The following is a 142,005-nucleotide window of genomic DNA, read 5'->3' on the forward strand; positions in this document are numbered from 1 at the left end:
AGAATATAATCCCTTAACCCTTTGAGGACCCTATTAATTATTTTAGTTTCCACGTAATTTGTGTCCTTATTGTACAGGTTGTTGCAGTTATTAAGATAACATGTATCTTTTTTGCTGTCGTGTGTACATAATAAACTTTATGTTTAACCTTTTTTTTTTTTTACTGTATTTTTATTTTCTTATTTGGTTTCATTCTCAAAACTGCAGACAGCACAGCGTATCCATGTTGTCGGTCATGCAAGTTGCATGACCGAGAGATCTCCGTTTTCATGTCCCAAAAAACGCGTCTCTGATTGATGGCTCTAGCGGTCTTCTGATTAAACGTCAGAGCAGAGGGGAGGGGTTGGCTGCGTTCAGTGCAGAGAGCCAGGAGCACTGAACATGGAGAGGCCTCAAAATGTAGATTTCTTGATCACGTGGCTTGCATTACTGATAATATAGGTATGGTTACACTGAAATCCATACCCTGTAAAAAGCACTGTTAGCAGTTTTGAGGGGTCAAGACTGCTGACTGATTCCTTTTAAGGGGTTTATATTTTTGATCTTTTTTTATTATTATAATGTACTGGCTATAATTTTGAGACCTAAAGTCGCAGAGCGGACTTGGGGTCCTTTCAAATTACCTAGATTGCCTATCCATACAGCGAAACAATGACGCACCCTTTGTGACATCAAAGCCCTTCCCTTGTAAATAAACAACATATTCAATGGTGTACTGTGTGCACTGTGTACAGGATTCTGGATCCAAGATTAGGGGGCTCCACTCACCAGGTTGACCTCCAAGCCCGATTTGGTTTACAAAATATAGCACAAAAAGAGCGGCACTCCAATAGGCTTAGTCAAAAAAATATTAATATTTATTCACCCCACCAATAGTGAGAGCCATTTTTAAGCAGAAGCGGAATATCGCTCTTTTTGTGCTATATATTTTATATGTGTGTGTATGTATATATATATTGAAATTTGGTGGGATTTAAAGGGGTCATAAAATCTACCAGTTAACGCCCAAAAAAACCACCCCCACCCCCTTGGAGGAGGTGTGGTGGCTGGGGCAGCAAAATCTTAATTGGCATGGGGGGTGATTTGAAAGCTCTTTTCAATACAAAAACGATGCTGCAAACAATTTTGAGCTAGGATTTTTTTTCGCTGACATATTTAATGTTAAAGTTATCATCTTTATTATCGGCTACCGCTGGTGTTAACATTACCCAAAATGTACCGTGTGGGTAAAATCCTGTGTGCGTGCGTGCGTGCGTGCGCGAGCTTGGGAATGTCACATCAAGGTGACTTGATAACAGTTAAAGAGGCTCTGTCACCAGATTTTGCAACCCCTGTCTGCTATTGCAGCAGATAGGCGCTGCAATGTAGATTACAGTAACGTTTTTATTTTTAAAAAACGAGCATTTTTGGCCAAGTTATGACCATTTTTGTAGTTATGCAAATGAGGCTTGCAAAAGTCCAAGTGGGTGTGTTTAAAAGTAAAAGTCCAAGTGGGCGTGTATTATGTGCGTACATCGGGGCGTTTTTAATACTTTCACTAGCTGGGCGCTCTGAAGAGAAGTAACATCCTCTTCTCTTCAGAACGCCCAGCTTCTGACAGTGCAGATCTGTGACGTCACTCACAGGTCCTGCATCGTGACGGCCACATCGGCACCAGAGGCTACAGTTGATTCTGCAGCAGCATCAGCGTTTGCAGGTAAGTCGATCTTACCTGCAAACGCTGATGCTGCTGCAGAATCAACTGTAGCCTCTGGTGCCGATGTGGCCGTCACGATGCAGGACCTGTGAGTGACGTCACAGATCTGCACTGTCAGAAGCTGGGCGTTCTGAAGAGAAGAGGATGTTACTTCTCTTCAGAGCGCCCAGCTAGTGAAAGTATTAAAAACGCCCCGATGTACGCACATAATACACGCCCACTTGGACTTTTACTTTTAAACACACCCACTTGGACTTTTGCAAGCCTCATTTGCATAACTACAAAAATGGTCATAACTTGGCCAAAAATGCTCGTTTTTTAAAAATAAAAACGTTACTGTAATCTACATTGCAGCGCCTATCTGCTGCAATAGCAGATAGGGGTTGCAAAATCTGGTGACAGAGCCTCTTTAAATTACGTATTATTACAATCGGCCTCGGCGATACAAAATGGACCTTGTCTACGATTGTAACATGATTTCATGTGTACACATTTCGGTAATCGCTTGTTGTGCTCCACTCAAGACAGATTTATGAGGATTTTCATGTACAGTGAACAGAACATCTAAAGCTTTTCATCATTTCTAGCATGTTTGGGTCTTCCGGATCTTGGTGCGTCTTTAATTGAACCGGTTATTTCGAAACAATGAACAATTCTTTTAACAGTTGACAATGAAATTGGATCACGGATAGTATAAGTGGCATTGAATAAAGCCGCTACTTCTCGATAGGATCTTATTTTTTCTTCGCCATACCCTCTCATCATCAATAAAGTGATCCTTTCCGTTTCGGTCAAATGCATTTTGTGATATGACAATAGAAATGTACAAAAATGAAAATTACTCTCCGAATTGGCTCTCTGAAATTCACAAGCGACTACCGAAATATGTACACATGAAATCATATTACAATCCTAGACAAGGTCCATTTTGTATCGCCGAGGCCGATTGTAATAATACGTAATTTAAAGTCACCTTGATGTGACATTCCCAACCTCACACACATTTAGGATTTTACCCTCACGGTACATTTTGGGTAATGCTAACACTGGCGGTAGCCGATAATGAAGATGATAACTTTAATTTTAAATATCTCAGCGAAAAAGAATCCTATCTCAAAATCACAAATATAATGGTGGTTTCTCTTGGCTCAAATACCCACAAAATCTCTCTCAGACCGGAGCAGGCAAAACTAAATTGGGTATGATCCAACAAATACCCTAAATAACATATATAAAGTACAGTGAAGTTTACCGCTCAGACGGCTCTGGTAACAGTCCAATATCATTCAGTATGGACTCTCTCCCAGAAAAAAGCAGTGGACAGTCCACAATCCAATGAGGGTGTGGATGGTAATGCTTATCCTTGTAGTTCCACCAAGCTCCTTATCGTCTCTCTCCACATTCAATGAACTCCTGGTAGGAAAAGGATCTTATGTCTCTAATAGATGGAAAAAGGAAGACACATAGTGCAACACCCTCTGAAAAAAGATTGCTCCACGACAAGTTTAATCCATACTCACAGAAGTAACAAGAAATAAAAGCATCAAGGTAAGTAAAAATCTTTACAATTTCTAGGCGGCACGCCAAACACTCTCACCCGACCCTGGGTTTCGCCCTTCCGGCTTCCTCTGGGGCATGAGTCCATACTGAATGATATTGGACTGTTACCAGTGCCGTCTGAGCGGTAAACTTCACTATCTCAAAATCGTTTGCAGCGTCGTTTTTGTATTGAAAAGAGCTTTCAAGTGAGTCCCCACTCGACCCCCCCCCCCATGCCATTTAAGATTTTGCTGCCCATCCCACCACCCCAAAGGGGGTGGGTTGTTTTTTTTTTGGGCGTTAACTGGTAGATTTTATGACCCCATTAAATCCCACCAAATTTAAACTCTCTACCTCGAGCCGTTCAAAAGTTATGAGGGTGTTCCAGAACTTATGGTGGGCACTGTATGTATAAGTCCAAAAGTTTTTGCTTTGAGAAAGGCTCCATTGAGTGAGTTGAAACGTTGCAGAGGTGAATAAAGTCCATTAATTTTTTTCACTGAACCTACCGGAGTGCTGCCAGTTTTTCCTTTTTTATACTTCGTTTGGATATTGGATCGGTATTCAAGGGCTTGCACTCGGGCTGTCTATATAAATCACAGTGCTGCTTTCTTGCTATTTTTGTATATACTAGTCCTTCTCAATGAATTAGAGTATCATCAAAAAGTAAATATTTTTCAGTAATTCAATTCAAAAAGTGAAACTCATATTATATAGATTCATTACACACAGAGTGATTTATTTCCAGCATTTTTTCTTTTAATGTTGATGATTATGGCTGACGGGTAATGAAAACCCAAAATTTAGCCTCTCAGAAAATCAGAATATTGGGTAAAAGTTCAAGATTGTAGACTGATGGTGTCACACTCTAATCAGCTAAGGCTCTGTTCACATCTGCGTTGGGGTCCCGTTCTGATGTTCCGTTGGAGCTTTCCGCCAGAACGGGACCCTGAACAGACACAAACTGACATGAACGGAAACCAGAGGTTTCCGTTTCCATCACCATTGATTTCACTGGTGAGGGATCCGGTGCCCATGGTTTCCGTTTTGTCTCTGTTGTGCACTGGATCAGTCGTTTTGCCGCAAGCAATAGCGTAGTCGTCTAACATTTCAGGGTAGATATAATTTTTCGATTAACTTTTTTGGGGGGGAATAGAAAAAAAAACTTGAAATTCCGCCATTGTTCTATGCGTTTTAAATTAACGCCGTTCACTGTGCCGCGTAAATAACAGGTTACCTTTATTCTATGAGTCGGTACGATTACGACGATACCACATATGTAGAGGTTTTTTATGTTTTACCGCTTTTTCACAATAAAAACACTTTTGAACTAAAATTAGCTATTTTTTGCATCGTCGCTTTCCAAGAGCCGTAAACTTGTTTTTTTGCGGGACGAGACGTCGTTTTGATTGGTACTGTTTTGGGGTACGTGGGACTTATTGATTAACTTTTATTATGACTTTTTTGGGGGGCAATGGAAAAAAATAGCAATTTCGCCATTGTTTTTTGCTTTTTCTTTTACGGTGTTCACCTTGCGGTTTAAATTACATATTAACTTTAGTGTTTGGGTCATTACGGTCACGACGATACCATATATGTAAAGTTTTATTTATTTTTTACACTTTTACTAAATTTTATGGAAAAAAATGGTTTTATTTATTTTTTTACTGTAATTTTTATTAATCATTTTTATTTCACATTTATTACTTATTTTTTTAGTCCCACTAGGGGACTTTACTATGCGATCTTCAGATCGCTGCTATAATGCTTTGGTATACTTCGTATACCAGAGCATTATTGCCTATCAGTGGAACTCTGACAGGCAATCAATTAGGATGTGCCTCTGGCAATACCCCATAGATTCTCTATGGGCTTCAGGTCAGGCGAGTTTGCTGGCCAATCAAGCACAGTGATACTGTGGTTATTAATCCAGATATTGGTACTTTTGGCAGTGTGGGCAGGTGCCAAGTCCTGCTGGAAAATGAAATCAGCATCTCCATAAAGCTTGTCAGCAGAGGGAAGCGTGAAGTGCTCGAAAATTTCCTGGTAGAAGGCTGCGTTGACACTGGACTTGATATAACACAGTGGACCAACACCAGCAGATGACATGGCTCCCCAAACTATCACAGACTGTAGAAACGTCACACTGGACGGCAAGAAACTTGGATTGACGTCTCTCCACTCTTCCTCCAGACTCTGGGACCTTGATTTCCAAATGAAATGCAAAATTTACTTTCTTCTGAAAAAGGGACTTAGGACCACTGAGCAACAGACCAGTCCTTTTTCCCCTTAGCCCAGGTTTGACGCTTCTGACATTGTCTCAAGGAATGCAACAGTTGTAGCCCATGTCCTGGATACGTCTGTGTGTGGTGGCTCTTGAAGCACTGACTCCAGCCGGAGTCCACTCCTTGTGAATTTCCCCCAGATTCTTGAATGGCCTTTTCTTGACAATCCTTTCAAGGCTGCGGTTATCCGTTTCTTGTGCACCTTTTTATACCACACTTTTTCCTTCCTCTCAACTTTCCATTAATATGCTTTGATACAGCACTCTGTGAACTGCCAGCTTCTTTAGCAATTTCCTTTTGTGGCTTACTCTCCTTGTGGAGGGTGTCAATGACTTCTGGACAACTGTCAAGTCAGCAGTCTTCCACATAATTGTGTAGCCTACTGAACCAGACTGTTGGACCATTTAAAGGCTTAGGAAACCTTTGTAGGAGTTTTGTGTTGATTAGCTGATTAGAGTGTGACACCATGAGTCTACAATCTTCAACTTTTACCCAATATTCAAATTTTCTGAGAGACTAAATTTTGGGTTTTCATTAACTGTTAGCCATAATCTTCAACATTAAAAGAAAACAATGCTGGAAATATATCACTCTGTGTGTAATGAATCTATATGATATGAGTTTCACTTTTTGAATTGAATTACTGAAATACATTTACTTTTTGATGATATTCTAATTCATTGAGAAGGACTAGTACTAGTCCTCAATTAATTAGAATATCGTGAAAAAGTTCATTTATTTCAGTGGCGATGCCTGGAAAACATATGGGATCCTACACTGTAACCTCCCGCACATCTTCCAGGAGTTCAGTACGAAGCCAGAGCATAGAGCAGTTCATCGCGGCCACGTGTTCCTCTGTAGCTTCGTCAGACACGGATGATATGGCGCCGCCGCGCTCACCTCATCCTCTCTCTGATGATGGTCACACTCAGATGACTCTGCCCTCATTGTCACAAGTTGACGTACTGGATCCCTCAGTCTGGAGACCACTTACTGAGGTAGGTCATTATGCCTCCTCTATGTCGCATCCCTCCGAGGGTGCACCCCCTATCTTAGGGCTGCCTCCTTTGTCAGGGGAACAGACACACCAATCAGGCCTCCATGCTGACCTACAGCTCCTGCGTGGCTTGATTCAGGCCCTACCAAGGGCAAGGACAAGATCTAGACTCCCTGGTCTCCAGGATTGAGCTATCACACCAGCAAGCTCTTACAGAAATTAGTTTCCGATGTTGAACAATTAACCAATAGATCAAACGCCACGGAACAAAATGTGAACAAAATGGACGCCAGGGTTGCATCTCTTGAACGTGAATTGACTTAGTTTAGCTCACACCTACAATCTCTGGCCCTTCAGATGGATGACCAGGAAAATAGAGGTTGGCGCAATAATGTTCGCCACAAAGGCCTCCCTGTGAGGGTTTCCACTATCTTTAATGTTTTAACTAACAGGCCTGCAGATGCCACCTTCCTTATGGACAGAGTCCACAGAGTGTCCCGTCTGGGCCCTACTGACCCTTCTAATCCCAGAGACGTTTTGTGTCTCCTCCACTACTACACAGACAAAGATTTGATTGTGTGAGGAGCCTGGTCGCACGGCCCATTGACAATAGAAGGATGCCCGGTTAAGGTGTACCCTGACGTCTCTCTTTCAAAACGTTATATATGAGGCGCCTTCTACATCAACTCCTGGAGAAAATTAAGAAGTCACGGTCCACCTCCGGATAAGGTCTTCCGTTTCACGTCGTAATAAAAAAAGACTCTAGCACTTTCATATTACGTGTCACGTTGGGTTCGTGGACCCACTGGGCCATACCGCCTTGACGGTATGGCAGCTGGCCAATAGGGCGCAGGTAACAGTCTATAGTTCGTATAGGGTACCTGTGGCAGCTCGGACAGTAGCAAGACAGGCTCGGCTGGGACTAGGCAGCAGGCAGACGTCAGGCGTGGTGTAGCAGGACAGGCGTGGTATGCAGCCCAGCCCGACTACAGCTCAGCACGGCACTTGACAAGGATAGCACGGGATAAAGGTACTGGGAACTGGAAAACACTAGGAGACCATTTCAATAGACAAACTTAGGGTATGACAACAACGCTCAGGCATGAGAGGAAGGGGCTGGGCCCTTCTTATAGTCTATGGTACTCGGGCTAATTATACATTAAAATCCTACGGGACCCGGCCGAGGTGAGCGGAAGTGAGCGCTGGCATCTCATGAGGAGGAAACTGGGGCCAGCGCTCGCAGACCCATGACTGCGGCCATCAGGAGGTGAGTGAGCCTGATGGCCTGCGGCCATGTACATGACAGTATCCCACCTCTTACACCCCTCTTCTTGGGGCCAGAGCGAGAGAGAAACTTCTTCAGAAGGGTAGGAGCATTGAGGTTCTCCTCTGGCTCCCAGGACCTCTCTTCAGGACCAAAGCCCCTCCAATCCACCAAATAAAAAGTCTTTCCTCTTACTTTCTTGGTGTCCAAGATCTCCTTAACCTCGAAGGTGTCTGAAGGGCCGCTGGAGGCAACCGCAGGGCTAGGAGTCTTGGTAAAGCGGTTCAGAACCACCGGTTTCAGGAGGGAAACATGGAAGGAGTTGGGGATCTTGAGGGTAGGAGGCAGCCGAAGCTTGTAGGTGACAGGGTTGATCTGCTGTAGGATCTCGAAGGGTCCGAGGAACCTGGGAGCAGAAACTGAGGAGGTTCTCCTTGTGTCTGCCTTCCGTTTCATGTGGTCGACTGCCAGTAGGATGGAGGATCGAGTCTGCTGCCAGATCTGCAGGAAGTCCCTAAAAGCAGTGTCAGCTGCTGGTACCTCGGACGTATCAGGCACCGGGAGAGGAATTTGTGGGTGTTGGCCATAGACAATGAAGAACGGTGTATTCCTTGTGGACTCGCTGGTGTGATTATTATATGAGAATTCAGCCCACGGAAGCAGCTGCACCCAGTCATCATGCTGCTTGAAGATGAAGTGGCGTAGGTAGTAATCCAAGATCTGATTGATCCTCCCAACTTGACCATTGGACCTCAGTCCAATAAAATCCTCAGATGGTAGGCTGAGGAAAAGTCCAACTTCACACCGAGGAGTCTGCAGAGGGCTCTCCAGAACTTCGAGGTGAACTGAACCCCCCGTTCAGACACAATATGCCGCGACAAACCATGCAGGCGGAAGATGTATTGGATGAAAACTTTGGCCAGTTGAGGAGCAGAAGGAAGATCGGTCAGCAGAATGGAGTGGGCCATTTTCGAAAATCGATCCACCACCTCCCAGACAGTACTGCATCCAGCAGAGAGAGGCAGGTCAGTAATAAAGTCAATAGCTATATGCTGCCAGGGAGCATCGGGCACAGGCAGTGGCTGGAGCAGACCAGCAGGTCTGGAGTGAGCGACCTTGTTAGCTGCACACACTGAGCAGGAAGAAACAAAGTCCATAATGTCTTTGGGCAGTGTGGGCCACCAGAAATGACGGGCAATCAGGTCTCGAGTCTTATGGGTACCCGCGTGACCTGCCAGTCTAGAGCAGTGTCCCCAGAGGAGGATCCTCCCTCTGTCAGCAAGGCGCACAAAGGTCCTCCCGGGAGAAATATCCACATACCATTGACTTGCCCTTGGAACCTCTCTGGAAAAGGAGTGCACCAGCACCTCCAACGAGAACTGTCGAGAAACATCTGGATGATGGAGGATAGAGGCTGACGTGAAGGCACTCTTCAGGCTATTGAATGCGAACTCTGTCTCAGGAGTCCACACCTTGGCGTTCATGCCCTTCTTGGTGAGGTGAGAGATAGGAAAAGTCAGTGAGAAGTTTGGAATGAACTGTCTGTAAAAATTGGTGAATCCCAGACAGCGCTGTATGGCCCTCAAGCCTTGAGGACGTGGCCATTCCAGGACGGACTTCTCCTTCTCAGGATCCAGAGTCCAGATACGCAGAGACCCGATGCGTTTTCTCGCTGGACACTATGGTCACGGGTATGGACAATTTAGACGGAAGTCCTTCTTTACTCAAGGTTGTCGCTCCTACCAACCCTTGGCTTTGGGGCTTTTCTGGACACAGACGCACAAGGTGACCTCCGAGGCCGCAATATAGACAGAGTCCCGAAGTACGTCTGCGTTGTCTCTCCTGGGTAGATAGCTTAAACTGGTCCATCCTCACAGACTCCTTAGGAGGATCGACATCAGAGGACAGCAGGGGTTTCTGCAAAATAGGGACCGGACTAGGGATGCCTCCCTCCCGACGAGCTTCTTGGAGCCGTTCTCTGATCCTTATATCACTCCGGGCAGCCAGAAGTATTAGGTCATCTAGGGTAGACGGTAGATCTCGAGCGGCAAGCTCGTCCTTAATCTTAGGAGACAGTCCCTGCCATAATGTAGCAGCCAGGGAGGTCTGTTCCACAACAGTTCTCCTGCCAGAGTGGATGGCGTACTCACCCACGGGGGAGTCTCCTTGCCGTAGGTTCAGCAAGGAGGCCTCTGCAGACGAGACTCGTCCTGGCTCCTTAAACACTGTGCGAAATGTCCGATGGAACCCCTGGAAGTCACGGGTCTCTGGTCCTTGTCTCTCCCAGACAGGATTCGCCCATGCAAGGGCCCTGCCAGTGAGGAGAGAGATGATGAAAGCGACACTTGCGCCATCAGATGAAAATGCCCTTGCATACAGGGTGAAGTGGATCTGGCACTGGTTCAAAAATCCACGACAGGTCCCTGCGTCTCCATCATAGCGGTCAGGAAGTGGCAAAGAAAAGCGATGATCCACACTGCCAGGAGGAGTAGTCTGAGGATCGACACTGCCAGGTGTAGTAGGAGGAACGGCAGCTTGTACATCCTGCCGACGTGTGAGAATGTTCAAGGCCTGGAGGAGTTGGTCCTGTCGAGACCGGAGGTCCAGCATATCCGTCCGCATCTCTTGTGACGTCATCTTGGTCTTGGATCGACCAGTGGGGTCCATGGCCTGAGCGTACTGTCACGTTGGGCGCGTGGACCCACTGGGCCATAACGCCTTGACAGTATGGCAACTGGCCAACAGGGCGCAGGTCACAGTCTATAGTTCGTATAGTGTACCTGTGGCAGCTCGGACAGTAGCAATGACAGGCTCGGCTCGGACTTAGGCAGCAGGCAGACGTCAGGTGTGGTGTAGTAGGACAGGCGTGGAATACAGCATAGCATGACTACAGGTCAGCACGGCACTTGACCAGGTAGCACGGGATACAGGATATAGGTACAGAAACGGGGAACACTGGGAACTGGGAAACACAAGGAGACCATTTGCTTAGATAAACTTAGGATACGACAACACCGCTCAGGCATGGGAAGAAGGGACTGGGCCCTTCTTATAGTCCAAGGTACTCATGGGCTAATTTTGACATTAAACTCCGGTGCGCGCGCTGGCCCTTTAAGAGCGGGCACGAGCGTGCGTGCGTGCGCAACCTACGGGAGCCGGCCAAGGTAAGCGGAAGTGAGCGCTGGCGTCTCCTGAGGAGGAGACTGGGGCCAGCGCTCGCAGACCCATGGCTGCGGCCGTCAGGAGGTGAATGAGCCTGACGGCCCGCGGTCATGGACATGACAAGCCCCCTGTAGATAGTGCCCCTGTAGATAGTGCCCCACATATAGAGCCCCCTGTAGACAGTGCCCTACATAGAGCCCCCTGTAGATAGTGCCCCACATAGTCCCCTGTAGACAGTGCCCCACATAAACCCCCCTGTAGGCAGTACCCCCTATAGAGCCTCCTGTATAAACTGCCCCCAAAAGGGCCCCTGTAAATAGTGCCCCCCATAGAGCTCCCTGTAGATATTACCCCCATAGAGCCCCCTGTAGATAGTGCCCCACATACAGCCCTCTGTAGATAGTGCCCCACATATAGCCCCCTGTAGATAGTGCCCCACATATAGCCCCCCTGTAGATAGTGCCCTACCTATAACCCGCCATGTAATTAGTGCCCTACGTATAGCCCCCACTGTAGTTACTGCCCAACATATAGCCCCCTATAGATAGTGCCCCATATATAGCCCCCCTGTAGATAGTGCCCCACATATGGCCCCCTGTAGCTAGTGCCCCATATATAGCTTCCCATGTAGATTGTGCCCCACATATAGCCTCCCTGTAGATAGAGCCCCACTCTGTAGATAATGCCACTCATATTTTTAAGAGAAAACAAAAAACGTTGCATACTCACCTGATCCCGTTCCCGCGCTCTCCTCTAATGCAGGCCTACTCTTTTCTGTGCAGGTCTGCTGGGCCTGAACGAGAAAAGTTGTGACATCGTTGCGCTGCTTTCGTCGTTAAATGGTAAGGCATCCTGCCAATCAGCTCCTTTCAATGACGCAAGTGGCGCGATGACGTTGAAAGGTGCTGAATGGCCGGGCAACTCATTCTGGCCTGACAATCAGCGTCTTTCAATGACGCAAGTGGCGTCTCAGTTGGTATACGTACAGGAGCGCTGAGGCCAGTGCTTGGCTGCAGCGATCTCATGGGTATATGGGCACGTCATAGCTGCAGCTATGTCAAAACACAGTGGCGGGAAGGAACGGAACTGCGGTGCTGGAACGACGAGGATCCGTGAGTGGAGCAATGGGTCTTTTTTTTTTTAGCATCCCTCCCACCGTGGCCAATTTTTTAAATAACTTGGAAAAACACTTTAGGGAGTGCACCTACTAAGTCTTAGTTCGATCCACAACACATACCCACCCATCAATAATAGAAAACAAAGAACAAACAATTGTCAAACAATTCTAGGCGAAAGGCTATATATTTAAAGTGTAGCTAACAGTTTGTCAAACTTCTGACATGTCATAGTGACATGTCAGAAGTTTGGATTGGTAGGGGTCCGAGCACTGAGACCCCCACCAATCGCTAGAACAAAGCAGCTGAAGCGCTCAGCCACTTCGTGTCTGTTCGGCTTTTTCCGGAAATAAATGTATCGTGTACGGACTCAATAGAAAGTCTATGACTATGACATGTCAGAAGTTTGTCAAACGTTTAGCTACACTTTAACCCAAAGTTGTGGTACATTAGTGGGAACAGTACAGGATATGCCATAAATATCTGATAGATGCGGGACCCAGCTCTGAGATCTGCGCCTACATCGAGAATTGGGGTAACCCAAGTCCTGCTTCGCCTGGTGTGGCGGCCGATGGCCGCAGAATCCAGACGAGGGCCACACATGCACGTGGCTCTCTCCATTCTGTTCAATGGGAGTTATGGAAACAGCCGAGCGGCTCGCTGTAACAACCATACAACAGAAGGTGTCTCTCTCTTTGCTGTTATATGGTTGTTACAGAAACAGCCGAGCAGCGCATGCGCAACCCTCACTGGACTTGCTCCGACCTGGATTTTGCGGCCAGCGGCTGCTGCACCAAGCAAGGCAGGGGTCAGGCAATCCCCGTTCTCAATATAAGTGCGGGTCTCAGTGCTGGGACGTTCATGGCATATCCTATAGATTTGCCATAAATAGGAGATGGGAAAACCTATAAATCCTGGAATCCTTAAAACAATGTTTCTTTAAAATAATCATTGCTTTTAATCAAACTGTGTATGACTGTCACAGCAAGATGCCAATGAAGGCAATCTCTCCAGCTGGTCAGAAGCCTAGGACAATTGGAATTCCTGTTTTAGGACATCTTTATAATTATCTAGTAGCAATGACACATTATAACTACTAAGCAGTTTACTGAATGGTATTTGAGCTTTGGAACTCGGCCAGTAGAGAGAAAAACAAAGCAACACTTTCTGCGACTCTGTGTCTGACAAAAGAATCAGACTTGTGCCCTGGACAGAACTTCCTGACACAAACAAGAATGGGCGAGGATTTGTACTGAGCCAATCAGAGAGAGCGTCACAGACGTAACGCATTACGATCCCAGCCTGTGTCCAATCAGAAACCGCGTTATGGATGAGAGCGTCTGACAGTGCCTGGTGTAAATAAGAAGCGGCAGGATAGCAGAGGGCCATGTACCGGCTCATGTGACATAGGAGTGCACACGATACTACAGCGAGGAGATGAGCAGTAACTCTCCAGCCAAGGCTGCCGCTGCTCTCCCGCTAACACCGAGCCCGAAGCGGGAGAACGGCTACTATGTGGGGCCAGCAACTCAGCTTATCATCAAGGGTACGGCCTCTCTTCATTGCAGGGGAGTTGGAGGAAAGTAAAATGTGTTGGGGGATATCCAGTCACTTGAATGGCGGTAAACGCAAAGATTTTCTCTTGATATGACGAATGGTCCAATTTTATTTTGTTTTTCAGGACGCTTCTCTGTGGTAGAGGGACATGAATAGATATTTTGCACGATGGAAGATTATTTGTCTTGTGGAAAATTTTGTATCTGTGCGTTCCACATGTATTTATCTCCTGACAACCGTAAAGTAACAATGACTGAGGAAAGGGTTAATGCCCCATGCACACGACCGTGTCCGTAATCATGGTCCGTGATTACAGGCACAGCCGGCTGCAGACCGTCATCCGCGTTTGAGGACTGTGCTCCCATTATAAAGCATAGGAGCAAGTCCGTAAAATTTTAAAAAATATTTTTTACAGAAGGTTTTTACGGCAGGGACGCCTTCCCGTAAATATACAGGACGGCGTCTGTCGGCCATAGAAATATATGGGTCCGTAATTAGGGACAAATCTATGGTCGTGTGCATGGGGCCTAAAGCACAGACGACAGGCGTTCTATAGGTGGACATACACGTTAAATAACTTTTGGCCGAACGCTCCTTCCGACAACGGTTATTTCTCCCGACCCCATAGACGTGTATAAGCACTACATCTTCTCTCCAAAAACTATTTAGCTATAGCACCTGTCTAATGTACACTATATGGCCAAAAGTATGAGGACACCGGACCATCACACCTATATGAGCTTGTTGAACATTCCAAAACTGGGCGTTAATATGGAGTTGGTCCCCCCCCTTGTGCAGCTAAGGCTATGTTCACATCTGTGTCAGGGCTCCGTTCCGTCTGAGCTTTCTGACATAGGTTTCCATTTCCATCACCGTTGATTTCAATGGTGACATATCCGGTGCCAATGGTTTCCATTTGTCTCAGTTGTGCAGGGGTTCCGTCGTTGTGACAATCAATAGCGTAGTCGTCGACGACGGAACCCTTGCACAACGGAGACAAACTGAAACCGTTGGCACCGGATCCTTCACCATTGAAATCAATGGTGATGGAAAGCTATGGTTTCAGTTTGTGTCAGTCAGGGCTCTGTTCCGACGGAAAGCTCAGTCGGCAGGTCGGAACGGGGTCCTGACGCAGATGTGAACGAAGCCTAAAACCGCTTCCATTCTTCTGGGAAGGCTTTCTACAAGATATTGAAGTGTCTGTGGGAATTTTTGCCCATTCATCCCGAAAAGCATTTGTGAGGTCAGACACTGATGTTGGATACAATAGCCTAGTTCATCCCGGAGGTGCTCGATGGGAAAAAGGTCAGGGCTCTGTAAAGGCCAGTCAAGTTCTTCCTCACCAACCATGCCTTTATAGACCTGGGGCACAGTCATGCTGGAACAGAAAAGGGTTTTTCTCAAACTGTTCCCACAAAGTTGTAAGCATACAATTGTCTAATATTTTTGGTTGGCTGAAGTATTAAACTGGCTCTGTCACCACATTATAAGTGCCCTGTCTCCTACATAATGAGATCGACGCTGTAATGTAGGTGACAGTAATGCTTTTTATTTAGAAAAACCATCTATTTTCACATGAGCGATTTTAGCTTTATGCTAATTACTTTCTTAACCCCTATCCGCACGAGTAAGTAACTATACGTCGTCGCGGAAGGTTAGTTCTCGCACGTGGACGTATAGTTACTGACCGGGAACCGGGAGGTCAGCTGTTACCGATAGCTGACACTCCACTCTTGCCGGCCAGCGGTCCTTTGCCGCTGATTTCAGCGAATTAACCCCTTAAATGTGGCTATCGGTTGCAATTGCCGCATTTTAAGGGTTTCTAGCATATTGGCAGACCCCGGTCCGAAATCATGGGGTTTGCCGATAGCATGGCAAACAAAAGCCAAACAATCGCCTCCGTGTCTGCCATGGACGGAAGCACATCAGGACCAACCTCTGGCTGGTCCTCATAGGCTTCCTGTCCGAGTGACAGGAAGTCACTGTGTCGTTCCCGATGCATACTGTCGGCGACAAGGTGTGCATCGGGAACTGGGAGATCAACTGTCCCCCGACAGCTGACACTCCAGTGTTGCCGATCAGCGGCGCATCGCAGCTTATTTCGGCAATTAACCCGTTAAATGCGGCGCTCGATTGCAATCGCCGCGTTTAGGGGGTTTGTAGCACATCAGCAGCCCCCATACAATTGTGGGGGCTGCTGATGCTTGTGATGGCATTCAGAGGCCAGGCAACGGCCTCCGGGTCTACCATGTATGGAAGCCTATGAGGACCAGCCTCTGGCTGGTCCTCGTAGACTTACTGTCAGAGTGACACTGACGTCACACTGACAGTTCAGGAACGTTAATGAGTATGTGACAGCACATGGTGATCAACGCAGGATCACTATGTGCTGATTACATGAATGGAGAGAAGTGTATGACGCTGATTGGTCAGTGTCATACACTCCTCTTTACAACGTCCAGTTGGTCAAAAGTAAAAACACTCCCAGTTGTCCGTTAAGAAAATAATTAACATAAAGCTAAAAAAATCGCTCGTAACTTGGTGAAAATAGATTGTTTTTCTAAATAAAAAAAACTGCTGCCACCTACATTACAGCGCTGATCTTATTATGTAGGAGATAGGGCACTTATAATGCGGTGACAGAGCCTCTTTAACATTATCCTTAACTGGAAATCAGGGGCCAAGGCCAAACCCTAAAATACAGCCCCTGAACATTGCTTTCCAGTAGGTAGAGTTCTGTTGTCGTCTGCCAAACTCGTCCATCAGACTGCCAGAGAGAGCACCTGTCGGATGTATTTATTACTCAGACGAGTCACTTGTAGGTACAAATGTGTTGACCATCTTCGTAAAACATTAGGATAATATCCAAGTTTTAAAGACGTTCTTTTAATTTGTATTGTGTTTTCAAATTGTTTTACAGATGTCGGAGAAATTCATTCCCGACTGTTGGATCACCGACCGATCATTCAGGGTGAAACCCGCTACTTCATCAAGGAGTTTGAGGTCAGTCACACTATCTATATTTGCTAAATACTCTGTTGGTGATTTGCTTTCCGCTCTGTGTTTTAATAAGATGAAGGAATGAACAAAGTTTTTCTGTAACATGCGAAAGAATGTTTGTCTGTGCATTCAGGTGGCTGCATTATTCAAGCCTGTTGCAGTTTCAGCTGTAAACATTAGGCGGCAGTAGCGTTCTACTGTAGTACAACAGTAAAAATAGCAAAGGACCTCAACCTTTTGTAGATCATGAGCCACTTTCAAATACAACAGGCAGTATGGAGCCACCATGAGTATTAAAATGGAAAAAACATATTATAGATATAACCGAACAATACTGTTCTGACCATGGTACCAAGTTCGAGTAATGCTATGACCTTACTGATGCCACTGGTGCACAATAGTATCTGCAGCTGATAATAGTAGAGGAACCTTATGAAGGGCCAGAGAGCCACTTATAAGGGAACACAGCTGTGCAGTATACTCAAAATATTAATTTTTACAATAAATTGATGCATATTCTATAAGGGAAGGAGTTTAAAATCTCAAAATGTATTTAGCGTGTAACTGGAGTGTCACTAAGAGTCTTTGGAATTATAATTTTTACATTTAATTTTATAGAGATTTTGCTAGTCTGTGCATTTCATTCTGAAGAATCTTAATTCATATGACCACCAGATATCAAGAACAACACTTATCAAGCCCCCACCAATTTTCCATAAGTGTAGGGGGAAAATGGGGAATGGGCAACAATGTTTGACTGATATACAAAAGATTTCCACCAGCCTTACGCACAGAAAAGCGGTGGTAAGCATTGTACTGTGTTGATGAATACATTGCTAAAATTACATACTAGTTTATATAGAATCCCTATGCATAATTTCCATTCCCAGGAACCAAGTAAATGTTTTGAGACATTGGCCGTAACACCTTGACTTAAAAGCGCAATGATAAAATCTATAAGAATAGAAATGGAAAAATGAACAATTCGAAAAATGGATCCTTTACTTTTTGTCGATGAAGAGATACTCCAGATACAAATGTTTTATCTTTTCTTCTCCTGTGTTACAGTGGATTTCACCATTTGCCATGCAATTAAATCTGCTGCAAATCGTAATAGGCGTGAAAGCTGCAGCAGAAATATCCGCTAATCGTGAATGAGGTTTATCACATGCATGATAAGACCCCTTGATACAGCGCAGCTTTTCAAACTGCTGAAAAATGGCTGTGCATGCAATCTGGCAATGAGGATCTTGTGGTCATTTCCATTGGTTATGATCCTAGCTCTTGAGAGAGCTGTGCGCATGTCAGCAATGCTTATTGTGAATATAAATGTCTCTACATGCGGCATTTACTGATCGTACCACCAGTAAAGATGCTTTTTACAGTGACACGGTCACGTTGGGTTTGTGGACCCACTGGGCCGTACCGCCTTGACGGTATGGCAGCTGGCCAACTGGGCGCAGGTAACAGTCTATAGTTGGTATAGGGTACCTGTGGCAGCTCAGACAGTAGCAAGGCAGGCTCGGCTGGGACTAGGTAGCAGGCAGATGTCAGGCGTGGTGTAGCAGGACAGGCGTGGTATACAGCACAGCACGACTACAGCTCAGCACGGCACTTGACCAGGATAGCACGGGATACAAGATGCAGGTACGGGAAACACTGGGAACTGGAAAACACTAGGAGACCATTTACATAGACAAACTTTGGGAATGACAACAACGCTCAGTCATGGGAGAAAGGGGGGCTGGGCCCTTCTTATAGTCCAGGGTTAATTTTACATTACATTAAAATCTAGAAGCTGTGGGTTTACAGAAAGGTGCCCAAGTCTTTCTATTTTTTTTTCCCTCCCTTTGAGATTGCAATAAAATTTTGACATGATTAACTTTATTTTTATAAAACTGTAATACAATTGACAACTTCTTTTAGTCTATACTGAAGCTATAAGTAAGGATAGATGAATAGAAATTGGAATTCATGGCAAATTTTACATCTCCGCTATCTGCAGGTGAGATGTAATGTGACTAAGTCCTAATGAAACCGTTTTGTTCCCCGTTCGGCATCATTTTCCTCATACAGCAGTAGTGAAGCAAGTATACAGGCAGCACGATACCACTGTTGTTTCAGATCATTGTCGGTCCCAGGCTGCAGGTTGTACATGTCGGATGTAAAGTATCTATAAAAAAGAAACGGCACTTATTTTTCTGCACTAAAGTTTTATGATCCCATCTCTAAGGTTTTTCTGCCGACCTCATTATCTCATTTGATGTATGTAGTACAATTCTTTTGTGAGTCCACTGAGAAATGGAGGAAGGTTGACACTGAAAATAAATCATATGGTGAGTAATATATACAGAACAGCCAAGATGGAGAATAATGTTCTTTACACATAGTGCATTTTTGTTGACTTATCCCCCAAGAGGGATGACCTATTTTACCCTCCGACATCTGCAATATGTATACGTAAACATCTATACCTGTAAATAATGACCTTTTATCCTATAACTTTGGTTCAGTAGGCATGAAAAAGTATTTCCAGCCAAATACAAAAAAAAAACCCCATGTATAAATGTCTGTTTTGTAAAAGGGGACAACCCTGTTTGTGTGAGTAGGCCACTGGTTATGTCAGGGTAACATAGTAAGGTCGAAAAAAGAACATCTAGTTCATCCTGTTACACTACAGTATTGATCAAGGGGAATGCAAAAATAAGCTCTCTGGAGCAGTTGCCATTTGTACCCATTTTATGGGAAGAAAAATCCCAAACTTCTCATCTCCAGTAATCTAGTACACTTAGATTGTAATATCGAATTCTGGATCAACCCAGGGCCCTTTTTAAAATCTTTCAATGAATGAACTATAACAACACCGCATGACAGAGATCAATAGTCTTACTGATCCTAATGTTCTCAGGGCACATAAGCCGCCGCCAGAGTTGCCTGGTAGCGGTTTATTCCCCTCTCCCCATTGGTAACACCTGCACGCTCGGCTGAACAGGGCATGTATGATTATAGAAATTTTGTTGGGTATAGCTGTCCGTCAAAGGAGCGTTTGTCCGACAGCTATTGAAAGTGTACGGCCACCTTAAGAACTCTAGGAATTCTATGCTGATGGTAAAACCACCTTTCCTGTATAAATAGTGGCTGCCTCCTTGTCATGGTTTCAGATCTAGGTTTGTAAAGATCATTCGATACATCTCTATCCTGAAAATAAAGGGGTGTTTGCAATGTACAAACGCACTCGGTCCTCCAGTGAGCGGCACTACGTATCTGCTCTTTGCTCTGGCTAATAGAGGGGGCAAGTCCACAACAGGGGAGCCATGTGATTTTTCTCTTTCCAAAAAAAGGACAAGTCTTGCATCCAAACCTGTATGTACCACCCATTGATGTTCTGCTGCCTGCAATGCTTGCCTGGCCTCGAGGACCAGACTTTTTAATAACACCTGTTACATAAAACTTTTTTGAAACTTGTTGATAATATTGTACCAGATGGGCCCGGCGATCCTGGGATTAGATTGATTAAAGGAGATTTATCTATAATAAAATGATCTTCTCAGGTAAATGTTTTAGCTTGGTTACAGCAATTACACCAAAGCTGCAGGAAGTGAAGCCATTTACCCTAATAAATCTGGGTGTTAAGGGGTTTATCCCAAGAAGAATGTTTACCATATTTAATAAAGTGCAAAATTGTAATTATATTGTGTATTTAAAGGGAACCTGTCACCAGCATTTCACCTATTGAGCTTTACTTATCCCTCACTGGCCGCTTCTATCAAAAGTTCATTGCCGTTATCCCCGCTCCTAAACTCCTCCTCCGACTGTAAATAACGGTCTGCAAACATTTCACGCTTTTTATCGTAATAATCCGGTGTCCCTTTGTGCGCACACACCAAAAGAGGACATCAATGCACAAGTTCGGGATTTAGTGTGGTGGGGGAAGGTGAGGAGCTGTCAATCAAAAGTAAGTAGGCGGGATTACATCCGGGAGACTTGAGGAATGAAGAGTTGACTCTTTTCAAACAAAGATGAGTCTTTTCTGCTCATTAGCATACGGAGTGGGAACACTAAAAAATGTAATACTAAAGCTACAGAGACGACTAAAGACCATTCTAGGTTCTATAGAAATAATTCTTCACCCACTACCACCAGGTATTGCTGGTTTAATAGGTGAAATGCTGGTGACAGGTTCCCTTTTAAGTATATTAAAATTATGTTCAGCTTACCAAGTTATTATAGAGCCTACCTACTGTTTGAGCTTCCTCCCTTTACTCCGTCCACCTTACTGAATGCGCCATTTCTTGGCTCATCGGCGATGCGGAGGGATGAGTGCTCTAGGGAGTAAGGTGGTTTAAATACAAAATATGATTAAAAGATACAGCATAGGCTCTATCAGCTTGTCAGGGTTGGGGGAGAACTACTTGCTATCATGTGGCTTCCGGGAGATAAGATCCTCTATAAAGGGACTACAAAGTCCAGGTAGAGAGAGCACATTACGTGGGCAACGCTGCTTCCCGCCCACACTTCAGCAATGGAGTAAAAAAACGGCCTGGCTCATGAGGTATTGAAAAGTTATGAAATAAAATTGCCGGTAAGCCAGACCCCCTTTTTGAGACACTGTTTAAAAGTATCTGGTGAGGTGCAAGCGTCTTCTTCAATTAGTCATAAATGAATTGTGCCAAATTGCACCCAAAAATAATTTTTCTTGGCGCAGTAGTAAATCTGCCCAATAGTCTTTACTTAAAAAAAAAAAAAAAAGTGGGCTTGTCACTTGCTTTTAATCCCAGAGACCTGTGAATTACTGGTATGTATGCAGTTAAAGTGATTGAATTCAGCCTGCTGGGCAGAAACATTTGAGATAGAAGTAGCCTTGCCAAATAGATATATTGTTACTGTTCATTTTATAGGCAGACTGAGACAATGCGTCGCCCCGTTAGCAATACTATGTCTCAGGCAAAAAATGGTTTTTGGATTAACCTATTGTGTGATTGCAATACAAAGCAGGGACCGGCAATAGGACAGAAAAGACGACCGCACAACACGTCTCATCTTCTATAGAATAGTTCATAGTTTTGATCAGCGCAGGCTTCTTTTTTTTTTTTTCTTAAATCGAGATTAAACTGTGTTAACCCCTTAGTGACCAGCCCCTTTTAGGCCCTAATGACCAAGCTATTTTATTCGTTTTTCTATAGTCGCATTCAAAGAGCTATAACTTTTTTTATTTTTTCGTCTACATAGCTGTATGAGAACTTTTTTTTTGCGGGATTAGTTGTGCTTTTTAATGGCACCATTTTTGGGTACATATAATTTTTATATTAACTTTTATTAACCTTTTTGGGGGGGATTATAAAAAAACCCTGAAATTCCGCCATTGTTCTATGCGTTTTTAAATTGACGCCGTTCACTATGCGACGTAAATAACATGTTACCTTTATTCTATGGGTCGGTACGATTACGGCGATACCGCATATGTAGAGGTTTTTTTATGTTTTACGACTTTTGCACAATAAAAACACTTTTGAACAAAAATTATTTGTTTTTGCCTCGTCTCTTTCCAAGAGCCGTAATTTTTTTATTTTTCCATCAATGTAGTGATTTTTTGGGCTTGTTTTCTGCGGGACAAGATGTAGTTTTGAATGGTACTGTTTTGGGGTGCGTGGGACTTATTGACTCATTTTTATTATGACTTTTTTGGGGGGGCAATGGAAAAAAAAATTTTTTTACGGTGTTCACTTTGCGGTTTAAATTGCATATTAACTTTATTAATGGAGTCATTACGGTCGCGGCGATACCACATATGTGTACTTTTTTTTTTTTTTTTTTTACACTTTTACTAAATCCACTTTTTATGGAAAATAATGGTTTTATTTATTTTTTTACTGTACTTTTTATTAATAATCTTTATTTCACTTTGATGACTTATTTTATTAGTCCCACTAGGGGACTTTACTGTGCGATATTCAGATCGCTGCTATAATGCTTTGGTATACTTCGTATACCAGAGCATTATTGCCTGTCAGTGTAAATCTGACAGGCAATCTGTTAGGACGTGCCTCCGGCGCGTCCTAACAGGCATATGTCCAGGGCAGACCTGGGGGCTTTTATCAGGCCCCCGGCTGCCATGACACCCCATCGGAGACCTGCGATTGCATTCACGGGCCGCCGATGGGTGACAGAGGGAGCTCACTCCCTCTGTAAACAAAGTTAAATGCCGTGGTCGCTATTGACGGCGGCATTTAACGGGTTCAACGGCCGCGATCGAAGTAAACTTCGATCGCGAGCGTTGGAGCTCAGCTGTCATCAGACAGCCAAGCCCCGGCTCCAGCCTGCACGGGAGACCCGTGCAGGACTTAGACTAGGCTGACGTGAAAAGCCCATTAGTGACCGACGTAAAAAGGCGTATTGGTGGTCACTAAGGGGTTAATATCTTGTTTTGTTTATTTCCTAGTACTATTTAATAGACCTGGTAAGGTAGTAAGGGGATCGGCATGCCTTGCAAACTCAACTCCACCAAATCTGAACTGTCTATTTCCTCATTTCCACTGACATAAATCTCAGGGCCCACAGGGTCTCATGTCTACACTATACACCTACCGTATTTTTCGGACTATAAGACGCACCCAGGTTTTAGACAACAGAAAATAGGAAAAAAAATTTACTACTTTACAAAGCAAAAACTATTTGTTTAAAAAAAAAATAATTTGTTCTGTTTCACCACATTCTGAGAGCCATTTTTTGGCACATATGATTTTGTTATCACTTTTTATTTTTTTATTTTTTTAATTTTTTTTTACACATTTTAATTAGTTCCCCTAGGGGATCATTAGATCGCTGGTACAATACACTGCAATACATGGATGAGTTACGGAAACCGTGTCACTCGCTGAGCTACACTGTTTCCGTAACTCCCATCGTAGTGAATGGCAGTTACAGAAGCAGCGTAGTTCAGCAAGCACTCGGCTGTTTCCGTAACTCCCTACCCCCTCACCAGGAAGTGGCCGGGAGACAGCGGAACGAGTAAGCTAGAACGGGGTTTAGGTGGCCCTGTTCTAGAGATATGTGCGGGTCCCAGAGGTGGGACCCGCATCTATCTGTGACATTTATGGGAAGACCCCTATAAATGCCGTAGTCGCTATTGACCACGGCATTTAACTAGTTAAACGGCCGGGAACGACGCCATCGCTGTTCCTGGCCGTTAGAGCAGCATGTCGGCTGTAAAACAGCTGGCACCTGCAGTGTATGGACCGGGCTCAGCGCGTGAGCCTGCTCCAATCATCATCCCCTCCCCGATCCATGATGTGACGGCACATCATGGGTCGGGAAGCAGTTAAGTAAGAAGCGGTCAGGGGGCCCGGCACTATAAGACGTAGGGTCTTGCTAAAAACTGCGTCTTTTATAGTCCGAAAAATACGGTATTTACTATCGACCCTAGTGAACTCCACCCCCCCCCCCCCCTTTTCCGGTGGAGGCTAGATGGAAACTGCTTATACCAGATATCTAGCCAGATGATTGGTCTGATGTATTGGAATCACACCTTCATGTCTCCCCATCAGCAAATAACAAAATTATCATATTCTGCATCCATCAATCCTACTTAACTCCTTTTAGAATATTTAGGATGGGAAGGTTGCCCTCCTCAGTGTTTGCATTGCCATACTCCAGATGCTAATTTTTGGCACGTGATTTGGACCTGTGACCCCATACACCGTTTTTGGTCCTAGGTGGGTTCCCTCTTCTCTTCCTTGCTGCAAATCCTGGTCCCACTACAACCTAAGGTATGTCTATTTGGCATATTAGATGAGGAAATATGGAGACACCACACTCAAATTTTTGTGAGAGAAGCTTTTATTTTTGGCACATAAAACATCAGCACAACACTGGATGAATTATCACATAGCCCACACTCCCATATTGGATTTGACGAGTAAACTCTGTTATCCCTTATGAAAAGATAGTTTATCAAAACCGTAGATGTGCTGGTAAGTTTTCCAAGATATGGGGCTTTTGGAGTAATTCTCCTTTCACGATGAGTGCATCACCCGACCCTTGATAGAACTATGTAGACACATAACATTAACCTGTTACAAAGACCTGACCTTCCCCCAATACATACTTTATGCTGCCACCACCACTGCCTTCGAGTATATAAGTCCTGTATATCTACTTCTTTTACAATGTTTTATTTTTCATTCTTTGTTTTGGTTTAATATATGTTTGACTTGGGTTCTGTTCACATCTGCGTTGGGGTCCCGTTCTGACGTTCCGTCTGAGCTTTCCGTCAGAACGGGACCCTGAACTGACACGAGCGGAAACCAGAGGTTTCCATCACCATTAATTTCAATGGTGACGGATCCGTTGCCCATGGTTTCCGTTTGGCTCTGTTGTGCACCGGATCCGACGTTTTGCCGGAAGCAATAGCGTAGTCCGGCAAAACGACTGGTTCGGTGCACAACAGAGCCATAAGGAAACCATGGGCACCGGATCCGTCACCATTGAAATCATTGGTGATGGAAACGAAACCTCTGGTTTCCGTTTGTGTCTGTTCAGGGTCCCAGTTCTGACAGAAAGCTCAGACGGAATGTCCGAACGGGACCACAACGCAGATGTGAACCGAGAATTATCTGGGATTCATTCTATTATTCCTGCTGTACAGATTATTGCTTTGTTCTTCTGCTTGCTCAGTGATGTCTGTTTTCGCATTATTATTGTATTCTGTAATCTGTAGTTGGATGCTTACTACTTTTGTATATTTTTGACCAGATGTCAAAACGAATAAAAAAAAAAAAAAAAAGGTAGTAAGCGGACCAGTAGATTTTATTGAGTCATATACAGATGTGTCCACCCTTATCTTTCCTTGAATTAAGTTTTATATAACTTGTCACGATACCAATTATAATACAATCTTGTATTATGTTTGTTTTTTTAACATGGGAGTCAATGGGCGATGGATGACTGACAGAATACACATCTGTAGGGACTTGTGAATCCCTGCAAATGCTATTAGCACATGCTACCTGATGGCTAATATACACTGGCATAGAGCAGGGCAGAAAGAAGGCGCAGAATGGTCCTGTATGAAGAAGGCATGGAAACATTTGGCCGTGCCTGCTCTAGTTAGACCATGTAGTGTTAATTCATAGTTTCCAGCTGTTCTACAGTTAGGCCTCACATCTGCATTGGAGGCTCTGTTAGGGGCCTCTCGTCGCACATCCGCCCAAGATTTCCTGAAACGGCGCAGCAAAGTCAATGGCCATTGGTATCGATTGAGCAACGGAATCATCGCTTCCGGCTTTCCCTTTATCTGCTCCTTCGACGGAGATGATACTATTCCGAGTAAACTATAGCTGGAATATCTTTTAATCTTCCCCCTGTTATGTATGTTTTGGAATATATGTAAGACCTTTTAGGTTAATACCATCCTCTTTACAGCATTGTCTGCTAGTTATCTTTAGTGTGGCAATGTCCCCAATGGTGAGCTGATCACTGGGAGTCTGGATCCTGTCTTCTTCAATGTTTGGATGTTGTCACTGGGGAAAGGTGCTGGCACATGCATTTTACCTGCAGCGTCTATTGCTGAGGAAATTAAGGTCAGAGGCCTCTCGTGTAATACGTGATCATGCGGAGTGCTCCACCGCAAATCCAGTTTTGGTTAATGGGGGGGGGGGGGTTCTGAGCGGGGTACCAACCCTATGAAGGCCATGATATAATGGGACTTATGGACAGGGGTTTCCCTAATGGGACAATCCCTTTAACCACGATACGGCTTAGGTTACACACAGATTTCACCATTTTTATTTATTATTTTTTTTTAGAGCACAATTGAAAATGAACAAAGTGATCTAATTGGTTGCATTGGGCAATACTGTCACTTTTCATTAGAGCGGATTGAGACTCAATACTGCAGTGGCAATTAATTGGTGCAGTCACAGAATTGTCACTTCAGTGAAATTGTATGTATATGCCATGTTTGTTTAGGAAAAATGCAATGTTTTATTATTTTCTGGATGGTACAGGACTAATAACCACTGTGGGTAGTAAATGTTTCTGCAGTTTACAATGAACTTGTAATTGCTAGTTTGCCAAAGTTGCATTGACTCAATTACACCACTAGGTGGAAGTAGACCATAATTTTCAACGCGCTGCTGACAAATTTCATATGCTTCTATTATCATAGCTCTTTCTGTTTGTGGCTCTTAATGTTCTTCACCTCAGAAAGGCGGGTCATGCAGAGCAGACACGACAAACACATGTTCCAAACAGATGTCCTTTGAGCCGTTTGTGTGAGGTGCAGTTGTGGGCTAATATCTTCCAGCGTTCCACTAGGTCTGTGTTGCATTCCACTAAGGGTTTATTAAAACGCTCGTATTCTTTGTAGTGGAGGTTCTTTTGAACCACTTTCCAGGCCTGCAGAACTCATCTTCTGCTATGTGCTGGACTCCAGGGTGTGAGATGAATGTTGCTTTATGAATCTGCGCTGATGTTTTACCCTTACTCACAATGTGCCCAGATGTTTCTGACAATTTATGTATCAAGATAACCAAGGCACAGATTTTTCCAGACTCAGGGGTACTTATTACAAATGGCTTCTAAGATTTATTGTATAATGTCTCCTTTTTCTGTAAGTCAATCATTCAATACTTTAACTTTTAAGCGTAAAACACGTCCGTGTGCTGTGCGTTGAAACAACGCACAGCACACGGACCCATTGATTTCAATGGGGCCATTCACACATACGTGATTTTTCACACAGCGAGTGTCCGCTGCATGAAACTCACTGCATGTCCTATATTGGTGCGTTTATCACGCACCTACGTGCCCATTGAAGTTAATGGGTGCGTGAACACCACGCACCGCACACTGATGCACATGCTTGTGCGGTACGTGATTTGCACATCAATTCAATTGAAAATATATTTAAAAAAAAAAAGTGCTTTGCGAGTGCGGGAATAACGCGTGCTACTCGCAAAGCACACTGATGCATAACGCAACACACACGGACCAGATTCACATGCGTTTTTCACCAGCGTGAATCTGATACGCTCGTGTGAATGAGGCCTTTCCATGCAGAAGTTGTCATCTTTTAATGTCAAAATTTCAACTTTTATTTGGTCCCTATTATATTCGTATATTTTAGAGGATCTCTCGCTGACCAATACAAACATTTGTATCAGCCTCTAGACAATTCTCTGTGATCTATACACCTCAATAATCCAAATCTATCTCCTGGCCTGAACCTTTGCTACAATGTATCAAATCCATGTATAATGTTTGCTAAGTCTTCAAAGTATACAACGGATATCAATGCTGTTTTGCTCACAGCCAGTGGCGGATCATCATTAGGGCGGTACCCCGCACATGACCGCATGGGCCCCCTCATGCCCGGTGGCGTTGTTAGCATTGGAGGGTGCCCCGGTTATAGCGGCAGCCACATTCATTTGTATCCTCAGGACTCCTATACAAATGTAATATTATAGGCTGCAGGCCACTTTAGGCCTGCAGCCTATAAGGCGCTGGGAAGACTCGCTGCGCAGGCCGGCGTGACACTATATACAAGGGGGGGTAGTTCTCTGTTACACTATACGAGGGGGGAGCGCTGGGTGGCCCTATATACAAATGGGGGGGAGTGCTCTGACACTATATACAAGGGGGAGGAGTTCTCCATTACACTGTAGACAAGGGGGGCGCAGGGGGGCTATGTGACCCTATATACAAGGGGGAGGGGAGCGCTGTGTGGCCCTATAGTTGTAGAAATGTTGGAAAAGTGAGGAGCCAAAGAAATTCTGCAGAATTGGGTCATGTCCGGGAGAAGTCGTCATGAGCTCTGGACCGGATGGAGAAGAAAAGCGGAAAAAAACTACTAGAATCTGAGACGTCGTCAGTAGATTTATAGAGAATCTGTTACCCCTCCTGACATGTTTATTATAGGAAATCCTTGTGTTTCACAAAGTCTTTCTGAAGTCCAGGACTGATAGACAATTCCCCGTGTCAGGAGGACGTGTCCCTGCACAGTGTGATACTGTCAGTATGTAGGGACACAGCCCTGTGACCAGGGGAATCGTAACACCAATTTGTTAATGCTTGCCCAAAAAGGTAGTGTTAAAAATAGTTGCGGTGCGGAAGAGGGGCCCAAGTTTAGGTAACAGCCCAGGGCCTATAGTCTACTTTATCCACCACTTCTCACAGCGCTGAGTACAATTGTGTTTACATCTTCCTGCTTTGAGCAAGACAAGGTCTGTATGGTTTTCAACTCTGGTGTGATGCTTTCATTCACTGACTGCAAACCATTATCAAATGGTGAGGAATTAATACACTATTTGTGTTTAGTAGAAGAAATTTTCATTACACAGTGGTTACTCTTTTTGGAGATAAAAGCGGACTTCATTACATAATTATGAAAGTCCTGAACTCTTGAGACGTCTGACCCCCACAGTGGGTGGCTTACTATCCATGAATTCAGGTGAAGTTATGCAGTGAACTGCAATGTGTATATTAAAGTGCAAGGTCCAGGATATAATAGGTAAATAGATATTATTATTTTTTCTCATTTTAAGGAAAAACGTGGACATAGAGAAATGAGAGTTCTTGAAAATGTGAAAAACAGTGTATCTGAAACTAGTGATCATCTTCTTCCAAGGTGTACAGATGTAATGCAAGATCACTTTGGACTGGTGCTGAAATCATGTAAGTCATTTTAAGTTCATTTTTTTTAAATTATTGTTTTAGGTGATTTATAAACTTTTTTTTTTAAAATTAGAACTCTTGCATAAATTTTTTTTTTTTTTGTCGCAGCTTCTAAGCTCTATAGGTAGAATCTGTATAGTTTGCTATGAGCCGATTCTGTCAGTTCAGCTGGACTGACAACTCGGCTGAGAGCAAGTCCTGTGTGTATCCAACGCACAGAACCACCAGAATATCGATCACATCGAAGTTCATCAACTTAAATGTGGTTGATATTATGGTAATTCTGTGTTTATCACAGTAGCAGCAAAAAGGATGAGGTTTGCATAAATCTGATCAACGCGCTGCAGAAAAAATACGCAGAAAACGTGTGGAAATTGACCTGTGGTGCAGATTCTCATTCTGGAGCATGTCATTTTATCTGGCGTAAACGCTGCAGAGTTTCCACGTGAAAATTCTGCAGCATTTCTGTCTTTTATGCAGGGAACTTAAGTGTTGTGTTGGCACTCCAAATAATTGAGCTGACAACATGGCAACACTGTTTCTATTGAGAAGGGTAAAGTGAGTTTTTCACTTTTTTTCCAGCTAATTGACTGCAGTTGTCCGTTTTTATTCCATATTGGCATCCCTGTGCCTGATAGAATGTGGGTAGTTTTTCTACTTTGAAATGTTAGCCAGTCTGTCTTAACAAATGGCCAGAACAAATCTTAAAAACGACATGCAACATAAAGAATGTATTGAGCAGTTGGCAGCAGGTTGCCGCTTGGGTTACACGTAGAAACTCGTTGCCGTATGTTTGTCTTCTTTCCATATTACTTTTCTGCTGATGATCAATTTCCAAAGTGATTGCCCCTTGTATTGCAGCCAGCCTGGATTATGGGTTTTATAACATCAGGTCATATGTGAGGTTCTCCTGACAAAATAAATAATTCTGAAATCTCGAGTTATTTCAATGCAATTAGCCTTCATTTTATGCCTTCCTGTTATTGTTCTGCGGTAAAATCCAGTAACATAATAGTTGCACGACATACGTTTGCACAAATGTCTACTTTAGGATGGATATTTTACGGTAGCTATCTTAACCTCTGACCAAATGTAATTTGATTGTGGCATCCAGTAATGTTCAATATTTATGATATTATCGTACATAACCAGCTAACCATGAAATCCAAAGTAATGTTAGGCACTGGGACATGTTTAGTATGTAGGCCGGGAACACTAGGGACACACTGAGGCCTCATGCACACGAACGTAATTTTATCCTCCCATAAATACTGGTGTAAATACGGGTCCTTGGTCACACGTATTCCACCCGTATTGCACCGGTATTTATGGACCTGTGCCCGTAAATACGGGTCCGGTGTCACCCGTATTCCACCCGTATTTACGGGCACGTTTTCGCTGCAAAATTACACTGCAGTAATCGGCAGCCCCTTCTCTCTATCAGTGCAGGATAGAGAGAAGGGGCAGCCCTTTCCGCAGAAAAAGTAAAAGAAATTCATACTTACCCGGCCGTTGTTTGTGACGCGTCCCTCTCTTGACATCCAGTCCGACCTCCCTGGATGACGCGGCAGTCTGTGACCGCTGCAGCCAGTGATTGGCCTGTGATTGGCTGCAGCGGCCACATGGGCTGAAACGTCATCCCATGAGGCCGGATTGGAGGAAGAAGCAGGGAGTTCTGGGTAAGTATGAAAATTTTTTTTTTTTTTTTTACACGTTGATGTATATTGTGATCGGTAGTCACTGTCCAGGGTGCTGAAACAGTTACTGCCGATCGTTTAACTCTTTCAGCACCCTGGACAGTGACTATTTACTGACGTCGCCTAGCAACGCTCCCGTAATTACGGGTGCACACACGTAGTCACCCGTAATTACGGGAGCCCCATAGACTTCTATGGGCCTGCCCCTGCCGTAATTACGGCCTGAAATAGCACATGTTCTATATTTTTCAACGGCACGGGCACCTTCCCGTAAGCATACGGAGAGGTACCCGTGGCCAATAGAAGTCCATGGGCCCGTAAAAACGTGCCGTAATTACAGCCCATAATTACGGGCGTTTTTACGTTCGTGTGCATGGGGCCTTCGTATGTAGGCTGGGAACACTAGGGACACGCTTAGTATGTAAGCTGGGAACACATGGGGCACACTTAGTATGTAGGCTGGGAACACTAGGGACACACTTAGTATGTATGCTGGGAACACTAGGGACACACTTAGGGTATGTGCACACGAGGGCATTACGTCCGTAATTGACGGACGTATTTCGGCCGCAAGTACTGGACCGAACACAGTGCAGGGAGCCGGGCTCCTAGCATCATACTTATGTACGACGCTAGGAGTCCCTGCCTCTCCGTGGAACTACTGTCCCGTACTGTAATCATGTTTTCAGTACGGGACAGTTGTCCGGCAGGGACTCCTAGCGTCGTACATAAGTATGATGCTAGGAGCCCGGCTCCCTGCACTGTGTTCGGTCCGGGACTTGCGGCCGAAATACGTCCGTCAATTACGGACGTAATGCCCTCGTGTGCACATACCCTTAGTATGTATGCTGGGAACACTAGGGACACACTTAGTATGTAAGCTGGGAACACTAGGGACACGCTTAGTATGTATGCTGGGAACACTAGGGACACGCTTAGTATGTATGCTGGGAACACTAGGGACACGCTTAGTATGTATGCTGGGAACACTAGGGACACTCTTAGTATGTATGCTGGGAACACTAGGGACACGCTTAGTATGTAGGCTGGGAACACTAGGGACACGCTTAGTATGTATGCTGGGAACACTAGGGACACGCTTAGTATGTATGCTGGGAACACTAGGGACACGCTTAGTATGTATGCTGGGAACACTAGGGACACGCTTAGTATGTATGCTGGGAACACCAGGGACACGCTTAGTATGTAGGCTGGGAACACTAGGGACACGCTTAGTATGTATGCTGGGAACACTAGGGACACACCTAATATGTATGCTGGGAACACTAGGAACACACTTGGAAAAGTTCCCAGCCTACATACTAACGTACACATTAAACAGACGTCACAAACGTGATGTGACAAGGGCCTCTACCTCAAGTTCTTGGCACGTGTTGATTAAGATATAGTTCCAGTATTGTATATTATTGAGGTATGAACTTTGCCTTTGATACCTAGTAGTTTTTACCTTCAGAGCCACATTGAAATATCTTCATTAGGTTATGAGTTTTTTTGTTTTTTATATATATATATATATATATATATATATATATATATATATATATATATATATATATACAATATAATTTAATGGGGGAATATTTTTTTTTCTAACCAATTACTAATAAGCCTAAATGAGACAACCAAGGCTAAAAATTCAGTGGGCAGAACATTCTGCTACTGCAAAGTCTAGTTTGACAGTCCTGGCTGAAGTGCCTGGTAAATGATCGTGACCCTGGAGCCAAATGCTATGGTTTTTTTTTTAGGGTGTAATAATATGGCGAGGTGCGATCAGAACCGCGTTGAAAAAATTCATACGTTTTTACTTCTCTTTGGTGTGTGTTTTTTTTTTTTTTTTTTTAAATTGCGCTTGTGGCAAAAAAACGCAACCACACTAAACACTGGGGAACACTGCTATACAGGGAAGGGTTAGATGTTTTGACTTCATGTCTTACACAAGCGAATTGATATGGCCAGTGGGTCATTTTGTGTGTAATCAATACTTTACAATATGAGGGACATTGCACTTATCCTTTCAATATGTACTTACATTGTGAGAGTTGGTTTTAAAGGCAGCCTTTTTGCGGTTTGGAACTGATCCGTAAAACCAATATCCTATATCCCATATCGTTATACTCCTTCCTTATCGCTGGTTCTGGCAGCATGGGCGATACGTCCGTGGCTTCCACTGCGCCTGCGTGTTCTTCTTGATGCGGTCGATGATGGTTCCGGGTTGTCAGCTGACGGCCGGGAGTCACATGGACAGGCGTCACGAATTCGGGGGACGCATGTGATTGGCTGGGTCGGTTAGCGCTGCCGAGAACAGGGGGTGGAGCTAGGTGTTTAAAGCAACTCATAGCCCCGTTACGAAGTATGCCGCGGACATCAATGCGAGCATCCTTCCGTGATGTACAGCAGAATATCTGCTGCTGAAAATATATATCGCTGGCAATCGGGCCAGAGTGACCAAGACACAGACCCCTGAGGATAAGTATTTGAAACGCGTAGGGTCTTTTTGATTAAGGGATTTTTTGCATAGGGAACGATAGCATTGTGTTATACCCAGCACTGGGAGCTTCCGGTGTGTATATCTCGGACTCTGGTGTGGACCTGGGATTCTAACTATTGTTGTGCCCAATATTAATGCTGATCCCGTATGCATTTCTGCAAAAACACTGTGCTATGTTCATGAAACTTAACAGTGTTTTATGTTTAATACGTTTTTAATACACACGGTGGGGCTTTTCACGGTGGTGATTTTCCCCTGTTTTTAGTGAGTTACAAATAAAAGGTATTTTAAGGTACTCTATTGTCACTTCAGTGAATTTACTTAAATTCCTATATTGTGGGAGCACAATTATATATATTTATCCAATCAATACAGTGAATTCATGTCTTACACATAACCTGTATCTTAATACATAGAAGTAACACAAAGGGGGTTGACATCGATTTCACTTTTAACAAATGTAAAAAAAAACTCAATGAGATTTACAGAAACTACAAGTGGCTTCCAGCCTCCAGATTAAAACCAAGATTGTGACCCAAACAGATCGCTCCCCCCCCCCCGCCTCTACAGCTTAGTGCTGAGAACAATGTACACATCATTAATCTCTATCCGGCCACTACTCCTGTATGAAGATGGATCTTGGAAGATTTTATTCTTCCCTGTGGCCTCCATTAGTGCTCATATGCCCGAACACTCTTATTCCATGGAGATTCTTGATCGATAAGTGAGTATCCATCTCACTGTGGAAGAATAGACGGAGACTCTATTAGATCGCACACAATTATGTAAACCAGTGGTGGATAACCCACTAATTTATGAAGGTCTCAGATGTGACCCTTAAAGAGGCTCTGTCACCAGATTTTGCAACCCCTATCTGCTATTGCAGCAGATAGGCGCTGCAATGTTTTTAATACTTTTACTAGCTGGGCGCTCTGAAGAGAAGTAACATCCTCTTCTCTTCAGAACGCCCAGCTTCTGACAGTGCAGATTTGTGACGTCACTCACAGGTCCTGCATCGTGACGGCCACATCGGCACCAGAGGCTACAGTTGATTCTGCAGCAGCATCAGCGTTTGCAGGTAACCTCTGGGCGTTCTGAAGAGAAGAGGATGTTACTTCTCTTCAGAGCGCCCAGCTAGTAAAAGTATTAAAAACGCCCCGATGTACGCACATAATACACGCCCACTTGGACTTTTACTTTTAAACACACCCACTTGGACTTTTGCAAGCCTCATTTGCATAACTACAAAAATGGTCATAACTTGGCCAAAAATGCTCGTTTTTTAAAAATAAAAACGTTACTGTAATCTACATTGCAGCGCCTATCTGCTGCAATAGCAGATAGGGGTTGCAAAATCTGGTGACAGAGCCTCTTTAACTCTCTATATTCAATGTCTCAAAAAACATGCTTTTCAGAAACTGCATAGCTCCATGCCCCCCAGAAATGGCGCAGCCAAATGCTCGCCCTAAAGACTTCACCACCCAACTCCTCTGCCAAGTCTTGACCTGACCAGAAAGCGGCTTCACTGTGTGATTCTGGCAGTTGCCGGCCGGCCACATCTCCTCCTCCAAAACAGTGGTTGCCCACCACTGGTTTGAAGGGAATCTCTCACCAGTTTTGAGACCTCAGTACTGCTGTACAGCTCGATATAGGGGAGGGTGTTGTAACTATACATTTTGACTCTTCGCTACTTGCATGACCAAGAAACCAATGTTTTAATTCCCCTACGCCGCAGTTGCAATTGCTACTCTTTGCTCTGATTGATGGCTCCAGCGGCCGTCAATTGGAGCAGAGGGAAGGGGCTGGCAGCATTCAGTGAGAAGAGACATGGAGCACTTGCACATCAAGTCTGCTCCTGAGTGGCACTTGTGGTGCCGGGGAAATGAAACATCGAAGCAAGGTGCATAACCGGGAACTTATTGTTACGTTGCCCTCTCTTTTCTCTATATCGCGCTGTCAGAAGTTTTTAGGCCTCAAAACTTCTCACATATTCCCTTTAAGCCTTTATACTGTTGGCTTTTATAAACTGGCGATTTTTTTATTTTTTAAAGGGGTTGTTCACTACTGAACAACTAATGACCTATCCATCAGATAGGTCATCAGTATATCATCGATGCGGGTCTGACACCCGGACGCCGCTCCGGCTGCCTCCAGGCAGCGGATGTTCTGGCCCATTATGCGATATACGGAGCCGGAAGCAGTTGGCTACGTACATGGCATTGCTGCCGAACTGCAGCTCTGCTCCTGTTCAATTGAATAGGAGCAGAGCTGCAGCTCGGCCGCTATTCGGTCGCCGGAGGCAACTGCTTCTGGCATGTACGTCCGGAGGCAGCTGTAGCGGCTTACCGGTTCGGGTGTTGGACCCTTACAGATAATGTACGGATGACCAATCCTGTGGATAGGTAATCAGTTGTCCAGTAGTGGACAACCTCTTTAACTCCTTAGTGACCACCAATATGCCTTTTTCACGGAGGTCACTAAAGGGCCTTAGGCTAGGTCGTCGCCTTTTCACGGCGGCCCAATCTAAGTCCTGCACGGGTGTCCCGTGCAGGCTGGGGCTGGTGCTCGGCTGTCTGACAGCCAGGCTCCTGCTCCAATGGGCGCGATCGAACTTTACTTCGATCGTGGCCGTTTAACCCGACCACGGCATTTAAATAATTTGGAGAGGGAATGAGCTCCCTCTCTCCCCCATCGGCGGCCCACAAATGCAATCGTTGGCCTCCGATGGGATGCCATGACAACCGGGGGCCTGATAAAGGCCCACAGGTCTGCCCTGGACATATGCCTATTAGGATGCGCCGGAGGTACATCCTAATAGATTGCCTGTCAGGTTTACACTTACGGGCAATAATGCTCTGGTATACGAAGTATACCAAAGCATTATGGCAGCGATCTAAAGATCGCATAGTAAAGTCCCCTAGTGAGACTAATAAAATAAGTCATAAATGTGAAATAAAATGACAGTAAAAAAATAAATCTCTTTATTTCCATAAGTGGTTCTATTTAATAAAAGTGTAAAAAATAAAACTACACGTATATGGTATCGTCGCGACCGTAATGACCCAAACAATAAAGTTAACATGTAATTTAAAGCGCAAGGTGAAAACCGTAAGAAAAAACCTCAAAAAAACATTGGCAGAACGGCTATTTTTTCCCATTTACCCCGCCCCCAAAAAAAGTCATAATAAAAGTCAATCAATAAGTCCCACGTACCTCAAAACTACATCTCGTCCCGCAAAGCCACAAGCCCTCATATCACTACATTGACGGAAAAATAAAAAAATTACGACTCTTGGGTGCAACAATGCAAAAATAAATCAGTTTAGTGCAAAAGTGTTTTTATTGTGCAAAAGCGGTAAAACATAAAAAACCTCTACATATGTGGTATCGCCGTAATCGTACTGACCAATACGATAAAGGTAATGTGCTATTTACGCCGCACAGTGAACGGGGTCAATTTAAAACGCATAGAACTATGGTGGAATTTCAGAAGTACAACTAATCCCGCAAAAAACAAGTCTGCATACAGCTATGTCGACAGAAGAACAAGTTCTAGCTCTTTGACTGCCACTATAGAAAAACGAAAACAAAGGCTTGGTCATTAGGGCCTAAAATAGGCTGGTCACTAAGGGGTTAATGAAGATTATTGTTTACATTAGATTTGATAAAACTCAAGCCCTGTTATGTAAATGGTGAATTCTAAGGCCTCATTCCCACGACAAGGTTTCCCGGTCAGGTGCCGGCCATTCATAAATCGGCCGGCACCCGGCTGCATTAGGAATAATAGACCCCTAATGGGGCTATTCACACGACCGATTTTTTTGACGGCCGGGAAAACCGGCCGTCAAAAAATAGGACATGCTCTATCTTCGGCCGGGTGCCCGGCTCCCATAGAAGTCTATGGGGCCGGGTAATACAAGGCCATCACAGGGATGTGTCCCGAGTGATGGCCGGGTTTTCCGGCGCATTCGCTCTATCTCCTCCTCCTCACAGCGCAGAGTGCATGTGAGGAGGAGGAGGAGTTGATGCCATTCTGACGAATGGCATCGCTGTACACTGTGTGGCAGGGCCGGGGTGTACAGCAGGTGGAGGGAGCGCTGCGCTGGCTCCCTTCCCCTGCTTGTTTTAAAAGCGCCCTGGCCCGGCGACACCTTCGATGGCGCCGCTAGCAGCTGCTGCTGCGGCTGCTACTACTGTAGCGACACCACTATAGCAGAGCAGGGAGGTATCTCCCCGCTCTGCTATGTGCTAGCTCCATTTTAGCTCCTTGAAGGAGCGGAATCCCCGTGTTTTCGGGGATTCCGCTCCTGGACAGAGCGCTTGATGTCTCTGTCCATATCTGGGCAGTGACATCAGGGGAAACTCCTGAAGCGGAATCCCTGAACACATGGGGATTCCCCTTCAGGAGTTGCCGCTGATGTCACTGTCCAGATCGGCCCGGCACGGATGCAAAACTTTATGCAAACCGGCCGGGCAGAATGGCCGATTTTACCGGCCGGCACTCGGGCTCGGGCGCGACCCGGTCGTGTGAATCCCGCCTAAATCAATTGAGTGCTGGAATGGGAAGGCTCATTTGGATAGTATACAGCTTTCAGGAGTATTGCTTGATGAGGTTAATGATGTTGCAGTGTAGTGCGTATTATTCTATGTGTATGTTCTTTGCTTTAAGACCACCTACTATATATCTTTGTGGAGGATTACGAATTCTGAGGAGAATCGGCTTGGTTCTAACAAGTTGTAAAAGTGCCTTGTAGCCTTCGTATGCAACTTCTGTCCTGTTCACCACACAAGCTCATTCCAATATTCTGTAAAGTATTAATTGTTTCTGCATAGTCTTGCATTCCTGGGATCAACTAAAATATACTGCATATGTCAGAGGATTAAAAAAAAAACGTGTTTAGCTCTTTTTTTTTTTTCTCTCTTTTTGTGTCTTTAGCCCTTGAAAGGAAAAGAAGAAAGTGACACAAGCTGTCAAAATATCCCTTAGCTATGTAAAATTCAGTCCTGTTGTGGTTTTATATCTGGCACCCGGCAAAGTTCTCACACTTAAAATAGCTGGGAAAGGTTCAGATTTTTCTGAGTGTTGATGCTTAACCAGAAAAATATATTTTTTCTATACATCAAAAAGGGCATGTTTCTGCACCTGCAAGGACGTGGGAACCAACGTGCCCCTGATTGGGATAAAAGATGCCAATGCCACCAGTACAATAATCCTAGTTTGAGTACATTAAAGGCTGCTTCCACACACCCTTTCTTGGAACGTTGGGCATCATGTTTACCCGCTTAGGAGTATTATTAATTATCATGCTTATGTTTGTGGTTAAAGGGGTTTTCCACGTTCTGACAACTAATGAACTATCCACCGGATAGGACATCAGTATAAGATCGGTGCGCGTCCAACACCCGGATCCTGCACCGATAAGCTGATCCGGCTGCCTCCGGGCACCGGATGTTTTGAACGGTCTGCAGTAGTTGGAGCCTGAAGCAGATGTCTCCAACCACTGCATATCGGCCGTTTGGCAAAACTGTTGCTCTGCTCCTATTCACTTGAATAGGAGCAGAGCTGCAGTACTGCAGCTGTTCTTTGATTGGAACCATCTGCTTCCGGCAATATCGTCCAATTCCCAGATGCAGACGCAGCAGCTGCTCGGTCCGGGTGTCGGACCCGCACCAATCATATAGTGATGACCTATCCGGTGGATAGGTCGTCAGTTGTCAGGACATGGAAATCCCTTTAAGCCATAGTGGCAATTGTGTGATTTGTGGCATAAAGGTCAGTGGATAAGCAATTAAAGAGAAAGCTTATGTGAATTCATACTGTATAGTTTTGAGGATTAACCCTTTGGAGACAGTCAGTTTTGACCTTATGGACACAGCCTTTTTTTTTTTTTTGTTTTTTTTTCTTCTCAAATCTAATTGAGAAAATTGACAATTTTTGCGGTAATAACTTTGGAATGCTTGTACTCATCCAAACATTTCTGAGATTGTTTTCACGTGACACATTGTACTTTTATAATATTGGTAAGATTTGGTCTATACATTGTGTTTTATTTGTAAAAAAATGGAACATTTTTGTATTTTTCTAAATTTGAATATATCTGCCTGGAAGACAATTACACCACACAAAATAGTTACTAGTTAACATTTACCATATGTCTGCTTTTGTTTTTTAATTGTTTTCTAAATGCCATTTTATTATTCTAGGACGTTAGGCTTATAAATTCAGCAGCAATTTCTCATATTTTTAAGCAAATTTCCAAAATATATTTTTTTAGGGGCCCTTTCAGTTCTAACTTGTCTTTTGAGGGGCCTATATATTAGAAACCATCCATTAATCGCCCCATTTTAAAAACTGCACCCCTTAAAGCAAACCGTTCACCTGCCCATGTGCAGCATGTATTGGGCAGGGCTGCACAAACCCTGGGGCACTTTACATTTTTTTTTCTCTACCCTCCTCCGTTATGTTTGGCGCCCGATATTTAAATAACCCCCTGAACTGTCAATGAGGCGTGTAATGGCAAGGGGGCGTGTTACTATGGCTGTGACACTGTCCAATCCGCTAAGGACCGTGTTACAGCAAGAGCTGGAGAGAGGAGAGCGTGTGAGCGCGCATACTCTGACTCTTCAGCTGTCGGCAGACAAGGGCAAAACTGATCTCGAGCGAGAGATCACACAGTCTTGTACTTGTCTGTCGAACTGGCAAGGGGGCATGTCACTGCTGCGGACAGTGCAAGAGCTGGAGGGAGGAGAGTGTGCACGCTCTCACTCTTCGGCTCTTGCACTGTCCGTAAAAGAGACACGCCCTCTTGCCAGTTCGGCAGACATGTACAAGACTGTGATCTCTTGCAAGAGATCAGTCTTGCCCTTGTCTGCCGACCGCTGCAGAGTGAGAGTATGCGCGCGCGCACATGCTCTCCTCTCTCCAGCTCTTGCTGTAACACTGTCCGTAGCTGATTGGACAGTGTCACCACCATAGTAACACGTCATTTGGGAAACGCACCAGTTTTTGTGCGGTTTTTATTGGAATTAGGCCGTGAAAATTAATATCTACATTTATTTTTTTCTCATTATGTCGTTTTTGCTTAGTTTTTTTTTTTTTCATTTTCACAAGAAATAAAGGAGAAAAAGCACCACATTTGTAAAGCAATTTCTCCCGAGTATGGCAATATCCCATACAGGGTCATAAACTGCAGTTTGGAGACACGCAGAGCTCAGAAGAGAAGGAGCACAATTTAGCTTTTGTATCTCAACTTTTGCTAGAATGGTTTTGAGTACCATGTTGCATTTGCAGAGCCCCTAAAGTATCAGTACAGTGGAAACCCCACAAAAGTTACCTCAGGGCTTTCATTTGGGGGTTTAGTGAGTATTTTAAACTTGCAGGTATTTCACAGGTCTTATTTAAAATTAGTCAGTGAAATTGAAAAATAAAAATGTTCCCAATAATATGTCGTTTTAACTCCCAGTCTTTCATTTTCACAAGGGGTAATAGTAACAAATTGTGTAGTGTTTTGGTTGTTTTTTTTTACATTTCTCCCAAGTATGGCAATACCCCATATGTTGTTTGGGTACATGGCAGGGCTCCAAAGGGAAGGAGCGCCATTAGGCTTTTTGGAGCACCGATTTTGCTGGATTGGTGTTCGGGTTCCATATCGCATTTGCAAAGCCCCTGATATACCAGAGTACAGTGGAAACCCCGGAGAAGTGACCCTATTTTGGAAACTATACCCCTCATTTATTATTTGCCTGGACACATGACATGGCTCAGAAGTGAAAGAGCACCATGGGCATTTGAGGCTTCTTTTGGTGATTTTCACAGCATTGGCCCACAATTGCAGGGCTCTGAGGTCATAGTAAAACAAACTCCCAAAAATTGACCCCATTTTGGAAACTACACCCTCAAGGGGTATAGTCAACAATTTGACCCCACAGACTTTTTTTTTTTGTGTTTTTTTATTTTTTATTTTTTTTTTACCAGAAATTAATGTGCAGTGGATGATGCAAAAATTATAATTTTTCACTGATATGCCATCTTCGTTTGCAATATGTTGAGAGACTGAAGACATGCCTCAAACTATTAAGTGGGTTCTCCTGGGTATGGCAATGCCATATATGTGGACATAAACTGCTGTTTGGCCACTCTGTAGGCAATGTTCCCTCTAAGTCTTGGCAGCTCCTGAGCGGGGCAGTTAGGGAGCAGGGCGAGTCTCCATCAATGGTGGGCGATCTGATGACCAAAAGTAATACCCCCAGTAAACGCTAATATAGGGACTAAATAAGAGAATAAAAACGTATATTAAATTAGTTTTAATAACTTTTTTTTTTAAATACTATAACATTGCAAGTCCAGCAGTAAAATAGACCGTTATAAACACCAATTCTAGGCATCCATGAAAGAATCCCTCATTACACCGCTACAACTCCACGCTCTGCCTGACACGACTCGCCATCAGGAGGAGGAGGTGGTCATGCAGCGACGATCAGATGACTTTTGTCTGGGGTCGGTGACCGGACTGGACCAGTTCAGTAACCTGACCTCATGTCAGGTGACTGGATTGGTCCACTCCCGGCACCGACATCACTTGTCAGCGGACGGCCTGCATGCCGTTTCTGATACTCTGGGCTATCTCCTCCCTCTCTCACCTTCCGGGAGTTCTTATTAGGTGGCCGCTCCGTGAAGGTGAGGGAGGAGATTGAGAAACTTCCGTCCGCCGCAATGACAGTGCGCGGGCCTTAAAGTTCAGTAAGCAAGGGGGCTGTGGAAGGTGCGTGGCTGCGCACCTTATAGGGAACATTGTCTGTAGGCTTCAGGAGGTTGGGTTTCGTCATTTTGGCTTTTGGAGCGCAGATTTTGCTTGGAAGATGTTCTGTTTGGGGTTTTACTGGTATTTCAGTTAATAATGTTGGGGCATATGTAAACGGCGGAGTACACGAGTGTATAATAATGCGGTAAATAAAAAATAATCCGCAGATGTGTGGCCAGTGTCGTACTGCTAAATGGTGACCAATATTATCCCCCGTTTGGAACGCACTCTGCACCTTATGTGTCGCCATTTTCTTAGAGCCATAACTTTTTCATTTTTTCGTCGACTGAGCTGTGTCATGGGTTCTTTATTTCGGGACAATCTAAAGTTTTAATTGGTACCATTTTGGGGTGCATGCGACTTTTTCATCACTGCGTATTCCGTTCTTTGTTGGGAGGGAAGGTGACAAAAAAAACAGCGATTCTGACATTTTATTTATTTTACGTCCCACTAGGACAGTTGACGTAGAAAAGTTAATGAATTCCCCTGTAGTGCTCTTAGAGGTCCATTTGAAATCTCCTGTTTGCAGCAGGTCCCTGGCTAATAGATCACATAGGTCTTAAAGACAGGAATTGTCCTGAACTTTCAATAATGGTTTTTCGAATAGTTCTTTTTTTTATTACATTTTTTTGTGTTTCACTCAGCATTTTGTTTGCTGTAAAGTCTGTGGAGGAAACTGGTGTTCCATAGGGTGTTGCCTCTTCACTTGAAGGTTTTTATTGTGTGCCTTTGACATAATTCATGTTACTGGATTTTCAGGAAAAAGAACAAAGTTTGATAGAACTCACACCATTTGAGTCCAATGCCACGGCTCCTTGTCACACGTCTTCTATTTTTCCAGCGATTCTGGCATTGCTTGAAGTGATAATGTTGCTTTTCTTATAAAATCTGATTATATAAAACAAGTGTTAGTATCACTTAGACTTTGAGATTGATAACATCTGCCAGTAACTTGATGTAGGAAGTGAATATTTTATATTTTTCTTTGATCCATCAGCCATTAGTGTAATACTATTTTCATGTGTATATGGAAATACAACAGTCTAACTTTTTTATCAGATGACAATTTTTACTTTGTGTATGTGTTAACTTAAAGTGGGTGTCCAGTTCTCTAAAATGATTTTCCCACTGTAGTAAGTTATGGCATATCCCTAGACCACCATCAATCATTTGATTGAAGGCACTGCAGTGCTTCAATCTAAACCATTAACGGTGCTGCCTGCATGTAAACAATCATCGGGAGTGCCGCAGGAGCGTCTGTGCTGGATTGCCGGGGGAAAGGATAAGTAAGTACTGCTTCTTTTGTTCGTGTCATTTTTAGCCATTAGGCGAACCTATTTGGAACCCGGATAACCCCATTAAATCGTACCTAACTTTTTAGGTGACTTTTCAGAATAAGCGGTCTTGTACGTGAGCAATGACCCGTTCTGGCCATTATATGGCTTATTAGGAGTCTTTCCATCTGCTGCAGTCTCTATCTCTAATTCTCAGTTTTACCGTATGTGTTTGATGGAACCTAACTGCTAGCATGTCTCTCATACACAGCAGAGACAGAGTAGAGAACTTCCTGGTCCACCATCTCTCTCTAGCACAGATGCAGAAGCAGCATGGAGGACATAATACAGTAGTAATGAGCAGTGTAGTTTTGAATCCAGCACTGGAGTAATGTATAACACTTACCAGCAGCCTATGTCTACTCTCTCTGCTCCTGTTCCCGCCTCTTGCTCCCATTTCCCCTCTCCATAGAATTCTATGGACTGTCTTTGGAGACACTGGAGTGTGCTTTTGGAGACACGCCCTCACTTATTGCAGTCCATCAATTGTGCTCTGTAACGAGGGATGAATTTTACTTGACAACTGGGGGTGAACAGGAGATTACATGAAGGGAGACACACTGTTAAAATGTTGTTATATGCATGGAAAATCTGTGTTAAATTACTGCCACTAAGTAAATTACAAAATTGATGTAAATCCGGTATACTACTAGATTAGCATTCGTTGTTTGAAAAGTTAGTGTCCATTTAAGTCATTGGCTAACGTAATTCACAATGCTAATGTAGACTAGGCTTAAACCAGGGCTGGGCGATTTTTGGCAAAAACCAAAATCTAGCTTTTTCTTCAATTATACTGACTATTTCCGATTTTGAATCTTTTTGTTTTTTTTTGTTTTTGTTTTTTTAATAGGAGTAATTAAGGAATTACTGTGCATGCATTTCCCTTATCTACGGTAGTAAAAAAAAAAATACTAAAACCCAATTATTTTACATAAGGGAATTGCAGGCACAGCTGTTCCATAATATATACTGATTATCAGGATTGTCCCATAGGTACTATGTATGATCACGCTCACTTCTAAAAGAAACAATCCTGATAATCCGTATATATTATGGAATAGCTGTGCCTGCAATTCCCTTATGTAAAAAATTGTGTCTTGGTATTTTTCCAAATAAAGGAAATGTATGCAAGGTAATTAATTACTACGAAGCAGGCTAAAAAAACAAAAAAGTTTCTCTCTCTATATCCGACAGAAGAGAGACTGTCTGATATAAAATATTTTTCTCTCTCTATTTAAATTAGAGTCTCTCTCCTCTCTGTATAAAAAGACAGTAGTAAGACTGTATAATGTAAATAGAGGCGAGTGAAACACTGCATATGAGACCGTCTCTCTCCTCTGTTTACATTAGACAGCCTATATCTCAGTCTCCAGGTTGTGGGCTCTTCCCCCTTGTCCTTTTGTACTTACCTGGCTGCAGTGTCTCCTCCTCGGTACTCCTCTTTGGGTCTCTCCTTTCCCCTTGAGAGCCCACAGGATCCAGTAAGTGTCCTCTAGTTCCTTATCCTCTCGTCTTCCCCCTCCAGTACATGAGGGGCAGGGCCAGACAGCAACAGTTGTGTTGTGTTGAGAGGCGGCCCGGCAGGTGTGTAGAGGAGGGTGAAGACATTGGGGGTCAGGAGGCTGTAAGTGCGGAGAGCCTGCTGGTGCTGGACTTGCTGCCGCTCTAGCAGCTTCTTCCTCCTGCCATAATGAGAAGCCACTGCCGTGGGGTCAGGGCTAATATTGATTTCACAATATTGATCCAAATCGTGCTTCAATGAAAGGGCGAATTAATCAAACTAGTTAGATCAATCGCCCAACCTTCGCTTAAACCATTAAAGGGAACCTGTCAGCGGTTTCAAAAGCGATATAGGGGAGGACATTTTTTTTTCTTACCTTTTTTTGAAATAATGTTGAATTCCCCAAGCGTGCCGGTCGCAAGTGCTGCTAGAGCCATGACTTAGCAGAGGGTGGCACTTGCGACCACTGCATAGGGAGAATCAAATCTCGGGCCATACCTTTGCCACAGACATTGAGCTAATTTTTAGCCTAGTATCCGTAAGAGCAGACACCACCTCCTTTTCGGATTCGCCGCACTATTTTACTTTTGGTTTTATTTCTAGGTTCAGGGTGGATTGTCAGTCTGGTCGACAGCCTAATAGACCCCCCCCCCCCTAAGGCCCTGTTCACACGGAGTATTTTGACGAGTTTTTTTGGCACGGAAACCGCTCCGCAAAAACCGGCCAAAAATGCCTCCCATTAATTTCAATGGGGGGCGGTAAAACCGCCTCGCGGGAGAAAGAAGGGACATGCCCTATCTTCGCGCAATTACTCGTCTGACCTCCCATAGACATCAATGGGAGGCAGAGAAAGCGTATTTCGCAGAGTTTTTTGCCCGTAGCACTCAATGGGCGCGAGCGAAAAACGCCACGAAAATCGTGCCAAACGCCGTGCAGGAAGGTCAAAATCTTCTGCAAAAAACCTCCTCCGTGTAAAAACAACCTAAGGCTATGTTAACTCGGCAAAATACCCCGTGTGTTTTGACGCGGAAACCGCGTCGCAAAAAAACAGCCCGAAAATGCCTCCCATTGATTTCAATGGGAGGCGTCGGCGTCTTTTTCCCGCGAGCAGTAAAACTGCCTCGCGGGAAAAAGAAGCGACATGCCCTATCTTCGGGCGTTTCCGCCTCTGACCTCCCATTGACTTCAATGGGAGGCAGAGAAAGCGTATTTCGCACTGTTTTATGCCCGCGGCGCTCAATGGGCGCGGGCGAAAAACGGCGCGAAAAACTCAGTGAAAATCGGCGTGCAGGGAGAGGAATATCTGCCTCAAACTTCCAAACAGAATTTTGAGGCAGATATTCCTCCTGCAAAATACCCCGTGTGAACATAGCATAAGGGTGCCAGAGAAAAGCACAGTAGGATACTGCCTGGTTTCTTATCGCCGGTCACCTAATATTTGTTTCTGCTTTCGCAGTTGGCATACTGGTAACCCTTTGTATGCTAGTGGTTACCTAAGAGCAGAATCTGCACACACCTGAAGATGTCAGAGAGTGAGTGCAAAAATATGCAATTGCCCTCAACCCCCCTCTTGCTTATGTAGTCTCCCTGTCATAGTCCTATGGTCTAGCATCCTGCTGGTCTTATAGGGTCCCTAGCCCCTATTGATTTAGCAACAGTTTTTTTGTTTGCTTTTACATTCCCTATTATCCTTAGGGGCACCGATAGATAGATAGATAGATAGATATAATCTCTATCTATATGGGACCTCATTTCTTTAGTTTGCATGTATTTCAATGGGGCTGTTCACACAGCCGTTGTTTCAACGGACCGTGTGAAGGGTCCGTTGAATAATAGAACATGTCCTATTTTGTTCTGTTTTCACGTATCCCTAGATAGACTCAAGTCTATGGGGATTCATGAAAACGGGACCCGCGCGGGTGCAACTCAGCCTTACAAGCAGAAACCTTCAAATTTAGAAAAATGATAATTTTTATAAATTTCCACAAAATGTTGGTGTTTATCCCAAATAAGTTGACCAAATTTCACCACTAACTTAAAGTTATTACCACATGAAGTGACACACGTCAGATTTGAAAAATGAGGCTCTGTCTGGAATCTCAAAACTGACTCCAGTGGCTAGTCGGACTATTCTGTAAGGTAAAATAAATAATATATAAAAATTGGATGTCAGTAGTTGCGATATCCGGACACATGATCGTTCCAGATATATGTAGGGCACAATATTGTGTGTAGAAAATCTGTGAATAAAAAAAAAATAGAATCTTAAAAAAAAAAAAAAAAAAGGGACTAAACCAAAAAACACAATCAAATCTCATCTCTCCCTCGTCAGGCTATGAATTAATGCTAGGTATTTAAAGGAATCCTTGGTATTTAAAGTCTGGGGATCCTTGTCGTGGATTGCGAGCTTGCGTCCTTTTGGCCAAAATGATTACCAATACCCCAGGTATTTTTCATTACTACGTATATTCGCTTCTCTTGGACACAGCCGGGTCTTTGATGCTGGGAGAGCATGGTGTGGTGTTGTTTGGCATAGCAAGCAGGGTAGCCCGCTCTATGAATTATCAAGGCGTCACAAATAGGCTTCTACCTGGCTATACACGTTGTGCCTCATGACGTACACACTATCCCTCCATGTTTCACTCACTTGCACCCCATTATCCATTTATTTCTATTGAGGCACTTCACTCATTACTGCCCCCTATATTTCACTTATAGTATTACACTTGCACACACACTATTCATTTATTATTTCTTACTACACATCCCATGCACCACACACCACTCCCCTCAAGACTAGTGGGAGTGGCTATTATTATTTAAAGCACCTGCTCACCCTTTCATCAGCGTTTCTGACCTGGCTGTGTCCATTTGTAAGTATGGCCTTTTTCGGTGTTTTTGTATATGTTCCCTTGTTTTTATCGGTTCTATTTAAAGGAATTGTCTGCAGTGCACTCTAAACCGTATTTTTGGTAAACTTCATAATTGACTTTTATTTGCAGTTCAGTGCCGTTTTCCCGGAGTCATAAGCCAGGCATCCTTTTTATGATCGCTGTATCTGTTTCATTAGACACATTGCTACATCTTGTAGAAAACGATATATTTTTAAGAATGGCTCTGCAATGGACGGATAAATCGATTGTGGATTTTGAGTTCATCCTCCATCTCCATTTGTGGTTATTCCGGTGGAATGTTAGATCAAGTCTCCTGAGGCTTTGCACCATAACCTATGTCTTCAATCTGTGCTTCTTGTGTCTGTCTTTAAAGGCTATGGACATGTTTTGCACTGACTTTTTTTTTTTTTTTTCCCCCGTTCTTTTGCTTCCTAAATTCAAAGTTAAGAAGCTTTCTAGATAGTCTTCATTACAATTCCTACCATTTTTCTGCTGCAGTTTCTGTTCAGCTACTGTAGATAACTGGCTTTGCTACTGCTTCTAACTCAAATCAGTCAGTCCACTTCTGATGGCCTGACATAAATAGCAGTAGAGGGGGGCGGGGTGTTGTACATGGCAGATCAAAGAGTAGAGGGAGGAAAGCTTTCAGGTATTGCAGAACACACAGCCTGTCAGTATCCAGGTATAGATAGGAAGGAAAGAACAGGGGCAAGTACAGGAAGTACATAAAATATACAGTATGCAATAAATTCATAATACATAACATATAAAAGAGCATACATATGTAAAAAGCGAATCCATCTAAAACCGTGTTACATGATTAGTGTATTTAAACACTATCTCCCTATAAAGTGACAAAATTATGGTGTGTGTGTGTATATATGTGTGTATATATATATATATATATATATATATATATATATATATATATAATGTATGTATATTAATTTTTTTTAGGGTTGTCACGATACCAGAATTTGGACTTCGATACCGATGCTTTGTGTAGTATTGCGATTTCGATACCAAATCGATACTTTGCCACCCGTAATAAAAAATAAAAAAAAGTTCTTCTGTTTTCTGATGTGAGGCGCGTGGTGTGATGAATTTTGAGTGCACCTCACATTAATAATTAACCCCATTATGTTTCTCAGTCATATTGGGTTAATGTGTAAGGTACATGATAGGGTTAATTACTATTAATGTGAGGCACGATGGAAGTTAAATTCATCACACCTCGTGCCTCACAATAAGTGAAAGAAAGCAGTTATTTTTTTTTTATAGCGTACACATCATAAATTACGCAAAAAAATTGTTGTGCAGGTTATTACGGCCGCGCCAATTCCGAATGTGTATATTTTATGTATTGAGACCTATTTTAATGTTTATCATAAAAAAGGTGTATGTATTTTTTTTTTATTTTTTTTTTAAAATTTAACATCACTTTGTTTTTACTTTCTTTTTAAACTTTAATGTACTGGCATATATCGCCAGTACATTAGCCTGTGTACTATCCGTACAGTTGTTAGGACATACCTAATTATGCCCAAACAGGAAATATGGTAAGACAGCCCTGGGGTCCTTCAATGGACCCTGGGCTGTCTGCCCATATATGGTATGTCCCTCAATCGCATCACAGGGATGCGATCCAAGGGGCATCCCCTTTCTCATTTTCCCCTTGAATGCTGCGGTCCGCTTTGATCGAAGCATTCAGGGGAATTCTCTCATCTCCGCCGTTAGAGCGGGGCTGCGGCTGTGTAATACAGCCATTTCCCTGCTCCTGACAATAAGTGCGCACGCGGTCAGCATGAGGTGATGCGGCCGGCGCTGCACTAATGAGCGGCTGTTCAGGCACTGAAGACAGAACATGGTGGTGTTTCGCAGTGCGTCCGCCTTGTTCGGTCTTCATTGCCGGCAAACATTATTGCAGCGCCGGCCGCATCACATCATGCTGACTCCGCACGCTTGTCAGGACTCAGGAGCAGAGTAATGACAGTATTGCACAGCTTCAGCCCCGCTCTAACAACATTCATGTGGTACAATGCTAAGCTGTGCGGCCACACAGCTTCGTATCGAAATACATGAAATAACTGTATCGAACCGTTTGAGGTTCGATACAGTTTCGATGCATCGTGCATCCCTAGTGTGTGTGTGTGTGTGTGTGTGTGTGTGTGTGTGTGTGTGTATATATATATATATATTATATTGTGTGTGTGTGTGTGTGTGTGTATATGTATGTGTGTGTATATATATATATATATATATATATATATATATATATATATATATATATATATATTATACACTACCGTTCAAAAGTTTGGGATTGACGCCTCTCCACTCTTCCTCCAGACTCTGGGACCTTCATTTCCCAATGAAATGCTAAATTTACTTTCATATGAAAACATGACATTTGGCCACTGAGCAACAGACCAGTCCTTTTAACCCCTTAATGACCAGCCTATTTTAGACCTTAATGACCAGGCCATTTTTTAAGTTTTTCCATCGTCTCATTCCAAGAGCTATAACCTTTTTATTTTTGCGTCGACATAGCTGTATAAGGTCTTGTTTTTTGCGGGACAAGTTGTATTTTTTAATAGCACCATTTTGGGGGACATATTATTTATTGATTAACTTTTATTTTGGGGGGAAATAGAAAAAAACCTGAAATTTCGCCACTCTTTTTCGCGTCTTAAATCTACGCCGTTTACCGTGTGATATAAATAACACTAACTTTATTCAGCGGGTTGTTACGATTGCAACGATACCAAATTTGTATAGTTTTTGTATGTTTTACTACTTACACAGTAAAAACGTTTTTTTTTTCAAAATTATTTGTTTTTGTGTCTCCATATTTGAAGAGCCGTAACGTTTTTATTTTTTTGCCGATGCGGTTGTGTGAGGGCTTTTTTTTTGCGGGAAGACTTGTAGTTTTTATTGGTACCATTTTGGAGTAGATGCGACTTTTTGATCACTTTTTATCACATTTTTTTAAAGTCAGGATTCACAGAAAACAGCAATTTTTCCATAGTTTTTTATTAAATTTTTTACGGCGTTCACCGTGCGGGTTAAATAATGTAATAGATTTATAGTCGGGGTCGTTACGGACGCGGCGATACCAAATGTGTAACTTTTTAACTTTATTTAGTTTTTTTTTAATAGTAAAGCATTTTGTAAGGGGAAAAGCTGGGTTTTCCATTTTTTTTTTTTTCACTTTTTTTCACTTTTTTTTTCATTAACTTTATTAAACTTTTTTTTCACTTTTTTTTTTACTAGTCCCACTAGGAGACTATAATATGTGATTCTGCGATCGCATTTATAATACACTGCAATACTTTTGTATTGCAGTGTAGTACTGCCTGTCCGTTTAACACGGACAGGCATCTGCTAGGTCATGCCAGCAGGCAGTCGCTCCAGGCAGACCTGGGGGCCTTTATTAGACCCCCGGCTGCCATTGGAGACACAGACACTCGGCGATCGTATCGCCGAGTGTCGGTGGGGGAGAGAGGGAGCTCCCTCCCTCTCTCCAAAACCACTCAGATGCGGTGCTCGCTATTGAGCACCGCATCTGAGGGGTTAAACGGGTGAGATCGATACTAATATCGATCTCACCCGGCAGAGCAGGGACGCTCCCAGCCCTCAGCTGCCTCTGGCAGCTGAGAGCAGGGAGATCTGACAGTTCCCTGCTCTGTAAACTTATTCCGATGCCGCGACGTAAAAAGTCTATGGCATCGGAATAAGGCCCGTTAGTGACCGACGTAGAAACACGATGGGCCGGTCACTAACGGGTTAAAGGCTTAGGAAACCCTTGCAGGTGTTTTGTGTTGATCAGCTGATTAGAGTGTGACGCCATGAGTCTACAATCTTCAACTTTTACCCAATATTCAAGTTTTCTGACAGACTAAATTTGGGGTTTTCATCAACATTAAAAGAAAAAATGCTGTAATGAATCTATATAATGAGTTTCATTTTTTGAACTGAATTACTGAAATTAACTTGAATGCTTCAAGTCTTAAACCTTTACCTGACCAACAATCTTGGGTCATATACTAATCTGTGCACGTGAAACATTTATAAAATGATATTCCATGCAAAAGCTAAAAATCCAGTTTTGGCCAAAATACAGGTGCCCACCGCACCCTGAAAAGGTTTCCCTTTTGTGGCCCAAACCTGTGAATATCCAGATCAATGGGGACCATAAAAGCAAGATTTTTGGGTGTGGAGAGTCTACACTTCAGGGAGAAACTGTATGTACAACCTTTTCCCGGTGTCACTTAAATCACAAACTTTCCTCTAATTTGGTATATATGGTTTTTTTATGATTTGTTATTAATTGAAGTAAAATTTAGATAATATATTATCGGGAAATAAACTGTTTATGGCAAAACCTGTATATTCGTGTACAGATTCTGGTATAAGGACAGCACAAGGGAAATGCTTGTTGGTGCGTTCTAGAACATGTAAATAAAGGAAGTATGCGAGTCCTCGCTCCATCTGTTAACAATCTGTGACTTGACAAGCCGTTCCTTCCATATTCTCAATGAGCTCCAAATTCCCATTGCTTGTCAGCAGAATAAAGTGATGAAGCCTTAATATCCTTTCCTGCTTTGGTTTCTCTAAAGCAACGGGGTGCAGTGCACTGAACCAGGGCCTCGTAGTTCTCATCCATAGACACTTCCTGAACATACTGCTAAAGTGTTTTACTACAGTGAGTCTGCAGTCTACCGCACACTGATGTGGACACAATTTCCCTGCAAGGACAGCTGATTAATACATTCATATCTGTTTCTTACAGTGGAAACTGCCAATCACACCATCAATAGGCTCCGGCAGCGAGAGATGGAGAAGGAGAAGGTAAACATGGCTCACAGCACGTTTTGTCACATAACTCAGATTCACTAAACCTACAATACCAGGAAACGAAGCTGAAATATCCTGTGTAAAAAGTGAAATGGTTATTATTCATGCACACCTGAATAGCAAATCTGCAAAGATGTGAACGCTAGAACTGACCGTTTTAGTCATTACCCAATAGACACTAGTATATCAAAGAAGCTTTTCACATGTATTTTTTTGTAACCTGATAGAAGAGGATGCAAGGACTTACTGGTGATATTTTAGCTATAGGGAAAATGCACTTTAACCCCTTAACGCTCCAGGACATACTATTATGTCATGGTAAGTGCATCGTTCGCGCTCCATGACATAATAGTATGTCATGGAGTAAACACGGCGCCGTTCGCGCGGGGCGCGTGCATGAGCTGTGATAGCTGCTGTTTCCGACAGCAGACTATCACTGCTCAATGTGCCGGGACCGATCGCGGTGGTCCCCGCAGATTTAACCCCTCAGAAGCCGCGTTCAATAGCGATCGCGGCTTCTTAGGGGTTAATCCGCCATCGCCGGCCTGCTACACGATAGCGGCCGGCGATGGTGACTATGGCAACCGGACACCAAAAAATGGCGTCCGGCTATGTCATAGACGGAAGCCTAGTGGGTCCTGACAGAGTCAGGACCCACTATGCTTGCTGTCAGTGAGTAGCTGACAGTTCTAATACACTGCACTACGCATGTAGTGCAGTGTATTAGAATAGCGATCAGGACCTCCTGCCCTCAAGTCCCCTAATGGGACAAAGTAAAAAAGTAAAAAAAAAGTTAAAAAAAGTTGTGTAAAAATAAGAAAATAAAAGTTTTAAAAGTAATAAAAGTAAAAATCCCCCTTTTTCCCTTGTCAGTCTTTATTATTAAAATAAATAAATAAACAAATAAACTATACATAATTGGTATCGCCGCGTCCGTAACGGCCTGAACTACAAAATTATTTCGTTATTTATCCCGCGCGGTGAACGCCGTAAAAAAAATAAATAATAAACCGCACCACAATCACAATTGTTTGGTCACTTCACCTCCCAAAAAATGGAATAAAAAGAGATCAAAAAGTCGCATGTACCTAAAAATGGTACTGATCGAAACTACAATTCGTTACGCAAAAAATAAGTCCTCGCACGGCTTTTTTGAAGGAAAAATAAAAACGTTCTGGCTCTTAGAATAAGGGAACACAAAAAGTGAATGATTGTTTACAAAACGTATTTTATTGTACAAACGCCATAAGACATAAAAAAAACTATAAACATCTGGTATCGCCGTAATCGTATCGCCCCGCAGAATAAAGTGAATATGTCATTTATAGCGCACGGTGAACGCTGTGAAAAAAATAGAACAAAAAAACAATAGTAGGATTGCGGTTTTTTAGTCACCGCGCCACATAAAAATAGAATAAAGACTGATCAAAAAGTCGCATGCATGACATGAAAACTGCAATGGATTCCTCAAGGGGTCTAGTTTCCAAATTGGGGTCACTTTTGGGGGTTTTCCACTGTTTTGGCACCACAAGACCTCTTCAAACCGGACATGGTGCCTAATAAAAAAGAGGGCTCAAAATCCACTAGGTGTTCTTTTGCTTCGGAGGCCGGTGCTTCAGTCCATTACCGCCCGAGGGCCACGTGTGGGATATTTCTCTAAACTGCAGAATCTGGGCAATACGTATTAAGTTGCGTTTCTCTGATAAATCCTTTTGTGTTATAAAAAAAATGGTATAAAGAGGATTTTCTGACAAAAAAAAAAATGTAAATTTCACCTCTACTTTGCTCTAAATTTCTGTGAAACACCTAAAGGGTTCATAAACTTTCTACATGCTGTTGTGAATACTTTGAGGGGTCTAGTTTCTAAAATGGGGTGTTTGATAGGGGTTTCTAATATATGGGCCCCTCAAAGCAACTTCAGAACTGAACTGGAACCTAAAAAAATAAATAAATGAGGCAATACTTCGCTTCTCACATTATACTGATAATGAGTCGTGCCCACCCCGAGATGACCCCATTTTGACCGTTTGTATAAACGGAGACCCCTATTAGACCGTTTCAGTGCCCGGTTTTCCCAAGCATACACCCCCGAGAAGTGTATTTCTATTGATGAGTCCCTGGTACATTTTAAAGCGAGGGTTCAATTCCGCCAGTACCTGCCGGGTAAGAGGGCAAGGTATGGCGTGAAGATGTATAAGCTGTGCGAGAGTTCATCAGGGTATACCTACAGGTTTAGGATATATGAAGGAAAGGCCACCCCCAAACCAGACTGCATCCTGGACTACAATAGGTACATGGGAGGGAAGGACTTGTCAAATCAAGTCCTGAAGCCCTACAGCGCCATGCGGTGTGGTATAAGAAGCTGGCCGGGCACATCATACAGATGGCTTTGTACAATGCGTACGTGCTACGTCGATGTGCAGGCCAGAGGGGAACTTTCCTGGAATTTCAAGATCTAATCTTTAGGGACCAGGAAGGGGGGGCACCCAGTACTTCTGGAAGCGAGGCCACACGCATCGTACCAGGGCAACACTTTCCAAGAGAAGTTCCCCAAACCGGTGGAAAGGGAAAGAGTCAAAAGAGGTGCAGAGTCTGCTATAAGAGGGGGATAAGGAAGAACACAATATACCAATGTGACACGTGTCCCGAAAAAACCAGGGCTCTGTATAAAAGATTGTTTTAAAATGTATCATACATCCCTTGATTTTTAATTTACCGTGATGCACTCCGCACAGCTTACCCCCCTCATCTTTCCCTTCTGAGCCCTGCTGTGTGCCCAGGCAGCTGATAACAGCCACATGTAGGGTATTGCCGTACCCAGGAGAACCCACATTACAATTTAAGGGGTGTATATCTCCGGTGGCGCATGCTGGGCACACTATATCGGACACTGACATGCCATATATATATATATATATATAAAATTGCAAATCTCACTCTGCACCATCTGCTGCGCATTATCTTTTACACAGTACCTGTGGGGTCAAAATGCTCACTACACCTCTAGATGAATGTCTTAAGAGGTGTAGTTTTTAAAATGGGGTCACTTCTCGGGGGTTTCAACTCTACTGGTACCTCAGGGGCTTCTGCATACATGACTTAGCACCAGAAAAGCTCCAGTAGGCCAAATGGTGGTCCTTTCCTTCTGAGCCCTCCCATGGGCCCAAACGGCAGTTTATCACCACAAATGGGGTATTGCCGCACTAAGGACAAATTGGGCAACAAAATGGGGTATGTTGTTCCTTGTGAAAATAAGAAATTTTGATCAAAAATGACATCTTATTGGAAAAAATATCATTTTTTTCATTTCACAGCCCAATTCAAATAGGTGCTGTAAAAAAACTGTGCGGTCAAAATGATAACAAAAACCATAAATGAATTCCTTGAGGGGTGTAGTTTCCAAAATGGGGTCACTTCTGGTGGGTTTCCATTGCTTTGATACCTCTGGGGCTCTGTAAATGCGACATGGCACCCGAAAACCAATCCAGCAAAATCTGGACTCCAACAAACACATAGCGCTCCTTTCCTTCTGAGCCCTCCCATGGGCCCAAACGGCAGTTTATCACCACAAATGGGGTATTGCCGCACTAAGGACAAATTGGGCAACAAAATGGGGTATGTTGTTCCCTGTGAAAATAAGAAATTTTGATCAAAAATTACATCTTATTGGAAAAAATATCATTTTTTTCATTTCACAGCCCAATTCAAATAGGTGCTGTGAAAAAACTGTGCGGTCAAAATGATAACAAAAACCATAAATGAATTCCTTGAGGGGTGTAATTTCCAAAATGGGGTCACTTCTGGTGGGTTTCCATTGTTTTGATACCTCAACACCTCTTCAAACCTGGCATGCTGCCTAAAATATATTCTAATAAAAAAGAGGCCTTAAAATGCACTAGGTGCTTCTTTGCTTCTAGGGCTTGTGTTTTAGTCCACGAGCGCAGTAGGGCCACATGTGGGACATTTATAAAAACTGCAGAATTTGGACAATACATATTTAGTAGTATTTCTCTGGTAAAACCTTCTGTGTTACAGAAAAAAAATTAATACATTTGAAATTCAGCAGAAAAAATGAAATTTGCAAATTTCATTTCCACTTTGCTTTAATTCCTGTGAAATGCCTGAAGGGTTAAAAAACTTTCTATATGCTGTTTTGAATACTTTGAGGGGTCTAGTTTTTAAAATGGGGTGTTTTATGGGGGTTTCTAATACATAGGCCCCTCAAATCCACTTCAGAACTGAACCGGTACCTTCAAAAAAAGGCTTTTGAAATTTTCTTAAGAATATGAGAAATTGCTGTTTATGTTCTAAGCCTTGTAACGTCCAAGAAAAATAAAATAATGTTCAAAAAACGATGCCAATCTTAAGTAGACATATGGGAAATGTGAACTAGTAACTATTTTGGGTGGTATAACCGTCTGTTTTTCAAGCAGATGCATTTAAATTCTGAAAAATGCTATTTTTTGTAAATTTTCTCTAAATTTTGCAATTTTTCACAAATAAAGACTGAATATATCGACCAAATTTTACCACGAACATGAAGCCCAAAGTGTCACGAGAAAACAATCTCAGAATCGCTTGGATAGGTTTAAGCATTCCGACGTTATTACCACATAAAGTGAAATATGTCAGATTTGAAAAATGGGCTCTGAGCCTTAAGGCCCAAACTAGGCTGCGTCCTTAAGGGGTTAACCCTTTTAAGGACTGAACCTATTTTGGCATTAAAGCGGTATCTCCATCTATAGGTAGGCTATAAATGTCTGATAGATGCAGATCCCATCTCTAGGACACGCACCGATCTCACAAATGGGATCCTGATGGAAACTTGGTGCAGAGGTTGCCAGGAATTCTTGAAACATCATACACACAATATGGGTTACGGAAACACATGTTTCCATAACCCATGGTAGTTACAAAAACAGCGGAGCACATCCATTTCCGTTACTCCCATTCGCTTCTATGGGCTTTATGAATTTGGATGTTTCCGGAATTTACATAGTGGCCTTATGTAATGCAATCCATGACGTACAGTTCCATCATGGAGACTTAAGGTGTTAAACAAGGTCTTTAGTTGCATTTTGCCATAGCGATAATGGTTTACTGAATTGTTAATCCAAAGTTAAAGGCATATTTCAAGTCTAACAAATAAAAGCTTAAAGAAAAAAACTTATGTCAGAAACATGAAGTTTTGAGCGGTGGGGTCTGGGTGCTAAGACCCCCACCGCTGCTGAAGTCAAAGCGTAAAAGTGCTCAGCTGATCGCTATGCACCTTTTTAGTAGTGTTCGGCTCTCCTCGTTAGACTGTAGACAGGCTCATAGATCTTCTGTGTGAGCTGTCTTCAGCCTAACAAGGAGCGCCGTTCACAGGTGCAGGGCGCTCAGCGGAATATTTCTGCATCTTTGTTTCTGCATTCTGAGTCCCATCGATTTTTAAAAACTTCTGTAATTTGACATTTCAAAAGTTGATTTGATTTATTTATTTTTTGGTTTTTTTTTTTGTGGAAAGTACAGCTAATCTTTAAAGGATATGGACACCCTTAGGCTGGGTTCACACACACTATTTACGTTTTAGCCCCGAATTACGTCCGAAAATGCAGCTCAATAGCGTCAGCAAACATCTGCCCATTCATTTGAATGGGTCTTACGATGTTCTGTTCCGACGGTCAATTTTTTTTTTACGCCCCGCTGTCAAAAGGCGGGGCGTAAAAAAAGACGCCCGCGTCAAAGAAGTACCTGTCACTTCTTCAGACGTAAATGGAGCCGTTTTCCATGGACTCCATGGAAAAACAGCTCCAATTACGTCCGTAATGGACGCAGCGAAAGACTCCTGCACGTGCCATTACGGCTGAAATTACGGTGCTGTTTTCTCCTGAAAACAGCATCGTAATTTCAGCCGTAACGGACGCTGCCGTGTGAACATACCCTAAGAGTTAACAGCAAGGAGGGACTGGAGGTTGTACAAGGCAGATCAGAATGTGGAGAGAGAGGAATTCATTCAGTTCTTCATTGAGGGCAGATCACACATGGTGTACTGTATGAAAGTGTAAATAGGAAGAAATGCACATGGGGAGGGTAGGAATCACACTCTCTGTGTAATTAAGTAAATTAAAGAAAGATGAGAGCAACCACAGCATACTGCAGGGCGATGGAGGGGTCAATCACACACTCCCCAGCATCAGTGTCTGTCCGCACAACGGAGAAGAGATCTCGAATGACCTGTAGAAGGCAGTACAGTGATGAAGCTGTGCTTATACGTGAGAGCTAGTGTAGGTAGCAGCATCCTGGACACACACAACTCAAATCCAGCATGTATTTTACTGGGAGGGACACGCCCACATGAGCCAAGTTTAAAATTGGGAGCAGGTTTCAAACTGTATCATGGGGTTTGAAAATGAATGAAGGAATGCAGATTGCAGCCTGAAATTTAGTGCAACCTTTTTTTTTAACTCAAGGTAACCACTGACAAATGTAAAAATCACTTTTTCCATGTCAAAGGTGTCTAGAGCCTTTAATTTAACCGTTCCCACAAGACATACCTCTCCTCTCCTCTCCTTATTTCGCTCTGTTGCACCATTTTCGTTTTTCACCATTTCATGCTAGTAATAGTGGCCTATAAATCTGTGTTATGACCATGGCTAAATTCTTCCCACAGATCTTCTTCGAATATACTCTATTATGCTGCATCTGTCTCTCGCTCACTATACAGAACACTTTTCAACTTCCCACTTCATTCTCCCTTGTCACTAATGTTGCAATCATGATGCAGCATGAGTGAAGTGCCTATTAACCCCCTTCCCGCCGCAGCCACTTTTAGACAAAATAACAGCCCCAATTTTAAAATGATGTGTCACTTTATCTGGTAAAAACTTTGGAATGCTTTACCCAATCCAAGCGATTCTGAGACATTGGACCTTCTTTTAGTTGTAAAATTTGGTCGATACATTCAGTATTTAATTGTGGGGAAAAAACAAATTAGCATTTTTATAAATTTAAATTAATCTGCTTGTAAGACCGTTATACCACACAAAATTGTTGCTAGTTAACGTTTCCCATATGTGTACTTTGTTTGCAGAGTTTTTTTGCACATCCTTTTTATTTTTGTAGGACGTTACAAGGCTTAGAACTTTAGCAGAAATGCCTCACGTTTTCAAGAAAATTTCAGAAGGTTATTTTTACAGGGACCAGTTCAGTTGTGTAGTGGCTTTGAGGGGCCCGTACAATACAAACCCCCCCCCCAAAAAATCACCCATTTTTATAAACTGCACCCCTCAAAGTATTTAGAACAGCATTTATAAAGTATCTTAACCCTTTAGGCGTTTTACAAGAATTGAAGCAAAGTAGATGTGAAATTCACGAAATTCATTTTTAATCAACTTTTTTTTTTTTCTGCAACACAGGTTTTAGCAGAGAAATGCAACTTAATATTTATTGCCCAGATTCTGCAGTTCTTAGAAATATCCCACGCGTGGCCCTAATGTGCTAGTGGATTTTGTGGCCTTCTTTTTATTAGATTATATTTTAGGCACCATGTGAGGTCTGAAGAAGTCTTGTAGTACTAAAATAAAGACACCAAAAGTGACCCCATTTTGGAAAGTACACCCCTCAAGAAATTCATATAGGTGTGTAGTGAGCATTTTGGCCCCACAGGTGTTTCATAGATTTTATTAGAATTGGGCCGTGAAAATGAAAAATTATAGATTTTTTTTCAAATAAAGGACCACGGTTTTTTTAATTTCCCACCCTGGTAATGCTCGCCTGCTGCTGCTGTGTTGTATCTGGCTGGTTATGAAAAATGGGGGGACCCCATGTCGTTTTAAAAAATAAAAAATAGTTGGAAAAAAAGCAACGTGGGTTCCCCCTAATATTTCATAACCAGCCAGATACAACATAACAGCAGCAGCCTAGCATTACCAGGATGGGAAGGGCCAAGGTTTCTGTCCCTTCCCAGCCTGATAATACCAGCCTGAGGCCTCCCCAGTGCCCGTCCATCACTACAGATGGTCGGGTACTGGATTGCACCCGGCTCTTCCCGGCACCCCTGGTGGCGGTGGGTCCCAATGTATTTTGGCCGATGCATCCCATAACGTTAGCCCAGCAGCCTCTGATGACGTCCTCCCACACAGGCACCCCCTCATAGCAGCATATATAAGGCAGGAAGTCACTAGGGATTTCTAGCGCCCTATAGAGCTGTAAGCCGCCATATTCAATTGTAGCTGCGCCAATATAATCGCTAAACAATCGCTGAATCCGTCCCCAGCACGGCTCCGGTATTTTTAAACCGTATTTTACACGGTGGATGTTACTACTTTATGCATCTTTTACTCATGGCTCTCCTCTCTGTGCATTTCATTTATTTCATTTGAGATATGTTTTGAAACACCACTTGCAATTGGAATACCCTACTTTTAAGCTATTACGTAGTCCTGTTTCTACTGTGTACCTCTACTTTTGCATTTTGAGTCTAGTATAAACTTTGTATTTATTCCTTAACTGCTTCACAGATCACTGTCTACAAGGGACACCCCTATCCATCCACATTGAACATACAATACTGTACGTTTATAACACAAATTGGGAGTTGCACTTACACAACCCCTGGTGTGTATACACATATATAATGACTACCATCCCCTGTTATGCGTTTTATGTACCAAGATGACTGAAACTGTACCTTCCTTTTTTTATTTTCTCAAATATTGACCTATCTTGTATATACAATGTTCTATTCAGTCTATGTATGACATGTCCTGTAATATAGTATTCTTGTAATTTTTCTAAACCCGTATTATATGCTATAACTACATTTATATGTTTCCTCCGTGCCCGACGAAGGTCTCACGACCGAAATGTTGCACTTGTAAGCCACTGGCATTTACCTAAAGAAATAAAATCTTTGTTGAAGACCATTAAGGTGTGCAGAATACTATTCTTGACCTGTAATTTCTATTGTGGCACCAAAAATATTAATAGATAATTCTGGCCCATCTGGGAGGTCCTGTGCGCCAGAAAAAGCTAACGCAGGGACTCCTCTAATAAAAATGATAACACCTTTCTTTTAAAGTATAACTACATTTTTAAAAACTCTTGACATGTCACACTGATATCTCAGAAGTTTTGGCCGGTGGACGTCCGAGCACTGGGACCCCCACTGATCGCTAAAACGAAGAGGCAGAAGTACTTGGGTGAGCACTGTAAGTCTTTGAGCCCATGCACCGATCCGAGAAAAGCCAATCAGAAACGAAGCGGCACAGCGCTCAACCGAGCACTTCTGACGCTTCATTTTAGCGATCAGTGGGGATCCTAGTTCTCCGAGCCCCACCGATCAAAACTTCTGACATGTCAGTGTGATGTGTCAAAATTTTTACACTTGAAAGGAAAGGTGTTACAATTTGAAGCAGTCTCCGCCAATAGAGAGCGGTGAGCCGCCATATCCTATAACAGTAGCGCCAGCATAATCGCCAAACCAATCCCCAGTACGGCTCAGTGCCCGACGAAGGTCTTGCGACCGAAACGTTGCACATGTAGCCTCTGGCATATACTGACAAATGAAAAAAGAAATAAATCTACGTTAAATACTACAAATGTGTGCCGAATACATTTCTTCTGACCTATAAACTGGGTTGGGACCCTATCTCGAGCACCTGAGAAAACTGGTGCTGTCTGAACAAAACCACATATACTGCAAGGGCAGCTCACGCAGGGCCGGCCTTAGGTTGGATGGCGCCCCTGACCTATTGCTGCTCTTTACAAATACAGGCATATATATATATATATATATATATATATACACACACACACACACACGGCATGTATACATATACAGACACAAGGCATGTATGTATACATACATACATATATACACATATACAGACGCGAAGCATGTAGACATATACAGACCCATATACACGCATACACAGACCGACACAAAGCATGTAGACATATACATACACATACACACACACACACACACACACACACACACCATGTATACATATACAGACACATATACAGACCGACACAAAGCATGTATACATATACAGACACACATGTATACACACACAAAGCATGTATATAGATATATATATACACACACACAAACTTAGCATCTCTCAACTGCACAGGTTTCTTGCAGGTCGGGCTATGGGCGGAGCTTCCTCCTCGGCCCTGCACTTGCTTCCTCAGTGTGTGTAATGAGGAGCAGAGAATATAGAGTCCAAAGTACGGCCTGTGCAGTTGTGCCCCCTACATGGTGGGAGGCTGCAGCACCATGTCGCACACCTCTAAGGCTGCTCAATGCAGTCAGATGCCACCCCCCCCCCCTTCAGTATGGTAGCGGCCCATCACTTTTAAATTAGTGAGGGCAGGAAGCTGAGCGCAGTAATCGGCACTCTGCCGCTCTACTCTTTAACAACAACTCAACCTCCGGTCCTCACCTCATTACTTACCAGCCACTCTTCTTTTCTTCAGGAGAGAGCGTTCGGCCGCTCCTCCCGCATACCTCCAGGTTCTCTATGCTCCTCTCTCGCGGCGCGTGCAGCGTCAGAGAGGAGGAGTGTACTAGCAGACGTGCGCCTATCGTGCTGCACGTCTGCTAGGTAAAGTACTCTCCCCTGCCCTCCCCACGTGTCCCCCCTGGCCCTGCCACAATATGCCACCGCCCGTTGTTAGCGCAGTGGCGGCTGCCTCACCTCGCCTAATGGCAGGTGCGGCCCTGTTACGCCATTTAGACATACCGCCTGGTATCATAGGGAACTTCTGAAAGGCACTCTTAGGGGGGGCTACAACTCATGCCTTGATTAAAGACTGCTGGTGGGAATCATTAGTTCTGATTTGATTCTACGTGCGGTTTGTATTTGCCAGAGTCGTGATCTGGGGTACGGGGAAGTATTGTTTTTCTTTATGATGTGAAACTGGGTATATGCCAAGATCTTTTCTGTTCCTTATGTTGTATTCTACATGTTGCTCAACTATGAGCACATTCAATGTGATCCTTTTTGTCTGTTAACAACAAAATGTGACAATTTGTCAATAAGTTATGTTTAAAAAAAAAAAAAAAAAGCACCATGCAACATGTGAGGCCAACTATGGTGGTATTTACTGCCCTGTGTTTAGAATTTTAGAAACCCAAGAAAAGTGACCCCATTTTGGAAACTAAACCCCTAACTGAATTCGTCTATAGGTATTGGTGAGAAATGTTAGATTGTAAAGCAACATCCCTCATCTAGGGGTATAGCAAAAATGTTTCATTTGTGTAGTAACTAGAGGGTTTCCCAGGTAACAGAGGACTACCTGGGTAACCCGCAATGGAGGGAGAGGGAATGGCAGGTCCCATTACCAACCTGCCCACCATTCCATAAAATCCAGCCCAAAAAATAAATCGAAGGCCTCTGCAAAAAAAGATTTACGGAGACAACCAATCTCATCTGGATTTAGGCTGGGTTCACACGACCTATTTTCAGACGTAAACGAGGCGTATTATGCCTCGTTTTGCGTCTGAAAATAAGGCTACAATACGTCAGCAAACATCTGCCCATTCATTTGAATGGGTTTGCCGACGTACTGTGCAGACAACCTGTCAGACGACGCGTAAAAATACAGCCTCGTCAAAAGAAGTGCAGGACACTTCTTTCAGACGTAATTTGAGCCGTTCTTCATTGAACTCAATGAAGAGCAGCTCAAAATTTACGGCTGTCAGAGAAGCCTCGCAAAATGCGAGGAGGAGCATTTACGACTGAAACGAGGCAGCTGTTTTCTCCTGAAAACAGTTTGTCTTTTCAGACGTAAATGCCTGCTTTCGTGTGCACATACCCTTATTCTTCTCCCCCAGTTTTGCAATCTGGATGAGATAGACACTCCCTCGGGTTCTTGGTATAGTGAGTATTTTTAGTTTTGTTTTTAGGGTTTTTTGTTTTTGTTTTTTGTTTTTACAAATTTTAAATGAGCAATGGTGCTGGTCAGAAAAAAAAAATAAAAATAAATTGTCATGGCCAATAAGGGAGACCGAAAAGGTTGGTAAAGAATAAATAAATAAAAAATCCAAGGAGGTGTGATATATTTTAAAACATTCTTTCATGCACGCTGGGTTTTGTGGGACACGTCTCACATTGGTCTGTGGTGTCCTTCCAAGTGCCTCGCTTGGCGCACACCCGGCATTATTTGTTGTGGGGGGGATTTCTGAGGGGAAATGCTGGCCAGAAATGATCCTGCTGACGGAAGGACCAGATGAACATCCCTCCCCTTCCCTTGGTAAGCAAATATCAGGGCCTTGATGAATTTTTCCCTGAAATTGCATTAACGTATCCCTACCGCCAGCACATCTGCATAGGACAAAGGCATTGTTTAACCCCTTCCCGTTGTAAACACCTTTTACGATTTTCATTTTCGTTTTTTCCTCCCCACCTTCCAAAAGTCATAACTTCTTCATTTTTCCGTCGATTTATAGTCGTATGTGGGCTTGATTTTTTGCGGGACAAGTTGTAGATTTTCATAGCGCCATTTATTCTGCCATATGATGTACTAGGAAACGGGTAAAGAATTATTTGTGGGGTAGAAAATGAAAAAAACAGCGATTCCTCCATTGTTTTTTTTTCACTTCGTTATTACAGAATTCACTGCGCAATTAAAACATGTTAACTTTATTCTGTGGGTCAATACGATTACGGTGATACCAAATATATATAGTTTTTCCTATATTTTACTACTTTTACAGGTAAAAAACGAAGTGTAAAAAATGAAATTTATTTTGTGTCGCCTAAATCTGAGAGCCATCATTTTTTTTTATTTTTCCAAGGATTAAGCGGTATGAGGGCTTATTTTTTGCGGGATAAGCTGTAGTTTTTAACAATACCATTTTGGGGTACATGTGAGGTTTTGATCACTTTTTTTTTTTTTTTCATTCAATTTTTGTGGGAGATGAGTTGACCAAAAAATAGCGATTCTGGCGGTTTTCATTTTTGTATTTTATGGAGTACACTGTGTGGGTTAAATAATGATATATTGTAATAGTTCAGACTTTTACGGATTCGGTGATACCAATTATGTTTATTTATTTTTTTACAATGCTCTAGGGGGAAAATGGGTGTTATTTGAACTTTTTTTATTTTTTACATTAAAAAAAAAACAAACGAACTAATTTTTTTCCTTTTTTTTTTTTTTTGTTTTTACATAAGTCCCACTACGGGACTTTAGGGCTTAATAGGAGCACAAAGATGGCAGACATGGGGGCCTTCATTAGTGACTCAGGCTGCCATAGCAACCATCGCCACACCGCAATTGCATTGCGCGGGGGCGCGATGCGCTGCTAGAGGGGGTCGCCCCCCCTCTTTCTAACGATTTAAATGCCCCGGTCGCTATTTAACTGGTTAAACGAGTGGGATCGCGCTTGAGCGCGATCCTGCTCGTTACTGTGAAGTGTAGACTGTAACATACAGCCGACACCCGCATCGTATGAGCCCGTTCCATACTTCCCCCTACCCGGCTATGACGTATGGATACGTGAAATGTCGGGAAGAGGTTAAAGCAATCTGTGTAAGATGGACAGAATGCTTTTTATACCACACCTTTGTCTTGCGCATGGCACTGTATGATTTTATGAGCTGATCAGACAGGTCAACGCCACCTATGTATTTATTGTACTCGTATATGCAAAATGGTTTGGGGACTTGGGTGGTGGATCAATGTAGAGGGACAAGGCTGCAGCTGCTGTCATGAATGCTTATCAGCATAAAATCCTGTTCTGCTCATAATTGTGTGGTACAGGTGGGTATTATATAAAATATCAGGGGACGAATAGTCTCTAATACTTTGCTTTTTTACGAGACCAAAGCTTAACCCCTTCCCGCTCCTTGACGTACTATTACGTCATGGCAGCTGTATCGTTCGCGCTCCATGCCGTAATAGTACGTCTCGGGAGTAACGGCCGTTTCGGCCGTCCTCCCGATACATACAGGAGCTGTGACGCTGCTGTCTTGTTCAGCAGCTGTCACAGCTCCTACAGCGGGGACCGATCGCTGTGTCCCCGCTGATTAACCCCTTAAAAGCCGCGTTCTATAGAGATCGCGGCTTTTTAGGGGTTAAGCTGCCATCGCCGGCCTGCTACGCGATAGCGGCCGGCGATGGTGACTATGGCAACCGGACACCAAACAATGGCGTCCGGCTATGCCATAGACGGAAGCCTAGTGGGTCCTGACAACGTCAGGACCCACTATGCTTGCTGTCAGTGAGTAGCTGACAGTTCTAATACACTGCACTACGCATGTAGTGCAGTGTATTAGAATAGCGATCAGGGCCTCCTGCCCTCATGACCCCTAGTGGGACAAAGTAATAAAGTTAAAAAAAAGTTAAAAAAAGATGTGTAAAAATAAGAAAATAAAAGATTTAAAAGTAATAAAAGTAAAAATCCCCCTTTTTCCCTTATCAGTCCTTTATTATTAATAAAAATATATAAACAAACAAATAAACTATACATAATTGGTATCGCCACGTCCGTAACGGCCTGAACTACAAAATTATTTCATTATTTATCCCGCACGGTGAACGCCGTAAAATAATAATAAACCGAACCACAATCACAATTCTTTGGTCACTTCACCTCCCAAAAAATGGAATAAAAAGAGATCAAAAAGTCGCATGTACCTAAAAATGGTACTGATCGAAACTACAGTTCGTTACGCAAAAAATAAGTCCTCGCACGGCTTTATTGATTGAAAAATAAAAAAATTCTGGCTCTTAGAATAAGGTAACACCAAAAGTGAATGATTGTTTACAAAACGTATTTTATTGTGCAAACGCCATAAGACATAAAAAAAAACTATAAACATCTGGTATCGCCGTAATCGTATCGCCCCGCAGAATAAAGTGAATATGTCATTTATAGCGCACGGTGAACGCTGTAAAAAAAAAAGAAAAACAAAACAATAGTACAATTGCTGTTTTTTAGTCACCACGCCACTTAAAAATAGAATAAAAACTGATCAAAAAGCCGCATGCACCCCAAGAAAACTACAATGGATTCCTCAAGGGGTCTAGTTTCCAAATTGGGGTCACTTTTGGGGGGTTCCCAATGTTTTGGCACCACAAGAGCTCTTCAAACCGGACATGGTGCCTAATAAAAAAGAGGCTTCAAAATCCACTAGGTGCGCCTTTGCTTCGGAGGCCGGTGCTTCAGTCCATTACCGCCCGAGGGCCACATGTGGGATATTTCTCAAAACTGCAGAATCTGGGCAATACGTATTAATTTGCGTTTCACTGATAAATCCTTTTGTGTTATAAAAAAAATGGTATAAAGAGGATTTTCTGACAAAAAAAAATGTAAATTTCACCTCTACTTTGCTCTAAATTTTTGTGAAATACCTAAAGGGTTCATAAACTTTCTACATGCTGTTGTGAATACTTTGAGGGGTCTAGTTTCTAAAATGGGGTATTTGATAGGGGTTTCTAATATATGGGCCCCTCAATGCAACTTCAGAACTGAACTGGAACCTAAAAAAATAAATGAGGCAATACTTGGCTTCTCACATTATACTGATAATGAGCCGTGCCCACCCCGAGATGACCCCAGTTTTGACCGTTTGTATAAACGGAGACCCCTATTAGACCGTTCCAGTGCCCGGTTTTCCCAAGCATACACCCCCGAGAAGTGCATTTCTATTGATGAGTCCCTGGTACATTTTAAAGGGAGGGTTCAATTCTGCGAGTACCTGCCAGGTAAGAGGGCAAGGTATGGCGTGAAGATGTATAAGCTGTGAGAGTGCATCAGGGTATACCTACAGGTTTAGGATATATGAAGGAAAGGCCACCCCCAAACCAGACTGCATCCTGGACTACAATAGGTACATGGGAGGGATGGACTTGTAAGATCAAGCCCTGAAGCCCTACAGCGCCATGCGGTGTGGTATAAGAAGCTGGCCGGGCACATCATACAGAAGGCATTGTACAATGTGTACATGCTACGTCGATGTGCAGGCCAGACGGGAACTTTCCTGGAATTTCAAGAGGTGATTATCAAGAACCTAATCTTTAGGGACCAAGAAGGGGGTGCACCCAGTACTTCTGGAAGCGAGCCCACACGCATCGTACCAGGGCAACACTTTCCAGGAGAAGTTCCCCAAACTGGCAAGAAGGGAAAGAGTCAAAAGAGGGGCAAAGTCTGCTATAAGAGGGCGATAATGGAGGACACAATATATCAATGTGACACGTGTCCTAAATAACCAGAGCTCTGTATGAAAGTGTTTTAAAATTTATCATACATCCCTTGGTTTATAATTTACCCCAATTTTACTTACCCTGATGCACTCCGCACAGCTTGTCCCCCCTCGTCTTTCCCCTCTGAGCCCTGCTGTGTGTCCAGGCAGCTGATAACAGCCACATGTAGGGTATTGCCATACCCGGGAGAACCCACATTACAGTTTATGGGGTGTATGTCTCCGGTCAAAATGCTCACTACACCTCTAGATGAATGCCTTAAGGGTGTAGTTTTTAAAACGGGGTCACTTCTTGCAGGTTTCAACTGTACTGGTACCTCAGGGGCTTCTGCATACATGACTTCGCACTAGAAAATCCCCAGTAGGCCAAATGGTGGTCCTTTCCTTCTGAGCCCTCCCATGGGCCCAAACGGCAGTTTATCACAACAAATGGGGTATTGCGGCACTCAGAACAAATTGCGCAACAGAATGGGGTATTTTGTTTCTTGTGAAAATAAGAAATTTTCAGCCAAAACTACATATTATTTGAAAAAAATAATTTTGTTTTCATTCCCAGCCCAATTCAAATAAGTTCTGTGAAAAAACTATGGGGTCAAAATGGTCACAACACCCATAAATGAATTCCTTGAGGGGTGTAGTTTCCAAAATGGGGTCATTTGTGGTGGATTTCTATTGCTTTGATACCTCTGGGGCTCTGCAAATGCGACATGGCACCCGAAAACCAATCCAGCAAAATCTGTACTCCAAAGAACACACAGCGCTCCTTTCCTTCTGAGCCCTCCCATGGGCCCAAACGGCAGTTTATCACCACAAATGGGGTATTGCCGCACTCAGGACAAATTGGGCAACAAAATGGAGTATTTTATTTCTTGTGAAAATAAGAATTTTTGAGCTAAAATGACATATTATTGGAAAAAAAATTTTTTTTTTTAATTCCCAGCCCAATTCAAATAAGTTCTGTGAAGAAACTATGGAGTCTAAATGGTCACATTACCCATAAATGATTTCCTTGAGGGGTGTAGTTTCCAAAATGGGGTCACTTCTGGTGGGTTTCCATTGCTTTGATACCTCTGGGGCTCTGCAAATGCGACATGGCACCCGAAAACCAAACCAGCAAAATCTGGACTCCAAAGAACACACAGCGCTCCTTCCCTTCTGAGGCCTCCCATGGGCCCAAACGGCAGTTTATTGCCACAAATGGGGTATTGATGCACTCAGGAGAAATTGGGCAACAAAATTGAGTATTTTGTTCCCTGTGAAAATAAGAAATTTTGGTAAAAAATTACATCTTATTGGAAAAAATGTCATTTTTTTAATGTCACAGCCCAATTGAAATAGGTGCTGTGAAAAAACTGTGTGGTCAAAATGCTAACAACAACCATAAATGAATTCCTTGAGGGGTGTAGTTTCCAAAATGGGGTCACTTCTGATGGGTTTCCATTGCTTTGATACCTCTGAGGCTCTGCAAATGCGACATGGCACCCGAAAACCAATCCAACAAAATCTGGACTCCAACAAACATATAGCGCTCCTTTCCTTCTGAGCCCTCCCATGGGCCCAAACGGCAGTTTATCACCACAAATGGGGTATTGCCACACTAAGGACAAATTGGGCAACAAAATGGGGTATTTTGTTCCCTGTGAAAATATGAAATTTTGATCACAAATTACATTTTTTTGGAAAAAATGAAATTTTTTTCATTTCAGAGCCCAATTCAAATACGTGCTGTGAAAAAACTGTGAGGTCAAAATGGTAACAACAACCCTAAATGAATTCCTTGAGGGGTGTAGTTTCCAAAATGGGGTCACTATTGGGGGATTCCTACTGTTTTGACACCTCAACACCTCTTCAAACCTGGCATGCTGCCTAAAATATATTCTAATAAAAAAAGAGGACTCAAAATGCACTAGGTGCTTCTTTGCTTCTAGGGCTTGTGTTTTAGTCCACGAGCGCAATAGGGCCACATGTGGGACATTTCTAAAAACTGCAGAATCTGGACAATACATATTTAGTAGTGTTTCTCTGGTAAAACCTTCTGTGTTACAGAAAAAAAAATGAATAAAATTGAAATTCAGCAAGAAAAATGAAATTTGAAAATTTCACCTCCACTTTGCTTTAATTCCTGTGAAATGCTTGAAGGGTTAAAAAACTTTCTAACTGCTGTTTTGAATACTTTGAGGGCTCTAGTTTTTAAAATGGGGTGTTTTATCAGGGTTTCTAATACATAGGCCCCACAAAGCCACTTCAGAACTCAAGAGGTACCTTAAAAAAAAAGGCTTTGGAAATTTTCTTAAAAATATGAGAAATTGCTGTTTATGTTCTAAGCCTTGTAACGTCCAAGAAAAATAAAAGAATGTTCAAAAAATGATGCCAATCCAAAGTAGACATATGGGAAATGTGAACTAGTAACTATTTTGGGTGGTATAACCGTCTGTTTTACAAGCAGATGCATTTAAATTCTGAAAAATGCAATTTTTTCAAAATTTTCTCTAAATTTTGCAATTTTTCACCAATAAACACTGAATATATCGACCAAATTTTACCACGAACATGAAGCCCAATGTGTCACGAGAAAACAATCTCAGAATCGCTTGGGTAGGTATAAGCATTCCGACGTTATTACCACATAAAGTGAAATATGTCAGATTTGAAAAATGGGCTCTGAGCCTTAAGGCCAAAACTAGGCTGCGTCCTTAAGGGGTTAAACATAGGCCCCAAATAATCCCAAATTCCACTGCGTTTGTGGGGGGCCAATTTTTTTGGGCCTATCGCATAAAATGGGTCAGGCTTCTGGGAGATTAACTGATCCGCATATATGTTGGTCTGCTGGACCATTACATTTTAAGTGGTGTCAAAAGAAAAGTTTAAAATAATCCATGGGGCTGAACCCTGTAGCATCCACTTGAATGCCTAAGGGGGCTGTAAATCCAGGCACCTGTGGGAGGGGTATAACTGTCCACAGCTACCCATGTTTGCTCGGGCAAAGCAGGACCTATGGCTGTTCTGCGCTGACTGGGGGGGGGGGGGGTGCAGACTCCGTCGCATGATACGGACGAAGATGAGAGAACGAACTGTGCTTCACCTTCACTTGCGGTGTCTGTGTCGGAGCAGAGCATTTCATATGCTTCCTCAGCTGTGAAAACCCTTCTGGCTATATTGGGGGATTTTACAAATACGATCTAAAACCAAAAAGAACTATGCAAAATAAATAAATGTATGTGTATGTGTGTATATATATATATATATATATATATATATATATATATATATATATATATATATATATATATATATAAAATGAGGCAGAACTCCAGTTTAGCGAATAAAGAAAAAAGTGTGTCTATTCACCCCATTAGCGACATTTCGATCCGACTCAATGGGATCTTTTTTGTTTAGGGGGGATCCCATTGAGTCGGATCGAAATGTCACTGATTGGGTGAACAAACACACACTTTTTTTTTGTCTTCACTAAACTGGAGTGCTGCCTCATTTTGTGTGCGTGCGTGCGTGCGCTCGTGCTCATAGTCTGAGTCTAGGAGGATTGCACCCAACCACTGGAGCCGTGCTGCTATGTATATACACACCTTGTTCCAAATTATTATGCACATTGGATTTAAGTGTCAAACATTTAATTATTAGTTTTTCAATTAAACTCATGGATGGTATTGTGTCTTAGGGCTCTTTGGATCATTGTAATCAATCTCAGACACCTGTGATAATTAGTTTGCCAGGTGTGCCCAATCAAGGGAAAACTACTTAAGAAGGACGTTCCACATTATTAAGCAGGCCACAGGTTTCAAGCAATATGGGAAAGAAAAAGGATCTCTCTGCTGCCGAAAAGCGTGAAATAGTGCAATACCTTGGACAAGGTATGAAAACATTGGATATTTCAAGAAAACTTAAGCGTGATCATCGTACTGTGAAAAGATTTGTGGCTGATTCAGAGCACACACGGGTTCGTTCAGATAAAGGCATAATGAGGAAGGTTTCTGCCAGACAAATTAATAGGATTAGGAGAGCAGCTGCTAAAATGCCATTGCAAAGCAGCAAACCGGTATTTGAAACCGCTGGTACCTCTGGAGTCCCGCGAACCTCAAGGTGTAGGATCCTCCAGAGGTTTGCAAGTGTGCATAAAGCTATTATTCGGCCACCCCTAAGCAATGCTCACAAGCAGAAACTGTTGCAGTGGGCTCAAATACATGAAGACTAATTTTCAAACCGTGTTGTTTACTGATGAGTGCCATGCAACCCTGGATGGTCCAGATGGATGGAGTAGTGGATGGTTGGTGAATGGCCACCATGTCCCAACAAGGCTGCGATGTCAGCAAGGAGGTGGCGGAGTCATGTTTTGGGCTGGAATCATGGGGAGAGAGCTGGTAGGCCCCTTTAGGGTCCCTGACGGTGTGAAAATTACCTCTGCAAAGTACGTAGAGTTTGACTGACCACTTTTTTCGTGGTACAAAAAGAACCGTGCCTTCCGTAGCAAAATTATCTTCATGCATGACAATGCACCATCTCATGCTGCAAAGAATACCTCTGTGTCATTGGCTGCTATGGGCATATAAGGAGAGAAACTCATGGTGTGGCCCCCATGTTCCCCTGACCTCAACCCTATTGAGAACCTTTGGAGCATCCTCAAGCAAAATATCTATGAGGGTGGGAGGCAGTTCACATCAAAACAGAAGCTCTGGGAGGCTATTCTGACGTCCTGCAAAGATATTCAAGCAGAAACTGTCCAAATACTCGCAAATTCAATGGATGCAAGAATTGTGAAGGTGATGTCAAAGAAGGGGTCCTATGTTACCATGTAATTTGGCCTGCTACGTTTTTTTTGATTGAAAGAGCTTTTGATTTCTGTAAATATGACCTGATGCTGCAAATTCAACAAATTACCATTTTAGTTCTCTTTACAACCTTTAAAATGTTTTGATCTCTGTTGTGCATAATTTTGAAACCGTGCATTTTGAGTTTTTTACTTCTAAAAAAAATCTGTTATTGGGAGATTTGTTCAATAAAATTTGCATTATACTCCAACGGTTGATGGCTTGAAGATTATACTGACTGCATCGACTATTTAGGAAAATCAGCGAAAAATAACATTTGCATAATAATTTGGAATGTGGTGTAATATATATATATGGGCTTGAAAATGCTTCCATGGAGGAAGTGAAACGTTGCTGTGTTGGGTGAATAAATTTCATTTTTTGCTATTGAGTGCTGCTTCTTTGCTCGATTTTTTTTTTTTTTTTTTTTTTTTTTTTTTTTTTTTTCCATATATATATATATATATATATATATATATATATATATATATATACACACTACCGTTCAAAAGTTTAGGGTCACTTATTTTTGAAAGAAAAGCACAGTTTTTTTCAATGAAGATAACATTAAATGAATCAGAAATACACTCTATACATTGTTAATGTGCTAAATGACTATTCTAGCTGCAAATGTCTGTTTTTTAATGCAATATCTACATAGGTGTATAGAGGCCCATTTCCAGCAACCATCACTCCAGTGCTCTATTGGTACATTGTGTTTGCTAACTGTGTTAGAATGCTAATGGATGATTAGAAAACACTTGAAAACCCTTGTGCAATTATGTTAGCACCGCTGTAAACAGTTTTGCTGTTTAGAGGAGCTATAAAACTGACCTTCCTTTGAGCTAGTTGAGAATCTGGAGTATTACATTTGTGGGTTCGATTAAACTCTCAAAATGGCTAGAAAAAGAGAGCTTTCATGTGAAACTCGACAGTCTATTCTTATTCTTAGAAATGAAGGCTACTCCATGCGAGAAATTGCCAAGAAACTGAAGATTTCCTACAACGGTGTGTACTACTCCCTTCAGAGGACAGCACAAACAGGCTCTAACCAGAGTAGAAAGAGAAGTGGGAGGCCCCGCTGCACAACTGAGCAACAAGACAAGTACATTAGAGTATCTAGTTTGAGAAATAGACGCCTCACAGGTCCTCAACTGGCAGCTTCATTAAATAGTACCCGCAAAACGCCAGTGTCAACGTCTACAGTGAAGAGGCGACTCCGGGATGCTGGCCTTCAGGGCAGAGTGGCAAAGAAAAAGCCATATCTGAGACTGGCTAATAAAAGGAAAAGATTAATATGGGCAAAAGCACACAGACATTGGACAGAGGAAGATTGGAAAAAAGTGTTATGGACAGAGGAATCGAAGTTTGAGGTGTTTGGATCACACAGAAGAACATTTGTGAGACGCAGAACAACTGAAAAGATGCTGGAAGAGTGCCTGACGCCATCTGCCAAGCATGGTGGAGGTAATGTGATGGTCTGGGGTTGCTTTGGTGCTGGTAAAGTGGGAGATTTGTACAAGGTAAAGGGGATTTTGAATAAGGAAGGCTATCACTCCATTTTGCAACGCCATGCAATACCCTGTGGACAGCGCTTGATTGGAGCCAATTTCATCCTACAACAGGACAATGACCCAAAGTACACCTCCAAATTATGCAAGAACTATTTAGGGAAGAAGCAGGCAGCAGTCACCAGATCTCAACCCCATAGAGCTGTTGTGGGAGCAGCTTGACCGTATGGTACGCAAGAAGTGCCCATCAAGCCAATCCAACTTGTGGGAGGGGCTTCTGGAAGCATGGGGTGAAATTTGTCCCGATTTACCTCAGCAAATTAACAGCTAGAATGCCAAAGGTCTGCAATGCTGTAATTGATGCAAATGGAGCATTCTTTGACGAAAGCAAAGTTTGAAGGAGAAAATTATTATTTGAAATAAAAATCATTATTTCTAATCTTGTCAATGTCTTGACTATATTTTCTAGTGATTTTGCAACTCATTTGATAAATATAAGTGTGAGTTTTCATGGAAAACACAAAATTGTCTGGGTGACCCCAAACTTTTGAACGGTAGTGTATATAGAATCCAAAAATCAGGCAGCACTCCAAGGTATAAGCAAAGTAGAAAAAGGTGCTTTATTGGTCCATATACACACGACGTGCCTTTCTCCAGTCAACAGATTCATGTCCTGACCACACATTTATAAGAGAACCAATATTACAAAAAAGTAGTGGCAATAAAATGCAACAACACATATAAGGTTGCCAAAAGGTACATAGTGAATTCATATATGTAACATTAAATGAGTGAGGAATGTGTTATAAAGATACTATCACAACCGGACTCTAATACATAACATAATACATTACAGAAAGTTATATAGTCTAAAAATCTTTTAATTGTATATAATTAGATAGGATCGTGCACATGTGTAGATATCACTACACTTGAGGGACTCACCGAGAGTAAGGATCCGGCTCCAACGTAAACACAAACCATGTGCTGTAAATCACCATTGTCAAGCTGCTACTATGCAGACTCGCAGAAGCATTAGTATTCGTGCTGCGCATGTCACGCATGCGCAGTCACGAAGAGACCGCCAATCGGCCATACCCGAAGAGGGCAAATGCCAATCGTAAAGATGCGAAGAAAATCCACAATAAGAAATGGAGTTTACGAGTGAAGGGAAAAAACCCTTGTGACTCCTATTTAATACAGGAAGACAATATGTACTAGAATGCCAAATATGTATGAGTATATATATAAAGAAACCTCAGTCTACTATGTAGAGGATTAAATACAGAACCCTGAATCAAGGGTATTCTGAAAAGATAAATCCACTCCTGATTGTGTGTGTGTGTATATATATATATATATATATATATATATATATATATATATATATATATATATATATATACACACATATAACGCAAAAATTGCACATATTGCATAGTTGTACATGTCTAACTCAAAACACATGTCAAATATTGGCGCGTCTTAATGCATTTGAAAATACTAATTATAGTTGTCAAGATTTTCAACAGAAATTACAATAAGCATATTTCTTTAGTATAAATAAGCCAGTCCCAGTATCGGGGAGTCTATCAATGCCGTGATGTAATATGAAAAACGTGATCTGTGAATAAAGAGAAGTGTATTAAAAACATGTAATAAAATTTTTGAAAAAGACATGAAATGGTAATCAATCCTAATACCAAGGAAGACGTGGATTGAATATCTAATGTAAGGGGTATAGTTGTATGCAAAATTTATTTAATAACGGTACCCAGAGGAAACTCAACGTTTAAGCCACCTGGTTTAAGTGTACCTAATCTGTAAATCCACTGCAACTCGTGGCGTTTCAACAATCTAACTCTATCGCCACCCCTGAGTAGTGGGGGTACATGATCTACTATCCAAAATTTCAAGTCTCTTTCACCGTGTTTAAAATCAGAAAAATGTTTAGAGACCAGAAGGTCAAGTCTCTTTTTTCGTACAGTATAGCGGTGTTGGTTCAGTCTCGTTTTAGCATCAAGTGTCGTTTCTCCTACATACAGGAGACGGCAAGGGCATTGGAGTACATAAATAATAAATTCAGTATTGCATGTCAAAAAGTAATTGATGAAGAATAGTTTACCAGTATCAGGATGCACAAACTGACTGCCCTTGACCAAAAGTGTGCAGTTCGTACAACTGAGACATGGGAAACAACCCTTTTTCGGGGAGGATAAAAAAAGTCTGTCGTTTAATTCTTGATGGACCAAAGTCCGATTTGACTAGCTTATCTCTCAAATTGGGTGGTCTACGGTAAGTAAACAGGGGCGGTTTTCTGAAAGGTTCTACATGTGGGAAACATCGACCCAACATGGGCCAATGTAACCGTATAACATCATATATCCGATTACTCATCTGTGTATGAGTGGTAATAAATGGGATACGTTTTTGATCCCTGTGTATCCTGTCCTGTAAAAGATCAGCTCTAGGGATAGAATCTACCCTACATCTATGCTGTTCTAATATACGTTTGGGGTATCCTCTGGCTTTGAACTTCTCCATCATCTGATCAAGGCCAACAGAAAGTTTTTCAGGTCTATCTATGATTCTCTTTGTTTGCATAAGTTGACTAACCGGCAAAGAATTAATCATTTTTCTAGGATGTGAGCGATCATATCTCAGTAAACTATTCCTATCCATAGTTTTAACGAATAAGTCAGTGTAGAATGTAGTTCCACTCCGTTCCACTAGCACATCCAAAAATTGCAAAGTACTTTTGGAACTGACCAATGTAAACTTCACTGTCTGATCTATGGTATTCAAGAAATTATGGAAATCTGTAAGCTCAGAGGAACTGCCAGTCCAGACGAGGAAGACATAGTCTATGTACCTCCACCATCTGAGCACATGGCAAAAATGGTGGGACACATAGACGAGATCCTCCTCGAGTGAACGCGTATATATGTTGACATATGTAGGGGCAATGTTGGAGCCCATGGCAGTTCCCTGGCATTGGATAAAAAACTGGTCACGAAAAAGGAAATAATTCTTTGATAGAATAATTTCCAAAAGTGATAATATAAAGGATCTACATTCAATAGAGTAATCCGATTGTTGTAATAACATCTCAACGGCTCTCAATCCACCCTCATGCTGTATGGACGTGTAAAGCGAAGTTACATCGAAGGAGGCCAAGATGACCTCCGCTCCTTCAAGTTTAATCTCCTGTAATTTTATTTAAAAAATCCGCTGTATCCCGTATATAAGAGCGTGCCCCCATAGCAAATTCCCTTAGACATCTGTCAAGAAAAATCGCTATATTAGAAAAAATTGAATCCGACCCAGAGACGATCGGTCGCCCTGGCGGGTCTGTCAGAGTTTTATGAATTTTAGGCAATATACAGTGAAGGAAATAAGTATTTGATCCCTTGCTGATTTTGTAAGTTCGCCCAGTGTCAAAGACATGAACAGTCTAGAATTTTTAGGCTAGGTTAATTTTACCAGTGAGAGATAGATTATATTAAAAAAAATAAAAAAAAAACACATTGTCAAAATTATATATATTTATTTGCATTGTGCACAGAGAAATAAGTATTTGATCCCTTTGGCAAACAAGACTTAATACTTGGTGGCAAAACCCTTGTTGGCACGCACAGCAGTCAGACATTTTTAGTAGTTGATGAGGTTTGCACATATGTTAGATGGAATTTTGTCCCACTCCTCTTTGCAGATCATCTGTAAATCATTAAGATTTCGAGGCTGTCGCTTGGCAACTCGGATCTTCAGCTCCCTCCATAAGTTTTCGATGGGATTAAGGTCTGGAGACTGGCTAGGCCACTCCATGACCTTAATGTGCTTCTTTTTGAGCCACTCCTTTGTTGCCTTGGCTGTATGTTTCGGGTAATTGTCATGCTGGAAGACCCAGCCACGAGCCATTTTTAATGTCCTGGTGGAGGGAAGGAGGTTGTCACTCAGGATTTGACAGTACATGGCTCCATCCATTCTCCCATTGATGCGGTGAAGTAGTCCTGTGCCCTTAGCAAAGAAACACCCCCAAAACATAATGTTTTCACCTCCATGCTTGACAGTGGGGACTGTGTTCTTTGGGTCATAGGCAGCATTTCTCTTCCTCCAAAAACGGCGAGTTGAGTTAATGCCAAAGAGCTCAATTTTAGTGTCATCTGACCACAGCACCTTCTCCCAATCACTCTCAGAATCATCCAGATGTTCATTTGCAAACTTCAGACGGGCCTGTACATGTGCCTTCTTGAGCAGGGGGACCTTGCGGGCACTGCAGGATTTTAATCCATTACGGCGTAATGTGTTACCAATGGTTTTCTTGGTGACTGTGGTCCCAGCTGCCTTGAGATCATTAACAAGTTCCCCCCGTGTAGTTTTCGGCTGAGCTCTCACCTTCCTCAGGATCAAGAATACCCCACGAGGTGAGATTTTGCATGGAGCCCCAGATCGATGTCGATTGACAGTCATTTTGTAGGTCTTCCATTTTCTTACTATTGCACCAACAGTTGTCTCCTTCTCACCCAGCGTCTTACTTATGGTTTTGTAGCCCATTCCAGCCTTGTGCAGGTCTATGATCTTGTCCCTGACATCCTTAGAAAGCTCTTTGGTCTTGCCCATGTTGTAGAGGTTAGAGTCAGACTGGTTAATTGAGTCTGTGGACAGGAGTCTTTTATACAGGTGACCATGTAAGACAGCTGTCTTTAATGCAGGCACCAAGTTGATTTGGAGCGTGTAACTGGTCTGGAGGAGGCTGAACTCTTAATGGTTGGTAGGGGATCAAATACTTATTTCTCTGTGCACAATGCAAATAAATATATATAATTTTGACAATGTTATTTTTTTTTATTTTTTTTATATAATCTATCTCTCACTGGTAAAATTAACCTAGCCTAAAAATTCTAGACTGCTCATGACTTTGACAGTGGGCAAACTTACAAAATCGGCAAGGGATCAAATACTTATTTCCTTCACTGTATATATCACGGGGGTAATGGGATGTTCAACAATCAGAAATTTTTTCAAGTAGTCATCAATGAGGCCCCCATTACTGGCGAGAGTCGAGCTTCTTGTTTAAGTCAGCCTTTGTGGCAGATAGATCTGCTCTGAACCCGACTTTTGCTTCGTCCAGGGTTAGAAAGGCCTGCACTGTTTGGGTTAGACGTTTACAACGAGGCATTTAGGCAGGAGCACTACAGTGGGATTTGACAAATCTTTCTATGCAACTTCCACAAGCCTTTAAATTCCTATGTGAAGCCTTCCTAGAGTTGGCCCGCTTTGCTGCTTGAGCAACAACTGTCTATGGATCCGCTCTGTCTGGCTAAATTCATGGCCGACTGTCTCCGCTTCCAAAAAAAGCTCTCACTTCAGAAGGTAGATGGTTTGTGAAGTTAATTGAGGTAAGCACGTCTGGTCACTCCCCTATGCTGGTTAAGCTTATCCTCCGTCTTCAAGTAAATAGGGGACCTAGGAAGATACATCCATTCTAGCTCACCGTGTTCGGCGAGCAGGATTGCGTCCCAGATCAACTGTAGATGTTCTTTGCAGATAACCTTCCCTTAGATAACCACTCGGCCCTCTGGGACGCCCTGAAGGCATACTTACGTGGATGTTTGCAGTCCTCGATCTATCATAAGAGACAGTCCTCTAAGATGGAACAGCTACTAGAGAATGAGTGCACCACACTGTAAGCTGCATTTGTTGCGGATCCCTCCCCACGCAATGAACAAAAATGGTTACAGAAAGGTAGAGAATACGTGCATCTCCTTCATGAAAAGACTAAACGCCGCACATTTTTCTTGCAACAGAGATACTTCGAACATGGCAATCAATCCAGTAGTCTGTTGGCGCATCTCATCCATAGCAACTCTGCTTCTCCTGCCATACTACGTATTAATACAACCAGAGGAACTACGCTACATGATAATGAGCAAATTCTCAGATGTTTTTCGGACTTTTACAAGGACCTATATAAATCGACACTGCAGGTATCCCCTCAAACCATCAGGGATTACCTATCAGAAATAAATATTCCCAAATTGACGGCCCCACATAGAGTTTATGGATGCTCCTATAACTCTAACTGAATTGACAGACGCATTGTCCTCAATGGCAAAGGGCAAGTCATCTGGCCCTGATGGCATACCGTTTGAAGTGTACGCCAAATATCAAGAACATCTCTTGCCTCCGTTACTTGCTGTTCTGAATAAGTCTTTTGAAAATGGGACATTGCCTGCTTCATTCTATGATGCTACCATAATTGTGCCTCTGCCTATTTCCCTGCTCAATACCGACTATAAGCTATTGACGAAAGTGTTTGCGAACCGATTGAACTCTGTCATCGCTGATCTCATCCACCCTGATCAGTCGGGATTCATACCTGGGAGAAGCACTTCTGATAACTTGCGGAGAGTCCAGGCAGTGGAGCAAATAGGGGAGCGGAACAATAATGACTGGGCCCTGGCCTCCTTGGATCCCGCCCAAGGCATTTGACTCCATTGAATGGCCTTACCTCTCTGAAGTTCTTACCAGCTTTGGCTTTGGACCTGCATTTGTGTCCTGGAAACAGCTAATTTATAAACACCCGAAAGGTAATATGGCGTTGAATGGATTAACATCTGCTTCATTTGAGCTTGGCCGGGGAACGAGACAGGGATGCCCCCTGTCGCCCTTACTCTTTGCTATGGCAATGGAACCACTGGCGATAATCATCAGATCAGACACAGATGCAGGGTGTATCACATGCAGCAAGTGAAGATCCTATTTCTCTATATGCGGATGATATCATGCTTTTCGTCTCCAGTGTACAGTCTTCCCTACCTAGGGCAATGAGCCTCATTACTACATTTGGAGACTACTCAGGACTTCGTATCAATTGGACAAAGTCGGCCTTATTGTTTCTTCACCCAGACTAATCCCAGCCGGTGGGTTCCACGATGGAGGGTCTTGCGGTGGTTGAACACTTTAAATATTTAGGACTGCATATTGCTGGGAGGGCGACACTCTCCCTTCCACTCAATGTTCACCCTCTTCTGGCCATCTTCAGAGAAAAATTCAAGATCTGGGCAGCTCTTCCATTATCAGTCATGGGCCGAATCAATTTGATAAAGATGGTGATACTTCCGAAAAGTCTGTATATTCTGCAACATGTCTTCACTCCTATCCCAAAATCCTTCTTCAAACAATTAGACTCCTTAATCATATCCTTTTTATATGGGGATGCTCTAGATCTAAACTCGCCTTACAAAAATTGCAACGCCCAAAACAAATGGCTGGTATTGCTCTTCCAGATATGTACCTATACTATTTAGCTGGCCAACTCAAATATTTGGGCCCCTGGACACAAGCAAGTCGTCCCCCTGGAACTGAGGGATTATTACTGGAATACTCCGCACATGAATCATTATGGCCTGTCTTGTTTCACCACAGAGTTCCTGGGACATCTTTGCTGCCTATTTGTCGATCGGCCAGGGGAGCATGGAAAGTGGCTGTGGGCATCTCCAGTTGATCTACAATCCATGCGGAAACTCCATTATAGCACAATATTACCTTGGGATCCTTATACACCTATCCGGATGCCGCGTATTGGATAGATGCGGGTATACAGGTGCTTGAAAATGTCTATGATAGCAATGTCTTCCTATCCTTCGAACAAATGCAGGAAAGATTTCACATTCCGAGACAACACTTCTTCAAATACCTACAATTGCGCCATCTGCTTACTACACAGTTTCCGGAGCCTCGCCAGCCCATCTCCTCATATCCTCTCATCGGGTTGGTCAGCTCTCAAGGCCCTAAGGGGCTGATCTCTACCATCTATGCTCACCTGCTTGACAAAAAGGCTTCAGCAGCCCCGCTGCCAACCACTTCTAAATGGTCCCAACTGATCCCATCACTTACTGAAGAGAATATTGGGGACATATTGCAATCTCACTTACATGTGTCGCCAGCGGCCAACAATAAGCTCATTCAGCTATACTATATTCATCAAGCTTACCTGACACCTGTACGATTATTTAAAATGCATTGTATCTCTGAACCCTCCTGCCCTAAATGTTCTTATGCTCCTGCAGACTTTTGGCATATGGTGTGGATGTGTCCTCGCATCAAAGCGTATTGGGCAGAAGTTGTTGGATTCCTTAACTTGATATTACCTTCCCCTATTATAAGCTCTCCAGAACTTTGTTTGTTCTTCCTCCATTATGCCAAACAATGGCCATATTATACCAGAATCTTTATACAAGAGACTTTATTCTTAGCTCGTAAAGGTATCTCAATGCGATGGATGGATAGGCGACCTCCTACAGTTACAGTTTTGAAAAATATGGTTAACTCAACGGTATCGTATGAACGAGTCATATTCAAACACAGAAATTGCCCTGACAAATTTCATAAAATTTGGGACTTGTGGTGCGGATCTTCAGACACTAATTATTCCTCCAGAGATCTGGGGCTGGCAGTGGAAGCGTTGGTGGGGGGAGTGGGACGATAGCTGCGGATTGTTATGGTGGTAGTGGGTGTCCCGGGCCTCTTGCATAAATACACACTTGTAAAAGTCTTTTGATATGTATGCTCAGATTGTTACTTTTAATGTCTTTGGTACCATTATTCACATGGTACTGTTTGTACGATGTGATAATATTGTAATTATATTTTCAGCACCTGCGAGTGCTTTGTCACAAACTTTATAGGACATTGTTGTCCATTCACTTTTCTAATTCCATACTGTGATAAACTTTGTTTACTTTTCAATAAAACGAGTTTAAAAAAAAAAAAATTGAGGTAAGCACTCCTTTTTACCTCAGAATCGTCCTGTATTAGACTTAACCTTACTGAATAAAATGCCCTCCAGGACAACATGGAATTTAGTGTGAAGATGATAATGTTATTCCTGTGCGTTTTTAGTAATCAAATGAGTTTACTTCACCCAGTCTTCCACTACTAGTCTGGTGTGAGTCCAAATTATCATGACCTTCTGTATGGGAAACGGGTGTGAGTTACCTGTTGAATGTTAACATTTTGATGAAAGTATCAGATTATCACCCGCTATGGCTTTACCCATAAATGACTAACTTTTTATGAATAAAATGCAAGCGCTAATGATTCACCTGGGTATTACAAAATACAAGCTAGATCCCTAGTTTCATCTGTTCCACTATGAAGAGAAGGGGGCGAGTTTAGGAGAGTTGGAAGGATACTTCATATTGTCCATCTGGTATTGCTGGTAGCAGGGAAACAAAAAGTAAGAAACCGTCTAAATTGCCACCATGGGATTAGGGACAAAAAAATGCTGTGACATAGCCGTCCCATTTATTCTCCTTAACTAAATAAGAGAACATTTATCTTTTTAGATACTTTGCGGGACAACCATTGATTTTTACCAGCAGGGGTCATCGGTGATACATAGCACATCCTTAGAAATCCTTGCATTCCACTTTAACCCATGCTGCACTTGACTTAACTCCTTAACGCCGAAGGACGGATATATCCGTCCTCAGCAGCTGCTAGTTCGCGCAGGAGGACGGATATATCCGTCCTGTGATCGCGCGGGTACTGACAGCGTACCCATGCGATCAGCGGCAGGAGCACGGCTGTTATACTCAGCCTGGCTCCTGCTGCAACTGCCGGAATCTAAGCACGCTCCGATTCCGGCAGTTTAACCCATTAAATGCCGCTGTCAATAGTGACAGCGGCATCTAATGTGTTTGACAGAGGGAGGGAGCTCCCTCTGTCACCCGATCGGCGCCCCCGCAAACAAATCGGGGGTCGCCGTCGGGTTTCCATGACAGCCGGGGGTCTAACAAAGACCCCCAGGTCTGTCTTCAGCATCTGCCTGTTAGGCGATGCCAGAGGCATGACCTAATAGGTTGCCTGTCAGTTTTACACTGACAGGCAATAATGCTTCGGTATACTAAGTATACCAAAGCATTATATATGCGATCAACAGATCGCATAGTGAAGTCCCCTGATGGGACTTAAAAAAAAAATGACAATCAGTTAAATAAAGTTTGTGAAAAAAAAAAAAAAAAAATTACAGTCAAAGTCAAATAAAACTACTTTTTTGGCCCAAAAAGTGGTTTTATTTAGTAAAACTGTCAAAACAAATCACACATACACATATATGGTATCCCCGCGATCGTAACAACTTGACCAATAAAATGAACACATTAATTAAACCGCCGGATGAACGGCGTCCAAAGAAAACGCAAAAAACAACGGCAAAATTCTCTCTTTTCTCCCATTCCCCCCCAAAAAAATAAAATAAAAGTTAATCTATAAGTCCTATGTACCCCAAAATAGTACTAATGAAAACTACACATTGTCCCGCAAAAATCAAGCCCACATACGGCCACATTGACGGAAAAATAAAAACGTTACGGCTCTTGGAATGCGGCGATGCAAAAACAAGTAATTTTTTTCTAAAAGGGTTTTTATTGTGCAAACGTAGAAAAAACATATAAAACCTTTACATATTTGGTATCCCCGTAATCGTGCCGACCCATAGAATAAAGTTAACATGTTATTTACGCTGCATAGTAAACGGCGTAAATTTATAACGTGAAAATTAATGCTGGAATAGCTGCTTATTTTCAATTCTCTCCTAAAATAAAGTTAATAAAAGTTAATCAATACATTATAAGCATCTAAAAATGGTACAATTACAAAATACAACTCGTCCCGCAAAAAACAAGCCCTTATACGGCTATGTCGACGGAATAAAAAAAAAGTTACGACTCTTGGAATGCGACCGTGAAAAAACAAGAAATAATCCTTGGTCATTAACGTGCAAAATGGCCCGGTCATTAAGGGGTTAATTTTTCCACGTTTCTTGTTTACATTTTATTTGTTTTATTTTTCACTTGATAGTTAAGTGTTAAGGCTAGACTTGTTGCAGAATGAAGAAAAATACCATAGTGGAAAAGTAATGCTTAGAACTGTTGGTCTTTTTATGCAGTACCAGTGTTGCTTATTAGGGGAACACCCGAATCCTCTAAAGCTGGGTTCACTTGTCGCGGTCAAAATGCGTTTTTTTTGTTGTGGCAAATCCGTGCCCTTTTGTTACGATTGCAGCAAAAATTAAAAAGTGCATTATGACTGACGTGTGGTCCCATTGGCTACTTGTTTGACTTGAAGTCTGAGCAAACTCGCTTATGTTAAAATATATGTTATGAGTGCCTTGTTACAGGACTGTGTGACATATAGTAATTCTACCATTCATTTTCGTCAAAGTGGTACGTAGGAAATCCTGAGCATGCAGTTATCCTAAGCACCTAAAATCACTTTATATACATTTCCAGATTTGCTATTTTTTTTTTTCATTTCATCACTATTCATGTAATTTAAAAGATCAATTCCCTAAACAAAAAAAATGACCCAATATGGATGCAATTACAGCTCCCACATAAGCTGTCACCTTGACTTCCTAGAGTTCAGAATATGAAATACAGCTATAGAAAATTAGGAGTATCCCTGCATACCTCGAAAGATTTACGATTTGATAGTGTGGAAAAGTTGGTTGATAAAGCATATGGGCACTGCTATATTGGTTGTTACCCAACATTCAAAATTGTATATAACAAATGAATTGATGAATAGAACTACTGAAGAGAACAACCAGTATATTATACAGATCTGCTTTATGAGATGGATCTTTTTTTTTTTTTTTTTTTTTTTGTGAAGTTTAAAGTATTTCCTTTTTTGTTTTTGACATTCTTGTTTTAAAGTTCATTTCCACCCAAAGCTTTATATTAACATAATTACCAAACTGTTGGTTCTCGCTACTGATATAATAACATGACCATTTTTAAGGATTCTTAACCTTAAAAGAACACTCCTGCAATTTTTTTTTCTCTTGGCCTTCGTTTGGAAAGTACATTCAATAAAAGGTAGGGTGTGTAATCCTGTTACCGGGCACTTTATTGCCAAACTATCTTCCCCATTTCGGGCAGCTGTTATGCCACATGACCCGCACTGTGACTGTCCAAATCTTACAGCGCCTGCTGTGTGGACCAAAAGGGACTTCCGGTCCACCACGCAGAAGCTGTAGGATTCGGACAGTCACAGTGCGGGTCACGTGACATAACGGCGGTTAGGAGCAGAAATGATAGTTTGTCAATAAAGCACCCGGTAAACGGATTACCTGCCCTACCTTTTATCGGATGTACAGGGTGGGCCATTTATATGGATACACCTAAATAAAATGGGAATGGTTGGTGATATTAACTTCCTGTTTGTGGCACATTAGTATATGGGAGGGGGGAAACTTTTCAAGCTGGGTGTTGACCATGGCGTCCATTTTGAAGTCGGCCATTTTGTATCCAACTTTAGTTTTTTCAATGGGAAGAGTCATGTGACACATCAAACTTATCGAGAATTTCACAAGAAAAACAATGGTGTGCTTGGTTTTAACGTAACTTTATTCTTTCATGAGTTATTTACAAGCTTCTCTTTGTTTACAGCCATTGACATGTCACAGAGGTTAACACGTGAGGAGCGGCTAGAAATTGTGTTGATGTCTGGAGAACGCAGTACCCGGGTCATTGCAGCAGATTTCAATGCAAGACACCCTACGAGACCACCCATCTCCCATGCTACAGTTTGCAAACTGCTTGCCAAGTTTAGTGAAACTGGTTCAGTGTTGGATTTGCCCAAATGTGGACGCATGAAAACGCGTGGACGCATGAAAACTGTCACTAATTAAGAAACATCAGTGGCTGTCCTAGCTTCAATCAGCAAGAGCCCACAGCGTAGCACTCGCCGCATGTCACTGGAGAGTGGCATCAGTCGAACATCCCTTCGGCGGATATTAGCTACTCACAAATGGCACCCTTACAAACTCCAGCTGCTGCAGCATCTCAACGAGGATGACCAAGATCGGCGCACTGAATTTGCAGAATGGGCAAAACAAAAATTGGAACAGGACCCTCCGTTTACACAGAACATTTTGTTCAGTGATGAGGCAAACTTTTATGTGACTGGTGAAGTTAACAAACAAAACCACCGCTATTGGTCTGACACTAACCCACATTGGATAGATCCCTCCAAGACTGTTGGAACACAAAACTGTATGGTATGGTGTGGAATATGGGGTACAAAGATAGTGGGGCCATTCTTCATCAATGGAAACCTCAAGGCCACGGGATATCTAAAATTGCTACATGATGATGTGTTTCCCTCTTTATGCACTGAAGCTGGCACATTCCCTGAGTTTTTCCAGCAAGATGGTGCACAACCACATTATGGGTGTCAGGTCCGAGCATTCCTAGATGAACAGTTTCCTGGAAAGTTGATTGGTCGTCGTGGGCCAGTTGAATGGCCCCTTAGGTCTCCTGATCTGACCCACTTAGACTTTTTTATCTTTGGGGTCATCTGAAGGCAATTGTCTATGCTGTGAAGATACGAGATGTGCAGCAACTGAAACTACGGATACTGGAAGCCTGTGCTAGCATTTCTTCTGCGGTGTTGCTATCAGTGTGTGAAGAGTGGGAGAAGAGGGTTGCATTGACAATCCAACACAATGGGCAGCACTTTGAACACATTTTATAAGTGGTCAGAAACTTGTAAATAACTCATGAAAGAATAAAGTAACGTTAAAACCAAGCACACCATTGTTTTTCTTGTGAAATTCCCGATAAGTTTGATGTGTCACATGACCCTCTTCCCATTGAAAAAACTAAAGTTGGATACAAAATGGCCGACTTCAAAATGGCCACCATGGTCAACACCCAGCTTGAAAAGTTTCCCCCCTCCCATATACTAATGTGCCACAAACAGGAAGTTAATATCACCAACCATTCCCATTTTATTTAGGTGTATCCATATAAATGGCCCACCCTGTACTTTCCAATACATGGCAAAAAAAAACTTTACCAGAGTGTTGTTTGAAAGTTAAAAATTTATTAAAATGGTTTTGAGTGTGGAACAAGCCGGTAATATGGCATGAATATGCTCGAGTACTGAATACCAAAGTATGTCCTACCTACTTCATATATTTCTGATACTTGACTCCTTGGAAAAGTCTTGACACACAACATTTACTTTTAAAGCTTCTCTGCTTTTTTCAGATCAGTAAATTTATTTAGTAACCTTTTAGGGTTGTTATGAAGCTGCCAAAACAGCTTTCCCTAAATGTTGGGTATATTTTAATTATTTAAACTAGGAAGATTAAACCTTACTTGTTTCTATTAACATCAAGAGTGGGAAACCACTATGACCTATACACTCCCACTAAAATTCAACAGTGGTCTTCAGTTTGTGGCCAAGACTGGAGTGGTGAAAGCCCACAGGACCTGTTCATACAGTGCCCCTTTTGTTTTCTGAAAAATAGGGGAAAATGCTTAGAAAGGTCACTGTACAAAATAACTTTGGTAAAGGACTATGTAACCCGTAGCCTGTGCAGTTTTAGAAGCCATCAGAGACTGTCGTTTCGAAAAATCGACTACAGCAAAGCAAAAAAAATAAAACCTTTTTTGCTACAAATGCTGATTTTATATCGTAGCCATTTACAATCTATCTGCAAGGACCAGATAAACATCTGTCAGATTTTCTTTTATCAGTATACGGCCTCATGCCCACTTCAGTTTTTTTCATCAGGGTGCTATCCGTAGTTTTAACTGATGGCACCCTGACACATATATTTCAATGGGGCCATGCACACTTCCGTTATTTTAACAGAACTGTGCGGCCGTTCTGTCAAAAATAGGACAGGTCCTACTCCTGCCCGTTTTTGACGGAACAGTCTCGGCCTTGTCATTAGCGGCCGTACAACAGCCGACAGAAGTGTGCATGCAGCCTAACTGTGATCACGAGTTATTTTAAAATTCTTAAATAAGCAGATTTGTTTATTTTTAGATATTTAAGATGTTAGCCATACATGAGTCGGAATTCATAGATGGCATAGTGGCATGTCAATCTTCTATAGCAGTGGTTCCCAAACTTTCTGAGGATGGGACCCATTGTTTGGGACACCCTCCGCCCCCACACTACCGTACTTAGCCCCGTTTTGTCTGACGCATTTCAACATCATTCGTAGTTAGATGCCGGGATTAAGCTCCATTCAAAAAATAAGTCTCTACCCCACGCAGTATAATGCCCTTATAGTGCCTCAACACACAGTATAATGCCCCCATAGATGCCCCACACAGTATAATGACCCCTTAGTGCCTTCCAACATAGTATAATGCCTATAAAGCCCCCCCCCCCACACAGAATAATGCACCCACACATTATAATGCCCCCACAGTGCCTAATAAAAAAATAAAATAATTCCTCATCTACGCCCGTTCCCACGACAAGTGGAGGACATCCTTCTGCTCCTCCGGTCTGTGCAGTGTGTTACTCGTCAGACAGGCGCGATGACGACACCACATCGCATCTGTCTGCACCAAGTCATTCACGGCTCGGCGCATAGTGCATGCTGGAGCAAGGAGCAGTTCACTCTATGCTCCAACATTGGTTTTAACCATATCTTCGTCCTGAGGATGAACATGGAGTTGAAACTGGGACATCGGTAATTGGATTGCGAACTCCCCCCCCCGGATGTCTTCACACGACCCCCCCATGGAGTCGCGACCCACAGTTTGGGAAACGCTGTTCTACAGAACCATTGTTGGGAACACACTCCTTTCTAGAATAAGACCTGCGCTACGTGGTGACAATTGTAGCCATGCAAGTGAGGTCAGTCGCACTATGTATGCATCTGTGACTTGAGGGCTGCCAAATGCTAGAATGGCCTTGTTACAAAGCTTTAGCGGCATGATACTATTGAGGGACATTTAGGTCTTATTTACAGTGTCGTTTTTTTCATGCCTTTTGCAGGAGTGGATGCCATAAAGCAGAAGTATAAGTGTGTTCTATGTATTATGTCCATATGTAAACTATTATGTTCCAGAGTGTATTTGGTACTGTGCATTATACACACACACAGGCATCTATTACATCGCTGGTGGCTGCCAGCACAACATTACCTCTTTGACTGCACTTTGCTAGGTGCATAAGTATTGCCGCCCTACTTCTACTACCTTACCTTAAATAAAATGTGGACAGATTAAAAATACCTGCACTAGATGACCCATGTCAAACCGCAAACATACAAAAATGTGGGCAATGTGTCTATGAAGTTGGCTAATTCTATCCTGGGGTCATATTTTGGAGCGTGTGATATCCTGTATCCCTCTATGAAATAAACATTTGTTTAGGTTTCTTAGTTTTCTATTCAAGCCAGGTAACCGGAATGGCCTCCAATAGAGAGTTAGGGCTCATTCAGAGGAACGTGAATAACGTCCAGGAGCTGCGCAGGGAAATCACACACCGCACACGGACTTATTTATTTTAATGGGGCCGTTCTCACATGCAGGAGTTTTCACGCAACGAGAGTCCGTTGCGTAAAACTCACTGCATGTCCTATATTGGTGCGTTTTTCACGCACCTATCGCCCGTTGAAGTCAATTGAAAATAATAAAAATAAAAAAAAAGTTGTGCTTTGCTAGTGCGTGAATAACACATGCCCCTCGCAAAGCACACCAATGCATAACAGACCAGATTCCCGCGCGTGAATCTAATACGCTCGTGTGAATGTAGCCTTACCTAGCTGTCCCGGACTCCTGCCTAGTTATGTCTCCTATACTGCGGTTTTTTCTCATTAGGTTGAAATGTTTCATTTCGAAAGTAACCCCTTAGTGACCAGCGTATTTTAGGCCTTAATGACCAAGGTATTTTTTACGTTTTTCCATCGTCACATTAAAAGAGCTATAACTTTTTTTTGTTTTTGCGTCGACATAGCTGTATAAGGACTTGTATTTTGCGGTACAAGTTGTATTTTTGTATAGCACCATTTTGGGGTACATATAATTAATTGATTAACTTTTATTAACTTTTTTTTTTTTTTTTTCTTTGGCGAATAGAAAAAAAAAACATATCGACACTTATTTTATTTTTTTTTGGCGTCCTAAATTTAAGCAGTTTACCGTGTGGCTAAAAATAACATAACTTTATTTAGCGGATCGTTACGATTGGGACGATACCAAACTTATAGGTTTTTTATGTTTTACTACTTTAACACCGTAAGAACACTTTTTTTTCTCAAATTATTTACTTTTGTGTCTCCATATTTGAAGAGCCATAACTTTTTGGGTTTTTCTGCCGATGCAGCTGTATTAGGGCTTTTCTTATGCGGGATGATTTGTAGTTTTTGTTGGTACCATTTTTTAGTATATGCGACTTTTTGATGACTTATCACATTTTGTGTAAGGCAGGATGAACAGAAAACAGCAATTCTGGCATTTGTTTTTTATTTTATTTTTTACGGCGTTCGCCACGCGAGTTAAATAATGTAATATCTTTATAGTTGGGGTCGTTACGGACGCGACGATACCAAATATGTGTAACTTTTTAGGTGTTCATAATAAAGCATTTTGTAAGGGTTTTTGGTTTTTTTTAAATTTATTTATTATAAATTTTCTTTGTATTATTTCCTTTCTTTTTTTTCTTAGTCACACTAGGGGACTTTACTATGCAATTATTTGATCGCTTTTATATTACACTGCAATACTCTATTGCAGTGTATTATTGCGTGTCAGTGTAAAACTGGCAGGCACCTGTTAGTCCATGCCTCTGGCATTCACTACAGGCAGACCTGGGGACCTTTGTTAGGCCCCGGCTGCCATAGAAGCCACCGGCAACCTGCGATCGCAGTACCGGTGGGGTGAGAGAGGGAGCCCCCTCCCTCCAAAACCACTTAGATGCATGCTCTCGGTATTGAGCGCCGCATCTAAGGGGTTAATCAGGCGGATTTCGATCCGCCCGCTCGAGCAGCGCTGCCCCAATTCTCAGCTACCTCTGGGCAGGGAGTTTTAACTGCTCCTGGCGGCGATTCTTTATTCTGATGCATCAGAATAAAGCCTGTTAGTGGCCTCCTTGAAGAGGTGTATTGGCGGTCACTAACTGGTTAAGGGTTCTATAGAGTGCCTACACCCTTTGCCACTGTTCAGGTGTAATAAATCTCTGAACAGTGGCGAAGAGGTTTGATTGTTCTATGGAGCCCTTTCATTCTGGAAATCGTAGGTGGTTGGAGATCAGACTTTTACCAATGTGGTTTTCCACAAGTGCATTTGGGCCTGTTGACATCAGCGTCTGGAAACTATAGCTTCCGTTTGCATTACCATTGATTTCAATGATAATGCTTCCATTTCAATTGATGTCCGTTCCGTAAAGTTTTGACTACGCTATTGTTTCCGTTAAAAAAAAAAACGGAAACTTTATTGAACGGAATCAAACGGAAACAAGCTGAAACTGAAGCATTACCATTGAAATCAATGGTAATGCAAACAGAAGCTATAGTTGTTTGTTCGACTTTCCGTTCTTCTGTTCCTCTGACGGAATAAATTAACGGAAACCCTAAACGGAACCAGACGCTGATGTGAACAAGACCTATGACATATAAAAAATCTTTCCTCTTTTAGCAGTTTTCTTTTGCAATTCCCCTTCCCCATTTAGGTTTGGCAGCAATAGGGTGGTCAGTGAAAATTGAACATGGTCGACTTAATTGAACCAGAGTGGACATCCATTTGAGAGAGCTCAAAAGCCATGACCTTCGGTATTTTGTCTTCTGCACACATGCAGATAGATTTACATAAATATTGTCAACATATATCTCATGGGACTATACAGTCTATGGGCTAAGTCACCAGCAAGTGCGGTTAAATTTATTCAACTCCCCAGTAATGATAGAAACTCCAAATATCAAATAGAACACAAGAGAAAGAAACAGAGTCAAAAACTATCAATAAATGTAAATTTGCCAATGGCATAGAAAAATATATTTATTGGACAATACAAATAACACGATTAAAAATAGACTACAAATCAAAATAGACTGTATATCTCCAAATGGTATGGGAGAGGGACGTGGGTCATGGAGGTAAAACAGTACAAACAACCGTTTATAACAGTAGTTCTAAGCGGTTTACTAAAAAGTAGATACAGAGGAAGCGAGGGTTAGCTACAACCATATACAATGTCGGTATATATCAGCAAGAGCGTTTAATCTTAGTAACAGGCATAAAAAGGATAAAGAGCTTAATAGTTAAGCAAAGAACGTCTCCGTGCAACCAGACCTGCTGTCTAAGTAGACGTAAATGTTTTGCAGCTAAACCTATCGCAAGCTCAGAAAAGTGAATGTATCAATCAGTAGTCATTGCAAAAGAAACACCGCTAGTACTGACCCATATCGTTCCAAGGATGTGGTGACTCCCAAAGGTGGAGAAACCTAGTAGACCTGGGCGATCTGGCCTGAAGATTATTCTTTTACAGACGGGAATTTCTTTATTGTAAAATGCCTCCCCTGCCTCTAGCAGCTGTGAGCATTTGTATGGGACTGGCAGGTGCCAACAAATCAAACTCTCCTTTTCCACAGTTGTTTCTTAGGCTGCAAATCTCTACACACGGTCTCAGGCGGACAGAAACCCCTGGATGGGACTTACGAGTCTCCACATTCACTCTAAAACCCTGTTCACACTGAGTTTTTTTTTGTAGGCAGAAAATTCTGCCTCAAAATTCCATCTGGCATTTTGAGGCAGATATAGATCTGCCTGCACGCCGTTTGCCGTGTTTTTCACTGCGTTTTTCTCCCGCGGCCATTGAGCACCGCAGGTAAAAACACTTTCTCTGCCTCCCATTGATGTCAATGGGAGGTCAGAGACGTAAACGCCCGAAGATAGGGCATGTCGCTTCTTTTTCCCGCGAGAAGGTTTTACTGCTCGCGGGGGAAAAAAGCGCCTTTGCCTCCCATTGAAATCAATTGGAGGCGTTTTCGGCTGTTTTTTGGCGCGTTTTCCGATGCGATTTCCACGCCAAAAAAGTGTAAAAAAAACTCTGTGTGAACAGGGCCTAAGCCGCTTACAGAATCCTCCTCACATTGCTGACATGAGACTGGAAACCGGACTGAATTTAGGTTGAATTCACACAAGGCAGATTCAGTTGCAGAAATTTCCGATTTCTAGTTGGTTACATTCATCTGGATAAGGTTGTTTCTGCAGCGAGTACGTGGATTTCTACGAGTTCCATTCAGATGAATAGAACTGATTTTCAGTTGCAAAAATTTCTGCCACCAACTCAAATCCACCCATAGGCCTAGTTCACAGAGTGTTTTGCAGGCAGAAAAAATCTGCCTCAAAATTCCTCTAGGAATTTTGAGGCAGACTGTGACCTGCCTGCGTTTTTTTGCTGCATTTTTTTGCTGCGTTTTTCACGCCTTTTTTTTTTTAATTTTTTTTATTTTTATACCTACGGCCATTGATGACCACGGGCAAAAACATCACAAAAAATACGCTTTTTTTAATTTTATTATTTCAATGAAAGGTCAGGGGCGGACCACGGCAACAAAGGACATGCTGGGTTTGTATTTCCCCCCCACAAGCGGCTAAAAGCCGTCCGGGGACAAAATGTCTCTGCCTCCCATTGAAATCAATGGTAGGCGATTTCTGCCGTCTTTTTGCGCTGATTCAGATGCAGTTTCTGCATTAAAATCCGCGCCAAAAAACTCTGTTTGAACTGACCCTTAGACCTGATTGTATACGTCCGTGTGCTTTGCGTGAAAACAACGAACAGCATACGGACCCATGCGTCTCAATGTGGCTATTCAGATATGCGTGATTTTTCACGCAGCGTGAATCTCATGCATTTCCTATTTTGATGCGTTTTTGCGTACACCACACACCCATTGACCTGTTCTGCATGATGTCTGTGATTCACGCACCAGTTGCTAAAGAAATGCAGAAAAAAAGTGTGGCAACACGGACATAAAAAACGGATGCCACACAGAACACGCACTGATACCACACGGAACTGCAACGCAGGAAAAACTCTTAACATACATCTCACAGGTCAAGTGACAGGTTAGGTGTTGCCAACAAATTGTTGAGACACCTCCAAAATATAAATCGAGAGTAGCAAACTCCAATATATCATGACAAGAAAATGAGAACAAGGAGTCATAACGCCACGAGTAATAGAAAAAAAGTATACATTTAATTTATTACAATATCATAAACAAGAGAAATATAAAAACACAAAGCGAGGATCTAAAACAGAGTCTGTATGTGGATCACTCAAAAAAGACGATAGTATAGCCAAGGGCATAATATTAATATTACACATTAAAGAAGTGTATACAACAGGAAGCAAAGAGACCATTGACTAAGCGTTTATAAGTCTGATATCTGCTATTTAAAATATGACAACAGGTAACACTTAGGGCTTATTCAGACGAACGTGATATATGTCCGTACAACGCGCGTGATTTTCACGTGCCTCGCACGGACCTATATTAGTTTATGGGGCCGTGCAGACAGTCCGTGATTTTTACGCAGTGTGTGTCCGCTGCGTAAAACTCACGACATGTCCGTTCTTTGTGCGTATTTTGCGCATCACGCACCCATTGAGGTCAATGGGTGTGTGAATATCACGCGCAGCTCACGGAAGCACTTCCGTGGGACGCGCGTGATTCGCGCAACAGCAGTGAAAAGGATGAGTGAAAACCGAATAGCACCACGTGCTTTTCTGCTTACAAACATCCAAACGGAGTGTCATAAAGATGGCGGCTGCGCGAAAAGCACGCAGCCACGCACCATATGATCATGACACACGGAGCTGTTAAGCGCTTTTTGCGCACACAAAATGCCGCGTTTTTTTGCTTGCGCAAAATGCACACGCTTGTGTGAATCCGGCCTTAGGTTATGTTCACACGCCCTATTTACGGACGTAATTCAGGCGTTTTACGCCTCAAATTACGACCGAAAAAACGGCTCCAAACTGCTGTCAAAAGACGGCGCGTAAAAAGACGCCTGCCTCAAAGAAGTGCATGTCACTTCTAGGGACGTAATTGGAGGCGTTTTTTATTGACTCCATAGAAAACAGCTCCATTTACGTCCTTAAAAGACGCCGCGAAAAACGCGCGCACTTGTCAAAACGTCTGAAATTCAGGAGCTGTTTTCGCCTGAAAACAGCTCCGTAATTTCAGACGTAATTGGCGTTGCCATGTGAACATACCCTTAGGTGTCAGAAAAATTTCAGACATAAGAGACACTAGAAAGAGTAATCTGCCCAAAATACCGGACATAGATCAGGGAAGAGTGACAAGAGAAAAAAATGTATAGAGAAATCCTCCAGCTCACCTGACACACTCCGGTGTGTCGTTGATAGCGCCCGGATCCTCGTGTCGGCACACGGAGTAACAATTGGAGATAGAGGGCAGGGTAGGATCCAGCGCTGAGACGTTTAAAATGGAATTCAGTTTTCCAAGTTTAATGTATTCGTTAAAAAGGGAAGTCCAGTGGTATCCGGTCCTAGGCGTGCATGAAGTGAAGGTCCCATTTTTATCTATGTTCACACAGTGTACAGACATAACATTTGCTATTTGTCTAGTACACAGAAATTATCACATCACCAACCCCATTATGCACTTTGTTAAAGTCTCCCCTCCTTCCAGTTACAGTTGTGGTCCACCTCACATTTCCTCCCCCCTTCACATCCCATCCTCAACAACGCAATATAGAGCCCTGTTCACAACTACAAAACATTCTGACTAGAACCTAGTTCAAATAAAACAATTCTGACTAGAACATATGTGTAAAGAAATTGAAGAAGAGTCATAGCAAACAATTACAGTGTATAGGAACACTAAAACTCGCAAGACCAACCGATATAGTAAGGCACCAACAGACTCCTAAACAATGGATTTTCATAAATCTAATATTCTGTCAAGTAATCAAAGGTGTTTCACAAAGTCCTAATTATCATCAAGCACGATATATCAAAAATTAACACAAATCAAATTACTTACCAACATCCAATGACAGACTCGAAAAGGAGTTAGAACCCGACCGTCAATCACCTTGATGTTGTATTCCAAAACGAGTCCTGGAATGCAACCGAACCAAACCAAACTTTATTAAAACAGACAAAACAAGCGAGTTGACATGATGTTAACCTTATATGTCAGAATAAAAATTACAAGTTTCAGTAATTCTATACCACAATACAGTTTCAGAAGACCCTCTGAGCAGTATACAAACATACACAATATCTATCAAAATATCAACTTATGGTTACCCAATACCTAAATTCGGAGTTTGCGTCTCACAGCCTTACAACCATGACACGCAATCATTACCCACTCATCAGCTGTTTTCAATCCTCGCAGAATATATATGACAGCGCGCTCTTTTTAAAACCTACCACAGCCAAGTCTAAGGACGCAGTGCCGTCCGAAACGCGTAGGCCAAAGAGGATATATTTTTTCTTCCCTTCACTTCATGCACGCCTAGGACCTGATACCACTGGACTTCCCTTTTTAACGAATACATTAAACTTGGAAAACTGAATTCCATTTTAAACGTCTCAGCGCTGGATCCTACCCTGCCCTCTATCTCCATCAGGGAAGAGTGCTCTGGAATGACCGGAGATGTAAATCTATGCCCACCTGGGGGGCCAGTGTAACAAATCTTACCCATGGAGATGAAGGTAATTAGGTGGTCCACACAGTGAGATAACGCCCTGACGCGCGTTTCGCTGGTACAGCTTCTCCAGGGAGGAAAAACTCTGCGTTTTATGCAGACGCAAAATGAATCAGTTCCTGTGAATCTAGCCTTACAGTACATGCTGCCCTACATAAATGCACGCTCACGTATGCCCACTCACTACAGACAGGTGTAAATACATACATTCATTCATACATGCACACCTGAAGACATACGCCACATGCAGGTACACTCAATACCTACAGCATATACACAGATGTACCGACACATACACATTCTCACTACTACATGCACACGTACAATCAAACATACGTTCTCTCATTTACTGCAGACGCATGCTATTTACAACACCGTGTTTGTAGCTAGTGAATGTGTATTCCTCGCACACATGAACGCTCACTATCTAGATGCGCGCACTTATTGCAGACAGTCACATATCATACCTATGTGCATTCTAATTACATTTTTATTTTTTTTCAGAATAACGCAGCAACAAAAATCAGACATGAGAAACTTCGCTCGCAGTGGGAGGCGTTCATGGAGGAACAGGAGAAGAGCTGTTTGGCAATCGATGAGGAGCACAATAAAGCTGTGCTCCGTTTAAAGGAACAGTATGTGCAGATGGACAAGGAGCTCTCCAAAATGGCGTCCTTTTAAAAAGAACTTTTTGCATATCATAAAGCATACCTGTGATCCATAGATGCCTGCTTGCCATTCTGTTATCTGTTAAAAAAAAAAGAGCGGTGGAAAGTTTCCATTACCTCATATATCAAGTGCCTGAAGAAGACCAAGATCTGGGATAAGATCGAGGACAAGCGGGGTAGTGCAGGCGATTCATAGATACATTGTATGCGTTTCATTTTAAATACCGGATAGACATGGAAGTTTGATCTGTTGGTCATCTGTTTGTGCTTGTCCCTTCAATCAACTTTTTGTATTGAATCTGTTTTATGCAATTGTTGTACAATGGACTATACAAATATCACTGTGTACTTCAGCAATATCGAGCTCCTCTACCTATGAAATAATTCAGCAATAAAATAACAAGGTACAGCAAGAAGCAAGTGAAGAAAGCAATCTGAAGTCATTCTTGAAATATTGAAATTTATATTTGGCAAGTACGGTTAACTTAAAGGGGGTCGGTTTTTTTCTTTTTCATAGAGATATTAGTCTACTGCAGGTCCACGTGAATATTGATGTTAATTTATAGTAATAACTGCAGATTTTTTTTTCACATCTCTCATCTGACTTGTGAAAAATCTTTTTATACTCTTGATGGTTGGCGTCAACCTACGCCAACCACACAAGTGGTAGTACATACTCAGTCAGCAATGAAAATGATGGGAGTTACTTGAGTTTTCCATAATACTCATTAATTGCAATAGAGAGTTAAAACAATAGAATACACAATCCATTGTCAGATGTCTGACATGTCCAGAAGTCACTATATATATATATATATATATATATATACACACACACCCCCACCCCCGGGGGAGTTATTCATACATGTCCAATAAACCGGGAAGCAGCCCAAATATAGTTCAACACAAAGAAATTCCAAATCTAAAACAATAGTGAAAGCAATGTCACTGGCATAATCACTGGTGCATTTTTCGAACAGAAACTTTACCAACCAAAACCTCCAAAGAAACGGTGGGTAAAAGCCCAAAAAAAAGGGGGGGGGTGGGTAGGGAAAAAAAGGTGAGTAGGTATATTATGGAGCCAACAAGACATTGTACGAACGTCACAATTCAAATCTATATTGTCCAGAGGAGGTAAAGTTAATCTAAGGGTATGTTCACCCGGCTTATTTTTCGGCCTGAAAAATCGGAAGCAGAACGCCTCCAAACATCTGCCCATTGATTTCAATGGGAAAAACAGCTTTCTGTTCCGACGGGCCGCTTTTTTATACGCGGCCAGTTTGAAAAAGGCTGCATAAAAAAATGGCCCGCAAAAAAGTACATATCACTTCTTGAGATGTTTTTTGGAGCCGTTTTTCATTGACTCCATAGAAAATCAGCTCCAAAAACGGCTGTTAAAAACACAGCGAAAAACGCGAGCAGCTTAAAAAACCGTCAGAAAATCAGAACCTGTTTTCTCTTGAAAACAGCGCTGTATTTTCAAACGTTTTGGATTTTGTGTGTGCCCATACCCTAACAAAACCCATGTTTTCTGGAATTTATTTGAGCCACCTCTAATGGAGGCTGTAAGCTCCTCAGTACGCATTCAGAAGTCGCTTTTCAGACAACCCGTTCACCATTGTGGAAAATGTATATGAAAATGTCATCTAGTCTTTAACTCCTTAATGACTGCCCACCGTCTTTTGACGGCAGGCGGTGCATGTCTTCAGTCTACAGCAAAGTCTTTTGGCGTCGCTGTAGAAGAGGCTGATGAGCGCTTCTGTGATCACTCGTCCTCTAAGCAGAAGCTGTAACAGCTCCTGATCTTAGAGCAGCCTGCTTAATACAGCTGGGGTCGGAAAACATTCGGACTCCAACTGTTTAACCCTTTGATCGACAAAGTCTATGACCGCTTTGATCTCTTCATCGGAAACCCGGTGACGTGATCAAACACCGGGGAATCCCTCTGCAGTCAGCCATGGGGATCTCCAAAGGACCCCAGGGCTGTCTGTTCAGTAAACCTGCTGTTCGGGTATACTATGTGCTGCCCTAACAGCAGCCTGTGTCATAGTGACACAGTATCATGTATTAGCATACAGGAGTATGCTAATACATTACAAGTAAACAATAAAGTTATCCCTTAATGGGATTTTTTTAAAAAGTAACAAAATAAATATACATTTAAAAAAAAAAAAAAAAGTCATTATTTTGCATAAAACATATTTTATTGCCCCTACACTAAATAAAAACAAAAACCTACACATATTAGGTATCTAAATGAAAGTAATAACCTGAAGAGTTAATCTAATGGGTTATTTAGTTTAAAACGTGAACAGGATAAAAAGTAAACAAGAAAAACTGCCGAGAACCGCTTTTTCTTATATTCACGCCGTAAAAATAATTTTTTTTCTACCTCCAAACTATGACAATAAAACTACAATTTGTCAAGCATAAAACAAGGCCTTATACGGCCACGTCAATGAAAAAATAAAAAAGTTATGGCTGCTGAAATGCAGAGAGGTATAAACTGAAAAATGTAGCTGGTCATTAACCCCTTCCCAACATCCACCGTATATATACGGCTCTGTCGGGAAGGTGTTCCCGCAAACCGCAGTACAGTTACGTCGCAGTGATGGTGCGGGCACAGAAGCAGCGTCGGCACCATCACCGCGGGTGACAGCTGGCACCTTCCTGTAACTGCCAGGACCGGAGCTATTCTCCGATTCGGCTGATTAACCCCAGTGTATTAGAGTATCGATCGGGGGAATCAGGCACTTAAGTGCCCTAGTGGGACAAGTCAAAAAAATCGTAAAACAATAAAAACACAAGTTTCAAGTAAAAAAAGAAGCTAAACTGCCTTTTTTTCCCCATAGTAAGCCTTTTATTATGGGAAAAAAATGTAAAAAAACTATACATAATTGGTATCGCCGCGTCCGTAACGACCCAAACTACAAAACTATTATGTAAATTATCCCGCACGGTGAACGCCGTAAAAAATCACATATAAACACATTTACTTCAAAATAGTACCAATATAAACGACAATCCGTCCCGCAAAAAATAATCCCTGACACCGCTTTGTCAACGAAAAAATAAAAAAGTTATGGGTCTTAGAACATGGCGACAAAGAAAACAAATGATTTGATAAAAAAAGTGATTTTATTGTGCAAAAGCTGCAATACATAAAAAAAACTATAAATTTGGTATCGCCGTAATCGTATCGACCCGCAGAATAAAGCTAACATGTAATTTAGGGCGCACTGTGGATGCCGAAAAAAAACAAACAATAACTATTCCAGATATGCTTGTTTTTGGTAATTTCCCTTACCAAAAAAAAAAGAAATAAAAAGTGATCAAAAAGTCGTATGTGTCCCAAAATAGTACCAATAAAATCTACAGCCCATCTCGCAAAAAAACAAGCCCGCACACCGCTCAATCAACTGAAAAATAAAAAAGTTATGGCACTAGTAATGCGGTGATGCAAAAATATCTCAATGCGCAGGGGAACATTCCTTCAGTTTCAGGGCCCTAGTATTTAGGAACTAGGAAAGGGAATGGACATGGCACATCCGCTGGAAGCGAGGGCGCCCGTATTATACCAGCGCAACACTTTTCCAGCAATATTTCCCAAACTACGAAGGAGAAAAAGTCCCCAAAAGGTGCAGAGCGTTACAAAAGGGGGATAAGAAAGAAAACCGTTTATCAGTGTGACACCGGCCTGCGCATAACGGATTGCTACACAGCGTAACCCACATCTATGGATAATTGTATTATTTACCCCATTATTATACCCTCTTATTATGCCCTGATGTACTCCGCACAGATTACATATACTCTGATATACTCCGCACAGATTACATATACCCCCACGTTATAAACTGAAATACCAGCAAAACTCAAACAAAACTACCAAGCAAAATCCATGCTCAAAATGGCGGTTTCCCTTCTTAGCCCTACAGTGTGCCCAAACAGCCATTTATGGCCGCAAGTAAGGCATTAACATACCCGGGAGAACCCGCTTAACAATTTATGGGGTAAGATTCTCCAGGGGCACAACATATTGTTCGGTGAATAGGCAGATCAGTGGAAAAATTGCAATTTTCACTTTGCACCATCCACTGCGTATTCATTTCTGAAAAACACCTGTGGAGTATAAATTCTCACTACACCCCTTGATAAATGCCTTTAGGGGTGTAGTTTCTAAAACGGGGTCACTTTTGTTTGGTACATCAGGGGTTTTGCAAATGCAACATGGCGTCTGCAAACCATTCCAGCAAAATCTACGCTCCAAATGATAAATACTGCTCCTTTTCTTCTGAATGCTCCCATATATGTAAACAGCCGATTATAACCACATATGGGGTGTTACCGTACTCGGGAGAAATTGCTTTACAAATGTTGGGGTGCTTTTCCTTCTCTATTCCTTATAAAAATGAAAAATGTTGATCTAAAACTACATCTTATTGGAAAAAAAATATTTTTCATTTTCATGGCTTAATTCTAATTCCGCAAAAAACCTTTGGGATCAAAATTCTCACTATACCCCTAGGTGATTCTTCAGGGGGTGCAGTTTTCCAAATGGAGTCACTTTTGGGGTGTTTCCACTGTACTAGTACTACAGGGGCTCAGCAAATGTGACATGGTGCCAAGAAACCATTCCAAAATCCAAATGGTGCTCCTTCCATTCTGAGCCCTACTGTGTGTCCAAACAGACGTTTATGACCACATGTGAGGTATTGTTTTACTCGGGAGAAATTGCTTTACAAATGTTGCAGTGTTTTTTCTCCTACAGTTCTTGTGGAAATGAAAAAAAATTAGCTAAACCTACATTTTCTTTGAAAAATTTTGATTTTTATTTTTACGGCCTACTTCCAATAAGTTCTGTAAAACACCCGTGGGGTCAAAATGCTCACTGTACCCCTAGATAATTTCCTCAATGGATGTAGTTTCCAAAATGGGGTCACTTGTTGGGGGTTTCCACTGTTTTGTCCCCTCAGGGGCTTTGCAAATGCGACATGGCCACCGCAAACCATTCCTGCTAAATTTGAGTTCCAAATGCCGCTCTTTCCCTTCTCAGCCTCGCCGTGTGTCCAAACGGCCGTTTATTACCACATGTGGGGTACTGTTTTACTCGGGAGAAATTTCTTTACAAATTTGATGGTGCTTTTTCTCCTTTAGTCCTCGTGGAAATGAAAAAAAATTAGCTAAACCTACATTTTATTTGAAAAAATGTAGATTTTCATGGCCTAGTTCCAAAAATGTTTGCAAAAAAACTGACGAGTTAAAATGCTTGCTACACCCCTAAATAAATTCCTCGAGGAGTGTAGTTTCCCAAATGGGGTCACTTTTGGGGGGTTTCCACTGTTTTAGTACCACAAGACCTCTTCAAAGCTGACATTGTGCCTAAAATATATTCTAATAAAAAGGAGGCCCAAAATCCACTAGGTCCTACTTTGCTTCGGAGGCTGGTGCTTCAGTTCAGTAGCATACTAGAGCCACATGTGGGATATTTCCTAAAACTGCAGAACCTGGGCAATAAATATTGAGTTGCGTTTCTCTGGTAAAACCATCTGTGGTACAAAAAAATGGATTCAAAATGAATTTCTGGAAAAAATAATGAACTTTGTAAATTTCACCTCTACTTTGCCTTAATTCCTGCGAAATGTCTAAAAGGTTAAGAAACTTTCTAAATGCTGTTTTGAATTCTTTGAGGGGTGCAGTTTTTAAAATCGGGTGACTTATTAGGGGTTTCTAATATCTAAGGACCTCAAAGCCACTTCGGAACTGAACTGGCCCCTTTAGAAATAGCCTTTTGAAATTTTCTTGAAAATGTAAGAAACTGCTGCTAAAGTTCTAAGCCTTGTAACGTCCTAGAAAAATAAAAGGATGTCCAAAAAACGATGCCAAACTAAAGTAGACATATGGGTGATGTTAATTAGCAACAATTTTGTGTGGTATAACTGCCTGTCTTACAAGCAAATACATTTAAATTGAGAAAAATGCTAATTTTGCAATTTTTCGCTAAATTGTGGTGTTTTTTACAATTAAATACTGAATGTATCAGGCAAATTTTGCCTTTAACATAAAGTCCAATAAGTCACAAGAAAACAATCTCAGAATCGCTTGGATAGCATTCCGGAGTTATTACCACATTAAGTGAAACATGTCAGATTTGAAAAATGAGGCTCTGTCAGGAAAGACAAAAGTGGTCAAAGAGGGAAGGGGTTAAGGCCTTTTTAGGCCCGGTCATTAAGGGGTTAAAGATACAGCTTCTGCTAGACATCACTAGATAAGAAAAAAAAACACTTTTATGATCATGTCAATCCAAAAAACCTGACGTATATGACGCTATCTGATATCTTGCCTTGGCTGTGTTACCAAGTGTTCTAAACCTTGACATTTTTTTTATCCAACATTATGTTCACACTGTAGGATGGGCAAGATCTGTGTAGATCTGTAATCCTGTCATCAGTATTTTAAAGGCCACACAGACATAATTCAATATCTTGAGGGATCACATTAGGGCATAACCAGACGTGGCGTATTTTTTCCGCCACTGTCCGCATCAATGCTGCACATAATCTGCGTTGCAGATTCTGTTGCGGCTCTGCCTAAAATGGGCATTAAATTGATGCGGACTAGCCGTTGCGTATTGAGGTGAAAGTACTTTCCCTTCTCTCTATCAGTGCAGGATAGAGAGAAGGGGCTGCCCTTTCCGCAGAAAAAGTAAAAGAAATTCATACTTACCCGGCCGTTGTCTTGGTGACGCGTCCCTCTCTTGACATCCAGCCCGACCTCCCTGGATGACGCGGCAGTCCATGTGACCGATGCAGCCTGTGATTGGCTGCAGCCGTCACTTGGACTGAAACGTCATCCCGGGAGGCCGGACTGGAGGAAGAAGCAGGGAGTTCTTGGTAAGTATGAACTTCTATTTTTTTTTACAGGTTGATGTATATTGTGATCGGAAGTCACTGTCCAGAGTGCTCAAACAGTTACTGCCGATCGTTTAACTCTTTCAGCACCCTGGACAGTGACTATTTACTGACGTCGCCTAGCAACGCTCCCGTAATTACGGGTGCACACACGTAGTCACCCGTAATTACGGGAGCCCCATTGACTTCTATGGGCCTGCCCGTGCCGTAATAACGGCCCGTGATTACGGGCATTTTTACGTTAGTGTGCATGGGGCTTCAGTCTGGCTGTAGACCTAGAAATACATGGGTCCAGCCAGAATGAAGAAAGATCATGTTCGTAAAACAAATACGCTACGCAGCACACATAACATCTGAGGACTTCATTGCGGAATTTTGACTCTCCATTGAAGTCAATGGAGAAATTCCGCAATGAGTCCGCAACAAGTCTGCTACACGTCCACAACAGCCAGTGTATGCTGCGGACACCAAATTCCGCACCGCAGACTATGCTCCGCAACGGAATTGTCCGCAACGTGTAAACGAACCTAACGAAAAAGGTGTGGAAAGCTATGGAGAAACATGGATATCCGAAGCGGATTGTCCGCAGCGGAATTCCAGAGCAATTCCGCCACGTCTGGTCAAATTGATGATGAAGGAAAAAACTGAGCCAAAGGAGTACAGAAGGCACATGCGCAGCAGAGTTCAACATTGTGTGGGCAGATCGGAAAAGGATTTCCACGCAAAACGTGAAATTGTTTGTTGATCTATGCACCATTTTAACTTGACTTAAATTACACCGCTTTGTAACGCAGCCAAAGCCATTTTCTGTATATCTTTATTTGAAATAAATATATAAATAAAATACCGGTAGTTTTGGGGTTCGCTATATCAAGAGTGGTATTAACAGACATACAAGTTGCATCATAAGCCGTTTAGTCTAATAGTGTCGCTACTATGAAAACTACCACACACCGACTGTACTGTCCCTGCTACATCTTTTCTAACTTTTCCATTACTTTTATTTAACTTTGGTGAAGAATTATTTCTTGGTGTTAGTCCTTAATAACAGGTTATAATAATAAATTTAGCATACTATCACAGTGGTTGTCTCATCAATACAACCCTCTCCAAGAATCCCTGGCGATCATCTGTTGGCTGCAGGAACCCCTGATGATAAGATAAGCGGACGTCGGTGGGAAAATTTCTTCTCATAACTTTCCTGTGCAGGGGCTGCTGCAAAGCAAATGTAGTATTACATGGCCATTTAAATTGCTGCAGCTCTACCTCTGGCTTATATAGGGGGATCCTGCGTGCTGGTGACTCCCTCTTTGTTGCCATATGCCCTAATAGGACTTATGGACAGGGGTCGTTCACATATACATATTTAACAGAAGCCACGACGCAGTGCCGGATCTGTCTTATGATGGATACCATTGACTTAGGCTTCGCTCACATCTTTGTCAGGGCTCCATTCTGGCGTTCCGTCAGAGCTTTCCATCGGAACGGAGCCCTGACTGAAACAAACGTAAACCATAGGTTTCCGTTTCCATCACCATTGATTTCAATGGTAACTGATCCGGTGCAAGTGGTTTGTCTCCGTTGTGCAAGGGTTCCGTCGTTTTGACGGAATCAATACCGAATATGTGAGCGAAGCCTTACAATGGGGTCTGTATGGTTCCGCCGAGGTGTCCATATTTTTTTTTTTGCCTTTTTACAGAGTCTATAACGGAGGCTCCAAAGTGTAATTATTTATTGAAGATTAGATGATACACATAACTATCTGAATGTTTTCCAAAAGCACCAGTTTGTATATATATATATATATATATATATATATATATATATATTATATATCTATAAAGTGTGTGTGTGTGTGTGTGTGTTTTTTATTTATTTTACCAGATCTGTATTCCATCCCTATACCTGTAATGTTCACTACGGCTTCATGTGTATGAGGTCATTCAGTGGAAACCATTTTAAGCAGTGTGTTTGAAATAAACAAATTAAATGCAATAATGACAAGATGTTTTTATGACTTTTGCATTTAAAATGATATTTTAGTCGTCCGGCTTCTTCAAGTAGGAAAATATAGAACTATTTAATATTATTTCAATGATTTCAATTGCATAAGTGCAACAATGGTAGCCTGTGTCAGGTTATGGCTTTATGTCAAAGCTCCCTTCCTGGCAACATGGTAAAAATGTGATTACAGTGAGTGCAGGAGATGGAATAAATATTTGAGATTTCTTACAATAACACTGAGCTGCAGCCAAGCTTCCCTATCCGCTACTGTCGGGACTAAGGTATCATCAATCATTGCTGGGTAACTGGCCTGAAGAAGGAGTTCGCCATTGCTAAAACGTGCTGGAATGCTGGTCACTGCAACTAAGATTTTTGTACCTGATGCATGGAAAAGAAAGAAGCTATGACTATAACAGTGCCTTCCCCAAAGATGTGCTACTTGTTGGAAGTTGTACAATGGGCCTTTCACAGTGACGGTACTCTGTATTCTACACTCGACTGGATTCACAAACAACGTTTTGTTGCTTTTTTAATCACATTTTGACAGCGTTTTTTTGTGCGGCCAATTATTACATTTACCGCTTAACAACATGAAACACACTTACGGCGTTGCCGCCAATGTCTCAGCGCAAAACCACGTAACTACATTGCAAAGGTGGTGCGGGCTAAGAAGCTGAGCCTGCAGCATCACCAGCGGGAGTCAGCTGTATAAAACAGCTGACACTCTACCGTAACGGCAGGGACAGAAGCTAGCTCTGATCCCTGGCGATTAGCTTCTTAAATGTTGCGGTCAAAAGTGGTTTGTAGCCGATAGACACCCCTGCTATAGCAACCGGAGGCCTAGCAATTGCCTCCTGGTCTGCCAAGTACAGAAGCATATTTGGCCCCATCAGAGGCCGGGTCTTATAAACTTGCTGACAGTGTAAAACTGACAGCTCTAATACATAGTACTACATAGGTAGCGCAATGTATTAGAATAGCGATCAAGGGTGCAGGCCTCTAAGTCCCCTAGTGGGCCAAAAAATAAATTTAATAAAAATGTACAAAAATAAAAGTTTAAAGTTAAAAAAAACTAAAATCGCCTTTTTTTATCATAAGTCTTTTATGATAGGAAAAAATTAAAAAAGTATACGTATTTGGTATCGCCTCGTCCGTAATGACTCGAACTATAATAAAAAAATTGAAAAATAAAAAAGTTATGGCTCTTAGAATATGGTGGCACAAAAATGTATTTAAAAAAAAATTTGATTTTATTGTGCAAAGACTGTAAAACATAAAGAAAAACTATATACATATGGTATTGCCGCAATCGCATCGATTGGCAGAATAAAGTTAATGTCATTTATAGAACACTGTAAAAAAAAAAATGCTGTTTCTTGGTCACCTTTCTTCCCAAAAACTTCAATAAAACGTGATCAAAAAGTCGCATGTACCCCAATGAAAACTACAGGTTGTCCCCCAAAAAATAAGCCCTCACACAGCTCAGTCGACGTAAAAATAAAAAAAGTTCTGGCTCTCAGAATATGGTGACAGAAAAGGGGAATAAGATTGGGCACTATTTATCAGTGCGACACTGGCCACACATCTGCGGATTATTATTTACCTCATTATTATACCCTCCTATTATGCCCTGATGTACTCCGCACAGCTTACATATGCCCCCACCTTATAAACTGAAATACCAGCAATACCCCAAACAGAACTACTACCAAGCAAAATCCACGCTCCAAAAGCCAAATGGCGCTCCCTCCCTTCTGAGCCCTACAGCATGCCGAAACAGCAGTTTAAGTCCACATATATTGCATTCCCACAACCGGGAGAAATTGCTTAACATTTTATGAGATATTTGTCTTCGGTGGCACAAACTGGGCACAACATATTGCACACTGGCATATCAGCTGAAAATTTCAATTTTCACTTTGTACCATCCGCTGCGCATTCATTTCTAATAAAAAAAACACCTGTTTGGCCAGAATGCTCACTACACTTAAAAATGCCTTAAGGGGTGTAGTTTCCAAAATGGGGGTTACTTCTTGGTGGTTTGTTTTACTATTTGACCTCAGAGCCTCTGCAATTGTGGACCAATGCTGTGAAAATCACCAAAATAGGCCTCAAATGCGCATGGTGCTCTTTTACTCCTGAGTCCTGTCATATTTCCAGGCCAATGATTAATGAGAGGTGTAGTTTCCAAAACGGAGTCACTTCTCGAATGTTTCTACTGTACTCTGGTACCTCAGGTACTTTGCAAATGCGACATGGTGCTCATTCCCATCTGAGCCCTGCCATGTGCTCAAACAGCAGTTTAGGGCCACATATGGGGTATTACTATAAGGAGAAATCGGGTAACAAATTGTGTGTTGTTCTTTTTCTCCCATTTCCCTGTGAAAAAATTGGGAGCTAAAACTACATATTATTGGGAAAAAATTAAATGTTTAATTTTTACTGCCTAATTCTAATAAAATCTATGAACCATCTGTGGGGTCAAAATGCTCACTAGACCCCTAGATGAATGCCCTGAGGGGTGTGGTTTCCAAAATAGAGTCACTTTTAAGGGGTTTCCACTGTGCTGGTACCTCAGGGGCTCTGCAAATATGACACGGCACCCAATAAACAATCCAGCAAAATCTGCATGCCAAATAGCGCTCCTGAGCCTAAACGCTAAGTACAACTTTGAAAACGTTTTTGGTTTTTAAATAAAAATGTGTATCAGTGTGTCTGGTGCTGCTTTCTAATTATATTTTATTAAAAATAATTTTTACTTTTTGAGATATAGCTGCTTTGTTTCCTGTGCACAGAGCAGCTGTATAGTGCACTGAGACCTGAATCCTTCAGGTCAGCGGCACCTCACGGATAGAGGTTTCAGTGATAGATACAGCTTCTCTGTATACAGGATACAAAACAGCTATAGCTCAAAAAGTAAAATCTTTTAATAAAATGTAATTAGAAAGTGGCATCAAACACATTGGCACACATTTTTATTTTAAAAAAAAAACATTTTCAAAAGTGTACATAGCGTTTAAACGTCATTCTATGAGAAAAATATTGATTTTAATTTTCACGGCCTGATCCATTAAATTTAGCAAAAAATCCTGTGGCGTTAAAATGTTCACTTTACCTCTAGATTAATTTCTTAGGAGGTGTAGTTTCCAAAATAGTGCATTTTTGGGGGTGTTTCCTATGTTTTAGCACCACAAGACCTCTTCAAACCTGACATGGTGCCTAAAATATATTTTAGTAAAAAAGGAGGCCTTAAATCCACTGGGTCCTGCTTCATTTCTAAGGCATGTGTTTCAGTCCATTAGGACACTAGGGCCACATGTGGGATATTTCTAAAAACGGCAGAATCTGGGCAATAAATAATGAGCTGCGTTTCTCTGATAAAACATTTTGTGTTACAGAACAAAAATGGATTAAAATTGAATTTCTAAAAAAATTAAATGTTCTACATGCTGTTTTGAATAATTTGAGGATGGAGTTTTTAAAATGGGGTGATTTATGGGGGGTTTATAATATATAGGCCCCTTAAAGCCACTTCAGATCTGAACTGGTCCCTAAAAAAATAGGTTTTGGAAATTGTCTTGAAAATGTGAGAAATTGCTGCTAAAGTTCTAAGCCTTGTAACGTAGAAAAATAAAAGGACGTTCAAAAACGATGCCAACATAAAGTAGACATCTGCTAAATGTTAAATAGTAACTATTTTGTGTGGTATTACTATCAGTCTTACAGGAAGATACATTTAAATTTGGAGTCGATGTCTGTTCATTCTCCTGTCACTCCGGTGAAGGAACTGCTCGCGAGATCACGCTGTGCTGAGTACAGCTGAACATGAATGAAGAGAAGTGTATTACGCTGATTGGTCAGCGTCATACACTTTTCTTTACAAGACCCACATTTAGAAAAAATTAGCAGAAATCTAACAATGATCAGAACTTTGTCACTAAGGGTATGTTCACACGGCCTATTTACGGACGTAAATCGGGCGTTTTTGCCCCGAATTACGCCCGAAAATAGCGCCTCAATAGCGCTGACAAACATCTGCCCATTGAAAGCAATGGGCAGACGTTTGTCTGTTCACACGAGGCGTATATTTACGCGCCGCTGTCAAATGACGGCGCGTAAATAGACGCCCGCGTAGAAGAAGTGACCTGTCACTTCTTTGGCCGTAATTGGAGCCGCTATTCATTGACTCCAATGAATAGCAGCGCTAATTACGGCCGTAATTGACGCGGCGTTCAAGCGCCTGCACATGCCGGTACGGCTGACGGAGCTAGCTCCCACCCTCTGTCTATTTATACCTGCCTTTCCTGTTCCTCCTTGCTTGTGATTCTTCTCGTTTGGTTTCCTGGCCCTGCTGCAGCTTCTTGAACTATTTTTCCCTGCTTCATATTGACCTCGGCTTGTTCACTACTCTCCTGCTCTGCGTTTGGTACCTCGTACACTCCTGGTTTGACTCGGCTCGTTCACCACTCTTGTTGCTCACGGTGTTGCCGTGGGCAACTGCCCCATTTCCCTTAGCTTCTGTGTACCCTTGTCTGTTTGTCTGTCGTGTACTTATTGAGCGTAGGGACCGTCGCCCAGTTGTACCCCGTCGCCTAGGGCGGGTCGTTGCAAGTAGGCAGGGACTGAGTGGCGGGTAGATTAGGGCTCACTTGTCTGTTTCCCTACCCCCACCATTACACCCTTTAGGGTCAGTTTACACGTTGCATAAATACTGCGGATTTTCCACAACAAAATTTGTTGCGCAAAATCCGCAGCAATTACAGTAGCAGCAAAGTGGATGAGATAAAACAAATCTCATCCACACGCTGCGTAAATACAGAGCGGTAAAAATGCTCAGAAATTTACCTGCGGTGCAGAATTTTATTCTGCAACATGTAAATTGAATTTGCGTAAACGCTGCCTATTTGTTGCGGGTTTTCCCCATTGAATTCAATGGGAGGTAAAACCTGCAACAGATGGCAGATGTTGCAGTTTTTGCTTAGGGTTCACAGCGATTCCGCCGGAAAAAACGCAACTTAGTGTCTGTTTCTTCCTCCAGGCTGGCCTCCTGGGATGATGTTTCATCCCATGTGACCATTGCAGCCAATCACAGGCTGTAGTGGCGATCACTTGGGATGAAACATGATCCCAAGAACCTGGCCTGGATGACGTCGGCCTCTTGGGATTAGCCGGCAGTATTTACGGACCGAACACACTGCATGGAGCCGGGCTCTTATCGTCATAGTTATCCTGCAGCGAGGCAGGGACTCCTAGTGTCATAGATAACTATGATGATAAGCGCCCGGCTCCTTGCAGTGTGTTCAGTCTGGGAAATACTGCCAACATACGGTCCGTATATCACGGACCCAACACGCTCGTGTGAATTCGGCCTTAGTATGAAACCCCTTAATAAGGTCTGGTGAAACCAATTAACTTTAGAAGTCACATAATTAGTTCAATAAGGTCCCACTGTGTGCAATCAAAGTGTCACATGATCTGTCGCATGATGTAAATATAAATACACCTGTTCTAAAAGTAACCGGAGTTTACAACACCACTAAACAAGCAACATGAAGATCAAGGAGCTCTCCAAACAAGTCAGAGCCAAAGCTGTAGAGAAGTATAGATCAGTGTTGGGTTATAAAAAAATCTCCCGAACTTTGAACATCAGACAAAGCACCATTAATAAATTTATTATACCAAATATGGCAAAATTACAAACCTGACGAGAAGGCCATCCACTAAAACTCATAGACCGGTCAAGGACGGCATCAATCAGAGATTCAACAAAGACACCAGTGATAACACAGTGGAGATGGAAGTATCTGTCCATGGGAGCGCTATAAGCCGTACACACCACAGAAAGGGGCGACTGTCCTCTACTTGTCTTGCCAGCAGCTACTCAGTTCCGACGGAGTAGCCCAGTGGGTCCACATTCCCAGTGGACGTTACAATTTCTAGCCAGGCTTCTCCTAACAGTAAATGGTTGTACCTGGGTCCCACTGGTTTCTGCCAGTTCTGAGCTGATGGCACTGATGGACATGTTCCTATCTCAAAAGGGAAGTAGGCATGATGTGTCTTTGATCTGCTGCACTTACTTTAACTTTGCCTGTTTCTTTGTGCTTCCTCAAAAACTTTGAACAGCACATGCTAAAACACCAGTCTGCTTTGAAATTTTTACCTGGGAGAGACCTTTCTGATGCAGTATAACTACCTTTTGTCTTGTTCCTCTGCTCAGTCTTGATGGTTGACCTGTGGCATGAAACTGTCTTCCACAACCTCACCTTTGTAGCAGAGTTTGGCTGTTCCTCACCCAGTTTTTAGCCTCCTATACAGCTGTTTCTGTTACAGTTAATGACTATGTTTCAACCTACATATGAAAGTGATGATCATTACCTCCTGTTTGGTATAATTGGCTAAACATACACCTGACTATAATCCTGCAAAATCCATGACTTTGTGCTAGTATACCAAGAAGAATTGATGCTGTTTTGAAGGCAAAGGGTGGTTACACCAAATATTGGTTTGATTTAGATTTCTCTTCTGTTCATTCACTTTGTAATTTGTTAATTAAAACTATTAACACGTCTATTTTTGAAACAGTTTTTCCGCAACTGCCTGAAACTTTTTGCACAGTACTTTATATATACAAAAAAAGTGTTTCATCATTTATCGTTGATCTTCGCGTATTTACACTGGGCAATTGTAGTTACAATAGTTTAAAAATTGACCTGTGTAAAGGCCTTAAGAAACTGGAAGTATGAGAAACCAACTTCAGCAATGTCATCTCTGTCCAGCTAATATCTGCTGTATAAATGCACTGTGCTCATTACATTACTCTAGAGCGAGACAGCTCAAATTAGTAGTACATCATTTTTTTTCCTATTACCACTTGTGTTTTAATATTTGGAATTGATTGCTTTAAATAGTTATTTTGCACTTTATATCACAGTCTAGGTCATGACGTGTGAAAAACCTGTGCTCCTAATACCATGTAAATGTAATACCACACCTCAGACCCTGAACTAGTGAGCCACCAAAGACTAAACTGGCTAGTATAAAATGCAGAAAAAAAGAATACAAATGCCTCTGTAATCATATTTCATCGCCCTGCTTCAGTTTGATTAAGCATGTACAGTTCACACACGGCACTTGGGAGGAAACATTTCTGTGCTTGTAATCCATATTGTGAAATAATGACATTTCACATCCTAATTAAACCGCTCTAAATCTGTATCTCAATCTGTAAAGGGCAACATAGCGACATCATTTTCTCCAGTGGGGAAGTGGCTATCGCTTCCAATTTCTATGTAATTTACTTCTTGCCAGAAATCTGTCTAGACATTGCAGCCAATACTTAAACTCTTATTTCATTTCTTTTCCTGCCATACATATGTATGTTTCATTCTAACCCTGCGGCTGCTGTCTCAATCATCTTACAATGACATGTTCACATCATTTCCTGAATAAGTGGATTTGGAAAGTCATAATCTGCCCGGTAAATGTGTTAGAAATCAGTTCCTGATATTCTTCTTAGATTCTGCAGACTTCCCAGGAATCCGGAAAAAAACAATCCACATGAGGTGTTTTGAATAAAGGTAAGACATTATAACTTCCTGTCCTGTGCATTAGACGTCCGGCTTTCATATCACCATGTAGTTTGCAGGCCAATCTTGGCAAGGCGCCTTCTAGTTTGGTCACCACCTAAGTATGAACCACATACACGATTACAATCCTCCGTTTCTGGATATTTAGCCAGCAAGATAACCTCATTGGCTAGATTCCTTACTTTGTTATTTCCTCGACATCACGTATTTACAACCTGGCTGAAAAATCCCATGTCAATGATAACTAACATTTCCCTTTCATATCACACATTTATTCAACCAGATTTAGTGTAGAAGTTTAAGGATATCTAGTGCCAACTAAATTGCTATTACTTTTGTTCACTCTGTGGCAATAGAACTCTAATTAGCTTGGAAAAATCCTGCACTTTTTAAAACAACCCTTAAAGAGAACCTGTCACGAGTACGATCTCTTTAAAGTAGTGCATCTACTATATGCTGTGATAACAATAAAGTACTAGATTCTATAGTACTAGATGAACCACAAACTCAAAGGGGTTTTCCGCCCACGGACAACTGATGACATCTGCACCCCGCACTGATCAGCTGCTCCGGCTGCCTCCGGGCACCAGATGTCCATGCCAGTAGCAGTTGGTTTCGGTCACGGAATAGAGGCCGAGCTGCAGTACTGCAGCTCTTTAGCACGGCCGCTATGCAGAAGTCGGAGCTATCTGCTTCCGGCACCAACTGCTGCATACCCTTCATAACATCCGGCACCCGGAGACAGCCGGAGCAGCTGATCGGTGCGGGGTCCGGGTGTCGGATCTGCATCGATCATATACTGATGAACTATCCTGTAGATAGGTCACCAGTTGTCCGTGTGTGGATAACTGTGTCCTTGTATCAGCTATAAGAATGTACTTGTATGTTACACAGCATAGCCCTTTCTGCTGTTTGGCCTGAAGTTTACATATATGAGTGTTTACATTTAACTACACATTACATAAAGAGTGATATCAATGTTCTGTAACCTCCCATTTAGACATTATCAGCGCTATTGTGAATTGGAGTCTGCAGATGTCACGGTTTCCACTGCAGTACATGGATAGATTTGGTCATTAATGAATTTGCGCTTCAGTAAATCCTTGAGGTACCACTTTTTTTTATAACTGCACTCACTACCTCCTATCCAAAGTGTAGCAGTGCTTGTCATTAGGGATATACCACTAATGTCTCTTTTGCTGGACTGCTATTATGCACATTTTTTCCAGTCCCAGAGGTGGATTTGCCTCTAATGCTTAAGATGAGAATACCACATTAAGGCCGGAGCGAGTGTGTTTTGCGTGCGCAAAAGATCCATAACAGCTCCGTGTGTCAACAGCGTATGATGCGTGGCTGCGTGATTTTCGCGCAGCCGCCATCATTATGACACTCTGTTTTTATGTTTGTAAACAGAAAAGCACGTGGTGCTTTTCTGTTTTTATTCATAGTTTTGACTACTGTAGCGCGCATCACGCACGTCCCACGGAAGTGCGTCCGTGTGCCGTGCACGGTTTTCACGCACCCATTGACTTCAATGGGTGCGTGATGCGCGAAAAACGGGCAAATATAGAACATGTCGTGAGTTTTACACAGCGGACATACGGTGCGTGAAAATCACTGACAGTCTGAACGGTCCCATTGACTAACATAGGTCCGTGAGACGCGCGTGAAAATCACGAGAGTAGCACGGACGAATTATACGTTCGTCTGAATAAGCTCTAAGTGTAATATCTTTGTTTTCCAGATTCATCTTTATCCAGTCACTTTCCTTTTAGGTGTACCAATCACATCCATTAAATCAATAGACCATTTCCACCTGAAACAAATCGCCAATAAATACATGTCTTGGATTTTTTTTTCTCTTCCCTTCCTAAGGTTTTAAAAAATTTTGTTCAGTCATTTCAGCTGTTTTTTCCTCAGTGTTTCCCAAAGTGACAATAGTTGGCGTCTATTTTTCCTCTACTCCTGAATCACTAATCTGCCAATGTAGTCATAAAGGGACAAGCAAAGTAACAATTCAATGTGGTGCGGTTTTTCGTACGGAATGTGCTGCGGGTTCCAGGTCGGATACGCTGCGTCATTTTGCGCAGTGTATCCCACCCATGGGAACCCGGCCTTAGGATGCAGTCACACGTGGCCTATTTGCTTTATAATGTTTACGTTGCGGAAAGCTTTACAATGTATGCCTATGGGAAAAATATTCAGAAACTTAAGAATTAGAGAAATCTGTTACGGAATATTTTTTCCCATAGACATACATTGTCGTTTTTTGCAGCGTATGTTTACGCTGCGGAAATACAAAGCAAGTACGCCACAGTTTGGTTTAATAATCATGCACTTATGAAGATGTAACATGGAATTATCAAATATTGCATTTCATGCGGTACAGTTTTATGATCTGTAAGCTAAGACTTTTTGTTCCTTCTGGCAGTTGCATTACGTACCGACCTGTTTTATGATCTGTAAATTAAGATCATTTGCTGTTCCTGGCTATTGCTTTATGCTAAATTCTTTTCTTTCTTTTGGTTAGATGAGATTTCAAATTGCCAGAATTCTATCAGTTTTCCATTAACCAGCTTGGATAGGAAAGCTCTTTTATCATAATAACATGGCCTCCTTAGCATAATTTTTTTTTTTTTTTATTCTGTTTTTATTTATTTATCAAAGGTGAATGACAGAGAAATAACACATTTCACAACTCTGTAAAACATAGATACGACATGTGAGCACCAATGTAAATTATGCGGTCATAGAAAACACGAAAGAAAGGGAACCGGATAGGTGAAGGAAAGATGGGAGGGACAGAAGGGTATTAAGGGGGGAACTTGTCCTCAGGGTCCGTCCCATATTCAGACGTCCCAGAATAGGAACACGAAAATCCAATAACGCACTATTAGGACATTAAATCAAGATACTCCGAAGAATTCTCAAAGTCTATCCACGTAGACCACACACGCATATACTTATCATGAGTGTCTCGTAGGGAAGCTGTAAGCTCCTCCATCCGTTTCACTTCCTGGATCTTCTGAAACCAAAGGCGCTCCGGGGGGGGGGCTCTACCTGTTTCCACATAGCCGGGATGCAAGCACGTGCCGTGTTGATCAGATGCCGCACTATTGACTTCTTGTATGTGGAGATCGGGATGTCACACAAATGTAGCAGGAAGAAGCCCGGGGATCTGGGCAACGTGTAGTCCGTAAACCGAGATGTTACCGTCCAAACCGTCTCCCAGAACGTTTTTAAGTGCTGACACCCCCAGAACGTGTGTAGGAGATCCCCGACCCCCACCCCGCATCTCCAACTACTTGATATCGAGGACTGATGAGTCATGGTATATAGCCGAGTACGCTCATCCACGGTAAAACTGATGCCAAGGTCCGTCTCCCACTTAGCCAAGTATGAGGGGTGTGAGTCTGCCGTTGGGGAATTTATGAGACTATAGTTTACCGAAAGGGCGTGACTGACCGTGCCCGACATTGTGCATTGCATTTCAAATGGTGTAAGATCACGCGAGAAATTGGCCGCCGGTGCAAGGGATAACAGAAAGTGACGGAGCTGGGAGGCCTGCCAAAGCGGAAGGTGTCCCTTATCCGCCCTGTCCGCTAATTGAGATGTCGTCTTCCAACTGCCATCAGTGATATAATGGCGGGCCTGTGTCGCCCCTACTAAACATTTGCGGGAAAATGGCCCGGGTTCACAACCCGGCTGAAAGGAGGGATTGTCTAATACTGGGTATAGCGGAGACGGTCTCGGGGAGATCCGTAAATTTTGGAACGCCTGCGCCGCAACTCGCAGGGTGGGACCTATACGAGAGTGCGATTTAGCCGAAGCTGGGATCTGATCCAGTAGCCACGGTACCGCCGAGAGAGGTAGAGATATGAAGGATTGTTCCAACTTGACCCCTGGCGTGGACCCGGCATGTCTACACCAGTCTATAATACGCGTCAAATGTGCCGCCTGGTAATAGCGGTGAATATCAGGCAAGCCCAGACCACCGTCAAATCTCGTGCGGGTCAAAATCGTTCGTGCAATGCGTGCGGGTTTGTTAGACCAGATAAACTTAAGAATTAGAGAAGAGAGTGAGATAAAGAAAAGACGTGGTATGTAGATTGGGAGAGCGTGAAAGATGTACAACAGCCGAGGCAACACATTCATCTTGAATATGGCGCAACGACCGAACCAAGTGAAGGTCTCTTTCGACCATCTCTCAAGATCTCCCTGGAGTGTTCGTAATATGTGCGGATAGTTACAGGTATAAAGGTGTGTGTGCCGACTTGTGAGCCGAATATTAAGGTATTTAATGGAACTTGTCGCCCACTTGAAGGGGAAGGAATCCGCCAAGGCTGCCACCTCCTGGGGTGAGAGGGAGACATTCAGAGCTTCAGATTTTTGGAAATTAATTTTGAAGTTAGACAACGCTGCAAATGACCAGAATTCGGCCATCAGGTTCGGCACCGAAATACGGGGCCGTGAGAGAAAAAATAATAAGTCATCCGCATATGCTGCGACTTTGTGGGTCGTGGCCCCCACCTGGACACCTGCAACATCTGGGTTGGCTCGGACATGGCATAAGAAGGGTTCCAGACACAGTGTAAACATCAAAAGAGATAGTGGACAGCCCTGTCGGGTTCCGTTAGAAATGGGAAAGGACGAGGAATTATGCCCGTTGACCTTCACCGATGCTGAGGGGGAGGAGTACAGACTCAAAATCCGACTGAGCATACCCCGGCCCAGACCTATATAAGATAAAGTCTCCTGGAGGAACGACCAGTCAATCTGGTCAAACACTTTCTCGGCATCGGTGGAGATCAAAAACGCTGGGACCGAGGAGGCGGTAATGTGCTCAATGATGTTGACTGCTCGAATGGTATTATCTCTAGTCTCTCTCGTAGGAAGAAAGCCTGTCTGATCTCCACAGATTATTGTCGATAAAAATGGTGTGATTCGGGTATCCAAGATCCTTGAGAAAATTTTTAAGTCTAAGTTTAGAAGGGAGATGGGCCGGTAGCTACTGCATTGGGAGGGATCCTTATCCTCCTTGGGGATTACTGTGATGTGAGCCCGCAACGTGTCTGTAGGCAGCGATCTACCTTCTGTAATGGAATTAAAGGCCGCCAAAAAAGAATTGGTGAGGAGAGGAGTACGTTTTTTGTAGTAGGCCAGAGAAAGACCATCGGGCCCTGGGGCCTTACCAGAAGGGGAGGTCTTGAGAGCTGCAAGAAACTCATCTGCCGTAATCGGGGTGTCTAGGCTTGACACCGCCTCTTGCGGAATCTTACGTAGTCCCGAGGATTGGAGATAGGATCTGATGACATCCCGTCTAGAATTGGGAAGCGAAATGCCCTCAGAGTCTCTTAGGTTATATAACTTTAAATAATAGGAACGAAAGGTTTCCGCAATTTGGTCCGGCGAGTGTACCTTTGTGCCCTCAGGTGTAGTAATGCAAGGGACATACGTGCGCGTCCGCTGTGCCTGCAGAGCCCGTGCTAACGTGCGACTCGGCTTATTGCCAAATTCAAAATAGTGTCTACGGCATTTAATGAGAGAGGCCTTGGCTGCCGAGAGTGTCAACGTGCGCAGTTTATCCCGTAACCTTATTAGTTCCGCACCCGAGCTTGGGTCCAGTAGTCTTTTATGAGTGAGTTCCAGGGCGTGTATTTTCCCCACGAGATCTGTGAATACCGCTGCACGTTCCCTTTTGAGTCTGGAGCCAATACGTATGAGAACTCCTCTCATAACGCATTTATGGGCTTCCCAGACTGAAAGAGGGTTAGAATCGGTCGTAACATTAGCGTCCAAGTAAAATCGGAGTTCAGAAATCACTTTCTCCAAGACCGCCGGATCCTGAAGCAATGGGTCGTTCAGACGCCACTGTCACGGAGTCGAGTGTAAAGAGGGGAGGGACAGGGTTAAAGTGATCATGACATGGTCCGAGAATTATATGCAATCTATTGAGGCTGAGGAAAGTAGTAAGCTGGGGGTGCCGAAGTAGAAAATAGTCTATATGTGAGTACATATTGTGCGGTTGAGAAAAAAAAGTATAATCTCTATCTTGTGGGTGTACTATGCGCCAGGTGTCTACTAATTGATGTGAGTGGAGCAAACGCTGTAGACGACGAGTGAAGGGTCTAGCAACAGCAGGCTGGTTTGACATGGTATCTACTCTGGGGTCCAGGGCCATATTAAAGTCACCGCCTAAAACCAACGTCCCTTCCGCAAAGTCGTCTAATGCAGTCAGTACCTCCTCCAGTAATGTCAGTTGACCCGAGTTCGGTAGGTAAATGTTGGCAAAAGTCATGGTGCAGTCTGCAATCTTACCTTTCACGAATATGTATCGTCCCGCGTCATCTGTGTGACATCCCAAACACTTCCAAGGTACAGAGTTCGCAACAAGAATGGATACGCCCTTGGTTTTAGAGTCCGGTGAGGAACTGTGGTATACATCTGGGAATCTCGAGTTGCGGAGCGACGGCATCTGGTCGGAGCGGAAATGTGTCTCCTGCAAGAAGACCACCCGAGCCTTTTTTTCCAGAGAAGACGTAGCAAAGAGGATCTTTTCTCCGGTATATTCAGTCCCTGGACATTTAGAGAGGTAATAGTTAGCATTGTGAGAAACTAGACATGGACCGCACAATCCACAGTATATACGTTGATCTGAGCCGCTAGGCATAATTTAGAAACATGAACATGAGGTTCTTTGTAAACATTTTGATCAAACTGTATAAGCCCACTTGCCACTTCACGGCGACCTCTTTAAAGTTGGTCCCTACTCTAGCGGTTAAATAGTTAGTTTGGACATAGTGCGGACGGTGTACGACCCCGAGGATAAGGGGAGCGGAGCGGAGGGGGGGGGAAGTGGGTCAAACAAGAGAATAAAAGGGTACGGTAGGAGGGACAGAGAAATGAACAGAAGCCAGAGAAAGAGAAGAGCCCAAAGGCTCCAAGGGACTACTGGGAGTTGCACGACCCAAAAAGCAGGACAAGCAAGGCCACAGGTCAACAAAGTGGAGTCGTAGAAAGACACAGCAACACAAGGCAATCCGGAGCACCCGGACAATAGAGACTTCATAAGTCATATTTAGTCAGTAACAGAATGACAGCCATAACCCCAAACTGATATAGGGCCCAGGCGATAAGATAACCTAAACCCCCTCCCTTATGACATAACGTTGAGAACATGGCCTCCACCACCCACAAGTCCAACAGTCCCGTTAGAACTTGACGGCCCTACGACAGGGATAAAGCCGCTACAACGGCCCGCACCACGGGTCATGCGATGAGACCGAACTCCAGGCCTGCAACCACAAACACTGGCAACATAGAACTCTGCCGGCGGAGATCAAGCATTAGAGGAGAAAAGGAACAAGGAGCCAGTCAGTCCCTTCAAACTTCGTTTCCCTGGCGAGGGCTACGCGCCGGGCGTCTGGATCCCTCATCTAGCTGCTCCGGCCGTCTTGGTTGAGTCGTCGGGTCTCTCCTATGCGGTAATGGAGGAGGTGGTAGAGTCCAATCCGGGACCAGGAACCTCTCAGACTCCAGGAATCGGAAGGCCTCCGTGAGGTCAAGAGGCGTTTTAACGGCAAAGGTTTGGCCAGCCTTCCGAAGGATTATATGAAATGTGTGGCCCCACCGATAAGAGGCACCTGCCCGCTTAGTGGCATCCAGTAGAGGTTTAACGATACGCCTCATGTAGAGAGTTAGGTGAGAGACATCGGGCAGGATCAAGACGTCAGCCCCGTAGTAAGGGACCGAACCGCGATCCCATGCGTTACGCAAAATGTCCTCCTTCTGTCTGTAGAAGTGTACACTACAGATCACATCTCTGGGGCGGTCAAAGTCCCTGATTCTAGGGCTCGCCATGCGGTGTACCCTGTCCAACTCCAGCGGCGCTCCCGGTGCACGATTCAGCAACTTATTAAAGATGGTGGACACCACTTCCTGCAACTCTTCTGAGGGCGCTGACTCAGAGATCCCCCGTAAATTAAGATTATTGTGCCTGCCTGTTTTCGATATCATCCACATGAAATGCAAAGTCCTTCAGACGCATGGCCTGATTACTCACGGTTGTGGAGAGAGTTGACACTTCAGAGGCTAGGGACCGGTTGTTGTTCTCTAGACGAGTGACTCGATCGTCCAGAGAGCGCACAGAGGGTGTGACTTCCATCAAGGCTTTGGCCTGTTTCTCCTCCAGCTGAGACATGTGCGCCGCCATGTCGGATTGTGTGGGGAGAGCTCGTACCATCTCCCATAGGCCAGCTAGGGTATGATCCATCTGTGTGCCAAGCTCCTGAACCCACACGGTAAGGGGGAGGCCGACAGGAGAGCTGCCGGAAAGTCCTGCGAGAGGTCCGGTAGGACGCACATGGTCGGGGCAGTGGAGGACGCCATGACACCTGCAGCAGCGCGGCCGTCAGGTTTCTGCTGCTGAGCAGTCGCTGGCTGCAGGAAACGAACCAAGGAGGGTTCTCGGGAGGCTGTGGGTGTGCCGAGCTTAGATTTGCCCCTTGGCATTACGTTTAGGTCCGGTACCGGGTGAGTATTCGCTGTGAGGTAAGCTGATGTGTCCGGAGCTCCGAATCAGTGCTGCCTCACGCCGCCATGCCCAAGCCACGCCCACTAGCATCATTTCTTATATCCACAATTCTCATCTTCATAAGTGCTTTTGCACATGGCCACAGGGCCGGCTCCAGGTTTATGTGGGCCCTTGGGCTACACAGACTTAGTAGGCCTCTTTGCGGGGGAACTCGCGGCGACAGTAAAATGGCAGAAAACTTCACTTTGTGCCCCCATATAGACGTTAGGTCCTGTTTATGCTCCCATATAGAAGCTAGGCCTCCAGTTTGTACCCCCATAAATTTAGTGCCCTCTGTAAATAGTGCCACACAGCCCCCCTCCCAGGTAGTGCCACACAGCCCCCCCCCACCGCCCAGGTATTGCCACACAGTCCCCCACCTCCCAGGTAGTGCCACACAGCCCCCACCTCCCAGGTAGCGCCACACTGCCCCCACCTCCCAGGTAATGCCGCACAGCCCCCTCCTCCCAGGTAGTGCCACACAGCCCCCCCACCTCCCAAGTAGCACCACACTGCCCCCACCTCCCCGGTAGTGCCACACAGCCCCCACCTCCCAGGTAGTGCCACACAGCCCCCTCCTCCCAGGTAGTGCCACACAGCCCCCCCTCCCTGGTAGTGCTACACATCCCCCCTCCCTGGTAGTGCCACACAACCCCCCTCCCTGGTAGTGCCATACAGCCCCCCTCCCTGGTAGTACCACATAGCCTCCCTCCCTGTAGGAGAGGAATCCCTAGCCAGAGCATTGCCGATTCTCTGGCTGGGGATTTCGCTTCAGGAGAAACCCCTGACATCACTGTCCATATATGGACAGTGTTGTCAGGGGCAACCCCAGAGCCATAGTCCCGGGCAGAGTGCTACAGAGCGCTACTAGCACATATTTGGACAGTGATGTCAGGGGCTTCCCCAGAGACGGAGTCCCAGAGCAGAGGCACTAGCACTCTGCCTGGGACTCCTTCTCTCCTCCTGACATCACTGTCCATATATGGACAGTGAGGCCATGACGATGGCAGCGACAGCACCAGGCGGCCGAGTGAGCCCCCCCCCCAGAGTAGAGGACCCCCGGCACTTGCCCGGGTTCACAAGGTGCTGACGCCAGCACTGCATGGCCATATTATGGCTCTGTTTTGTAAAGAGCCATAATTGGGCTGCCATAGACGTACATAGGGTTCAAACTCGATAGAAAATAAATTTTGGCATGATCCTTAGGACTCCGTTTGTACATAGGTTATCTTTATACCTACAGCATTGTATGCCAGTGCACAGAGGCCATGCGGCTCCATAGTTAGGAGTCTTACAGCCTCCATGCACTGCCGTACAGACACTGTGCACAGGGCTCTACCGTTTGTGTAAGCCCTTAAGCCCCATGCACACGACCGTGCATTTGTGCATTTGCGTCCACATACTATCTGCAATTGCATAACTGCAATTGCGGATAGTATAGGGCACATTATATCCTATGGGCCAATGCACACGACCGTGGTTTCCATGGTCCGTGCATTTCCCAGAGCCCAGACCGCAAAAAATATATCAGACATGTCATGCCGTAATCACGGACCGTGTACACAGCTACGGTCGTGTGCATGAGGCTTTAAAGTTTAAATATCCTTACGGTCCTAAAGGTAATACACAAATCAAAATTCTATATTGAACACCTAAAACATGAATGCAAGGGCTTATTTAGACGAACGTGTAATACGTCCGTGCAACGCGCGTGATTTACACGCGTGTCGCACGGACCTATGTTAGTCTATGGGGCCGTGCAGACAGTCTGTGATTTTTGCGCAGCGTGAGTATGTTGCGTAAAACTCACCACATGTCCTATATTTGTGTGTTTATCGCGCATCACGCACCCATTGAAGTCAATGGGTGCGTGAAAATCACGCGCACCACACGGAAGCACTTCCGTGGGACGCGCGTGATTCGCACAACAGCAGTCAAAAGTATGTTTGCAAACAGAAAAGCACCATGTGCTTTTCTGTTTACAAACATCCAAACGGAGTGTCATAATGATGGCGGCTGCGCGAAAAACACGCAGCCGCACATCCTATGTGATGACACACGGAGCTGTTAAGTGCCTTTTGCAAAAATGCACACGCTCGTGTAAATCCCCCCTAAGGCTAGATTCACATGAGTGTGGGGAAACTCGGACGTGAAAAACGTGACGTTTTTCACGTCCGAGTTTCCCCCGTGCAGGTCCCATTTTCACAGATCCCCATAGACTTGAGCCTATAAAGGGATCCGTGAAAACGGAAGATAATCGGACAGGTTCTATTTTTCAACAGACCTGTGGCGGAACGGGTGACGGTTACAGGCATTGTACCCAGATAAAGGTTAAGCCTGCCGCAAACCGTCGCACTCCCGCCATCCGAGTGCCATAACTTAAATGTCGCCCGGTGCTAGATGGGGATATGTCCCCTAAAACTGCATTACGTTATGTTTGATAACCAGTTGTTTTATATTGTATTGTATTCAGTGCTGCTTCACTGTCCTCCCCCTCTAGGGTTAATCTTATACTGAAGGAGAATGAGTCACAGGCTGAGAGCGGGAACATGTGTAATGTAAATAAGAAAAGGGAGGGGGCCTGTTTCCTGAGTGAGGGATATAGTGGTAGTGGATAAGTTCTCAGTTTAGTTGCAGCCCAGGAGAGGATGAGATAGCAGTGTGAGCTGCAGGCAGGGGCTGTCTACCTCAGAGATGGTACCTGACCTAGGGACAGTAATAGAGGACAAGTGCTGCAGTCCCATCTAACTAAGGAGGATCTGGAGACACCCCAAAGGATGAAAGGTACAGTGGAGAGACCCCATAGTGAGGTAGCCTGTCCCATCCAGCCCAGAGGGGAGAAGCAGCGATGCATTGGTTCTGTGTGTGTCTGTCCCTGTTAATAAACGCGCCGCTGTGGCTTGTCCCCTGTTAATCTGTGTCGCCTGAATCTATCTCCCACATTCTCTTGGCGTAAACCGACCCCCACTGACCCGGTTTCGCCACATTTGGTGGCAGCGGTGGGATAGATTCAGCCCGTTCCTGGGAAGCGGCAGGGGATATTTACCCTGGTACCATCCGGCGCTTCGCGGCCAGACCTCCAGGGCGGACTGCCACACGTGCTGCAGTACAGGGGGACCACAGGCACCTAAATCCCCAGTCATGGAGCCTGACTCTATGGATCCTCCCGGCGGAGCAGAGGCTGTCCCCTATGGCAGCTACCTCCGAATTACACTCCAAGAGCTGTGCCGGTTCCGGCGTATTGCCTTCTCGTCCCACGACATCAAGGATCGGCTGATTGAGAAGCTCCAAGCCTGGGACCTGGAGAACCCGGCCGAGATGGGAGAGATGGCCGAGGGTGACGTTGACTACTGCCCCGAAGAACCGGCCAGTCGCCAGGGAACCGGCCGTAGCGCCATCTCGGACACCCAGGCCCTGCGGATGGGGGATCTGCTGACCGCTCTGGGGCCTCAAAGCTCCGAGGCCGAGCGCCTGATCATCGTTGGGGCCGTGGCCCGTGCAGTGGCACCCCCAGAACCAACAACCCCAATCCCTGCCGGGCCCCAAAGACCCCAACTGCGATACAACGACCTCCCCAAGTTGGATCCTTCGTCCACGGATATCGATGCGCACCTAACCATGCTGGAGATACAGCTACAGGTGCATGACATCCCCACCACCGAATGGGCTCGCTATGTGGGGCCCAGCCTGCAAGGGAGGGCCCTTGAAGTCTACCGGAGCCTAGGTCCAGAGGACGGACGGGACTACTGTTGCTTCCGGGACGCCCTGCTGAAGAGGTATGCGATCACCCCAGAGACTTACAGAGAGCGGTTCCGTAATTTGACGCTCGCCGGCCAAGGTACCCATGTGGAACTGGCAGCCCAGCTCCGCTTAAGCTGCTCCAGGTGGGCCGAGGGGAAGAAGGCCTTCAGTCGGGAGGCCCTGGAGGACCTCGTCATTTTGGAGCAACTCCTCTCCAGGATGGAGGTCCCCGTTCGTGCCTGGGTCGCGGACCGCCACCCCAGCACCCCTGAAGATGCCGCCACCCTGGCCGACGAGTTCTTGGCCCACCGACCCCAGTGGAGAAGCCTTCCGCGCCAGGACCAACGCCGAGAGCTCCGAGCCCCTACCAAAATAGCAGAACCACCCCGGCCAACTCCAAGGGTCCGCGGCCCTACGGACTCCCGCCAGTGTTATGGGTGCCACCAGCCGGGGCACATCCGACGGGACTGCCCCCTTGCCCAATCAACGGTGCCCTTTCCCAGACCAACCCCAACCCGGGTCGCCTTTTGCCCGGAGGCGGGCGACCCCGATGAGTGTGACCACCTCCTAGATGCACCAGAGGTGGAGGAGGTGGTCTACCACGTAGAGCTTGCGAGCCTCGTGACAAACCAGGTCCCTGCCAACATGCAGGGCCACCGACAGCCCATGGTGCTGGGACGCCGCACCGTCCAAGGACTCCGTGACTCGGGGGCATCCCTCACCCTGGTAAGTGCGGACCTGGTTCCCCAGTCTAAGGTTCTTCCCCAGCGATTAGCCCGGATTTCCCTGGCAGACGGACAGCAGCGGTCCATTCCCCGCGCCAGAGTCTACCTGGACTGGGGGCCCGGAAAAGGGGAGGTCGAAGTCGGGCTCATGCCGGATCTTATTGGGGAACGACCTTGGGAACGGTCTCACAAGTCAGTTCGCTGGGGCCGTGACCCGCAGCCAAGCCCGGGAGAACCTTTACCGGCCTCCACCACCGACCCGTGTAACCACCGAGGCTCCTCTCCCAAAGCCCCGCCCCCCGAACCGCCGGTGGTAAGTACCCAAGCCCCTGACGCCTCACAACTGACCGACCTGACGAACCCCCCGACAGACCTGGGGGAGGTGGATAGGGTCGCTTTTAGGGAGGCCCAGCATACGGATCCTTCCCTGTCCTCTGCCCGTAGCCTGGCCGATCGACCACCCAGTGGAGGGGCTCAGGCAGGGTTCCAGTGGGACAACGGGCTGTTGTACCGGGTCGAAGCCCCGACCAAGCCCGAGTCGCCCTGGACCGCCTCCAAACAGCTGCTTGTTCCCCAAGCCTACCGTGCACGACTGTTAGCCCTGGCCCGCGATATACCCGTGACGGGTCACACTGGGACCAGGTCCACCAGGGCCCGGCTCTCGAAGGCTTTCTTTTGGCCAGGGCTGACTGAGGACGTGCGGCGGTACCGAGCTTCGTGCCCTGTCTGCCAACGGGTGGCGGGGGCCCCGCGCAATGTGCCGCTCAGGCAGCTGCCCCTCATCCGAGAGCCCTTCCAGCGGGTGGCCATAGATCTGGTTGGCCCCATTAATCCCCCCAGCCGAGGGGGAAAGCGTTACATCCTAACCCTGGTAGACTTCGCTATCAGATACCCGGACGCAGTGGCTCTGTCCTCCATAGATGCTGAGCACGTCGCCCAGGGACCCATGGACATCTTCAGCCGGGTGGGGTTCCCGCGTGAGGTACTCACAGACCAGGGATCTCAATTCCAGGGAGAACTCATGCAGGATTTCTGGAATCGGCACGGGGTGAGTTCTCTAAGAACCACCGCCTACCACCCCCAAACGAACGGACTGTGAAAGGTTCAACGGTACCCTCAAGCAGTTGCTACTCCGATACGTCCACTCGGAGGGGAGAGACTGGGACCGCTCCTTGCAGCAGCTTCTCTTTGCCTATCGAGAGGTGCCGCAGGAGCCTACCGGGCACTCCCCATTCGAGTTGCTGTTCGCGAGGCGGGTCCGTGGACCCTTGGACTTAGTCCGGGAAGGTTGGGAAGGGAAGTTTGCAAGCCCGGAGATCCCGGTAGTAGACTATGTGAGCCAAATGCGGGAGCGCCTAGCACGGCTGATGGATTTGGCCCATCAGCGATTGGAAGTAGCTCGAAGCCGTCAACGGGACGAGTACAACCGTAGCGCCCGACCCCAAGAGTTGGGGGTGGGGGGAAGGTACTGGTCCTCGCGCCAGTACGAGGCAACAAGTTGCAGGCCAATTGGGCTGGACCGTACACTGTAGTGGGGCGACAGGGGACGACGAACTACCTAGTAGCCCACGACAAAGCAGAAAAGCGGGTATGGAACTACCACATAAACCGGCTCAAGGCCTATGTGGTAAGGGAGGTAGGAGCGGTCGCGATATGCTGCCCGCCCATGGACAACCCTGACGTGGACCGCATCCCTGACCTACTGGCAGAGGCCCGACGCCAGACAGGGCTGGCAGATGTGCAGCTTGAAGTCCAGCTATCGCGCTTGCAGAGTAGGGAGATGGGGGAGGTGTTAGCAGCCCAGGAGGCCCTGTTCACCGCGTCCCCCGGACGTACCTCCCTAGTCGCTCACGAGGTCGACACTGGAGGAGCCCGACCCCTGAGGCAGCCCGCGTTCCGAGTGGCTCCCTCAGTGCTGACCGCGATGAGAAAAGAAGTAGAAGAAATGCTGGAGATGGGGGTCATTGTACCATCTCACAGTCCTTGGGCCGCCGGCGTTGTGTTGGTCCCCAAGAAGGACAAAACCACGAGGTTCTGTGTAGACTACCGGCGGCTGAACGAGGTAACCGTTACGGATGCCTATCCGATGCCCCGGATTGATGAGCTGCTCGATAGGCTGGGAGGGGCACGCTTCGTGTCCACTCTGGATCTCAGCAAGGGCTACTGGCAGATTCCTCTGACCAAGGAAGCCCAAGAGCGCTCGGCGTTCATCACCCCGTTCGGCCTGTTTGAATTTACGTGCATGCCGTTCGGGATGAAGAACGCCCCCGCGACCTTCCAGAGGGTGGTCGACCGGATCCTCGTGGGGTGTCAGGAGTTTGCCCAGGCCTACCTGGACGATATCGCTATCTTTAGCGAGACTTGGGAGGAACACTTGGGGCACGTGGCGCAGATCCTGGAGCACATCCGGTACGCCGGCCTCACCATCCGCCCCGACAAGTGCCAGATGGGGATGGCAGAAGTCGCCTACCTGGGGCACCGAGTGGGCAGCGGACAGATCCGCCCCGAGCCGGCCAAGGTGGAGGCCATTCTCCATTGGCCCCGGCCGGCCAACCAGAAGCAGGTTAGGGCCTTTCTGGGAGTCACAGGGTACTACCGAAAATTCATCCCGCAGTATAGTACCCTGGCCAAGCCCTTGACCGACTTGACGTCCAAAAGGTTCAGTCGACTGATGCCCTGGTCCCCTGACTGTGAGGCGGCCTTCGGGAGCCTTAAGACTGCCCTCTCCACCTCCCCTGTCCTGGCTGCCCCTGACTTCCACCGGCGGTTCATAGTCCAAACCGATGCCTCAGATGTCGGGCTGGGAGCGGTACTGAGCCAAGTGGACCAGGCGGGCCACGAACACCCGGTCGCGTACCTCTCCCAGAAGTTGCTGGACCGAGAGAGGGCATACGCAACCATTGAGAAGGAGTGCCTGGCTGTCGTGTGGGCTCTAAAGAAGCTCCAACCCTACGTTTATGGGAGGGAGTTCACAATAGTCACAGACCACAGTCCTCTCAGTTGGTTGAACCGAACCGCCGGGGACAATGGGCGTTTACTACGGTGGAGCCTGGCCTTACAATCCTATAACTTTACCATCTCTCATAAAAAGGGCCGGGACCACGGGTATGCTGATGGACTCTCTAGGCAGCAGGACACTGATGGGCAGAGACTGACAGCAGTGGGCCCAGATCTCATCACTGACCCGACAGAGGGTCAGCAGGACTGATTCTGGATCTAAGCTGGGGGAGGTCTGTGGCGGAATGGGTGACGGTTACAGGCATTGTACCCAGATAAAGGTTAAGCCTGCCGCAAACCGTCGCACTCCCGCCATCCGAGTGCCATAGCTTAAATGGCGCCCGGTGCTAGATGGGGATATGTCCCCTAAAACTGCATTACGTTATGTTTGATAACCAGTTGTTTTATATTGTATTGTATTCAGTGCTGCTTCACTGTCCTCCCCCTCTAGGGTTAATCTTATACTGAAGGAGAATGAGTCACAGGCTGAGAGCGGGAACATGTGTAATGTAAATAAGAAAAAGGAGGGGGCCTGTTTCCTGGGTGAGGGATATAGTGGTAGTGGATAAGTTCTCAGTTTAGTTGCAGCCCAGGAGAGGATGAGATAGCAGTGTGAGCTGCAGGCAGGGGCTGTCTACCTCAGAGATGGTACCTGACCTAGGGACAGTAATAGAGGACAAGTGCTGGAGTCTCATCTAACTAAGGAGGATCTGGAGACACCCCAAAGGATGAAAGGTACAGTGGAGAGACCCCATAGTGAGGTAGCCTGTCCCATCCAGCCCAGAGGGGAGAAGCAGCGATGCATTGGTTCTGTGTGTGTCTGTCCCTGTTAATAAACGCGCCGCTGTGGCTTGTCCCCTGTTAATCTGTGTCGCCTGAATCTATCGCCCACATTCTCTTGGCGTAAACCGACCCCCACTGACCCGGTTTCGCCACAAGACCCTTCACACGGTCCATAGAAACAACGGCCGTGTGAACGGCCCCATTGAAATACATGAGTCTGTGTGACGGCCGTTGTTTTAACGGCCATCACACGGACATATTCAACGTTCGTGTGAATAAGGCCTTATGGATGTTAGATATAAATAATTCTATTCTGAATTTAATTATAATAAATGTTAATTTGTGGCAAATTTGAAACCCAATCAATAATATAGAACAGTTGCAGAAATTTCTGCCATGTGTGAACCCTCTTTTTTTTCCAGCTTTGTGTGAAGTTGACAGGTTTACAAAGAATGGACTTATTTGCACAGGTACAGATATTTGAATATGAGTTAAGTAAATCTAGAATGTATATATCACATTAACATATGTAATCATGGCAAAACCGCAGTATTTTTACAAAAAAAATTATGAAAATCACAGAGAAAGAAAAGCCACAAAAACTGTGAAATAATCAGCTAAAATCAAGCTTAAAGTCACTTAAAGTCGAGCTCAGGTGCATCCTGTTTCCATTCAATATACTTAGTGTCTTTTCACAGACAGCAGATTTGTTGCAGAAATGTTTGCAACTGTCCATTTATCTGAATGGGTCTTTCAGAAATTCACGTGCTTGCTGTCAAAAAATCCCCATTCAGATGAATGGATCTGATTTCTGGTCTCAAACATTTTGGCAACAATTCTGCCGCAAGTCCATTTGTGGAAAATTCAATTGTGATCAAATTATATATAACTGCATCTTGTGTAACTAGTCCTTGCATGTGTCAAATGGAGATACACATACAACACAAATAAATCACTTAAAGGAACAGTGTCATCACAAATAATTTGTTTATATGTTAAAGATGTTAGTGCCTTAATATAAACGTTTATTTTCATTTGTGTGTTTGTGTTTTACTGTTTCTTATTTTCACACTTTTTCTTCCCTATGGGGGCTGCCATTTTTTGTTCCATTTCTGTGTGTGTCGATTAACGACACACACAGACATGGAATACGGCAGCCACAGTCCCATAGGGACTGCGAACGGCTCCCGTCCCATTGACTGCCGTGTACGGCGTCTGTGTGGGAACTGCGCATGCGCCGCTCCCACACAGTCCTATTCGAAATTGGCGCCGTCCGGCGCCATTTTCCCGTGGACCGGAAGTCGCGGCTGGACAGTAATATTACTACTTCCGGTCGCGGCTTCCGGACAAGTGCACATGGAACAGCGGCAGCAAAGGGAGCGGACGGGCCGCGGCGGCAGGAGCAGGTAAGCGATTTCAATGTATGTTAGTGTTTGTGTGTGTTTACTACTGCATGTAAACCTACTACACTGTGGGTTACCTCAAAAAATGGCGACACACAGTGTAGGAGGTTAAACCTTTCAAACCCCTCGTTTATCCCGGCACTAGCCAGGATAAAGGAGGGGGGATTGCTGAGAGCTCACTAGAGCGATAGCTTTTAACCCAATGTTGCAATGCTGCAATTTTGGGAACTAGCTCCAAACAGCTCCATCTAGTGACCAAAAATGGGTAGTATTATAAATTTGAAAAAATTTATAATATTTCCTGACTCGCGAAAAAAATAAAAAAAATTTGAACAATGTTTAATCACCCACACACTAAATGTTTAAATTTTAAAAAAAAAACATGTTTTTGGGGCGACACCATGCCTTTAAATTTATGAAAATGTTAGTTTTTGCCATTCATTAATTTATTTACAGACAAAAGGCCCAGTTTTAGGGTATGTTCACACGACAGCGTCCGTGCTGATGGACTCTCTAGGCAGCAGGACACTGATGGGCAGAGACTGACAGCACTGGGCCCAGATCTCATCACTGACCCGACAGAGGGTCAGCAGGACTGATTCTGGATCTAAGCTGGGGGAGGTCTGTGGCGGAATGGGTGACGGTTACAGGCATTGTACCCAGATAAAGGTTAAGCCTGCCGCAAACCGTCGCACTCCCGCCATCCGAGTGCCATAGCTTAAATGGCGCCCGGTGCTAGATGGGGATATGTCCCCTAAAACTGCATTACGTTATGTTTGATAACCAGTTGTTTTATATTGTATTGTATTCAGTGCTGCTTCACTGTCCTCCCCCTCTAGGGTTAATCTTATACTGAAGGAGAATGAGTCACAGGCTGAGAGCGGGAACATGTGTAATGTAAATAAGAAAAAGTAGGGGCCTGTTTCCTGAGTGAGGGATATAGTGGTAGTGGATAAGTTCTCAGTTTAGTTGCAGCCCAGGAGAGGATGAGATAGCAGTGTGAGCTGCAGGCAGGGGCTGTCTACCTCAGAGATGGTACCTGACCTAGGGACAGTAATAGAGGACAAGTGCTGGAGTCCCATCTAACTTAGGAGGATCTGGAGACACCCCAAAGGATGAAAGGTACAGTGGAGAGACCCCATAGTGAGGTAGCCTGTCCCATCCAGCCCAGAGGGGAGAAGCAGCGATGCATTGGTTCTGTGTGTGTCTGTCCCTGTTAATAAACGCGCCGCTGTGGCTTGTCCCCTGTTAATCTGTGTCGCCTGAATCTATCTCCCACATTCTCTTGGCGTAAACCGACCCCCACTGACCCGGTTTCGCCACATTTGGTGGCAGCGGTGGGATAGATTCAGCCCGTTCCTGGGAAGCGGCAGGGGATAGGTACCCTGGTATCATCCGGCGCTTCGCGGCCAGACCTCCAGGGCGGACTGCCACACGTGCTGCAGTACAGGGGGACCACAGGCACCTAAATCCCCAGTCATGGAGCCTGACTCTATGGATCCTCCCGGCGGATCAGAGGCTGTCCCCTATGGCAGCTACCTCCGAATTACACTCCAAGAGCTGTGCCGGTTCCGGCGTATTGCCTTCTCGTCCCGCGACATCAAGGATCGGCTGATTGAGAAGCTCCAAGCCTGGGACCTGGCGAACCCGGCCGAGATGGGAGAGATGGCCGAGGGTGACGTTGACTACTGCCCCGAAGAACCGGCCAGTCGCCAGGGAACCGGCCGTAGCGCCATCTCGGACACCCAGGCCCTGCGGATGGGGGATCTGCTGACCGCTCTGGGGCCTCAAAGCTCCGAGGCCGAGCGCCTGATCATCGTTGGGGCCGTGGCCCGTGCAGTGGCACCCCCAGAACCAACAACCCCAATCCCTGCCGGGCCCCAAAGACCCCAACTGCGATACAACGACCTCCCCAAGTTGGATCCTTCGTCCACGGATATCGATGCGCACCTAACCATGCTGGAGATACAGCTACAGGTGCATGACATCCCCACCACCGAATGGGCTCGCTATGTGGGGCCCAGCCTGCAAGGGAGGGCCCTTGAAGTCTACCGGAGCCTAGGTCCAGAGGACGGACGGGACTACTGTTGCCTCCGGGACGCCCTGCTGAAGAGGTATGCGATCACCCCAGAGACTTACAGAGAGTGGTTCCGTAATTTGACGCTCGCCGGCCAGGGTACCCATGTGGAACTGGCAGCCCAGCTCCGCTTAAGCTGCTCCAGGTGGGCCGAGGGGAAGAAGGCCTTCAGTCGGGAGGCCCTGGAGGACCTCGTCATTTTGGAGCAACTCCTCTCCAGGATGGAGGTCCCCGTTCGTGCCTGGGTCGCGGACCGCCACCCCAGCACCCCTGAAGATGCCGCCACCCTGGCCGACGAGTTCTTGGCCCACCGACCCCAGTGGAGAAGCCTTCCGCGCCAGGACCAACGCCGAGAGCTCCGAGCCCCTACCAAAATAGCAGAACCACCCCGGCCAACTCCAAGGGTCCGCGGCCCTACGGACTCCCGCCAGTGTTATGGGTGCCACCAGCCGGGGCACATCCGATGGGACTGCCCCCTTGCCCAATCAACGGTGCCCTTTCCCAGACCAACCCCAACCCGGGTCGCCTTTTGCCCGGAGGCGGGCGACCCCGATGAGTGTGACCACCTCCTAGATGCACCAGAGGTGGAGGAGGTGGTCTACCACGTAGAGCTTGCGAGCCTCGTGACAAACCAGGTCCCTGCCAACATGCAGGGTCACCGACAGCCCATGGTGCTGGGACGCCGCACCGTCCAAGGACTCCGTGACTCGGGGGCATCCCTCACCCTGGTAAGTGCGGACCTGGTTCCCCAGTCTAAGGTTCTTCCCCAGCGATTAGCCCGGATTGCCCTGGCAGACGGACAGCAGCGGTCCATTCCCCGCGCCAGAGTCTACCAGGACTTGGGGCCCGGAAAAGGGGAGGTCGAAGTCGGGCTCATGCCGGATCTTATTGGGGAACGACCTTGTGAACGGTCTCACAAGTCAGTTAGCTGGGGCCGTGACCCGCAGCCAAGCCCGGGAGAACCTTTACCGGCCTCCACCACCGACCCGTGTAACCACCGAGGCTCCTCTCCCAAAGCCCCGCCCCCCGAACCGCCGGTGGTAAGTACCCAAGCCCCTGACGCCTCACAACTGACCGACCTGACGAACCCCCCGACAGACCTGGGGGAGGTGGATAGGGTCGCTTTTAGGGAGGCCCAGCATACGGATCCTTCCCTGTCCTCTGCCCGTAGCCTGGCCGATCGACCACCCAGTGGAGGGGCTCAGGCAGGGTTCCAGTGGGACAACGGGCTGTTGTACCGGGTCGAAGCCCCGACCAAGCCTGAGTCGCCCTGGACCGCCTCCAAACAGCTGCTTGTTCCCCAAGCCTACCGTGCACGACTGTTAGCCCTGGCCCGCGATATACCCGCGACGGGTCACACTGGGACCAGGTCCACCAGGGCCCGGCTCTCGAAGGCTTTCTTTTGGCCAGGGCTGACTGAGGACGTGCGCCGGTAACGAGCTTCGTGCCCTGTCTGCCAATGGGTGGCGGGGGCCCCGCGCAAGGTGCCGCTCAGGCAGCTGCCCCTCATCCGAGAGCCCTTCCAGCGGGTGGCCATAGATCTGGTTGGCCCCATTAATCCCCCCAGCCGAGGGGGAAAGCGTTACATCCTAACCCTGGTAGACTTCGCTACCAGATACCCGGACGCAGTGGCTCTGTCCTCCATAGATGCTGAGCACGTCGCCCAGGGACTCATGGACATCTTCAGCCGGGTGGGGTTCCCGCGTGAGGTACTCACAGACCAGGGATCTCAATTCCAGGGAGAACTCATGCAGGATTTCTGGAATCGGCACGGGGTGAGTTCTCTAAGAACCACCGCCTACCACCCCCAAACGAACGGACTGTGTGAAAGGTTCAACGGTACCCTCAAGCAGTTGCTACTCCGATACGTCCACTCGGAGGGGAGAGACTGGGACCGCTCCTTGCAGCAGCTTCTCTTTGCCTATCGAGAGGTGCCGCAGGAGCCTACCGGGCACTCCCCATTCGAGTTGCTGTTCGCGAGGCGGGTCCGGGGACCCTTGGACTTAGTCCGGGAAGGTTGGGAAGGGAAGTTTGCAAGCCCGGAGATCCCGGTAGTAGACTATGTGAGCCAAATGCGGGAGCGCCTAGCACGGCTGATGGATTTGGCCCATCAGCGATTGGAAGTAGCTCGAAGCCGTCAACGGGACGAGTACAACCGTAGCGCCCGACCCCGAGAGTTGGGGGTGGGGGAGAAGGTACTGGTCCTCGCGCCAGTACGAGGCAACAAGTTGCAGGCCAATTGGGCTGGACCGTACACTGTAGTGGGGCGACAGGGGACGACGAACTACCTAGTAGCCCACGACAAAGCAGAAAAGCGGGTATGGAACTACCACATAAACCGGCTCAAGGCCTATGTGGTAAGGGAGGTAGGAGCGGTCGCGATATGCTGCCCGCCCATGGACAACCCTGACGTGGACCGCATCCCTGATCTACTGGCAGAGGCCCGACGCCAGACAGGGCTGGCAGATGTGCAGCTTGAAGTCCAGCTATCGCGCTTGCAGAGTAGGGAGATGGGGGAGGTGTTAGCAGCCCAGGAGGCCCTGTTCACCGCGTCCCCCGAACGTACCTCCCTAGTCGCTCACGAGGTCGACACTGGAGGAGCCCGACCCCTGAGGCAGCCCGCGTTCCGAGTGGCTCCCTCAGTGCTGACCGCGATGAGAAAAGAAGTAGAAGAAATGCTGGAGATGGGGGTCATTGTACCATCTCACAGTCCTTGGGCCGCCGGCGTTGTGTTGGTCCCCAAGAAGGACAAAACCACGAGGTTCTGTGTAGACTACCGGCGGCTGAACGAGGTAACCGTTACGGATGCCTATCCGATGCCCCGGATTGATGAGCTGCTCGATAGGCTGGGAGGGGCACGCTTCGTGTCCACTCTGGATCTCAGCAAGGGCTACTGGCAGATTCCTCTGACCAAGGAAGCCCAAGAGCACTCGGCGTTCATCACCCCGTTCGGCCTGTTTGAATTTACGTGCATGCCGTTCGGGATGAAGAACGCCCCCGCGACCTTCCAGAGGGTGGTCGACCGGATCCTTGTGGGGTGTCAGGAGTTTGCCCAGGCCTACCTGGACGATATCGCTATCTTTAGCGAGACTTGGGAGGAACACTTGGGGCACGTGGCGCAGATCCTGGAGCACATCCGGTACGCCGGCCTCACCATCCGCCCCGACAAGTGCCAGATGGGGATGGCAGAAGTCGCCTACCTGGGGCACCGAGTGGGCAGCGGACAGATCCGCCCCGAGCCGGCCAAGGTGGAGGCCATTCTCCATTGGCCCCGGCCGGCCAACCAGAAGCAGGTTAGGGCCTTTCTGGGAGTCACAGGGTACTACCGAAAATTCATCCCGCAGTATAGTACCCTGGCCAAGCCCTTGACCGACTTGACGTCCAAAAGGTTCAGTCGACTGATGCCCTGGTCCCCTGACTGTGAGGCGGCCTTCGGGAGCCTTAAGACTGCCCTCTCCACCTCCCCTGTCCTGGCTGCCCCTGACTTCCACCGGCGGTTCATAGTCCAAACCGATGCCTCAGATGTCGGGCTGGGAGCGGTACTGAGCCAAGTGGACCAGGCGGGCCACGAACACCCGGTCGCGTACCTCTCCCGGAAGTTGCTGGACCGAGAGAGGGCATACGCAACCATTGAGAAGGAGTGCCTGGCTGTCGTGTGGGCTCTAAAGAAGCTCCAGCCCTACGTTTATGGGAGGGAGTTCACAATAGTCACAGACCACAGTCCTCTCAGTTGGTTGAACCGAACCGCCGGGGACAATGGGCGTTTACTACGGTGGAGCCTGGCCTTACAATCCTATAACTTTACCATCTCACATAAAAAGGGCCGGGACCACGGGAATGCTGATGGACTCTCTAGGCAGCAGGACACTGATGGGCAGAGACTGACAGCACTGGGCCCAGATCTCATCACTGACCCGACAGAGGGTCAGCAGGACTGATTCTGGATCTAAGCTGGGGGAGGTCTGTGGCGGAATGGGTGACGGTTACAGGCATTGTACCCAGATAAAGGTTAAGCCTGCCGCAAATCGTCGCACTCCCGCCATCCGAGTGCCATAGCTTAAATGGCGCCCGGTGCTAGATGGGGATATGTCCCCTAAAACTGCATTACGTTATGTTTGATAACCAGTTGTTTTATATTGTATTGTATTCAGTGCTGCTTCACTGTCCTCCCCCTCTAGGGTTAATCTTATACTGAAGGAGAATGAGTCACAGGCTGAGAGCGGGAACATGTGTAATGTAAATAAGAAAAAGGAGGGGGCCTGTTTCCTGAGTGAGGGATATAGTGGTAGTGGATAAGTTCTCAGTTTAGTTGCAGCCCAGGAGAGGATGAGATAGCAGTGTGAGCTGCAGGCAGGGGCTGTCTACCTCAGAGATGGTACCTGACCTAGGGACAGTAATAGAGGACAAGTACTGGAGTCCCATCTAACTAAGGAGGATCTGGAGACACCCCAAAGGATGAAAGGTACAGTGGAGAGACCCCATAGTGAGGTAGCCTGTCCCATCCAGCCCAGAGGGGAGAAGCAGCGATGCATTGGTTCTGTGTGTGTCTGTCCCTGTTAATAAACGCGCCGCTGTGGCTTGTCCCCTGTTAATCTGTGTCGCCTGAATCTATCGCCCACATTCTCTTGGCGTAAACCGACCCCCACTGACCCGGTTTCGCCACAAGACCCTTCACACGGTCCATAGAAACAACGGCCGTGTGAACGGCCCCATTGAAATACATGAGTCTGTGTGACGGCCGTTTTTTTAACGGCCATCACACGGACATATTCAACGTTCGTGTGAATAAGGCCTTATGGATGTTAGATATAAATAATTCTATTCTGAATTTAATTATAATAAATGTTAATTTGTGGCAAATTTGAAACCCAATCAATAATATAGAACAGTTGCAGAAATTTCTGCCATGTGTGAACCCTCTTTTTTTTCCAGCTTTGTGTGAAGTTGACAGGTTTACAAAGAATGGACTTATTTGCACAGGTACAGATATTTGAATATGAGTTAAGTAAATCTAGAATGTATATATCACATTAACATATGTAATCATGGCAAAACCGCAGTATTTTTACAAAAAAAATTATGAAAATCACAGAGAAAGAAAAGCCACAAAAACTGTGAAATAATCAGCTAAAATCAAGCTTAAAGTCACTTAAAGTCGAGCTCAGGTGCATCCTGTTTCCATTCAATATACTTAGGGTATGTTCACAGGCAGCAGATTTGTTGCAGAAATGTTTGCAACTGTCCATTTATCTGAATGGGTCTTTCAGAAATTCACGTGCTTGCTGTCAAAAAATCCCCATTCAGATGAATGGATCTGATTTCTGGTCTCAAACATTTTGGCAACAATTCTGCCGCAAGTCCATTTGTGGAAAATTCAATTGTGATCAAATTATATATAACTGCATCTTGTGTAACTAGTCCTTGCATGTGTCAAATGGAGATACACATACAACTCAAATAAATCACTTCAATTTATGAAAATGTTAGTTTTTGCCATTCATTAATTTATTTACAGACAAAAGGCCCAGTTTTAGGGTATGTTCACACGGCAGCGTCCGTAACGGCTGAAATTACGGGGATGTTTCAGCCTGAAAACATCCCCATAATTTCCG

General features: G+C 44.2%; 1 protein-coding gene and 1 long non-coding RNA gene across 2 annotated transcripts; one reads left to right on the top strand and one right to left on the bottom strand.

Moving 5' to 3' along the window:
* The first annotated feature begins 13,387 nt into the window (after positions 1 to 13,387).
* On the top strand, positions 13,388 to 100,023 carry BLOC1S5 (biogenesis of lysosomal organelles complex 1 subunit 5). The gene is made up of 5 exons (XM_075826655.1): positions 13,388 to 13,604; positions 16,536 to 16,618; positions 29,158 to 29,287; positions 52,816 to 52,874; positions 99,431 to 100,023. The coding sequence occupies exons 1-5, from the start codon at positions 13,496 to 13,498 to the stop codon at positions 99,605 to 99,607; spliced, it is 558 nt and encodes a 185-aa protein (XP_075682770.1). The 5' UTR covers positions 13,388 to 13,495; the 3' UTR covers positions 99,608 to 100,023.
* LOC142651669 (uncharacterized) lies at positions 42,859 to 97,777 on the bottom strand. The gene is made up of 3 exons (XR_012847679.1): positions 97,586 to 97,777; positions 43,975 to 44,121; positions 42,859 to 43,182 (listed from the first exon to the last, which is right to left on the bottom strand). It is a non-coding gene; the product is annotated as an uncharacterized LOC142651669 (long non-coding RNA).
* Positions 100,024 to 142,005: the final 41,982 nt, after the last annotated feature.

This window comes from Rhinoderma darwinii, chromosome 5, assembly GCF_050947455.1.
Source record: "Rhinoderma darwinii isolate aRhiDar2 chromosome 5, aRhiDar2.hap1, whole genome shotgun sequence".
Classification (NCBI taxonomy): domain Eukaryota; kingdom Metazoa; phylum Chordata; class Amphibia; order Anura; family Rhinodermatidae; genus Rhinoderma; species Rhinoderma darwinii.

Bases quoted from the DNA above. Each gene is read 5' to 3' on its own strand.
- BLOC1S5 (XM_075826655.1), top strand. From the start codon at position 13,496: ATGAGCAGTAACTCTCCAGCCAAGGCTGCCGCTGCTCTCCCGCTAACA. The intron at 16,619-29,157 runs GTCAGTCACACT...TCTCATTTTAAG, and splicing joins ACTTCATCAAGGAGTTTGAG to GAAAAACGTGGACATAGAGA. The intron at 29,288-52,815 runs GTAAGTCATTTT...TGTTTCTTACAG, and splicing joins TGGACTGGTGCTGAAATCAT to TGGAAACTGCCAATCACACC.